The 137,931-nt window shown below is 60.0% G+C and overlaps 2 protein-coding genes across 8 annotated transcripts; one reads left to right on the top strand and one right to left on the bottom strand.

Annotated features, from left to right (window-relative positions):
* The first annotated feature begins 39,857 nt into the window (after positions 1-39,857).
* On the top strand, positions 39,858-112,093 carry GSE1 (Gse1 coiled-coil protein). 7 transcript variants are annotated; one of them, XM_040982272.1, is made up of 17 exons: positions 39,858-41,315; positions 91,066-91,284; positions 96,670-96,869; positions 99,273-99,445; positions 99,708-99,905; positions 100,181-100,372; positions 100,575-100,840; positions 101,253-101,577; positions 103,185-103,789; positions 105,027-105,139; positions 105,284-105,554; positions 106,553-106,669; positions 107,116-107,469; positions 108,074-108,085; positions 108,230-108,499; positions 109,537-109,640; positions 109,754-112,093. In XM_040982272.1, exons 1-17 carry the CDS (start codon positions 41,279-41,281, stop codon positions 109,886-109,888), a joined length of 3,591 nt encoding a protein of 1,196 aa, XP_040838206.1. In that variant the 5' UTR covers positions 39,858-41,278; the 3' UTR covers positions 109,889-112,093. The 7 variants fall into 7 exon arrangements, with proteins under 7 accessions (XP_040838206.1, XP_040838204.1, XP_040838203.1 ...); XM_040982270.1 differs by lacking the exon at positions 108,074-108,085; XM_040982269.1 differs by lacking the exon at positions 108,074-108,085 and having other exon boundaries at positions 108,227-108,499.
* Positions 110,518-130,250, bottom strand: GINS2 (GINS complex subunit 2). Its single transcript, XM_040982278.1, has 7 exons — positions 130,076-130,250; positions 129,891-130,005; positions 125,289-125,388; positions 113,329-113,455; positions 112,484-113,081; positions 112,187-112,383; positions 110,518-110,969 (listed from the first exon to the last, which is right to left on the bottom strand). Exons 1-5 carry the CDS (start codon positions 130,163-130,165, stop codon positions 112,956-112,958), a joined length of 558 nt encoding a protein of 185 aa, XP_040838212.1. The 5' UTR covers positions 130,166-130,250; the 3' UTR covers positions 110,518-110,969; positions 112,187-112,383; positions 112,484-112,955.
* Between the last annotated feature and the right edge of the window lie 7,681 nt (positions 130,251-137,931).

Below are 137,931 nucleotides of genomic sequence, written 5' to 3'. Positions count from 1 at the left end.
GTCCTGCCAAAAGGCCTCCCGAGCCAGAGCCCAGGGTGATTCATCGACTGTCCTGGGTCTCAGGTTCATCATTCGTCAAAAGCCACAGGCAGCACCTGCCGCAGCTCGCCCCAGGGGACTGGAGTGGGATCCTGGTTACGGATGCTGCCAGATGCCTGTGGCGGAGGTGGGGCTTAGTCTGGAGGAGGGGTCTCCAACTTCATTTCCCTGGGGTGAGCTGCTGGTGACAGCGACTTGACCCCGCTCCCCAGAGGTGAAAGGTCCCCACTTTGCAGCCAGTGGTAATTTCCCAAACCATCCATCTCCTGCCACCTGGGGCCTGCGCGGACCTGCATCGTCCAGATGAGTGATGGGCCGCCGGCATGGGCCGGCTGGGGATGGTTACAACAGGTTTATGCCGCCTGAGTGATGGTGTTCGCGCCAGTGACAAGGGTGCCGCTGGGACCCATGTTGTGAGGATGAGGGCAGGATGAGAACTATAATGCAGCATGGAAGCTTCCAGAGAGAATCATCACTGCACCTGGGGAGGGGTGGGGAGTGGCAAGGGCAGCTGGTGGGGTAGGAACGGCTGTCTCTGTGTTGATGGCTGGACTCTGTTGGTGACTAGAGGTCTGTGTTGGAGGCCAGGAGTCTGTGTTGGTAGCCAGGGGTCCTTGTTGGTGGCCAGGGGTCCTTGTTGGTGGCTGAGAGCTTTCTGCCATGGCAGACAGCACTGTGTGCACAGTGTGGGGCTGCTGGGGGACTGAGGAGAGGCCCAGCTCTTGGCTGTCACCAAGCGGGGGAAGGGGCAAGGCCAGTGGTGGTAACTCCCGCTCCCCAACCTTGGCCCTGGTGTCTTCTGCCTAGAGACACTGAATCCTCCCTGGAAGGGGAGGCCTTGGCCATGCGCCTCGCTATCCCAGATGCTGCAGCTGTGGACATCTGGGATAAACCATAGTGCAGGTACAGTTTCACGGTTCTCCAAAAGGCACCACTGTTTCTTGCTGGAACGTGTTTTTCTCCTGGTGGCACCTACATGGGCATCTGCTGCAGGTGGCCAGGCCTGTGCTTCGGGGCTTTGTTGTCATTGTGTTAGCTCATACTCGTCTCCAGATGCGGTCCCATTCGCTGTCTGCAGGGCTGCACTGTGGAACATCTTGTGGGAAACAACCCCTGATGAATGCATTGCTCAACCCTGGGCATTGGGGACCACTGGGAGAACAGTCACCCCAGTGTTCCAACCCTGGTCTGGAGCTGGTATCCTTGACCTGATGATGAGAGTCTTCGTGACTGAGGGTGGAACCCTTAGCATCCCCCTCTTACAGAGGCCGAGAGAGTGACATCCCTTTGGCCTGACGCTTCAGAGCTGGAGATAGGTGAGCCAGGTGATCCTGGCCTGGGGGCCCTGTATCCTGACCTCTCAGGAATAGACACATTTTAGGAGGCAGGTGGGGATGAGGCAGCAGCAGCCACACATGGTGGTGCGGGATGGAAGAGCTTCAGGGCAGCATAGCAGATACAGGGTGCTCCCCAAGTTCCCACAGCTCTGGTATGCCCTTCCTTGCCAGCGCTGACCTCCCCACCCCTCACACTGTACACAGATGTACACACATGCACATGTGTGCAGGGACAGGTATGCATGCCTGGTTGCCCGTGTGCAGAGTTGTCTGGCTGCATGTGACAGGTGTGTGGGTGCACGCACACATGGCTGTCTACATGACAGCCTCACGGTCACATATATACACGTATGGAGACTTGAAATGCTGCCTTCACATGCAGAGCACACAGATGCACACAGCCAGACAGGCATGCCAAGGTACCTGGGCTGCCCAGGTGAGGAGAGGCAGGCAGCATGGGTCCAAGGGGAGGAGGCCAGTCTGGGGAGCCAGGGTATCATCCACATTTGGCAGGGAAGGACTTGAGGAGTTGAGGCTTGCAGGGATGAGAAAGACCTCAGAATGCTGGACAGGAGAGGAAGCCGCCACACGTGAGCAGATTGGAGACATATTGGTGGTGACCCTGAGAGTAAAGTGGAGTGAAACCCATTGGAACTGTCACCAGTGAGGTGGGAAGCCAGATTGTGGCACAGTAAGTAAAGCTGCCGCTTGCAATGCCAGCATCCCATATGGGCACTGATTCATGTGCTGACTGCTCTACTTCCAATCCTGCTCCCTCCAATGCACCTGGGAAAGTAGCGAAAGAGGAACAAAATTCTGGGGCCCCTGCTACTTACATAGGACGCTGGCAAGAAGCCCCTAGCCTCTGTCTTCCAGCTGACCCAGTCCTGGCTGTTATGGTCACTGGAGGAGTGAGCCAGCACAGGGAAGACACACACTCTCCCCTGCTCCTCATCTGTATTTCCCATAACTCTGCCTTTCAAGTACATTTATCTTTAATAAGTGAATACATTAATTAAAATACAACTCTGTACTGTGGAACTAGGTATAGTTAATGATGGTAGATTTTGCATGTATTCTGTTGCACCGGAAAATGTTTTTTGAAGTGTGACTGAGAGCCACCTGTGGTGCCATTTTATGCCTGGGAGGCCGGCTCCCCAGGTAGAGCACGGCATCTGTGGCTAAGCAGACAGACTCCTGCATCCTGGGAGCACACAAATCGGAAGAACCTGCAGGATGTTCCCTAGCTCAGACCTAGAAATGCCTGGGAAGTTCATGCTAAGCAAGTCCTGACACACAGGCAGTAAGTAGGAAGGCACTTAATTAAAGCAAACTGGGAGTCCTCCCACACCCTGGCATGGGGGTCCCTCCAGGTGGGAGCACGCTGCAGGAGTCCGAAGGCCAGGGCTGCCAGGTGCCTGGGGGGACCTGTTCCATCTGGAAGAGCTCTGTGATTTTTTTTTCTTCCTCCTTCTGTCTTTCTGGGAAGAAAAAGCAAACGGGAATGTGTTTTGAGTTCACATGGATTCCCTGCAAACCTCCAGAGAAGTGATAAACAGATCTTTGCATCCCGGTGCTGGTTAATTTGTTTTCAATAGGTTTCAATCAATTATGTGTGGTCCTGGGGAAGGGGAAGTGCACCAGTAATTGGCTGGAATAAATCACTCGGCATTTGAAAAGCAGCCCTCCGCTGGGATGCACACAGCCCAGCCTTCGATTCCTAATCAACAGGAGCCTTGGTCCCCATCCCGCCACCCCCTCCAACCTCCTGTCCGTGAGCGCCATGGGAACCGCACACGGAGGGTCCTGGAGTCTGGGGTGGCAGCTGTAGACTGCCACCCTGGCTGCAGGTCCGCCAGACCTACCCCTCCTCCTGCATGTCCCTGTGGATCAACATCCTGCAACCTGGAGAATTTAGCACAGGTCTGTTTGCTCTGGAGCGATTCAGGGCGTCACCAGGGCCAAGTACCCTGCAGAAGCTCCAGGGGAGGGTCCTTCCTGCTTGTGCCAGCTCTGGGGGCAGCCACTGATCCTCAGAGTGTCCCTTGACATGGCTGTGCCGCTCTGGTCTCAGCTACCTTCTCTGTGTGCTCTGACCAGGGTTTCATCAGACGTTGTTTGGATGGGCCTGTCGTGTAGATTCCAGGGTGCCAACCACACAGACCCTGTTTCTAAGTTAAGGCCACATCTGCCCACGTAGGAGCTAACACAGGGGCTGCCCCCTACCTGCTGCCTGATGCTGGTCCTGTGCCCTGCTCTGTTGGTTTGCAGGGGGAACTTGCACCCCTCTCCTGCCCATGAGGCCCTGCCTCCTCCCCTTCTTCCATGAATCCTTGCAGGTGACACCCCCTTCAAACAGGGATTGTTTGCAAATTTCTATCAAGTTCTGGCAGAAACTCCTCTGAGATTGCTTCATCTGAGAGGAAGTGGAGGTGGGGATGGAGTGTTGTCCCCCCGATGCCAGAGTCCAGCTGTGGTGGGCCTGCCAGGCAGCTGCGCACAGCAGGCGTCAAATCATCCTTGAGCTCAGGGAAAGGCTATACTCATTACCAGGGGCTCAGCAGGGAGGCTGCTGTCCACAGGCCTTCTCTCTGTTCCAGGGCCTGGGAGTGGGAGCTCAGCAGGGCTGTGGCTCAGGGCCCTCGGGAAGGCAGCCTGTGGCAGTGGCCAGGCTCAGGGCCCTCGGGAAGGCAGCCTGTGGCAGTGGCCAGGCTCAGGGTTTGTAGAGAGCAGGTGCAGATGCAGTGGGCTCGGGCTCAGGCCTGTGGTCTGAGGACCTGTAACAGCTGCCTGGAAGGTGAGCCCTGTCCAGGCTCCTACTTTCCCCACAGGGGGATGGGGACATGTGTCATGGACAGCTTCTTGCCATGGGAGGGGGAGCCCAAAACCTGCACTGTCCACTTGCACCCCGAGGAGGCAGACAAGAGTTCGAGAAAAGCTGACCTTCTGGGCTGCTGTCCTATTCTGACAGTGGGTCCTTGCTTCAAGATTGTGAGGATCTCCCAGGTGCCTAGAGACACTGGCAGGAAGGATGCTAAATGGTCAAAGACCATCCAAGGCCTGCAGATCAGGCCAGGGTCTAGGCCCAGCAGGATGAACTGGGTGGGGCCTTCACAGAGTTCAGGCTGTGCCAACCTGATGTGTAACTTGAGCCAGGTCAGCCTGAGATGGAGAGAAGCAATGGTCCAGGGGGGGCCCTGGGAGAGGACCAGGGGCTGTAGAGAGCCACGCAGCAGGACTATGCCCTGGGTTTGACCTGGGTCTCATCAAAAGCCAGCAGGCAGGGCAGGGTCTAAGTGTGGGAGAGGCGGGGTAAGGTGGTGGCTGAGCATGTGTGTGATGGGGTTGGGGAGGACGCTGCTGAGAGGGAGGCAGGGTGTCGGAGCAGAGGGAAAGGCCAGTGCAAAGACCTGAGGAGAAAAACTGAGGCAGCGCCATGAGTCCTCTGAAGCCAGGCTTCTCCCATTTGTCACCATTCTGACATCTGTCTCTGTGAGTCCCCCTGCCAGGGTGAGCCTGGGGAGGAGGCAGGGGAGGGAGTGGCCCACAGCTGGACACGGCATGGGCAGCTGTGGCCCCTCAGCACCTGCTGCCTTGTGCGGGCAGGCGCGTTCCCTTCCTCACAAATCACAGCCGCCTAATGAAGTGCCTCGTACCCGCGAGGACGCGGGCCCCTTGCTCTGAGCCAGGTCAAAGCCTCTGCGAAATTACAGCTGTAAGACATGGCGAGGGGGAGCGGGGCCTCGCGCCCTGCTGTAATCACGGCCCGAGGAGTGCTGATTGCCGCAGCCCAATTAATTAAACACGGCAGAGACCCAAATTATGATCCCTTGCCTTGCACTGAGCAGTATTTTTAACCTTAACTGTCGGGGCGAGCTTAAATTTCCTATCTGGACAGAAGTGTCACCCGCGGGAGAAGGAGGTGGCGTTGAACGAACCTCACTGATGACAGACCCTGTAATTAGAAACTGTAGTGTCCCCGAGACTGGTCTTTAAAACTGTCAGAAGCCAGACGGCCGTCATTTGATACAAGACTATCATTACCTGGGAACCTGTTAGCTGCAGGTAAATAGCATATTCCGCCAGGGAGAGAAAGCAGCCAGGGTGGGGAATTCACTGGCTCTTAATTAGTGCCGGCGGCACTAAGATGGATGGCCACCCTGCCTGCCTCCTTGGTTGGGAGGGAGGGGCAGGTGTGGTGGCGGTCAGAGTAGCCCTGGCTGCTGACCCTGCAGAAATGCACTGGTCGCCCACCCACAAGTCTCCCCTGGGCTTGTGTTTGACGCTGATGGTGACCTGAAAGACTGGGGAGGACCTGGGAGAGCACCCCTGGGCTGAGGCTCGGTGGGTGTGTGTTGTGGACACCGGCTCAGCTCGGTAGGAATTCTCAGACAGAAGAGGGGCCCCTCCTGGGGAGCACTGTCACTGCCACAGCTGTGGGAGGGCAAATATGAGAGTGGGCACATGAAATGGACACAGCTGACCCCAGGCATTGGACACAGGCTTCTCATTTGGGGGCAGCCCTTTACCCTATGGTGTCTGTTGCCAGTATTGAATCATAGAAAATCCCAGAGACAATCAATTCATGGTTCAACCTAGCATCTATTCAGTTTTTCTTTTTTAAAGATTTATTTATTTTTATTGGAAAGACAGATTTACAGAGAGGAGATATAGAAAGATATTTCATTCGCTGGCTCACTCCCCAAGTGGCTGCAACAGCCAGAGCTGAGCCGATCTGAAGCCAGAAGCCAGGAACCTCTTCCTGGTTTCCCGTGTGGGTGCAGGGTCCCAAGGCTTTGGGCCATCCTCCACTGCTTTCCCAGGCCACAAACAGGGAGCTGGATGGGAAGTGGAGCAGCCGGGACATGAAATGGTGCCTGTATGGAATCCTAGCACCTGCAAAGACGAGGATTAGCCAATAGAGCCATCATGCTGGGCACACAAGAGCCAGAGAGACGGAGTGAGCTCCTATCTGGCAGTTCATGCCCTAAATGCCTAGAATGAACGTGGTTCAGCTGGGCTGGACTGGGTTGGGCTGAGCTGGACCATGGTGGGTTGTGTTGGTGTGGGCTGACCTGGACCGGGCTGGGCTAGACTGGGCTGGGCTGACCTGGACTGGGCTGGGCTGAGCTGGACCGGGGTGGATGTGTTGGTGTGGGCTGGGCTGGGCTCGGCCAGGCCGGGCCAAAGCCAAGAGCTGGGCACTCAATCCAGGTCTCCTGTGAGGATGGACTTAACAACTTGAGCCACCGCCCCCCAAGGTGTACGTTGGCAGGAAGCCCGAGTGAGGCCTGAAGGACAGGCCATGCTGGTGGACACAAGCGTGTTACTGTACTTGATTACCAGTTCTTCAGATTGAACTTTCTGGAAGGTCTGTGAATAGAGAAAAGGATGTAATGAATGCAAGGGTTCGGTGCTGTGGGTGGTTTCAGGCACCCATGAGATGTATCCGAATAGATCCCCTGTAAATCAGGGGGCTGTGTTCCTGCGTCCTCCCTGTCTTTTCCCCTCATAAGTGGGCACCCCAATCTGCAAAGGGCACGGGGCTGCCCAAACTGATTCATCAAGGGTCCCTGCTTTGTGTCTTCAGTGGACTCACTGGCCGCTGCCTGGAGAGACAGCCAGGGGAGGCGATGCTGTGGACTTAGGTTCCTGCCCCCGCCACCACCGAGCAGGGGTATCCAACTCAGGCTGGTGTCCCCAGAGGGGTGGTCTCAGACACCGCCTCATGTGCAGCCAGCAATCCTGCTGAGGTCTTGCTGGCCCCTGCAGCCCCATGCCTTACAAACACACACAGTTCCTCCAACCCCCAGTTGTGCCTGGGAGACAGGGAGTGGCTCAGGAGGGTCCTTCCTATGGCTCCTCCTGCAAGGGGGCCTCAGCATCCAGGCGGGGCACCCAGCCAGTGACCAGCCCACAGATAGTGCCCTAAACACTGGTTTGGAATGCAGTCATCCCATGTAACCCTACCAGGCACGTGCCCACAGCACCTGTCACTGTAAAATGTGACAACCAAAGGGTAGAGGAGGCAGTACCATTGCATAGTCTTCCAGAAAACTCTGCCTGCTGAGTGTGTGTAAGGTTTGAGCACCGGCTGTATGCCGGGCTCCAGGAAGGCCTCCACCCCCAAGGGGCTGCTCGCAGCCCCAGCTGTCATGAATGGGTCCACCAGCTGCCAGGAGGGGAAACCCCCAGGGTCTCTGCCATCCCTAGCAACAGCCACCTGCCCCTACATTTACAGGGAGGCAGCAGGGGCCAGGGCATTCTCCAGGTCTCCCACACAGGCATCAGGGGCCTAAGCGCTTGAGCCATCTTCCACTGCTTTCCCAGGTTGGTACCAGGAAGCTGGAGCAGAACTGGAGCAGCTGGGACCCAAACTGGCACCCAAGAGGTTGCCAGCTTCGCAGGTTGCAGCTTAATCAAGTAAGCCACACAGCATAATTTCAAAGGAAAGTGCTGTGGGGTGACACAGTTCTCTGGTGGCACAAGGGGGCTGGCCCTGAGGGTCAGTCAGGTGGACCCACCGAAGAAGGCAAACTTTGAGTGTAGAACATTCTGAGGGGCTGAGTCAGGCTGCAGCCAGGAGCCTGGAACTGGGGTGGCAGGGACCTCAGTACTCCGGCACCGTGTGCTGCTTTCTCAGGTGCATTCGCAGGAAGTTGTATTGGAAGGGGGACATCCGGAACTCCATCTGGTGCTCATATGGGACATGGCATTGCAGGCGGCAGCTGATTCCCATGGACCGTGCAAACCACCAATGGATGTCTTCAACAAAGCAGTGTGCAGCCCTGTCTTGAGGCCCGTCAGTCCTCCCTTCACTCAGTCCTCTCCTGAGCAGTGAACTCCTTCCTGCTCCCAGAACCCTGCAGCCTGCTGAGGGGAGGGATTGATAGCATCCCACCCAGGGCCACCCAGATTCCCTGACCATCTCCCCTTCCTCCCAGGCCCTGAGTGGGCTGTCCCCCAGGCCGGTGTCTGCCAGCTCATGGTGTGCTCGTCAGCAGTGGAGCACTGTCGGTCCCTCGCACTGTCGCTTCTGTGGGCATCTGTGTCCTGCCTCCTCCCGGGGGCCCCGTGACAGTGGAGGAAGGCCTGCCCATAGGCCCTGTGAGAGACCCCATCTCCACATAAACACAACCACACTCTGATTTAGGCTTCACTGTGTGAGGTGGAAAGTTCATCAGGGAATGGGTGTGGACGCACATCTCGTGTTTTCATAGTGACCAGTGCCTGAGCAAGAAACAGTGATACCACCTCGTGAGAGGCCAGTCACCCCCACCTACGGGGGCAGGCGGGCGAGCAGGCAGGGTTCTGCCTGCCAACCTCATCGAGGTTTTCAGATGCATTCAGGGTGACTCCTGCCGGAGAGAGGAGCTGGGACCAGATCAGGTAGAAGCCTGGGGTCCTTACAGGGCACCTTGCATGGGCTGCCTGCGTGGGCATCACCGTGGGACACCCAGAAATTCAGCCCAGTGGAACGAGGTCCCTGGGGGACGTGATGGGCTGAAGGTGTTGGTCTGTTGGTCTCCATCTGCCCAGTGAGAGTCTGGTGCTCTTTGTCCTTGACCTGTGACCTAGGTGTTGAACTTGATGTTCAGAACAATTCGCCAGTGTCCGTGTGCCCTCCCTGTGTCAGGGCCTGTGGGACACGTGGGTGGGCGTATGGGGTCCTCAGAGGTGCCCGTGCAGTGTGTGGGCATGGCTGGCTCTTAGGAGTGGTGGCTCAGCGGTCACACCAAGGACGGAAGGCTGGGTGTGTGATCACTGGACTGCTGCCCTGTGAGCACTGACTGGGGCGCACTAGGTGTGTCCAGAGGGGCACTGGAGTTGCTGGAGTTGCTGGAGATGGACCAAGGCGGGGGCGGGGGGGGACATGATGAGGAGGTGAAGGCAGGGAGGACCTGGGCTGGCTGCGGGGGAGGGCTGGGGGTGAGCCTCCCCGGCTGTTCGCCTGTAGCCCATGTGGAAGCTGGGGTGGCTAGAATGGTTCCGTTGTGCTGGGCACCATGCCAAGAGCCAGACTTGGGGAGGGCAGAGCGAGAGCTCTGGTTGTAGAGAGGCCTTGTTGGCAGGACCAGTGACCTGGTTCACAGCCCTGGAGGCTCTCACAGCTCTCCCCCAGCTTACCTGCTGGTCAGTGTCCAACAGTCACAGAACTGCACTGAACTGAGGTGTGAGGAGGCTGCACCTCAGGCTTGGATCCACATGGGAACACGCTGGCTGGCCTGCAAGGGGGTGACAACGTGTGACATGGTCAGCTGCCAGCCCGACCCCCAGCTTGTGGGCCTTGCCTGTGAGGACGCAGGAGTGTGTGTATGCGGGAGGCCCCGCTGCACATGGCCACGGGAAGCTGCCCATGCTGGCCTTGGAGGTGATGGGAATGAGAAGCCCCTCCCCCACCTCCCCCCCAGCCCCGCCTCGCGGTCGCCCCTCCTGATCCTCGGTCCCCTGCAGAAGGCTCCTCTGACAGAAGCTGACAAGAACCATTTCCAAGATGGATTGATTCAATTTAGCACAAATTTTTGCTGGATTTGGTGACGTATGGCTCCCTGTTGGGGCCGCATCGAATGTGACTCTGAAGAGAGAGGGTTTATTAGGCCGGGCAGCGCAGAGCAGGTGGGGCCCAGGAGGCGGGCGCCCCCACTCCCCCGCCCCGCCGCCATCTTGTGTGCCTGCCCTGGAGCCCCCAGTGCCTCTCCAGCCGCCCCTCTCCCCGTCATTAGAAGGCGTGCTCGGCCTGCTCAGTAGGAAAATGCTCTCTGAGCCCTCGTTTCATTATCCTCTAGGGGCTGAATTTCCATTTTATTCCCAGAAGCCAAGTTTTGCTGCTGCGGAGGACCCCACCGTGGGAGGCCCAGCGCTAAAGACGGCTTCCCCGCGGGCTGATAAATTCTTAATGGAGGCTGCAGTTCCAGCAGCCATCACACCTCCCCCAGGCCAGAGTGCACGTGTGTGTACACGCATGTGCAGACACTGGACTTACTGTGGCCCCCAGCCCTGCTTTGTGTCCAGCAGGGCCTGGGGGCTGCCTCTGGGGCTCCCTGCTGGAAGGAGGAGGGGAGCCAGGCTTGGCTGGCAGGGCAGAACCCAGGTGTGAGCTTTGGCCTTGTTGCAGGAGCTCTCCCCATCCCTATCCTGCCGTCAGAGACAGCTCAGATCGCACCTGGACTGCCAAAGCTCCCTCCTCCTTGCAGGCCTCCTGTGTCCCCTTTGTTCTGCAGCCTCGGGGGCCTGTGGTCTTCCCCAGGTTGTCACAGCTTGTGCCTGCAGCTCCTTGCAGCCTTACTCAGAAGTTGGGCACTCTGCGAGACTCCTCCCTGCCTGTTACCCTCTCTGAGGGTCTGTCTGGCTGTCAGATGCAATGGCTGACGCACAGATTTCTGCGCTGGGCTCCCTGAGGCTGCGTGTGCTGGACCCAGAAGCAGAGACCTGGGCTGGTCTTCTATGTGTAGCCCTCTTCTTGGCACCTGTGCTTGTAATGTGGTTTGGAAAAAGAGTTCCTGGAGCTGCAGTGAAGGAATTTTGAGGGGAGATTTCCAGCTGGGTGCCAGGCCCAATCCCAGGTGAACTGAGGAAGCAGAGGGAGCTGTCAGGCCCATAGAAGGTGGAGACAGGGGGAAGTGCCTACAAGCCAGGGAGGAGGGGACACCCAGGAGCTGGGAGAGGCGGGAAGGGGCCTCCCCTGGAGCTTGCGGGGGTGGGGGCTGCTCATTATGGCAGCCACAAGAAACTCCATCAGGGTCCCTGGCTGCTTAGTGGAGCCTGTGGTGAGCTCGAGGTGGGTGGCAGGGCATCTGAGTGCGGAGGCCAGGCACAAGAGCCTCGTTGTGCGAGTCTGCAGCCTGGCCCGTGGGGTCTGCCATAGGCATGTCCAGTACCGATGCCTGGGCTCCCCAGCAGGAGCCTGGCTCGTCACCTCTGACTTCTGAGGTGGCCCCTGCATCCGGGGCCTGAGCTGTTGTGCACGGCCAGCCTCCCCTGAGCTTTCTCAGGGTTGCCTTTGGTATGTGTGCTGTTCTCTTCCCTCTCTGTTGAAGCAAATGTCTGATCTATTGCTTTTCATCTCTGCCTTTGAGTAGCTGTAAGAGCTACTTTGTATAAACACCAATTACAGGCACGTAATAAATTAAGGGTCCCTCACACCACACGTGTTAATGTCCACTCCGGTTTCAAAGTGCTTCCACCACCCCTGCGGTAGGAAGAGCAGCAACTGATTAGCAGATCTGCTTGGAGGTGGAGGCAGGGAGCCCCATGGCCCTGCTCAAACTTGGGGGAGCAGGTGTGAGCAGGACAGGGTGCTGGCTGGTGTGGGCTCCTGCCACCACGCTCTGCCATCACATGCTTCCCCTGACCCTTAGCCTCGGTGCCACCAGTGCCACATGCAGCCCAGTGTGATGTCTGCCTCTCCTGCCTCCCCGTCTTCCCAGAGTCGCCGATAGTGGTCCCGAGCAGGCATGCTGCCTCCCACCTGCCTGGGCTCCCTCCGCTCCCAGCTCTACCACCTGGTCGCTTGTGCCCCAGGACCTGCCCTGACTGCCCGGTGCTTTATAAAGAGAGCATAGTCCTCAAGATGCTGAGATAGCAGCTGGCACACGAGTGTTTGCAGACATGCTGGCCGCTACTGCCACAGCCTCACCCTGTGGGGCTCCCGACAGATCTCTGGACTGACCACATGTGGTCTGCTCGCTCTGCTGTTCCTCAGCGTGCCACAACCCAGGCTTGGTGAGCGTCTCCTCACCTGCCCAGCTGTGCGTGCTGGCACCTCAAGGCCACCGCCATGCCCTGTGTTTCACTGATCACGGCCTTCTATCCCCTGTGACAGCAGGTTGCTCTCAGCAGGGGGATGGGGGCCTGGGAGTCCCCACTGAGTGTCACAGAGCCCTGGAGGGCCATGGTTAGTGAAAGAGAGGAATTGTCCTTGGATTCCAAGGCCAGGGTCATGACTCCGTGTCCCTGCAGGGAGACCCTGCTTCCCACTTGTCTTCCTTGGGGTGGGATGCCATCCAGGTCCAGGGGTGGCAGGCTTGACTTGGCCACCCCTGGACCAGCCCTGATGGGAATGACAATTGAGAAAGCATGACAGAGCCCCTGGAAGATGGCTGAGCCATTTCTCTCACACCCCACCCACACTCTGCATCCACCCTTGTACCTGGGAAAGGCCCCAATGCCAGATTTCTGCTAGTGCCTTGGGAGAGATTCTGCCACGCGTGGTCCCCAAAGACTGTCATTGAGCTGCACAGGGCTCAGTGGGAGGCCCAGAGCCCCAAGGCCCTGCAAGCAGCAGCTCCTTGCCTTGCTTCTGCTTGGTCCGAGGAGATGGGTGAGCCTTGTGAGACTGGAGGCCAGGGCTGATGCATCAGAGGCTTGGCTGAGACGTGTGTCTATCAGCATGGGTTTGCCTGCACATGTGTAAGTGTGTCTGGGTTTTTGTCTGGGTTTGTGCACACTGAGGAGTGCAGGTATGTATGTGTGGATGGTTGCTGGTACATATGAGTGTGAGAGAGCATACGTGTGTGTCCACATGCTGTGTCTTAGAGGCTGTCTATTACTCAGGGAGGTGAGCAGGGGACAGGAGAAGGGACCAGATGGGGAGGTGGAAAGTGCAGGAGGCTGGCTGGTGGGGAGGCATGGGGGTCTGGGGCCCAGAGAGCCAGCCCTGAGCACCTCGCTTGTTCTCATCCAGACAGTGGCCATCTGCCCAGCTGTTTGTGTCCCTGCCTGGACACAGGTGGTTCGTTCCACATGAGCCTCATGGGCATCAGTCGTACTCCTGCCTGGGACCTCTTAGGAAGGGAAACTGAGCTGGGTTCTGTTCTGGCTCCAGTGCCTGTCCCACCTGTGACCCAGGGGCTCTGTAGGGTGGTAGTGGGCACAGTAGAACATGGTGCTAGGAGTGAGATTCTTCAATCCCTCTGGGATGAGTTTACTAAGCTCTGTAAAAGGAAGGGTGTGAGCCAGCTGCTCTGTAAGCCCCGTGGGACTGAGGGGGTGGGATGTGTCCAAGCCCTTGATGCATGCTCCTGTTGGATGAGGGCTCTGGCCTTGTCTGGGGGTGATAAGCAGCCTGGGGAGACCAGGACAGTGACCTGAGGTCCATTAGTGCATAGTAGCCCAGCTCTGTCTCTCCCGGTCATTCCTTGGGGTAAAAGGTGCGGGGGCGGTGAGCCCTGAGTGTATGTCCCGGCCCTGGACCCCCCACGTGCCCTCCCTAGGTTGGGGTCTCCCATGAGAAATGAGAGACCAGGGCTGCTGGTAACTACATGAGCTCAGGCACACCCAGTGCTCATTTGCATGCCTAATGTTTATCTTGGAACCCAGTAGAGACAGCCTGGAAGCTTGTACCTGCCCAGACCTCACATTGGAGCCGCCTGCCTGCTGGCCACCAACCTCTAGAAAGCCCCACATTATCCCCCAGCCCCATCTGCTGCTGCCACCACCCAGAAAGTCCCATGATGCCCCCAGCCCTGTCTCCCTCTTCCACTCCCATAAAGCCCACGATGCCCCAGCCCCATCTCACTCTGCCTCTCCAAGAAAGCCCCACGATGCCCCCAACCCCATCTCACTCTGCCACTCTAAGAAAGCCCCAGGATGCTCCCAGCCCCATCCTCTGCACCACCTCGCTGCTCTGGCCCCAGCAGCCCTTTCTTGTCCTGGCTTTATCACGCCTGCTGCCACTGCATGCCTTCCACTCGGTCATCCCATTTCATTTCTGGTCTTCTGAGAGTGACATTTACATATTAATATCTTCTGCGGGTGGAGCAAGTGTCTGCCGCGTGGCCTCACATAATGGGAGGCAGATAAGGCTCAGGCCCCTGGCTGAATGGGGCCCAGGCTGTGAAAGGCCTCCTGCTGCCTGTCAGCAGGGCAGTGCTCTGCACTCATTCTCATCCTGGGTTTATCTGCTGCTCCGAGCGGCCTGGCCTCCCGACACTGCCCGCTACCATCCCCACGCAGTGGGATGGGCTCCTGGCCTGAAACACCCTGACAGGCACTGGCTGGCATCCTGTTATCTCAGCTATACAGGGGCTGCTGAGGATGACCAGCTGTCCCTAGCCACCTGGGCATCTGTGTCTCCAGACCCCAACATCCCACAGTGGGGGAGCCCAGGTGCCACTAGTGGTCAGTTGGCTCTGGGCACAAGGATCTCAGACCAAAGGAGGATTATCAATGCTATGTGAACAACCACTGTGGATGGGACAGATAAGGAAAGGAGCCAGGGAAGTCACACAGCAGGGAGCTGAGAGTGGGCCTGCCATGGCCAGCAAACTGTCCCAGCTCTGGCACAGTCCAGTGTGTTGCTCATTTTAATACTCAATCTACCCTACTGTAGAATCGAGCAAGAGCGTGACTACACTTGTGTTCAGTCACCTGGTATGCACCTGCTGTGTGGAGAGTTTGGGTGGTACATGAGCCATACTTGGGATATCACACAGCCTGAACCACCCACTGGGCTCCCCACCCAGTCCACCTTCACTCCTTGTGTGCCATCATTTTCCCAACTGGACTGGGGACGATGAGTTGCTTCATGTCAGGGCTGTGGGGCCAGGTACGTGCCAGGTGTCTCCACTGTCATCATCCTTGCCCCCGGCTATGAGGCTGACACCCATCATTTGCGCCCAAGGGACCCAGTGCCCTGCTGCCTTCCCAGGCTTTGCCCCCCATCCAGGAACAGGGAGTGGCCATTGTCTCAGGCGCTGGACAGGGTCTGAGTCCCTGGGCTTCCTTTGTGTCCTGCAGTGCTCCAGGGGGGCAGGGAGGCCAAGAACCCAGGTTTCCTCACAGACCCCAGCGGCTTTAAAACAAAGCACTCAGTTTCACAGACAGCTCAGGCTGTCTTGGGGGTCTTTTAGAAGAGCTTTCTGGGGCCTCAGGGGCCTCATTGCCTCCAAACACCTTTGCTTTTGGGTGGGACTGCAGCGTTAAGTTTGGGGACTGCTCAAGTACTCACATTGTAGCAGACCCCCAAGAGAAGACATGGAGGTCTCCAGAACTTTCTGAGGACTTCAGGCCCCACCCTGTGTCTGTTTCCAACCGTGCAGAAACCAGGAGTCCCAACATTGTTGGAGCAAAAGGTGATGCAGAGGTAGGGGGAGGCGGCTATTTCTGTACCTAGACCCAACAACGTAGCAGGCCCCAGCCTCTGCTGGCTGGACAGGTAGCCAGGCCTTCCCACAGGATGGCTGGCAGAGGCTGGCCAAGCAGGTCTATGACAGGTCTCGCAGACCCCTCCCAGTTTGCCAGGACCCTTTGAGGTCTTTAGATCTCAGGGACTCATACAGTTACAGCTCCTGAGAGCAGCTTCTGGCCACTAGTGCCCTTGGCACACAGCCAACAGTCCAGAGCTACTCAATACCATGCAAAGTCAGGAGTCTGAGGGCACAGGCCCAGCTGGACCTGGGAGCTGGCTGGCTGGCTCATCAGAGGCTCAGACCTGTGCTTACCTTCTCAAGTGAAGAACCGGAAGCCGGAGCAGGTGTTTCTCACAGCCAGCAGCAGGTCCCCAGGCTTGCCTCAGGTCAGTGCTGTCCCCCAGCCTCCCACGCACTCCCAGCCCTCACTCCTGCCTCACATCGCGGTTCCTGGCTGCAGGTCAGTCCAAGTACATTTGGATCTCGGTTTCTTCTCGTGAACATTGCTGTCCAGGAAGTGCCCCCACCCTCCCCACAGCCTTCCTCATCTATAGGAGAGGATGCCAGCTCAGCCTGGCAGGGGCAGGGGCCCAGCCATGTACTCAGCAGACGCAGGGGCAGCCAGGCTGTGCTGCTCTGTGTCCTTGCCCTGTGACTCAGAGCAGGCTGGCTCTCAGACTGAGGAGGTCATGAAGGGGTCTGCATTCCTGTTTCAAGATTTTCCACTAACAAGGCCCTGGCCATGCCAAGTGTCACTGTGACTGTGCCAGTGGACGTGGTGCTGCTCAGAAGCCAGCCGTGTCTTCTGGCTAGCTGAGGTGTAGTACTCTCGGAGTACCGCGGTCAGGGCGGGCAGTGTGGGAGGGAGCATTCCCTCCCATCCCACAGCCCTGGTCTCCCTCAGTGCCCAGCCAGTCCCTCCCAGCTTCCTTCCTGGGCCAGCACAGCCCTCACCTGCAGGGTAGCACCCTTGCCTGCCCTGTCGGCAGGGCCCAGCTGGGGGTCTCACAGGTGTAGCTCTGGGAGCAGCACTCCAGCCTACCTTTGGGTCCCTGCTGTAGAGGTGGGAAGAGGCCCCTGGAGGAGCCATGGCCTACACTGCTGCTGCTGCAGAGTGCCAAGGGAGGTTCAGAAGCCTGGGGACTGCCCTGCGTCTGTGGGAGTGACGGGACCAGGCAGTGCGTTGGTCTGTGCAGGCATATTGTTGTGAGACTGCTTGTGATTGTGTAGGAATGTGTTGTGTAATTTCTGACTTATGGTTCTATGTGACTATTATGTGGCTATATGAATGTGTTGTGTGTCTGTTGTGATTGTGAGGTTGTATAGATTATGTGATGGTTGTGTGGCAGTGAGTGTCATTTGATGAGGGCGTTGTGATGGTGTGTGGCTGTTATAGATCGTGTATGTTTGTGACTGTGTGGTTTTATATGAATATATTGAACAGCTGTGTGCTGTGTGGCTGTGTTGTGTGACCATGGTATGACTGTATGAATGTTACAATCTTATGTGGCTGTTGTGATCGTGTTATGTGCCTGTGCATGAATGGATTGTGGTTGTGTGACTGCTGTATGATTATGTGTGGATGTTGTGTGACTAAATGAGTGTCATTACGCATGAAGCTATAGTGTGACTCTGTATGTTCTGTGACTATATAAGTATGTGTGATTGTGTGATGGTTTTTATGTGATAAGTATGTGCTGTATGGTGATGTAGGAGTGTGGCGTGGTTGTGTGTGTGTGTGTTATGTTGTGTCTCCACCCTCCACCCTCCAGTGTAGTGTTTTGTCTTCCGTTGTTCAAACCCCATCTCTGCCCTCCTAGTGCTGGGCCAGTATTTGTGGGCTGAGTGATGAAACATCTTGGTTTGGGAGGAGTCCGCCCAATTCTACAGCAGGAGTCCCTGAGGACTGCTTACAGAGCCATGCTGGGGCCTGGAAGGAGGCAGAGTTGGGGGACCCCAGAGCAGCCCTGGCGCAGCTGAAGCAACTTGTGGGGGGGCAGCATCTCTCCAGGTGGGCTCCCCAGTGGATAGGAGCTCCAAACCCCAGCCCTCAGCTCTCTGACCGCTGGGCTGGTGCAGCCTGCAGGAAGGGGTGGGCAGACTGGACCAGGGCCTTCGGGACCGAGCAGAGGCAGCTACTTGGGCCCTGTTTGCTCATCCAGAAATGAGGCTGCTTGTAACGCACGGACAGAAGGAGACATGGGCTCACAAGAACCGTTGTCAGTGCTCACGGGACTGTTGGCGTGCCGGCTGTCACGGGGCCTGCAGCCTTGTGTGTGCTACATGAAGGAGGAGAGACAGTGTGGAGGTGGGGCCGGGGGCTGCTGAGACCAGCTGAGCACCTGTTTGAGACTCCCTCAGCCCATTCATTCTGTTGCCGAGTACTGCATGGGGCTGATGGCCTTGGCCGGAGCCCAACCTGCTTGTATGGCCAAGCTGGGGGGCCAGGGTCGGGCCTGTAGGATCTGACGGCCTTACAGCATCCAGAGCATGACATTAACACCCAGGGGAAACCACACCACAGGTGGCTCCTCACGTGCTTACGCCCCTGACACGACAGAGGCTCCCCTGAGTGGATCTGCAGCAGGACTCAAAGCTTGGGAGTGAGGCCCCCCTGTGCCTGTCCACAGCCCCTTTGCTGGCCTGCTGCAACCTGCCTCTGGGTTTCGTCACCAGCCCCACAGCCTCCCTGCATCTGCCTGAGGGGCTGGCCTCTGGGCAGCAGTGACTACAGCAGCTGCTGTGTTCCTCTGTCCCCTGGCCGCCCAGGGAGCACAGATGGCCCTCAGCTGGGATTAGCCTCATCTCCAGCCCAAGGCCCTCGCTGGCAGAAGCCACAAGGACTCAGCAGGGACATTGGTTGCCTGCTCGGCTGAAGGACAGAGTGGCCTTGTAGGAGAGCTGTCCATGGACCCTGTGACTGGAGTGGAGGCCGTTGACCAACACCTGCCTTGTGTGCTCCTGGCAGAGGCCAGTAGGCCTCTGTGTTTTGTGGGTAGGGGCCAGGGACACTGCTCACATGTCTGGCATTGGCTGATGTCCCTAAGCAAGTCATACACCCGAGGGCTGGTTGTTCCCTGGAGCAGACATAGCACTTGGCCCATAGCCTCTGGGTTGCTGTCTGTGTGAGCCAGGTAAGCCTGGTGGCCTCTCTGGGCTCCAATGCTTCCGTCCAGTGTGAGCACTAAGAACGCAGGGTTGTTGCCGGCCTTAAGGTGTCTGAGTGAGTGCCTGGTGGGGCTCCTGGTCTCTTGGACATCTCACCTGGGGCAGGGTCTGAGGCAGAAAGTGTAGAATCCAGCGTCACAGCCACCCTCCAAGATGCTGCTCAGTCAGCTCCACCAGGAGCAGGACATCTCTAGCCAGGCTCCCAGGACTCGTGACTTGTGTCTGTCAACTGCTTAGACTTGAGCCTGGAGCCTCACTGTCTCCCAGCTCCATGTACCTGGTATCCAGGTACCCGGTCTCCCCACTGGTGCCCATAGCAGTGTGCATGAATATAGATGCTGCTACCCTTGTGGGGAGCCTGCAGTGGTGCCAGGGCTCAGGCACTCCCTAGAGGCTGGCTCAGCAGCTCTTGGCCCACAACCTCCTTTGATAGGGGCTTGAGTCACCGAGGAAGGGCTAGACCCTGCACAGGTAGCTTGATTTGTCCCACTGGACCCCTGCCCTGGGCCTTGGGGGCCACGAAAGCACAAGTCATGTGTCCCCCCACGCCCCTGGCTGCTCAGTGCCAGGTCAGCTGCCAGGGAAGATGGGAGCTTGGTGGAGTGTGGGGCTGGGTGGCCTGGAGGCTCCCTGGGGAGAAGCTGCTGTTGGCTAGGCTGACCAGAGGCTTGGGATGGGCAGCAGAGAAGGAGTAGTTCCTGCAAGTGGGAGCTGCCCATCCAGCCTCAAGGATCGAACCTGCCAGCTCCGCCACCCGTGGGCAAAAGACTCAGGTTTCCGACGGGCAGCCCCTATGCTGGCTCCGGTGATGGATAAAGATGTCCACGCTCACTTGCAGGCACCTGAGCTGATAATTAACTTTTAGCCTGTCCCCGCCGTTAACTCGAAAAGGCCACCATTTGTTCCAGGGAGCTGCAAGTGTGTGAAGAACCAAACATGGCCAGCTTTGTTCAGAATGAATTAAGACTTGTAAATGTAGAGTGAGTTCATTTATTTAATTAAGTAGTGGCAGCCTGGACGTTAAATTAAGCTTACAGCCAATGTGCCAAAACAGAAAATGCCATGTGTGGGGCCAGGACGGGGGTCCCTGCTACCTCCCCTCTGCTTTCTTGGGGTGAGAAATGAGTCTGTGAGAGTCCTGGGCTCTGTGGCTTGGCAGGAGCAGCTGTGACTGTAGCCCGTGCCAGCCTTTGGTTGTCTCGGCCCCTCTCACCTGTGTGCACTGGTGCTGAGGGGCGCTGTGGGGTCACCTGCCCTGCCACGTGTGATTGATGGGGAGTGTGCTGTTGCCCTGTGAGGGCAGGAAGCAGAAGGAAGCGTTGTTGGCAGATCTGGCTCCTCAACAAACAGCAGCCCAGATAGCAGAGAATGATGTATGGCCCAAGGGTAGGTCTTCTGGCCAGCAGAGAGCAGGGATGGGGCCTGTGTCCAGGGGGCAGTTTCAACACCCTGCTGCCCTGGGGAGGGACTGCCCTGGGGAGGGACTGCCCTGTGACTGTGGCAAGGAGTGGGGTCTTCAGAGCCAGCCATCTGCCCTGGAAAGGGAGGAGGGAGAGTTCCTTCTAGAGGGAGTGGCTCAGCCACAGGGGTGGACGCATCTAGGAGCGGTCAGGGAAGCGGAGTCAAGACTGTTTGCCGGATGAAGCGGGGCAGAGTGCGGCTCTCCTCAATGAGTTTTAAAGGCTGATAGGAAGTCCCAGGAAGGCAGGAGAGACAGGGTGCCATCCAAATGCCCAGCTCGCCACAGGCAGTTAAGGCAGAAGCTGAGCCAGGGCACAGCTGGAGGGGTGGCCAGCAGTGCCAGGGCCCTGCAGCCTTGGGGAGGATTCAGCCATGAGGCGAGGCTGCACCTGGTGAGCCTGACAGACCTTCTCGCATCATCCCCACCCCAGCCCCAACACCCTGGATTAGGTGGGTAGTAAGCGCCAGGGATAGTCAGCAGGTGGGTCAGGTTTGACGGGAAAAGGAGATGCGAGGTGATGGAAAACCTCTGTGCTTCCCGGGTGCTCGGGGACAGCCTTTCTGATGTCCTTTGCTGCGCCCAGACAAAATGGAGGGATACAGGGTCCAGTTTCCCAAGGCAGAGTCCCAGCAAGTGTTTCCCACTCCAACATGAGGGCAGGTGGAGCCCTTGGTGGCCATGTGGGCATCTGGCCAAGATAACAGCACAAAGGGGAGAGAGAGGGAGGCCAGGAGGCCGGGGGAGGGGAAGAGACCTGCCCAGACCCTGAGGCCGCTGTAAGGACTTGGCTTGGGCTCATAGTGAGATGGGAGCTGCGGATAGATCTGCCTTGGTGGAACAGGCTGCAGCTGCTGTAGGAGCCGACAGGAAGGCCACCAAATGACCACGGTGGGGTGTGCAGGTGAGGACAGCAGGGGTGGGAGAGGATGCTGGGGTTGGAGGCTTTAGCAGAGCTGGGGCAGTGGGCTGGTGGTGGTGGGAGGCCCAGGAAGAGGGATGCAGAGCCACGCCTGAGCTGCAGGAGCTAGGGATGGTTCAGGGTTTGGCCCACAGCTGCCCTGGGCTCTCCCGGCCCCCACATCATAATTTCCTTGTTTTCCAAAAATACTGCAGTGGTCAAAAATCAGGAAATCCTTTGAGTGGACAGGTAGGGGATGGTGGGTTTTTTGTTTTGTTTTTTGTTTTTTTCAGCCTGAGCTTGGACCTGCATTGGGGAGCATGGGTCCAACCATTAGCATAAGCCCACTTTCCAGGGCAACACCTCAGTTTGTAGCTGTGGCTTGAGCATCCCTGACTGGGGAGGGAGTGTGAGCTGGGAAGTGGGTGAGCAGAGTAGGCTTTGAGAACCCGTCCATGGAGGCCTCAGGGCTGGAAGGCTTTTACCAGGGAGCCAGCCACACACTTCTGCCCTTGTCATGTCTGTCCACCTTGGCATAGTCACAGCTTAGCAAAGAAGACCTTCAGTTGGGTGATAGACACGGCTGAGCCATGTGGTGGCTGAGCTAGACTGGAGTCTGCTGGCCCACTTGGCCAAGTCCCTTGTGCAGTGCACAACCTGCCCGCATGTGCCCCTCCTCTGCTCTGTGAGAACCTCTTATAAACCCTGGCTGCAAGGGAGAGGGCTGTCTGGAAATCACTGCCTGTCACCCCTGGCCCCCCGACTTCCAGCTCAGCTGTCGGCCCTGGCTCCTCCAGGCCTGTGGAACCATTTAAAAGGCTCCTAACGATATCGATCAATCTCTCTAAAATGGATTATCCCGTTCGCCTCCCAGCCTGACTGGATGCCCTGGGTAAGATCAGAAAGGAATTATGTTAGCCAGAGGCGGAGGGAGTGAGTGTGGCAAGCAGCCTTATCAGAGCTGAACTCGACTCTGCTCCTTGAGTAGGGGCCACCGCGGGGATGTCGGAAGGAAATAACCAGCTCGCAGCACGCAGCCAGTGCACAAGGTGGTGGGGGCCGGCTGGCGCTGCGAGGACCATTTGTCGCTGGAGCTTTTTTCCCTAGAGAAATCAAGCCCTCCTAGGAATCCCACTGGAGCCCCCGCCTCAGGTGAGGCGCCCGCCCCGACCGTTCTGAGAGGATCACAGCCCACAGCATGGGCCCAGGGGACAGACGTGTTCATTAAAGTCTGAGACACAAATGGAAAATTGCTACCTGAAGCCTCGCGTGCAGCCAGCCAGGGACCCACACTCCCAGCATTGGATGGAACAGCAGGAAACCATTCCCAGCCAGTGACAGTCTCCCAGCCCAGCTGACCATTCCCACTGCAGGGTCCCCACCCCTGTGCCCTCCTGTGCTAACCAGGCATGCTTGGCACCTTTCCCTATGGGCGCTCCTTGCTGGGACACAGCAGCCATATCTGCCTCTGGCTTTAGCCACCAATGCTGGTCACACGTTTGCCCCGGCCTGTGGGCACTCAGGCCTGAGTCAAGATTGAGTGGGAACTCCAGGGAGGGGTCACAGAGAGAAAGGTCAGATCCCAGGCGATGTCCTTGAGTTCCTCCAGAGATGGGGGCCAGCACACTTCCAGGTCCCCACTCTGCTTTGGCAGAACTGACCCTAGGTAACCAAACCCTGAAGCGCAGAGGGTTAGCTGGTGACCTGAGCATCTGATGGTGGTACAAGGGTGGGCAGTGGCAGCTCCTGACAGGCTGCTGGCAGCTGCTGCCAACTGCTAGTTTGGGGCAGTGGCAGCTTCAGTTTGCCCTAGGCCCCTGTGGTGTGGATGGTGAGCACCTGACCTGCAGGTGTCCAAGAGGAAGCAGTCAGTGCACAGGGCTGAGGCCTCTGAGGACTTGACATCCTGGTGGCACTGGGGGGAGAGCAAGATGGCTAGTGGGCGGGGTGGGGGGAGTCACCCTGAAACTAAGCACCCTTGGTGGCATCTTTAGCATAATCCTTTGGGAACTGTGGCCCTGCCTGCCCCCTGCCCCACGCTCACCTCCCCCAGCCCTTGCCCTGGCCATGCCGGGACATCTGTGTGCTGCTGTGTTTACTCTGCCGAGGGACCTGGAATCTGAGGAAATGGGGGGCGGGAGGCTCCCTTGTTCTCCCCCAGGATGGACCGGATGGCCCTGGGTCCTGAGACAATGGGCCCAGGGAGGGGCCAGGTGCTGAACCCAGGACAGGAAAAGGACAACTTAAAGATAAACACGGAGCCAACCAGCCAACTGTGCTCTTGATCTCGGGCCGGCTGAGGCTCCCTTGGAGAGCACGTGGTCCCCAGGAGCTTGCTGAAGGAGGGCAGGGCAGAGTGGTCAGAGCTGGGGCCAGTGGTGCAGTGGTACTGTGCATGGCACTGGGGTCCTCTGTGGACCTTGGGAATTAGTCTTCCAGGTGGCATGTATGTGTAGGCATGAGATTCTAACTTTTTTAAAGATTTGTTTGCTTATTTGAAGGTAGAAAGGTCTTCCATCTACTGATTTACTCCCCAAATGGCTGTAAAGGCTGCAGCTAGGGAGATGGCCAGGCTGACGACAAGAGGCAGGAGATGCTTCTGTGTCAGCCCTGTGAGTGCAGGGCCTTCGTGTTGAGCCATCTTCTGCTGCTCTCCCAGGCATGTCGTCAGGGCGCTGGTTCAGAAGAGGTGCAGGTGCTGTGCCAAAACGCTGGCCCCTCATTCTCACCGCAGGCACACCTGTTGCTCTGGGCTGAGCCCAGCCGCTCTGGAGAACCCTGTCCCAGTTGTGTGCTTGGGAAGATGCGCAGGTACCCTGCGGGGTCTGTGTCATGCAGTTGGGACCCCACATCTGTAGCTGAGTCCCAGGTTCAAGTGCTCACTCTGCTCCTGATCACAGTATCCACTCTGGGAAAAGATGGTGATGGTGTCTGCCACCCTCACAGACTGCTCGCTCGCCTCCCGGCTCCGGCTGGCCCAGCCCTGACCGTGGTGGGCACCTGGAGAGTGAGCCAGCCAGTGGGTGAGAGATGGCCTCTGTCTTCCCCTCCCATTCTGTGCACCTCTCTGCATTTCAAATAAAGAATTTTTAAGATGTCCCTATTTTAACCATTTCAAGTGTGCAGTTCAGGCCCTTAAGGGCCTCCAGCTGCTTTATTGTCCTACAGTGCCAACTCTGCCCCCACTAACCCTTCATCTCCTGCCCAACCCTTGGCCAGCCCCACCCTGCGTCTCTCCAGCAGCTGCAGCTGTAAAATCACAGAATGTTTGCTGTGCAGTGACTGGCTCACTTCTCTAGGGATGGTGGCCTCCGGAGTCAAGGTGTCAGTCACCACAGCCTCTGTCATTGTGCCCTTCTCCCTTGCTCGGTGCTGTGGCTCGCTCCCATACTGCTGTGCACAGGATGCTGGTGAGGACAGCTTGCAGGGGTCATGGAGCCCGGCTTTCCTCCTGCTTTCTGCTGTGGAGCCTGCCCAATGTGGGGCACAGGCTCTGCCTTGGCCTGATGGCTCAACACACAGCTGGGCAGCAGTGTTCCCTGTGCAGATCCAGCCTGCGGGTCCATCTTGGGCCGCTGCCTGGACACTTGGAGTCTGAGTCTATGAGGAGACCATGACCGTGTACAACTCACTGAGGCCTGCATCCCAGGCCCTCCCAGCAGCCCCCTGCCCAGGCCTTGTGCCAGGCTGGAATCCAGACAGCAGTGAGACCTGGTCCCAACCCAAATGATTCTGGGACCAAGTTGTGGCACAGCAAGGAGTGGCCAGCATGGGAGGCCCTGCATGCCTCTGGCCGACTCTGGCTGCTGCTCTGTGTGCTGACAAGATGGCACCTGATGAGGTCAGAAGCATGGTCATACCAGCAGGTACTCTGGAGAAGGCTCACCACCGCCGGGCCCAGCCCTGTGCTCCCGCCTCTGCCTGTTGTTGCTTGTGCCACCTTGTCAAGATCTCCAGGGGGTGAGGCCTGCACCCATGGGCTTGCACCTGGAGAGCTTCTCAGGCCATAAGGCCACCTGGAGCAAAGAGGAGGCGAGCAAGGCCCTGGAGCCTCGGGCAGGCAGTTTGCTGCTAAAAGGAGGGCTGGATGGGAGCGGGCATGCCTTATCTGGGACCTGGTTCTGGTCCCAGCTGCTCGGCTTCTCATCTGGTCCCAATTCCTGCCTGCTGGGCTGGGGAGGCGCCTCCCCCGACTCGAGCTCTGGCTGCATGCCAGGCTGCCGGCTCTGGCTCTGCCCTGGCAGTTGTGCAATTTTAGGGGATGAATCAGTGAACAGAACGTCTTCCTCTCCCTTCTTTCTTTCTCTCTTCTCTCACTTTACTTTTCTTATAAGATGAAAAGAAATAAGTAAACACTTCACAAACAGGAGGGCTGTGGTGTGGCGGGGGAAATGCTGGGCCAAAGAAGTAAGTTTCTTGGTAATCTGGAGCTGTGTGTGGTCAGGGCCACCACACTGGGCCAGTAGCTGAGAGGCCGAAGAACTAGCCATACTGTCCCCCAAATAAAGCTGTTGCCACAGGGACCTCAGACATGGCTTCGCAGACCTGCCCAGCCCCACCCCCACCTCCCCACACAGAATCATAAGAGCATTTATTGTCCGCTGTATGCCAGGCTCCAGGCCTCAGCTTTGGGATTCAAAGACTAAGCCAAGAGGACAGTGGCTCCAGGAGGCAGACCACATCAGTGGGCCCCAAGAAAGAGTGTCACTGGGTTGTGCCCTCTAACGGCCAGCGCCAGAGGACTAGCGGGGTTAGGCCAGGTCACGTGTGGGGTTGTCTGGAAGCTGGGAAGTTTCAGCTGTCTGTGGGAGCTCCCTGGTTGTGTCTTTTGGGGAGTGGCTGACCGTGACTGCCGTGTCAGTTGGCAGTCCTTGGAGGTCTGGGCTATTCCACACGACCTGGGCAGTAGCTCTTTCCTCTGCATTTTGAGCTCAAGGAAACTGAGCCAGAGAGATGATGGTCGCAGGTGCTGTGTGGGTGCCAAGCTGGGGCCACGGGCAGCTCTGCCTTCTGTCGGCTCCAGGGTCAGGTCTGTTGTTGGCTGGCTCTGAGAAGGGGTCCTCCTTCCACAGGGCCTGAGGAGGCAGGACTTGAGGGTGTGGACGCCATGGAGCCTGCAAGGAAGGGTTAAGAATGGCTGACTGGTGGTGGCAGGGCCGGATCCTGACTGACCACGGGGCGCAGCTGTTGGTCTGGAAGCTTCATGTCTGGGCTAGGATAGCCCGCGTGGGCGGAGCACCCACGCAGCCAGCAGTGGGGCTGGGTTAGGAAGTGGGCAGCTCTACCCTGGCCTAGCAGCCTGCCCAAGGATGGCTTGTAAAGCTGTGATGAGGAAGGAAACGGAAGACAAAATTGAGACTCCTGGCTTCAGGGGCTCATTAGCAGCCCCAGCAGTGCTGACTGGGAGGAGGATGACGTAGGGCTGAAGCAGGGGCCGCAGGTTTGAACAGCACACCCTCGCTGTCCCCATGACAACACATGATGGAGGACGGCCACCGTGAAGAGGAGCTGATCTTGATTTTGATTTTCACGGGCATCTGTTGGGGGCAGGGGAGCCAGCAGAGCAAGGCTGTGCTCCTGGGAGCTCAGAGACAGTGGGCGCCAAGTCAGAGTCTCAGAAGGCAGTTAAATGAGGACTCAGGAGCTGCCTAAGGTGGCTCACTGTCCTCCTGGCACCTGGGCCTGCAGGTGGGCACAGGGCTCAGCTGGGTCAGCCCTGCAAGCCCCAGCTCCTGCAGTGCAAAGACTCATGTGTTCCTCAGAACTTCCAGAGCCACAGAGGTCCTGGAGGCCACCTTTGTTTCCAAGGTTGTGCCCCTGGAGCAGCTCTTTGTCCAGTGTCACTACCCAGGGTGCTGTGACCCTGGGAGCAGAACACGATGACACAGGCTGCCTGGAGGGCTGTAAGTGGCTGCTGGGGACGACATGTAGGGCAGGCCTCTTGGATAAGAGGGAGGTCAGAGGGCAGAGCTGAGCAGAGGGAAGGAAGAGCTTTGCAGACAGCTGGGCAGCAGGCACGACTGGTGCCAAGACCCCAAGGCAGGAGAAGCTGGCTGCTGTTGTGGGGCAGGCTGGCTGGGCCCTGTCTCGCTGGGGCCGTGGGGTCAGAATCACCGACTTGAAGCCTGCTTCTGTTTGGGTAGGATTTCCCAGGCTTCCCCACCTCTTGTCTCTGCAACCCTAGCCAAGACCAGGAGAGAGCCAGGCCAGAGGGGAGGGCAAGATGGCAGGCTTGCTGGCTGTCCTCACCTGGGGCTGTCCACCCTGGAGCCACCTGTGGCCACCCAGCTGGCCCTGCCAGCAATGGGTTTTTAATGATCTAAATATTGCCCTTGCCCTTTGCATTCAGCCAGGACTGCTGAGCTCTGCAAAAGGCAAATGGCTTTCAGTGGCTTGACTTGGAGGAGAGGAAAGCTTTTCTCCTTGCCTGATTACAGCAACTGTAAGCGGCTCGCTTTTATTGTTCAGAAACAATACAGCGGGCGAGCAGGGAGTTTAGAGAGGATGGGAGTGGGGGTGGGGGTACAGAAATTACCAAGGTCCTGCACCCTCCGGGTGCACCCTGGTCTCCTTTCTGGCCCCGTGATCTTTTCATAAAGCTGGGCCTGGGTCTCTGCTAAAGGCGTCCTGAGGGAGTTGGCCTTGGGAACTGGCAGGTGGTTTGCTCGTGGCCCTCACCACCTGCTGAGCCCCAGGGAAGAGGGGCAGCAGAGAAGGGAGCAGGTGCGGCTGCTTCCAGAGAGAGGAAGTCATCTGCCAGGCTGATGAGCCAGCTCCTGGAAGAGGACAAAGGAGGCTGCCACTCTGCACGGAGACTGCAACCTCCCTGACCAACCTCTTCTTGCTCTGGGGCCGCTGGGGCCCCCCCTTGACTGTGCCGTCTCTAGCTCCAGAGCTTCTCCATCCCCGTCAGCATCCTCAGCCCACACCAGCTCTGCTGCTGGCCAGCCGGGCATCCACCCTGTCTGAGCTGCTAAAGGCCCCAGGGGCTCCCATCACAGTGCTGGCCCCCAGAGAACGTCTGTCTGCTGGGCTCATCTTCTGCCAGCCTTGCCCACCCCTGTAAGGAGCTTAATGAAGGATTTGTGCAGTTTATTTGTGTATGGACCTAGCCTAAGTGGCATGTTTGTCTTTCCTCATTATTCCCAGCTGGACAGAACCATTTGAACAACAAACAAAAAAAGCTGGATCTCTCCAACACGGTGTCTATTTTTGAAAACCTGCTCCGTGTCCCCACTATTAGCCACACGCGCATGCCTGCCGCTGCAGCCTCCAGCCCGTAAGCACTTAATTGTGGGTGCAGTTAGTCAAGGCGGGCGGCCCTGTGCAGATTTCAGGGGTGAGGGAACCTAATTACACCTGCAATTGAGTGCTTTAGCAGGGACAAAAGATGCCTGTTCAGCTAATTGCAGGCACCAAAATTGCCCCCACAGAAAGAATCCTGGTGGAGGCTCTGAGAGCCAAGGCCACGTGTTGTAATGAAAATGGATAACTTGAAATTACCACGGCAGGTGGGGGGTGCTTATTTTGGCCTGAAGGACGCGGCTTTCTTCAGCAACCCATGGGCCCTTGGGTGGTTTTCCTCTGCTGTGCAGGCCGCTGTGTGGCGAGGCTTGTTTTTTATGAGTGTCTGCCTTCATACCAAGACGTGTCATGTTGAAGGGCAGCACGGGGCTACCCACTTTCACTTGCTGCCTGGTGAGGGGGGTACATGGTGATATGCTAGGTCCAGAGTGTCTATTGAATTGTCCTGCAGATACTTAACAGTGGGCACTGCTCTAGGGGACACGATGGAGAACATCCTTGCCCACGGGGGTTTGTGTGGGGTTTAACACTTCCACCGAGACGCCTCTTCTCTGAAGACCCTGCTGTGCTTATCAGTTAGATCCCCATGTCAGCGCCTAGAATCCTGCAGCTCTGCCTCTGGCTGACATCGCTCCCGGGTCTCAGCGCGGAGGTGTGGCTTTGCGTGCCTGGTTATTTTTGACTGTGTGCTGGTCATCATTTCTGAAGGTGACAGCAACATTGTGAAGGTGAAAGCAACACGTGGAGTAAAGGTGCTTTTTTGGAAAGAACTGTGCGTGCTTGTTGCTGGCTGGTACCCAGTGACATGATTGCTTTAAAACCCATGGAACCCTATTGAGGGCATAATGGACAGCCCTGGTGATCCTGTTGTGACCATTATCCTCACCAGAGCTGGTTAGCTTCCCTTTTCCACCCTCTTTCCAGCTTACCATGGAAAGACCTTCTCAAACAGGAGGGGTGTGCCAAGGCTCTGACCCTCAAAATTGTAGACACAGCAGGTTGGCATCCCTGGGCCATGTGGCCTCTGGATTGAGTCAGCTCTCAGGCGTCCTGGGTCCCCACCTGAGCCTAGTGGCTCCTTATTACCTCGGTGGCTGTTTGGCCCATTAATGGTTTTAAACATTTACTTACTTACTTGTTTGAAAGACAGAGTTAGGAAAGGAAGGAGGGGAGAATAAAGAGATCTTCCATCTGTTCTTATTCAGTCAACAAATGCCTACAATAGCTGGGGCTTTCCCAGGCTGATGCCAAGAGCTTCATCCAGCTCTCTCATGCGGCTTCAGGGACCCCAGCATTCGGGGCCATCTTCCACTGCTTTCCTAGGCACTTTAGCAGGGAGCAGGATTGGAAGTGGGGTATCCAGGACTCTAACTGGCATCAACATGGGATCCTGTTATCACAGGCTATGTGATGATAAGGTGTACTACAATGCCGACCCCTGGTTCTTATTGGCTTCATTTATTTGGAAGGCAGAGGGATACAAACAGGCAGAAAGCTCCCACCTACTGATTTATTCCCCAAATGCCTGCATTAGCTGTGGATAGGCCATGTCAAAGGCAGGAGGCAGAAGCTCAGTCCAGTCTTCTGTATGAGTGTTAGGCGCCAGCCTACTGTCTCTCAGGGTGTATGTTAGCAAGAGGCTGGAGTAGGGAGCTGAGCTGAGACCCCAGCCTAAGCTTGATGTCAACTGCAGCCTTCCCCAGCAGTGGCTAAAATGTGCAGTATCTGGGGTGTGTTTTACCCAGCTTGAGGGCTTTATGTTATTTGTCATGTCTCTAAGCAGGATGGTGTGGTGGAGATGGGATGGGACAAGGAGAGTGGAGGGGTCTTGCTTGATGGGGAAGTGGTGGGAGCAGTGGCATTGGTGGCAATTCCAATTGTAACAGCAGACGCAGTGTCCTTGGCAGTCAGAGTAGGAGCAGCAGATATGTCCAGCAGCCAGGAGGCTGAGAGGCAGGGGATGGCACCATGTGAGCTGATCATCCAGTAGTGCCCATGGCAAGGGCCCAGCAGTAAGAGGGCAGTTGGGGGCAGGGTCTGCTGTGAGGGCAGGGCGTGAGTCAGTCCCTTCTCCAGACACTTCCTCTAATGGTTGGCCCAGAGACTGAACCTGGGCATTAAGGATGCATGAAAGAGCCCCACCTAGACCCATGCCTGGCACGAGGCTGGTACCAAGGCCTCTCTGGCTCAGCTGGTGTCACCGCCACACCAGCCCAACTCTCACACAGAGTTAGAGCACTATCCAGGGTTTAGCCAACAGCGAGCTGTCTCCTGGCACAATGTGTCTGCCCCACCACCTCTCTCAGCCCAGCCTCAGCATGTCCTTGCAGGTCGCACTGTGAAGATGGCAGGGCCGTTACATGGCCCAGGGGCCTAGGTGTAAATCTGGGAGCTGAGTGTGCCTCAGTGTCCTTCCCTCAGTTGCTGTGGGTTGTGCAGGGTCCCGTGGAGGATATAGCCCTGGGGCTGGGGGAACTGGCCCCAGTAGTCCAAATCAGCCCCCATGCTGTTGCCATCCTGTGCCACACAGGTCCCCTGCTCTATTACTGTCATTGCTCTGAGGGCACCAGGAGGATGGTGGCCCAGAGAGGCTGCTGTGGTGGTTTTGTGGGGGCAAGCCTGGGTCATCAGCTGGTGACCCCTGAGGCGGAGGAGGTGGAGTCAGCTGGGTGTGACTGTGTGTGGGCTGGTGAGATTTTTCCTGCCAGGTCTAGGAGGCAGGGAGGGTGTGAAGCCACGTGGGGATTTGCAGGCGAGGGAGAAGCTGGCTGCACAGGGCAGCTTTTTCTCTCTGGAAGCCCGTACTGTTTCTTAAATGTCAGAGCGAACAGATGGTGTGTCTGAATTTTATTAATCATGGGTTTGCCAAGATGGAAGGTCTGCAGGATCCATTGGTCCAGACCAGGCTCAAACCACACTGCCCTGAGATGGGACAGAACTCGGGGCCCCCTTGGATTGTTTCCTGTACCCGCCCCCAAGCCACGTGCTGCCCAAAACCTACCCTGAGAAGGCTACCAACAGGCCCCTGTGGCCAACAGGAGAGACCATCTCGGGACGTGAGGGGCAGGACTAAGGTGGCCCACAAGGAGTGCTGTGGTCTCAGGACCTGCTCAGTCCGCACACGCTGCCTGGCCATCTCGCTGTGGGGAGACAGGCAGCTGTGCAGCTCAGAACACCTGGATACTGGGCACCTGGTTTGCAGGTGACCTGCTAGCCTCATTTCTTAATCATGATTGCTCTGAGCCACGTGACACCCCCAGGTAGAGCCTTGGCCTGGGACTTCCCCCTTGCTATAGCATCTGTTCAAGTCTAGGGCACCCAGATGTTCACTTAGGGAACTGAAACCACTGCTTCTAGCCCAAGTAAGCGGAAATGCTGCCCTGTGCTGTCTTTCCAAAATACCAGGCTGCTTTACAAAGTTCTTAGAAAAAGATATTCAAGAATAACTCTATGAGGACAGGTGTGGCGTGGTAAGTTGAGCTGTCGCTTGAGCTTAACATTCCCGTACTGGAGTGCCTGGGATCTAGTCCCACCTCTGCTTCTGATCCAACTCCCTGCTAACATGCCTGGGCTGATGATGGCTTCAGTACTTTGGATCCCTGCCACCCATATGGGAGACTTGGAAGGAGTTCCTGGCTTCAGCCTGGGCCAGCCCCAGCCTTGTGGGCATTTTGAGGTATTAGAAAGGCAGATTTACAGAGAGGAGGAGAGACAAAGATCTTCCATCTGCTGGTTCACTCCCCAAATGGCCACAATGGCCAGAGCTGAGCCAATCCAAAGCCAGGAACTTCTTCCTGGTCTCCCACACAGGTACGCGGTACTCAGGCTTTGGGCTGTCCTCTAGTGCTTTGCCAGGCCATAAGTAGAGAGCTGGATGGGATCCCAGCAGCTGGTACCTTATGGTCCCAGGTGGTGGACAATGAGTCAATTGAACCATTGTGCCAGCTCCAGAAAACTTAACTTTTAATTCCAATTTTCAACAAATTTTTTTAACACACCCCTTGCAGGTCCTATACTGTTCTAGAAGCTATGAGAGGGGTTGGCATTGTGGTATAGTGGGCAAAGCTGTCCCCTGTTACAGTGGCATCACATATGGGTGCCTGTCTGAGACTTGGCTGATCTACTTCCAGTACAACTCTCTGCTAAAAGCACTGGGGAAAGCAATGGGAACACAGGGGACCCAGAAGAAGCTCCAGTCTCCTGACTTAGGCCTGGGTCAACCCTGGCCATGAAAGGCACTTGGGTATTAAGCCAGCACGTGGAAGATGATTCCCCTCTACTGGCCCACCACCATCGCGTGCATGCATGTGTGTGTGTGTGTGTACGTACTGCCTCCCAAATAAATAAGAAAATCTTTAAAAACAAATAAACAAGGAAGTGAAATGGAAGTTGTGAGAGAGCCTCAAGCAGCCCCGGAGATAGCAGAGGTGGGGCTTGATCCTGTGGCAGTGTGGGTAATACTGCCTCTCCAAGCACTGGGACCAGAATTGGGCAGAGAAGCACCCCCTAATCTTCCTGTGCTCTGTCTGGAGGATGGGGCAGAGTCCCCAGGTCCCTGGGAACCCTCGTGGCTTTGCAATGGTTGGTTCTGATGAGCAGAGGAGGCGTCAGAGAGCTGGAGCCCCAGGCCCTGTTGCATGTCTTTCTGGTGAGCCTGGGGCCCAGAGCTGCTGGTGAGACAGGCCAGCAATTTATTTGAACGGCAGAGTTAGAGAAAGTGGGAGATAGGTCTTCGTTGGCCGGTTCACTCTCCAAATGGTTGCAGTAGTCAAGGTTGGGCCAGAGTGAAGCCGGAAGCCTCCAGCTGGGTCTCCCTGACAGTTGGCCCCAAGCATGTGGGCCATTTTCCACTGCTTTCCCCTGTGCGTTAGCAGGGAGCTGAGTAAGACTGGAACTGGCACCCATGTTTTACTGACCTCATAGGCAATGGTTTTACCTGTTATGCCAGCGCTGGCCCCAGGGAGCCAGACTGTTTAGGTTCTGCAGTCCTGCCCCCGCTGGTTGTGTCTCCCTTAGAGGATTTAGCTGCTGTGATTGGGGTCACTGTGACTAACACCCAGAGGGTCCCCTCCACAGCCCCGAGTGCCAGTGCTGTGAAGGTTATGCCCCTACCATGCTTCGTGACAACAAGACAAGAATCCATTACCTGGAAAATGTGGTGATGGGCCCTGGACGAAGACCCTTCCATCCATATAGGCCTGACCCATTGTAGGGTGAAGGAGGGACAGTGCAGGCCTTGGGGTAGCCGGAGGGAGTAGGCGGGAGGACCCACGTGGAGGTAGCCTGGGGAAGAGGATAGAGGCCTTAGTGGCCATCCCCCACCCTCCTGCTGCCCCCACAATAGCCAGCCGCTCCCTCTGCCCAGCACCCAGGCCAGTGGGTGGGGAAGCCGTGGGAAGCCACAACTTGTCAGCAGGGGGCTACAAAGGCCTGCCGCAGCGGACCCCAGAGAAGCCCACACCAATGTCTGATGACCTCTGCAGCATGCCCTGGCCTAGCAGCTCCCGTGTGGACAGTGGGAAGGGCTTTCAGCCTCACCCCTTCCCTCCAACAGCCTCCACGTGGTGGCTGCCAAGAGAGAAGGCCATGTCAGCTCAGCCAGGGCTGCAGGGCAAGTGCTGAGCTGGACCTGAGTGACCCGTTCCGTGTGTCCAGTCCCCCCCAGGAGCCCCTCCTCGCAGCCCCTTCACGTGTCCAGCACCCGCAGCCCCTCCTCGCAGCCCCTTCACATGTCCAGCATCCCCAGCCCCTCCTCGCAGCCCCTTTAGTCCTGCCAGGCTTGTGTGGCTTGTGCTGAGCTGGGTGCAGGCAGCCAAAGGAGCCTGGGACCAGGGGCCTCCTGTGTTGGAGGATGTAGCCAGCCCTGTGGCTAGGCCACTGTCAGACCCTCAGGTGTCCCTGTAGCCTGTGGGAGGGAAGCACCTCAACCAGCTCCCTGTCCGTCTGTGCAGCCCTCTCCTGGGGACCTACGCCCAGCATCGGAAGCAGTCGGTGTGGACAGTGGCAGGCAGTAGTCTTGCCCTTCCTGGTTTCTGCTTGTTTTGCTTTTAAAATAAAGGGTTTCTGGACAGAGGCTTCCCCCAGACAGTCCAGGGAAGCCCCTAGGGGAGCAGTGTAAAAAGTGGGGTCTGGAGTCAGCACTGTGGCACTGCAGGCAGAGGCACCACTTGCAGCACCAGTATCCCAAAGGGGTACCAGTTCAAGTCCCAGCTGCTTCACTTCTGATCCTGCTCCCTGCTAATGTGCCCAGTAAAGCACTAGGGGACGGTCCAAGGACCTGGGTCCCTCCTACCCCTGAGGGACTTGGCTTTGCCCAGCCACTGGCCATTGTGGCCATCTCAGGAGTGAACCAAGGGGTGGAAGATCTTTCTGTCTTGTTCTTTCTGTAACTCTTTCAAAGTAGATAAGCAAATCTTTATAATAGTACCAGTATAGCAGAGGCTGGAGTCAGACGTGACTGGATTCAAAGCTCAGCTTTTCCTCTTATTGGCCATAGAGCCTTGGCTGAGTCACCCCCTCCCTGGGCCTCAGTTTTCCCCTCTGAGGAATGGGGATGATGTTTGTTTTGGTTGTGAGGATGGAACAAGGTACCATGGCTGACAAATCCAGCATGGTGCTGGGGTAAGGCAGACATGGGAAAGAGACTGTTGGTACCTGTTGAAGTGACAGCAAGGCGACACACCAGTGGCTGGAGGCAAGAGTGATGAGGAGATAGTTTCTTCAGCCTGTGCGGTGCCATCTCCAAGTGGGGGGTCTGGCAGAGTCGGGGTCGAACCAAGAGCAGATGTATGTCTGCCACACACAGGTGCAGAAAGAGGAGAGAGAGGCACCCCAGGCTTTTCAGGGCCAGCCTGGTCACTCCCTTCAGGAGGATCTGCGATGGACTGAGCCTCAGGAAAGCTGGCTGGCCGCTGCCCTGCGCATGGCCACACCTGAGAATCTGCTAGGCTGGATTGCTTCCCAACTCCAGCAGGCACATGTGGGTCACAAAGAGTGAGGTAGCTGTAGAGCCTCATTCCCGTGGGGTCCCAATTTCAGCTTCGTGGAGGATGGCAGTCTGACCACACACTGTCTAGGGCCATGAACTCTGTTGCTGTTGGGACCGCAGGCTCCTGTTAGAATGCAGCAGCTTGGTCCGACCACCCCAGGCTCAGGGCCCCCCAGGCCACGAACCAGACTGTGTGTCCTGTGGCTGCTGTAACAAAAGACTTCACACAGCCTCAGATATGTCCTCTCTCACAGTGCTAGAGGTCGGAAGCCTGCCCGCCGCCAGGGACGAGCAGCTCCCAGGCAGGGTCCTCCTCCTGCCCGTGGGGGCCTGTTCTGGGAGTCAGGGACATTCAGCTGTCGCTGGGGGGTGGGACTGCCCCAGTGATTCTGGGTGACAGCCTCTGCAGACCTGGAACTGGACCATGTCTGTAGGCTTGTTCTCAATGCAGCCAGGCCCACAGGCCACAGTGCACATTCACACTGGCCAACTGGCACATAGGCCACTCCCTGAGAGCAGGTAAGGAGGCCCTGAGGTCTGAATAGGGCAGCACATCCTGCCTGGGGTGCTCCCTGAAGTTCCCCAAGGGAGACAGCAAAGCAAAGGCGAAGCCAGCAGGTGGGGAGAGTTCTGGGCAGGGGTGGCAGTCAGTGGTTCCCTTCTTCCCTTCCCCCTCCTGCCTCAGGCCTCCAACCAGTGGGCTTGTTGGGGGAAGCTCCAGTCCCCTAAGGCCTAGAGCCACAGGGCCGGAGAAGGGTGTGTCTGTGCCCTGTGTGGCCTCAGGCAGAGTGAGCTCACATCCTGCAGAGTCCACAAGGGTGATGGTCATCTCGGCACTGGCCCTGGGGCATGGGGGCCAGCCACAGATAAGGCACGTAGCCTGAACCCGTGTACAGCGGCCTGCTCCGGGACTGCCGTTAGTGTCACTGTTGCTATTATGCCAGACACTGGGTTCATGACAACTCTGTGTGGTGTGACTGTGCCAGGCACCTGAGTGGCCACACATCCTCACCCTCTTGGAATGTAGGACGATTTGGGGAGTGGGAGCGACACCCCTGGCTGGGCCCTCAAGCCCTACGGCAAGCTGCCTCAGGGTCACTAAGGTGCTTTCTGACTTCAGCTCTGCTGCCTCCTGGCTGTGTGTGGAAAACCATGGTGTAATGTCAGTGGGCGCAGCTGACCACCCAGGTACCCCAGCACATCCAAGCATCCTTGGCTCCCGCCAGGAAGTCATGAATATCAGTCAGCTCTTCTGTGCTGTGTGACTGTGACCGCCCAGATAGAGTCCAGGCCCCTCTTTCTTTCTTTCTTTTTTTTTTTTTTTTAAGATTTATTTATTTATTGGAAAGTCAGATATACAGAGCGGAGGAAAGACAGAGAGGAAGATCTTCCGTCCGATGATTCACTCCCCAAGTGAGTGCAACGGCCGATGCTATGCCGATCTGAAGCCAGGATCCAGGATCCTCCAGGTGTCCCACAGGGTGCAGGGTCCCAAAGCCTTGGGCCGTCCTCAACTGCTTTCCCAGGCTACAAGCAGGGATCTGGATGGGAAGTGGAGCCGCCGGGACCAGAACCGGTGCCCACATGGGATCCTGGCGCGCCCAAGGTGAGGACTTCAGCCGCTAGGCCACGCTGCCGGGCCCCGGGCCCCTCTTTCTGAGTCGGGGTGTGAAGGGAGCTCTGTGCCACCTTCTGGGAGATGCCTGCCCTTGCCTTTTTGCCCATGAGATGGGAGCAGTCTATTTTCTTTTTTCTGGCTGCAAGCTGTCTGCCCCGGCTCTGCCCTGACCTGGGCTGACTTGCAGCCTGGGCTGGGTGGCTCTGGGAGGAGAGGGCCAGTGTGCCCTGGCGGGGGGGGGGGGTCCCCAGTCTTTTGGAAGCCTTCTGGGTGGTCCAGCTCTGCCAACTAGCCATCCCATTGCTTGACTCTTCCCTGGAGGTGAGCAAAGAGGGAGGGAGGGACAGAATTCCTGGGGTGGAGCCCTCAGGTGAGCCCCCCCATTCTAGCAGTTGGTCCCCACCCTTCCTACCCACAGAGGGGCTGGCCCCCCAGGAGTGAGTCATTGTAATCATGGATTCCAAGCCACAGCCAAGTGGCCAGGGCCAGTGGGAAAGGGCAAGCCCACCCTGCTGGCTGCTCAGCCACATGCTGGCAAACAGCTAGCCTTTCAGGAGAAAGCCAGCAGGGAGTCCACGTGGCTAGTGTCTTGGCACGGATGCCTTACAAAGGTCCCCATCACCAGGAAGTGTCACTAACCCCTCTGGAGCAGGAAGGCTATCACTAGAATCTCACCAGGCCTCCTTCCCCAGGGTGTGGCTAGAAGCAATCAGGGCTTGGCCTGTGCACTGTAAGATAATTCAGATCCTTGCTAGGGAGAGTTGTTTGTCTCTGATAGGGAAACACAGATAAGCCGGGAGCTGGCCCCCCAGAGCCGCAGGCTGGGGAGACCTGCCCTGCACAAGCCAGGGCCCTGGCCCAGGCTGGTCCAGGTGGGCTTGGAGGCCCCGCTCCCATTCCCCCAGCTGGAGTCTTTTCACACAGTAGGCTCCCTAAGAAGGTGAGCTTGCTGGCCTGGGTTTCCCCACTTTGGCAGAGGAAGGGGGGCACCCAGCAGATTGGGGGGGCATCCCTCCCAGCGTACCCTCTCCGTGATTGGCCCATAATTACAGGTTTATTGCCTGTACAGCTATTGTGTAATGACATGTTTGCAAATTAATTTTTATGGCTTCTGCCATTAGCATATACAGTAGAGGAAGGTTTAGTATTAATTACTACTGTTGTTCGCGTAATCCCGGAGAATTAAAAACCAATAAAAGGATGACAACAGAAACTGATAGTTTAGGGTCTTTATATACTTTTCTCCCCCTCCCCACCAGGACCAGACTTTCCAAGCTGGTAAGGGCTGCTCACTCGACCTCTGCTGCAACTTGGCACACTCCTGACGTCCCCTACACACACCAGGGCTCCCGGGCTGTCTGCGGGCCAGAGCTGGGCGGGGGCGGGGGCTGGACCAGGGCCGGGCGACCGCCTGCCTCTCACTGCGGCGGGCAGCCGGCAGCCGGCAGCCGGCAGCCGGCAGTACCATCACCGCAGCCCCGGAAAACAAAGGGCCGCCGACACCGAGGGCCGGGTGCGACCTCCGGGGTCAGAGCAGGGCGGAGCGGCCAGATGCTGGCGGCGCGCGCGGGCGGCCCCGAGCGGCCGGTCTTCTCCAGGTCAGCAGCCCCGGGCGCCCTCCCGGGTACCAGCGTGCGCCCTCCGCGGGGAGGGGCGCTGGAAAGGATTAAAAGCTGCTCATGGAACCCCTGGGCAGCCGGGCCCCAGAAGGCTGCCGCCTGAGCTCTGCACCCAGCAGGAGAGAGGCGGCAGCGGGCAGGAGCGCCGCCTTCCTCGGCTCCGCCCCGCGTGTTTCAGATGTTCCGGGTGGGGTGGGTGAGGGCTGGTGAGTGGCACCGTGGAGGGTCGGAGCCCCGCCAGGCACCACCCCCCCAGCTCATCTCCCAACGCTTTTCTGTAGGGCGTAACGTTCGCGCGGTCAGCTGTCCTCCGAAATCAACGGGTTTAGCAGGGACCCCGGGACTGCCGCTGCGGTCCCCTGATTTACGCAGTGGTCGGCGAGTGTGGGCAGGAACCCGAGCCTGGCGGGACCGTGGTTCCCCGCTGAGTGCCCCTGTAGACTCAGGCCTCTCCTCTCCCGCTCCCCCCACCCCCACGATCGCGTCCGGGGTCAAAAGGTGGCTCCTTTAGGGTCATCAAGTCGTGCCTCTTGCTGGCTGTGCCACCGAGGGGGCACTTCTTGGAAGTAAAGGGGCTTGCAAATAACCAGTGGCACCTAGAGGCAGCTTTGCAGCATGCATTGAAGGGGGCGCGTGGGTAAATGGGTCCTGTCTCTTTAAAATTGCTGGGCTGGACAATGAGCGCACAGGATGTGGTTTGGCGGCAGGGTTTTTTCCCCTTCGATTTGGGGAATTATCACATGGGGCCTTCCAGAGATGGTGTGAAGGAGAGGCAGTGTGGGGAGCCGAGAGAGCGGCCCGCGCCCGCCGGTGCGCCCTATGCGGGGGCCGTCTTCTCCAGCCTCACCAGCTGGGGCTCGCGTTACTATGGTGCGGCCAGGGCTCGCGGAGTCGCAGTAATAGCGTTTATTAGGGCCGTTTGCCTGGAAGCATGCTTTCCCGGAGCTGATAATGTACCAGCGCAGGCAGAGTGCGGGAGATGGTATCAAGCACTTGATTACACTTGCAACAGGGATTTTTTTCGGGGGTGGGGTGAGCGGGCAGAGGAAAGTGGAGGAGGCAGCGCACCGCTCGCCCGAGGGGCTGGCCCGGGGCAGCCGGCTGGTTCGTCTACCCAGCCCCATGCGGGTTTCACCGAAGGCGGCCCCGGGCCGCCACCCTCCCGCCATGTACAGTTTGCGGGGGAGCCTCCTCCCGGCGGGCGGAGGGCGCGCGCCCGGCTCCCGCAGCTGTCAGACGTGGGTGGGGAGGGCGGGAGGGAAGGAGGAGGGCGGCCGGGCGGGCAGCCAGAGCGCGGAGTTGGGCAGCGGAGGGGGAACCGGCGGCACCCGCGGCCGCCCACTGTTTGCAAACGGGCCCGCGTCTGGGGCCGCAGGAACACCCTACCACCGGTGCAGCGCCCTCCCGGGGTCGGCAGAGGGGAACCGGGATCCTGAGCTGCAGGCCCGGGGGGTTGGGGGGGGGGGGAGAAGCTCGCAAGTGAAACTATTATTATCGCCCTGCGGAGCTCTGAGCTCTTGGAAGCCGCCGCGTGGAGACGGAAGGAGCCGCCGCCGCCGTCGCCGCCGCGCCCCTGCCCTTTCGCTTTCATTAGGGGAGACAAATCCGCTGTCAGGCAGCCAGCTTTCCAATTTACCGATAATGATTCTTGCATGAAAATTGATCGAGGGGCTCTCCGTCGCCGTGCGCTCTCGCCTCCCGCTCTCCTGCCCGAGCGCCTAGCCCGCTAGTACTGCGCCCTTTGCCCGCCCCCTCTCAGTCTATCTCCGAGTCCGTGGTCGGACACCGAGCCACGGAGATCACGGGGGTGTGTTGGCTGGGTGTCGGCGGAGAGAGCCACCGGCCCCGGACTTGTTTGGCGGCCGCTGCCTCCGTTACTTGTGAGGGGGATCGCGCCCCCTCCTACTTCGCGGCTGTTTGGGTATTAATTTTCCCCTCTCCCCCACCCGCTCGCCCCCTCCCTCCTCCTCCTCTCCCACCCCGCCCCTCCTCTCCCAGTAGCTAAGGGGAAACGAAAACAAAGCCGGTTTCTCCTTGGCAACCAGAGATACCCCTCCGCCCCCTCCCTTTTCCCCTCGGGTTCTGGACGGGAAGCCCTGTGGGGAACAGGTCTCTTGACCCTCGCCCTTGACATTCAAATGGCTGCGCCGAGCGGAGGCCGCTGCTCGCTCGTCCCTAGGGCCTCTCTGCCCCCTCCCTGCCTGCCCCGGTCCCTCTCCCCGGAGTCCCTGAGACCTTAGCCCCCGATTTCACCGCCCTCGCCGCCCCTGCTTCTCTCTGGCTGCTCAGCGCTCTCCCGCCTGCTTCCCTCCACCGCGCTCCCCCTCCCTTTTTATTTGCATCTCAAGTCCAAAAGGCAGAAAATACGCACGCGGCGAAGACACCAGCGGCCGCGGCGGCTCCGGCCCGTCGTGGTCGTCAATTCCCTCATTGTGGACCTGCCAGGGCCGAGGTGGCCGAAGCTGCCCGGCCCGAGGCTGAGCCCTTGGATCACCTCGGGGAGGGGGGGGGCGGCAGGAAGGCTTGATTTTATTTTTTCCGGCACGCTCGAGATCGCTCTTCTGCCTTTATTTTATTGTTTTGGACATTTTTCAGCGCCGTGGCGTGGACGGTGCTTTTTGTTTTGCTGCTGGGTTTTTATATATGCATATATATATATATATTTTTTTTTTCGTCCTTCGTCCCTCCGGTCACTATGGAATTCTAGCCTGAATCATGTTTGGGTTGAAGCCGCCTCTGTATTACTTACCAGGTAAGCGAGCTGCGCACCACCCCTGGTCCCGCGCGGCGCCGGTGCGCCCGGTCCCCTCACGCCCCTGCCCCCCCAGCCCCTAGCCGGGGTTGGGGCCAGTAGGTCGGCCAGGGTCCCTGTCCCCAGCGCGTGCGTGCGGCCCCGGCTCCTCCCGCCGCACTCAGGCCCGCAGCGAGCTGCGGGGAGCGCCCACCCGGCCCGCCGCCCCCGCTGCGCCGTCGCCACCGGGGGTTGCGCGTCTCGCTCCTTTTGTCTGCCCGGAGCCGGAGCCGGCTCCTCCGCGGCGGCAGTGCGGCGCTCACGCCCAGAGAGGTGAATTACGCGCCGGGTGTGAAGTTACTTTCCCGCAGGCCGCCGCATTGGGTGGCAGCCCTTCCCCCCTCCCCTCCCCAGCCCGGGTCTGGGGCTCAGTTCCCGGTCCCTGTGGCCAACCCCCTGGCGCGGTGTCTGCGCGAGCGCGGCTAGCCGGTCCCCGCCCCCCTTCCTGCCTGGGATTCCCTGGAAGGTTTTGTTCTGCCGAGGTCGGAGGAGGGGGCCGGGGAAGCTCTGGAGGGCGGTCGGTGTGGCTTCCTGTTGCCTTAACCCTGCGCGCTGACAGCAGCCTGCCCTGCAACTTTCTGTTTCGGGGCAAGTCACGCCTGCAGCCCACGGAGGCGGGGAGGGGTAGAGGGGGGTGGCGGTGGAAGCCGGTGGGAGCCCTCTGGACCATTCACCTTATTTGCACGTTGAAACCCTAAAAAGAGGCTGGTGAACCGGGGACCTCTGCGAGGGGATCCTGGGAGCTGGCGGCGCCTCCCCCGCAGTGCCCTTCGGGGTCAGGGACTGTGACTCCAGGACCGCCCCAGGTGGGCCACGTGAGCGCTGGTCGGGCCAGCCGCTCTGCGTGCGGCCGCTTGTTCTGGGAATGTACTGTGTTTTTAGCTGGGCTCCCTTTGCTTTGAGTTTGCCTGCCTTGGGCTGTGCCATTCGGTTGCTATTGAAGTCGGGGTGCTTGGGGCTGTGGGGTGGTACTGGGGTGCCGGTGGGAAGGAAAAGGGCGACCCTCCACTTCAGCACCAATGGCTGCTGGAAAGGCGCAACCGCCAGGCATGGGGAGTTGGGTTTGTGGGTCCTCCCTCCCCATCCCTGGCACGGCCGCCCGAGGGCAGGTAGGAGAGGGCTGTCTGCCCTGACACAACCTCCGGAGGGCAGATGTTTCTGGAAGTTCATGGAGCAGCAACAGAGGCATCAGGGTCCTGCTGGCTGACAAGACATATTTCAAAGCAGGAGAGCTTTCCTCTAAAATGTGCACTCCTGAGCGGGCTGGTAACTTCTCATGGCCTGGCCCTTGCCCTAAATTGTCCAGGTCAGCGTCCCCTGCTTTCCAGCGTCTCCTTGGTGGTCGCTCTCCCCCTCCCTCCTCCACAAACTGCAACGTGCAGCCTTTTTCTCTTTCCATCTGTGCTTGCTCTCACAGGTCCAATCCAAAATAGGACCTGGAATCCCCAAGTCCTCCTGGGGCTCCCAGAACTGTGGGTGCTCTTCCTCCCCTCCCTCCAGAAGGCGAGAGCTGCTGAAAGAGCACGTCATCCAGGTCCCTCCTCTACTGGGCAGAGTTGGAGCCTCTGGTGCCTCCCCCGCAGCCTGGGAGAGCCTGGCACAGATTAAGTCCTGAGCATCTTGGAAGCACAGGTGTTTGTAATCTACACCCCACCTCACCTGCCGTGGTGGCTGCTGGCGCACATGCATGCATCAGGTGACCCATTCTGTTCACATGGGAGCCTTGGAGAGAGGAGGAGGAAGTGTCAGGCTGGGAAATAGAAAGCAATTAAGGAAAGTCAGCCCTCAGCTTCCTGCAGGAGCAGAGTCTACCGGGGAGACTCGGAGAGGTGAGAAGTGTGGTTCCAGAACAAGGGGCTGTCAGTGCCCTGATGCTGCTGGCCTGTGGGGGGCCTGATAGGACAGCCAAGGCCTCTGGAGCCTCAGGACTCAGGGGCCCATCCCAGGCATTGTCCATCTGGTGGCCTCTGGGCAGCTCCAGGCGAGGCTGGCAGCAGGCACCAGCTCCTCCTGTTTGACCGGTGAGAGCCCTGGGCCACCCAGCCTCCTTTGCTGTCACCTTGTACCAGGTGAGCGAGGGGCTCTGCAAAGCTACAGCTTTCTCTCTGTAAGACGGGGGTGTGCTTCTGTCTCCCCAGATTTCTGTAGGACAGGGGTAGGCAGGCTCTGTGAATAAAGTTTAATTGGGCCTCAGCCACACACACTCCTCCTGTGTTGTCTCGTGTCCTTGGCCACAGGGGCTGCCACGCCTAAGGTGCTGCTCTCTGGTCTGAGCAAGGTCTGCTACTCCCATGGTCATCCAGGCCCTGGCCTTGATTTCAGCTCCCTGCAGGTGCAGTGCGTGGGAGGCAGCAAGGGACGCCCAAGACCTGAAAGACCTTGGCTCTCCGATTCTGGCCATTTGTGGACGCTTGGGCCAGTGGGATCTCTATATATGTCTGTTTCCTTCTCTCTCAGATAAATAAATAAATATTTAGAAAATTAACAGGCATCATTACAGAGCTTGTTAGTGGGTGAGCAGCGACTTTAGGTCAGGTCTTGGGGCCAGGCCTCTGCCCTCCCTGCCCAAGGTTGCAGGTGTCTGTCCTGCTGGTGTTTGCTCACAGGCTGGGGGAAGGAGGTCTGGTCACAATCCTTGCTCTGCAGAGAAAGCAGGTCGGGGAGGTCCCTACAAGGAAGAGTGGAGGTGTGGTCCCTCTCTGCTGCCACTGGGGCAAGGGGGAGCTTGCCCGGACTCTGGACTCAGCCCAGCTGCTCCAGTCAGAGCTTTGTGCCAGCAGGGATCCGAGTCTCTCTAATGCCAGGCTCCGTGCCAGGCTAGTAAGAATGATCATAAAGATCAAATGGCAATCGTAAGAAGGAAGAGGTGTTGGCCGCTCTTGCGCTGCGTCCCGTTTGTTGCCAGACCCAAATTCTGTGTGTCAGCTAACAGCAGCTCTCAGAGTGGGGACCAGTGGCTTGCATCCTGGCTGGCAGCCGGTAGTGTGCCCAGAGCCCCCAGAGGTGGAAGTTACCGGAGCTGTGAGTGCTACAGCCGGGCCTTGACCCTTGGTGGTCTGGCTCCAGAGTCCTTGCTTCATAAATATTTGTTGGACGCAAGAGGGAGGGAGTTGGCCCTCAGTGTTGGCCCTGGCGCCCTCCTGGCCCCTTATCTTGTTTCTGGCATTCACAGAGGGAAGGCCTCTTCTGTTGTCAGCCTGCCCCACCCTGGCCCCACGCTGAACTCTTGCTGACCCCAGCCGCCTCTTGGGATGCGCTGTCCACTGCCAGGAAAGCTGTCCCTCAAGGGCCCGGGCTTGGTCCTTGGCCATGTGGCCTGCTGTTGGCTGCTCTAGGAGGAGGTGGACTCCTTGCCCAGCCACCCAGGCAGGCCGCTGGGAGCTGTTCTCTGCCCTCTGAATGGGGCGCCCCCTGAAGGAGAGCTAGGGAGTTGCCCGGGTTTCCTTCTGCACTCCCATCCCTTACTACTTCCAGGGAACCCCCAATGGGAGACAGGGTGGCGTGGGGTGGGCTCTGCCAGGGCCCTCCTGGAATGGCCAGGATGAGCCATGGACCTGCAGCCGCCTGCTCCCAGCTCCCTGGATGGTGTCTCAGGAACCCAAGCTGGGAGGGCACCCGAGGGTGCCGGCAGGGAGGGATTCGTGCCCAGTTCTGGCTGTCATGGGAAGCTGTCATCGGGTCGTGTGAGTCGCCCTGGTTCTGCTCTGGGGGCATCATGGGCCGGCTGGGATTGTAGTCAGAAAAGGAAAACATTGCTATTTTAGTTGTGATGGGGAAAGCTGCTTATTTACAGCTCAGAAACTCAGCAGGGACCAGCATTTCGGCTCCCATCTAGCACTTTGCAGGCAGTCACTAATTAATCTTCGATACCCCTGAGAAATGCTGAGGGGCTGCCACATTTCCATCTGTCACAGGGAGAGCCTTGGGCCCTTTTGTCCCAGCTGCAGCCCAGCCCTTCTTCCTGGAGGGGCCTGCCCGGGGTCCCACGCCCCAGCTTGGTTCTCATTAAAACTCCTTTGCTGGCCTCGCCAGGCGTTCTTACGCCTTGGGTGGGAATCTGATGCAGCCCTGTGGGCGGTAAGTCCCTGGTTGCTTATCTTTTGGACTCTGGAGTGAGAGCAGCTTTTGTGCTCTGGGAGCAAATGGTCACTACGCTACCTGGATTCTGGCTCTGCTGCTGGGCAGAGGTGAGGGCACTTTGAGGTCCAGAGCCAGGCTGGCCAGCCACACCGCTTGCACAGTTTCAGCAGAACTGGGAGCTGGCTGTGGGCTCCCCCAAACACTGGGTGATCCCTTGTCCTGGGTGTGCCCTTGTGTGGGAGGGGCCACTCCAGGACTTCCTTCATGTCCTCGCTGGGGGTGCTCCAGTTCTCTGGTCCACCCTCGTGTCTTGCAGCTGAACATGGGGGAGGCCTGGAGGTGAGCCAGGCTATTGACATTGGGTTGCCCTGTTTGGGTTGGTAGAAGCCACCGCCCCTTCCTCAGCTCTGGCGCTGTAGTCTGTTTCTATAGGGTGGTGGGGTCCTCTGGCAGGGATCCTGAACCAGGCTGTCCCTTGGCTGTGTCTGGAATGGTCTCTCCTTGGTGGGCCCCACATCAACCAGCAGAAATTTTGGAGCCACTTAGGGTGTACATTAGAAGGAGAGGGAATTGGGGGTACAGCAATACATGGAAACATGGTGTGGTCTTTTTTTCTTTCTTTTTTTTTTTTTTTTTAAGAGCTCCATATAAATTTAAAGTTCTTTTGTTAATTTAGGAACATAAAACCGTGTGATGTATAGCATAGTTTGCTCATAAAATTACCCAGTGGCATATTTAGACCTGTGATGGCTTGGGGTAAAAAGGATGAAAATCGGAATGTTTTTACAAGGCTTGAGGGAAAGGTGCCTTCCATTCCCTTCCCACCCCCTCCCAGTTGCCAGGCCCTCCTGGCTCCACTCCCGCTGGCGCTGGTATCAACCCAGCTGAAGGCTGGTGGGAGTGCCTGGGTGTTGGGGGGATGGGGCTGGCTGTGTTTGAGTTAAGTCACACCCAGATCGCATCTCCAGAGCTCCTCTCGTCTGGGAGTCTAGCCTCTGCCGGAAACCCATGGCCTTGCAGGGTCAGGGCCTGCCCCATCTCCCTCCTGCCCCTCGTGTGCAGTGGGGCAGGAAGTGCCCTCTGACCAGGCCTGGACCACTGCCCAGTGGGCATTCAGCCACTTGCTTAATGGCCTCCAGGGTCAGGAAGTCATGGATCGCTGGACTTGGAAGGGACCTCACAGGTCAGAAGGCCAGCCTTTCCCTTCCTTGCGTTTGCTGGTGTCTGACTGCCAGCTCAGACTGGACCCTGTCTCTGGACTTGGACCAACCGTGAGCCATGTCCTGTTTGAATATTGCCTTTCACACAGAGTGCGCACGAGCCACGAGTCTGCGTCTCCCACACGTGCCTTCCGCAGGCCCCACCTGACCTGGGCAAGGCCTGCCAGGGGCACCGGGCACTGTGTGCGTGGGGTGGGAGTGTCACTGTGAGGATTTGGACCTTCTTAACTCGTCCCATGAGTGAGCCGAGCAGGAGGACTTCCCACCCCATTCCATCCTGGTTGTGGGACCCTCTAGTAGCTCTGAGTCTCTGCCCTTGACTTTTTTTTTTTTTAAGATTTATTTTATTTTTATTGGAAAGACAGATTTACAGAGAGAAGAAGAGACAGAAGGAAAGATCTTCCATCTGCTAGCTCACTCCCCAAATGGCTGGAATGCCCAGAGCTGAGCTGATCTGAAGCCAAGAGCCAGGAGTATCTTTATGGTCTCCCATATAGGTGCTGGGTCCTAAGGCCTTGGGCTGTCCTCCACTGCTTTCCTAGGCCACAGGCAGGAGCTGGAAGGGAAGTGGAGCTTCTGAGACATGAACCAGCGCCCATGGGGGATCCTGGTGCCTAGCAAGGTGAGGGTTTAGCCGCTGACCCATCGCACATGCCTGTCCCCTTTACCTTAAAAGAGGCAGGGGAGACTTGCCTCTTTAAGGAGGTTGAGGCAGCTGGGCCCCTGCCAGTGATTGAGGGTCTGTACCCAGGAACCTGGAAGTGGCCTGTGCCAGGAGTCTGCACTGGAGTCCTGCCCAGTGTGGTCAGTGCGCTCAGTGGGCCAAAGCGAAGGTTGTAGCCCAGTATGGGCTTTGGAGTGTGGACAGGGAAGGTACAGGTCCTGGTGGGTGCTGGACTAGGTCCCTGGGTTACATGGTGCCTAGCACCTCCCAGGGGGCTGGCTAGAGGGTTTGTGTAGGGTGTAGATGCAGCCAATGGGCACGCAGAACCACGTCTGGAAGGCTCTTGCATGCCAGGAAGTCACTGACCCTTGAACTTGATTCTGGTGTAAGGGAGGAACCAGGACTTTTATTGTTAATATTTATATTATTTACTTAAAAGTCAGAGTTAGAGAGGAGGAAAGAGAGCGAAAAGAGATCTTTCATCCACTGATTCACTCCCCAGATGGCTACAGCCATCTAGTCTGAAGCCAGGAGCCAGGATCTCCTTGGTCTCCCAAGTGGGTGCAGAGGCCCAAGGCCTTGGGCCATCTTCCGCTGCATTTCCAGGCCATAGGCATTGGAGCAACCAGGGCACAAACTGGTGCCCATATGGAATGCCAGCACCACAAGCAGAGGATTAGCCTACAGTGACATAATGCCAGCTCCTATTTTTAAGAATTATTTTATTTTGGACCCAGCACGGTAGCCTGGTAGCTAGGGACCTTGTCTTGAATGTGCTAGGATCCCATATGGCTGCCAGTTCTAATCCTGGCAGCCCTGCTTCCCATCCAACTCTCTGCTTGTGGCCTGGGAGGGCAGTCGGGGACGGCCTAGCGCCTTGGGACCCTGCACCTGCGTGGGAGACCTGGAGGCTACTCCTGGCTTTGGATTGGCTCAGCTCCGACCAGTGCGGCTGCTTGGGGAGTGAATCAACGGATGAAGGAACTTTCCTCCTCTCTCTGTATCTGATTTTCCAAGAAAAATAAATAAAGCTAAAAAGAAAATGACTTTATTTTATTTGAAAAGCAGAGTGACAGAGAAGGGAGGGTAAGACAGAGCTATCTTCCTTTTGCTGATTTATGCCACAATGGCTAGGGGTGAGCTACGCTGAAACCAGGAGCCATGACTGCCTGTGGAGCTGCCCTGTGGGTGCAGGGGCCCAAGCATCGGGCCATCTTCCACTGCTTTGCTAGGTACATCAGCAGGAAGCTGGTTCCGAGAGGGCATGCCTGGTGGCTCAGCGGATGGCTTAGCCCGCTGCGCCTCCGTGCTTGTGCCAGCCCAAGATGTTTAGACAGCCAGGTTCCGTCTGCTTCCTCCACCCAAGTTGACAAGTGTGCGGTGTGGCAGGCATGGGCCCAGGCGCCTGGGGAAGCCGCTGAGCAGGCCCCAGAGCTGTGCCCTTGCGGCATGTCCATTCCAGAGGTGAGCACTTGGCTGAGTGTTCCAGGAGGCTCTGGGGAAACAAAAGGGTCGGGAGCTGGAGCATGCTCTGTGGAGGGCACCCGAGGCCAGGAGAGAAATGCAGCAAGCACGCACCAAGGTCCTGAGACTCCCCAGCTGTTCTTGTGTGGGGAGCCCCAGGGAGGAAGGAGACGCGGAGGGGCATGGGACAGCTGGTACCCCTAAAGCCCATTCTGGCTTCTGAGTTAGGGTGGACTTGGAGCCAGCAGGTGGCAGCTGGGAAGGCCGGGAGGGGGCAGGTCAAAGCGGGGCGCTGTGAGGAAGCAGCTGGGCGCTTGTCCTGGCTGGGCTGGCTCCCACAGAGGGCATCCCTGGGCAGCAGCAGGCGCTGCTAGAAAAGCCGCCTGTGGAGGAAATCTTGACACACACTGGGGCAGAAACTGTGGGTGGTGCAAGCAGCCTGTGTGTGCACAAACCCTCCAGGGGATTCTGCTGCACGCCTGAACAGAGGGTGGGGTCCCAGGAGCATCCTGAGTGGTAGTTAGCTCGAAGCCTAGGAGGAGATGTGAGGAGCAGCAGGAAGGAGTTCAGGTCTTAGAGTCGGAACCCAGGGAGGAAGGCCTGGGTGCCCCGGGCCCGGGGTCCCTGACATTCCCTGGCGGTGTCTGCGAGCATCAGCCGAGCAGCTCTTCTGATGCCGCAGCCTCTGCTTCCCTACGGTTCTGTGTCTCAGGCCTCCCTTCCCTCATCTGTGAAATGGGTCCACAGTAGCAGCCATCAGCTAGCGTTGTGGTGGGTTTCCTGGGAGTTAACTCCAGGAGGGCTCCAGCTGTATGCCCAGTGGCTACATAATCTGCTTGCATTAATGGCTCCCAGCTGGGTGGCTGTGGGGGCAGACAGGTCCCATGCCAGGTCCCATGCCAGGGTTCAATACCCACCTGTGACTTCTGACCCCCTCCCCCTATTTCTGCCACTGCAGACCCTGGGAGGCATCAGGATGACTCAAACAACTGGGTTCCCGCCACCCACATGGGAGAGCCAGACTTTGCTGGTGGCTGCTGGCATTGGCCCAGGCCAGGTCCAGCTGTGGCCAACCTGCAGGGAGTGAACCAGCCAATGGGGGCTCACGCTCCCCAGCCCTCAAATAAATAAATACAAATGAGTAATAGGTCCCAGCTGTGGGTTCCAGACGTGTCTGAGATGAGGGGCGTTCCCCTGCAGAGGGTATCCCAACTAGGCCTCTTTGGGCTGGTGAGGAACTCAGCCTTAGATGGGAGCCGTGCCCAGTGCTGTCACTGTCATCAGGTGGCAAGTTTGGAATAGGCAAAGGAACAGCTCCCCTCTGGGTGGCCAGGCCATCCTCAGGGGAACACTTCCCCGAAAACTGAGCAAACCTCCCGTGCCCCCCACACGCCTAGGAACTCCAGCATCCCTGTGGCTCTGGCTGAGACCAACCCAAGCAGACGGTGCGTCGTCCCAGGCCTGGGCCCTCATTGAACTGGCCCTGACCCTCCCCGCCTCTGTCCCTCTTGGCTTGTAATTCATTTAGGATTAGCCCCGAGACCTGCTTGCCTGGGCTAACTTGTGTTGTCTTGGTAACTGTGTCAACTGTTGGCTGGTTCCTGTGATTATCTGAGAGAGGGCAGCGAGGGTAGAGAGTGAGCTGGGAGAGGAGGTCTCGGGGGAGGGCAGCCGCCCACCCGCCCTGGGGGGGGATCAGGCAAGTCTTTAGCAGTGATCTGAGGGGCTGGCCCCTTGCTGTGTGTGTGGGGGGGAGGGTGTGTCTGGTCTAGGCACATTTGAACCGGTCCTTCAGGAACACAGGCAGAGTGCTGGTCTGTGGATGGGCAGCTCAGACCCACCATTTGGGGCTGAGGACAGCTCTGCCCGCCAGCAGGACCCCACAGGAGCAAGGGGGCTCTTGGTGCCCGGTGTCTGTGAAGTGTCTGCTGTCATGCTCACTGTTCCCCTCCTGGCAATGTGGAGACCAGTGTGGGGTTCCCTTGGAGCCGCACTCTGCTGGAAGCTGAGGGAATTGCTGGTTGCTGTGGAGTCAGCTCACTGCTGCTGGCCGGCACCCCACAGGGACTCCCAGTGGGACGCCTCCTTCTGCCTGCTGCAAAGGCTCCGGAAGCAGGGTCCCCTGGGGATCACTGTGTCACCCATGCCACCTGGCCTGGGGTGACATCTTTGTTACACCACTTAGCTGGGGGTCACAGCCATCCCTCATGTCACCTGGCCTTGGGTCACACCTCACTCCTAGCCCCTAGTTTGGGGTCACACCTCTCACTCTTGCCACCTATCCTGGGGGTTCACACTCCATCACTTCTACCTTGCTCTGCGGGCTCCGAATGAGGGCACCGCTCCTGCTGGGTGATGTGCAGATAGGGTAGGAGAGGTTGGTGATCTTGTGGTGGAGGGATGCATCTGGCTCCCATTTTCCACTGCCACAGACCCATGAATTCTGAGTCTTGGGGTGGGTGGTGCCCCCCTTGGAGGATGGAGAAGGGCACACTTCAGAGCTTCCAGGCCCCCTTGCATGTGGGGGCCTGCCACTAGTAGGGACCCCCGCTTCGGGTTCACAGCCTTGTGTGTGTTACAGCCAGGGACACCTGTGTAGCCATCCCTGACCAGGGTCGGTGGGAAGGGGGGTCGCCCTCTGTGGGCTGCTAATGAGCTGTGTCTGATTTTTACTAGCCTCCGAGCCTCCGTGGTAAATTATTGATTCGGGCCAGAAACGAAAGTGTGGAACCCAATCGGCTCATGCATATTCACCAGCGACTTCTGCTCTGGGTTAGTCAGTGGCTGCACCAAGCTGCCAGCCAGCCCCGTGACCCAGTTACGGGCTAGCTCCTGGCGGGCGGAACCTCCTGGGAGCCCTTCCTCCCCCTCACTCAGTGTCTTCAGGCCGAGGTGAGGCTCAGAAGGCACAGTCAGACTGGGGCTGGGGCAGAGCTGGCTGGAACTAGGGGCAGAAGGCCAGTGCCCCAGAGGTCACCAGCCTGGTGCTGTGCCGCGGCCCTGTTGACCATGGCCACCGCCACCTAGCCAGCCAAAGTGAGAGACTCCCACTGAGGCTAGGGTCGCTTGGGATGTGGGCCTGGTGCTTTCCAGGTGGGCTGTCCTTGGCCCTTGCCCAGTGGCATTTCCAAGAAGGGCCTGGTGGCTTGGCAGGCAATAAGGCACTTGGGAATTGGCACCTGCCTGACCTGTGGCCTGAACTTGGCTTCCCGCTGCCTTGACACCTGGAGAGCTCTCTGGACTCAGGCCATTAGCCTCTTGTCCTGCAGAGCTCCCAGAGGTGCGAGCAGCGGGAGCACCTGCCTGCCTCACCAAGAAGGGAGCAGGATGTAAGGACCCGTGTGTTTGTTAAATATTGATTGATTTACAAGGAGAAGCAAGAATATGAGATTCGATTCTCCACCGGCGGGCTCACTCCCTAAATGGCTGGCAGGGGCCAGGAGCTTTGTCTGGGTCTCCCATGTAGGAGCAGGAGCCAAACACTTGGACTGCGCTCTGCTGCTTCTCGGGCACATGAGCCGGAAGGTGGGTTGGAAGGGGGCGGCCGGGACTCAGACTGGTGCCCGTATGGGATGGGGATGCCAGCAGGGCAGGCAGTGACTTAGTTGGCCACATCAAGAGAATGGTACTCGTTGAGGTTACTTTGAGAATTCCGGAGGTTTATGCCAACTCCAAGTGAGGCGTCCAGGCTCAGGACCCATGCCCTGGGTGTTTGCTGACAACTGTAGTCTGGGTGGGTGGGTGTTCCCTGCCGCAGGACCTGGGCCGCCTCAGCCCTGACCTGCACCTGGGCACTTGTATTTCCACCCCTGGAGGCCTCTTCCTGTCTGAGCCCTGGGAGTGCAGGTGGCAGTTTCAGGCCCCCTACCCCTTCACCTCCAGCCCTGCAGAGGAGGGCAGAGAAATGCAAGGTTTTTGGTGACTTCTGGGTTAGATTCCCAGGCTGGATGGAGCTTTCCTTGCAGGCTGGTGTTTGGAAAAGCAGCTGCGTGAGGGAGCGGAGAGCCGAGGGGAGGTCATGGAGGCTGGCTTCAAGGCCAGATGGGAGTCAGGGTGACACCTGGACACACAGGCTTCGTTCTGGGGCAAGGGGAATTCTGGGGGAACTTGGTGATAGGAGGCCTTCCTTGAGCCCAGAGCTTGTGGGGCTGTGCTTGTGAAAGAAAAGTGTGCTGGGCCAGGAACGACTTCACCCTTGATCGCTCCCTGCCTGGTCCTCTGGGGGTCCTACAGGCGGCCTGCTGGCAGCCTACCCGATGGCAGGGTCGGGCAGCCAGGCCTGCTGAGAGGGTCCTGCAAAGCGCGTGCGGTTTGGTTTGGCTGGTGGAGGTGCCTTTGACTTGGGGCTCTCTCCCTGGCGCTCACAGCCGGCGGGTCAGACCGGTGGGGCAAGCCTGTGGGAGGGATCAGAAAACAAATAGCCTGCACGCGGCCTTGTCCTCCCTGCCCTGGTTTGGAAAGAGACGTTGGCTTCTTGCAGCTGCTGGTGCAGTTCCTGAGCACCTGCTGGGTGCCAGGCCCCCTGGGGGGGGGCTGGGGAAAGGATCAAAAATAAAAAGCAAGTCACAGCCTCTGCCCTCCAAGGCCCTGCTGCCACCTGGCGGGGGGTGGGTGAGAGGCTCAGCCAGTTTCCGGAAGATGGCGGGATCTCAGAGCATGGAAAATTCCCATTAGGCGGGAGCTATCTGGAGGACTTCGTGTAGGAGATGGTACTGGGAGCGAATTCTGAAGAGTCTGGAGTGTTCTGCAAGGGGAAGCGGGGTGGGGGCAGGGGGAAAATGGGAGGAAGGTTTTCCTCGCCTTGTGTCGCAGACTCTGCGCCCTGTTGCACAGTGGGCTTGAGAGGGGCCTGGGGCTCTGCTCAGCAGCCACACCAGAACTTCAAGTCAAGATGTGGCTGGCCAGACTTCACCTGCGGCTGGTTGGACAGTGCAGCAGGAATGTCACCAGCGTCATAGAAAGTCCTGCCACCCTGGGCCGCAGGCCAGGCAGGAGAGCTAGCAGGCTAGGCCTGCAACTAATGTCTGACCCCAGCAAGGCCTGGGGAGTCCTTGGGACCTGGGACAGAGGTGGTGCTGAGGCAGAGGCGAGGGGTGGGGGTCACCCGGCTGTGGGTGGCCGTGGGCGCAGCTGTCCCTGAGGGGCCTCTTTGCCAGTGCTGATCCAAGAAATGGGGAAGTGATTTGCAGCTGGGGATCAAGAGCCAACGGGTGGCGGTCGCGTCTGGGATTCAGTCCCCAAGGGGTCTGGGGGCAGCAGAGCTGCTGTCTGGCGTCACACGTACACCTATGCATGCTGCTGAGGGCGGGGAGCCCACTAGGCCTCACTTGCCTCCCCAGAGCAGCTTTGACCATGTGCCGGGAGCATGGTGCTGTGTGGGAACCCAGCAGTGCCCCCGTGGCTGTGGGGGCAGGGGACACCTATGGGAGGGGCCCAACCCTCGCCTGCTACCGCAAGGAAGGCAGCCAGCACAGGTGCAGGCCTGGGGGTACGGATGGTGATGGAGTTGTACTGTACGTTTACAAGGGCACCTGCGAGGGACCAGGTGAAATGTGTACCACCTCTACGGGCCACCAGAGCCCTTGAGGCCTCACATTGGGACTTCGTGTCGCCAGCAGCCCTGTTTGCCAAGGAGGGTCAAGGCCGCACCCTGGGTCTGTGGCGGAGCCAGACGTGGCAGTGTGGAGAGCATCCTTCAGCTTCTGCCCAGTGCTAACCTGCAGGGAACTCAGGCCCAAAGGTGCACCGTGCAGGGCTCCTCTTCAGGGGGTTTTCTGGTGACTGGAAGTGGCCAGTCCACAGGGATGGTGTGTGTTGCCAGTGTGCTCACTGTCAGCACTGCCCGGTCTCAGACCTGCCCCGCGTCGTCCCAGCTGTTGGTTCCTGTGCCTGACCACTGGCACTTGGTGCCGTGGTGTTAACATCCACCTTCAGGTTTCATTGTCACAGGAATCATGTGGCATGCCCTTGACTGGGCCGCACGCTTATGCCTGGCGGCTATGCGGGCTGCCAGGAACCTGTTTTTGCATGGCCCTCTTTTTCCCGTCTTCTCACACATACTTCCAGGGAAATTGCCTTGTCGAATGGCAGCCTTGTGACGCTGGGCTTTGGTTTGCCTGGCTGTGAAATGGGAACTGCTGGCCTCCTGTACCGCAGTGTCGTGCTGTGTTTGCAAGTTCTAAGGCATGGAGGGTGGCTCCCCTCCCTTGCTGCTGTTGATGGCCACGCCAGGGTCAGCCTGGGTTGCCCTTGGCAGCTGGGATTGGAGTCAGTGCGAGCCCTCCACCTGCTCTAGGGGACTTCCTGGGAATCTAAGAGAAATTTCTCCAAAGCCGAATCCATCCGAATTCCAAAGCAATGGAGATGAAGGTTGGGAGGGCCGGGTCATAGATGCCATCCAGCTTGGGTGGGCCTGGGTGGGGGTAGGAGTGGGCGCTCCGTCCCACTCTGAGGGCCTGGCTTGGGAGAGCCCCGGCGTTGTGTGGCAGGCAGGGACACCGGCCTCTGTCTGCCCCTGACAGGCAGCCCCCCGAGCCAGAGTTTTTCTTGGAGGGTGTCCAGCTGGTGTGGAGCGGGCTTGGCCCCATGCTGTTGTGGGAGAAAGGAAGCAATTCAGGGCCAGATGGAAACTGTAAACTGGAGAAAGGCGCGCAGAATGCTCTCATGTGGCACTGTGGAAAAGTCTGCGTGGCAGAACCCCTGGGGGCCAAGGTACAGCCCAGGGAGGGGCGGTCCCAGTGAGTGGGAGGCCCCTGGAGGGTCCTGACCGACCCCTGCATCTTTGTGACCCACAGCCCTCCACTGGTCAGGAGGCTACAGGAGTGACCTTCCAGGCAAGGGCCCCAACATGTGTAGTTCTCCAGGGTGCCTGGGCTGTGGGGTCTGACGCACACAGCCCACTCTGCTTCGGCTCTCTCCTGAGTGTTGTCTCCTCACCCAGCTGCAGGCAGGGGTTAGGGGCTGCTGTTGGCCTAGCACACTGCCAGCTGCAGGTATTGAGCCCTGGTGCCCCTATCTGGATTCAGCAAGCTGGGTTCCACACCCTCTGTCCTGCCCCTGCCAGCGGCTTGCTTCAAAGGTTAATCCCAGCTCCGTGGCTCTGTGGCTCTGTGGCTGGCGCCTGGAGCCCCTCTCCCCGGCTTTCTCCGCTCCAGTTAATTAAATGTGGCTGCCTATTGTCAGAAGACAAAGTTGGATATTCATTACACCTTGGCGTTACAGAATGTCAAAGGCGCACACAGTTTGAAGAAAGCCTGGCAGGGAGTCAGCCTAGCATGTGTCTGCAGGGCTTGGGGTGGGCAGGCCACAGCAACCCCAGGCTTTGGCTGCAGTTAGCTGTTTGCCTGACTTGGCACTTGACAATCTGCGCTGACTAGGGGCAGTTCTGGCATAGCTGCTGGGAGATCTATTATCCAGCATCAACACCCTAGTTCCGGGACCCTCCCCACGTGGCTCTGGGGCCGTGTGCATACGTGGCTGGCCGTGCTGGGGGCCGAGAGCGGCCACCCCCTCCCCATCTTTCTCTTCTAAGCTCCTTCGTGGGCTTTTAGGTTTTATTTTCTCACTCGGGCACTGCAAAAGCACACAGCTAATTACAATTTTTTTTTGCCGTGGAGGGAGGAATATGACTGTGCTCACTTTATAGGGTCTTTCTCTTCTCCTTAATAATAATGCTTTAAACATGTTTGACATCTGTAACTAACAGCTGGCACCCTGTTATGGAAGAATGTCCTTTTATTTCAAAGCAGGTTGAACTGTCATTAATAGTATAATTAGGTGATTATCACTATATAGCAGAAAACTGCTTAATTGTAGAGATCGCTTTTCTAGGATTCCAGGCTTTTTATGGTTATATTTGTTTAAGCTGTTGAATTTTCATTCTATTTTGGCATTTGGTACGTTGCCTCGGTTTTGTTGGTGTTTTTTTTTCCCCTTCCTGTTTTTAGTGTGTCTGACAGCTGCCTTCAGAAGCTCCATGTCCCGATGATGCCCGCTCATGGGAGCAGCCGCTGCGGGGAGCAGGCGCTGCCAGAGGCCCCCCAGGAGCAGGCCCCCCAGGAGCAGGCCCTCCAGGAGCAGGCCTGGAAGCAGCAGAACCTTTGATTTATCTGATCTCTCTGTGGGTAATAGTATGAAATTAGACATTTAACCCCAGAGCTAAGGTTGTCTGTTAAGAGGCCACTTTTACAATGCAATTTACTTTTATGGTACGTCCTTAATACACAGTATTACCGAATGCTTCCGAGTTGCTGGCATTCCGAAAAGGCGTGTGTTATAGCGACGCCATGGCACACGTAACTGGAATTTGAAAAGAGTTGGGTTTGATGGGATCTCAGAAGAACCAGTCAGACCCTTCATGAAGGACTCTGAATGGTGGTGTGTGTGGAGAGGGCTTGCTCTGTGGAAGCTGGCAGAAGCCTCAGGGCCCCTTCCCCTTTCCTCCGGGAGTCCAGATACCCTCACTGCCTGGCTGGCTCACCCAGGGCAGGGTCAATGGGTAGCTGAGCCTCCAGGGAGGCCACCAGGAGCTGAGCTCAGGGTGACCTGGGGCCAGGATGCCCCATTGTCTGTCCTTCCCTGCCTCATTCCTGAAGGCAAGTTAACCCCAGACCCCTCTTCCTAGAAACCAAGCCCTCCTAAGGGCCAGGGGTGTGTAGGTCTTCTGTCTTCTTTGAAGGGAAGAGTCAGAGAAACGGAGGGGTGAGACAGAGATCCTCCATCCGCTGGTTCACTGCCTAAACGTCTGAGAGAGCCAAGCTGAGCCACACTGAAGCCAGGAGCCGTGGACTCTGTCCTGTCCAAGGGGGTGGCGGGGCCGTGGCACCTGGCCTGTTCTGCTTTCCTGATTATGGGAAGCAGGAAGCCGGCCAGGTGCACTGCTCCCATGCAGGAATGGTGGTTTGACCCACACGCTCGCTGCAGCGCAGCATTAGCTATTGCCGTGGGTGGTACTGGCATTTGTTGAGGGGTCACTAAGCCAGGATGTGTCTCTTGTCCCTGAGGGGTCTGGGGCTCCCCCCTTTACGAGGCAGAGAGCTTTACTGCACATGCTAGACATTCACTGTCCATATGGCCACAGTGGCCAGGCCCAAGCCAGGCTGAAGCCAGGAGCTAGCGACTCCACCCAGGCGTCCCACATAGGTGGCAGGGACCTGAACCCTTGGGCCATCTTCCCCTGTCTTCCCAGGGGCTCAGTAGAGAGCTGGATGGGAGGTGGAACAGCCTGGGCTTGAGCTGGCCTTGCAGGTTGGTGCCTTGACTCAGGACCTGTCCATCTCTGCCTGTTTCATACAGGAAGCTGGCAGCCTGGGGTGGGATGGCAGGGCTGTGGTAGCAAGGCCTTTCTCTGAGTTCTTTGCTGATGGGGGTAGTTGGGGTCCCAGGTGTGCCCAGTGATAAGCACCCTGGGGAGGACATTTACCCCCCACCAAAGGTGCTGCTGCTTCTGGTCGTGGGCACTTGCTGGGGTGGGGCTGGGGCAGGGGCCCTTTCTCCCCCCCTGAAGGGTGGCTGTGAAGCAGCTCCACCAAGTTGGTTACCTTGGGCTGGCAGGACAGCTATTATGTGCTCTGTGCTGGCAATTTTGCCCCAAGAAGGGAGCTAAGCCCCCCAGTCTCCACCTTGGACTTGGGGTTCTGTGTTTCTTTCTGCCTAGCAGAGCTGGTGTGGACTCCAGGCTCAGCAGTAGCCCTCTGGGTGACCCTCTGATTTGCCCTCTGCCCCTGGGCTGTGTGTGCCAGGCAGATCTGCCCCCTTCCCCCAGCGGGCCTGCCATCAGCCACCTGGTGTCGAGGCTGTGGCCTTTGTTCTCTGGAGCCAGGGGAGGAAGGCGCTGGGATCCCTCAGATAAGGGCTGGCCCCTCCCAGCCTCCTGCTCTGGCTGGCGCCCAGCAGCTAAGGGTGATTGGCAGCGGTTTCTGCCCAGGGCTGGGGGCGTAGGGAGTACTGACCCCTGGGAGGGCGCTGGGGCAGCTGCTGTGCAGGAGTGACTGTCCCTGGTTTATGGCCCGAGGGGTAAACAGTTCCCAGACGGTGTTCACCCTGAGGCTGGCGACAGCTTTGGGGAAGTGACTGGAGGACCTTTAGTCTCTCAGGGCTAGGGCTGTGCCCATTACACTGCCGAGGCAGCTGAGGCTCAGAGAGCTGCTCCCCCAAGCCGGGAAGCAGTGAAGGGGGGGTTCAGACCCCCGCCTGCCCTTTAGTTGGAAGGCTGTGCAGAGTAAAGACCTGGCTGGGTTGCAGCCTGACTATTCTGCCCACCTCTGCCCTAGCTGGGCATGCTGGTACCCCAGGAGAAGCTCTTGCTGCTGCTTCTCCATCCAGGATGGGGCCCGTACCACGTACCCTGATCATTCCCACCGTCCCGCTGTGCTCCCTCGAGTGGCTCTCCTGTCTCGGGTTTTATTGTCTTCCCTCACTGGATCTGGAGCTCTCTCAGGACCCAGAACTGTCTGCTGTGCCAGACACGAGCCCAGCCTCTCGCTGTGGGTCGCTGAGGGTCGCTGGTCTGAGAGTTCTATCTGCCCTGAGGCTGTGCAGAGGGGACTTCGAGGGACAGGTTGGTGGGGAGTGGTGCCCAGCAGAGAGGCCATGGACTTTGAGGCATGAAGGAACTAACTAGACGCGGGGGGAAGAGCCTGCTCTCTCCGGGGGTGGGGCTTAGGGACCCAGAGTGCCCTCCGCTGGGACTGGGCTTCTACACAAACTGCCCCACCCACCTCTTTTGAAATTCCGGCTGGGGCCAGCCCTGGGGTTGGAGGTGGACACTGCCCAGCTTTGTGTCCTCTGGGACTCCTGAAGCCAATTTGGGGAGGGAGGGCGCTTTGTATTGTAAATTTCCAGAGTAATTACGTCTTAATGTATGGTAATCCGCTGGCCCTGTTGCTGGGCAGCCTACATCTGCTGGAAGCCTGGCCCATGAAGGCTGGAACCACAGGCCAGGGCAAAGGGACTGCCACAGGTGGGTCCTCCCTAGCCCCTGGGGCTGTGTGCCTGGAGCACTTCCTCTGCGGAGGGGGGGTGGTGGTGGAAGGTGAGCTCAGTTCTCTGGTCTGGCCCCTCCTCCTCATTCAGGTCCCAAGTCCTTTAGGGGTTCCCAGGTAGACCAGCTGGATCTCAGGTCCCAGCTGGCCCCAGTAGTCACCCAGGATCTGCTGGAAAAACCTCCCTGACAGGAAACTCATCCCATTCAGTTAGCAGACAGGCGTTGTGGGTGGATTCTGTGTCGAACGCCCAGGAAACAGGTGAAAAACCCTGACCTCTGACCTGGTGCCTGGGAGTCGGGGGTGGTGGGAGGCTACTGAGAAGGCCAGCCGAACGTGGAGGGAGGGAGGCAGCCAGATGAGGGTGAAGAGCAGGTGCAAGAGCCCTGGATGTGGGCTGTGGGCTTACTGTGGGCAGACGCCCCTGGCAGTAGAACCCTAAGAGAGAGGCAGCCTTTGGAGGGACCCTGGCCTGGTCCCTTGCTCCCTGTAGAACACAGTGCCCTCCTTCCATTCTGCTCAGCTGGCCCCTCTGCCATCTCAGGCAGGACACCACCCAGTGCCTGGGACCCACACCTGACTCCGGTGGAGTGTACTTGTTACCCCGAGTGTGAGAAGAGCAGGGTCTGATGGGATTGGCTCCCGCCAAGTTCCTGCCACCTGGATCCTGAGGTACCGCTTCCAGCCATTTGAATTTTGTCTTCAGCCACTGGGCAGTGTCACGGTGGACCCTGGCCTGTCAGTGGTAAAGGGCCACAAGGAGCCTCCCTGGGGCCTCCTGGCCTAGGCAGCATGGTCGTAGCAAGCACTCTGGTAAGCGGGCTTCCAGGCAGGTGGCAGCTTTGGCACAGGAAGATGGTAGTGCTGGGGGTTGCCCTGTGTGCCTGCAGGTCAGGAGCAGGTGCCTGGGCAGCCCTAAGCAGGGGAGGAGACCTGGAGAGAGAGGACTCTTCTGCTGGGCATCATGGACAGGCATGGTGGAACCAAAGGTCTTATAGGGCTGCACCTCTTGGCGGGGGGTGTGTTGTTGGGCCCCTCCACTTTCTGGAGAGAGGTTTGTGCTGCCACCTTGGGGCAATGACCTGGATGGACACCCTGGGCTTGCTGACTCTTCTCCCCCTGGAAGCCTAGTGCTTACAGCAAAGGCATGGTCCAATGACGTTGCCTTGCGATGGGGCCTGCGCCTAGCTAACCTCCCAGGGAATGAACTTAGTATGCGCTTGCTGCTACCCCACACGTGCTTGCCAGCAGGTGTCCACACAGTGCAGCCAGCTGACCCTGAAGCTGTAGGGTGCCCTGGGAGGCTGGGCAGTGCTCAGGGCTAGGAAGCTGGGAGTGGAGGTACCTGGGCTGGGGGAGGTGAGGCGTGCCCTGCTGTGCAGAGCCGGTGTATCACTGGAAACCCCGAATCTGGCACACATGCTGGGAGGAGGCGCTTAGCAACTTTGTGCCCCTTGGTGCCTGAGGTGTCAGCGCCTCCAGGGAAGGGGGTGTGCCAGGCTTCAGTGCCACCGGAGCCTTGGCTCCTGGGGGCTCTGCCACACGAGCTGGCTGTGGCTCCTATGATGCCAGGTGGGGCAGGGGCTGTGCTGGGCTACCACGGGGACTGGCCTGAGCCGGGCACATGGGAGGAGACAGGCCTCACTCTGGAGGGTCCCTTGGTGGCTTCCTGAAGGGTGGCCCTTGGGAGTCACATTCACCCCTCCCCCCATCTCCCCAGGCGGCCCATGTGGGTGACTGACCCTCCACTCCCTGGCTCAGGGCTCTGGGGGTGGGTCCCAGCCTCCTGCACAGCTCCCCTCGCCCCTTGGAGCTTCCTCACCATGAGTGCTGTCTGCACAGCCTGCGGTTGGTCGGCCGCCTTGTCATTTAGCTGTTCCAAGCCAGCGATCGGGAGGCAGCACAAACTGTGGCATTTGCTGAGCGTAAAAATTCAATTAATTCCAGAAGGCAGATTAAATATAAGTGAGTTTTAATAATTTGCTGTGAAGTCGGAGGATTACTGTGAGCACGAGGAGAGGAGCCACGCGTGGGGTGTGCTTGAGTGGGTTGGCACAGTCTTGGGGATGCCAGCCGAGGCTTCCTGCAGCCACGCGTTCCTCACCACAGGGTACGTCCCAGCTCTCTAGCAGCCTCCTTTCTGAAGTGGGGTGTCCTGGGGTGTCTCCAGCCAGAACCATGGAGGACAGCAGGCCAGGTGTCCATGGGCAGCTCTGGCCGTGGGATACTTCTTGGCTGGGGTCTTCTCTGCAGAGCTATAAGGACCCTGCAGCCATTCCAGTGACCCCAACCCCATCTCCCAACCTCCCCTTTCTCCATCCCAGTGGCTGAATGACTTCCAAGTCTGGGTCCCTGGGCAGTTTTCTTGCTGAAATGTTTTGAAAATGTGTGTGTGTGTGAGAGAGAGAGAATGCGGCTGTGTACTCCCTGTAAGACGTGTGCTCCCACTGCCCAGGACACAGACATCACAACTCAAATGCACGTGGCCATGTGCACTCACCTGCGTGTACACACGCACACACTTGCCCAGCGAGCCCGCCAGTCACACGCCTGCGTACGCCCCTCCTCCGTCTCAGATGCTGGTGGGGTCAGCAAACTTTTCCCACCCCTTCTTTGCCCCCCCATTCCGGAACACAGGAGAAAGGAGAGAGGAGGCCAGCCCCCCAGCCCTGCCTGGTACTCCCCAGAAACCAGGCCTGGCCCAGAAAAGGCGATGAGTGGAGGCACTGTCTGGAGCCTGCCTCCCGGCGGCCTCTGCTGCCAGGGAGGGGAGCCGGGGAGAGGAGGTGGGTGGCTTTTATGTGACGGGCGATGGTCCAGTGAGTACAAAACGCTGTTTCAAAGCCAGCGTTCACTGCTAACACTTCCCACTGTGATATCTGTAGATTCCTTTGTCTCCTTCAATTGGCCCTAATTACGGGGCTGGAGGCTGCCTGGTAGGTTTCCTTCTCGTCATGCAATCCTGAGGGCACACATGGGCACAGGGATGCAGCTCGCCAGCTGCACAGCTCACCGACAGCCCTGGGTCTTGTGAAGCCTGTGGCCGAGTGGCCCTGTATGTGAGCCCATTCCCTGGGGGTGCCTGGTGCCTGTTTGCGGGAGGAAGGGAGTCCCCTGGGGGGCTTCCCAGCTGAGAACTGGCTAGCTGGGGTGTCATATGGTGAGCAGGCTGGGCTGCTGGCTGCCGCCACCAGCAACACCTGCAAAGATGAGAGCCTCAGCCAAGCCCCACCCCCGCCTTCCCTGCACGCTGCCTCTAATGCCCTCATTATGCCGTGTTTGTTTCAGTAATTTACACTCTCCGGGTACTGATCCATCAATAATGAATGTATTACCTGTCTGGGGGAAGGTTGGGGACGTCCGGGAGGCTGCCGTGACAAATGCCTGCAACGCTGTGGTGCCGGGAGACCACACTCCCACAGCCTCCCCTGTCTCCCAAGACTTTCTCTCTCTCTCAGGGCAGTGGGTTTGGCAAACGCTGCCCAAGGCTGATACTCTTCTGTCCCCCTCTGCTTTATGCCTTTTTAATATTTAAAGCCACCGTCGTCAGGCTCTGCCATGAAATGCTTCCAAATCAAACCTTTCCTCCGTCTCATGCTCTGGCTTCCCCTGGGCAAACGCTCACTGGGGGCAGTGCAGGCTCTTGGCAGGTGACACCTGGTGCCAGCCTGGAAGATGCCAGCAGCTCCCCCCACCTCCCCCTCTTACCCATGCTTAACCATGCTGAGATGAATAGTGGGGCCCACGTGGTCTGGGGATAACACCTACCTTGGCTGGCCAGCAGAGGCCTGAAGACCTGGGGGCCTTACTTAAAATTGCAGTGTGGGGAGCATGGGCTGGAAGGAAAAGCTGCCAGGGCCTTGTAATGGTGGGAGAAGAGGTGTCCCCCCCCCAACTATCTCTGGGACTATGGCCAGGCCAGCAGCCAGTACTGGCCCTGTACCGGGCTCTGGGAGCCTTGGCAAACTCTGCCTGCTGCTGGTGTCCTCGTGTGGCCTAGAGTGCACGCCCTGGGGAGCCCCCTGCTGTGGCTTAGCTGCATAGCCCTCTGTGATGCCCTGGAGGGAGGCAGGGATGGAGCAATGCCCTCATCAGCCTGAGCTCCTCTCCCATCATCCCGGGGACCAGGAGGGGCAGCAGGAGTACACGCATCGCCTACAAGCTCAAGACCTGACTGAGGCTGTGAGGGCCGCTGTCCAGGACACCCCCAGCCTTCATCTAGAGACTCCAGCAGCATGTCTCACTGCCATTGTGCACCCACATCCGATCTGGCCACACCAGTGCCGGTCTGGGTCACAGGCCCTGTCCCTGAGAGACCTCACCTCTAGGATGTGTCCTTTCCATCAGCAAGTGCCAGTGATGGAGCCTGCTCATTCCAGGCCCTGTCACCTGAGCATCACCATGTGGCCTGTTGATGCTGCCCTGCCAGGGGCTCCCAGGGCAGGTTCCTTCCCTCCTGGGAGTCAGGCCGCTACCAGGTGGCTGTGCACCTGTACTGCCAGGCTCACACGGCCCCTCTTGCCTGCAAGCTGAGAACCAAGGAGCACCCCCTTCTCCCTGTGTTGCAGAGAACCCTGGAGCCTGGCCACCCTCCTTCATGCCCCCATCTTCCCATCACCCCAGGTGAGCTGAGTGCCAAATGCATGGTAGCTAATTTAAAACATGCACACTACACGTTTATTTATTTGAAAGGTAGAACAACAAAGAGAAAGAAATTGTCCATTCACTAGTTCACTGCCCAGATGCTCGTAAAGAGGCAGGGCTGGGCCAGATGGCAGCTAGGTCTGCCGTGTGGGTGGCAGGGACCCAAGCCCTCGAGCCATCATGCAGTGCCTCCCCAGGTGCGTTAGCAGGAAGCTGGGTAGGAAGTGTGGACTCCCTGGTACTTGACCCAGGGCCTGTGCTACTGGCTGCAGGCGTCCCCAGGGGCCACTTTGCTGTGCGCAGCACCCACCCCTTTTTAATCCTCAGTAAGCTGCGAGAGGGGACCGAGCTCCCCAGCTGCAGAGCTCTCATGCAGCTGGTTTTCATTTGCTGTTCAGTTCCGAGGAGGACTGGCTCGGCCTGTCTCCCTCCCCGCTCACATTGTGCCTGTGAGGCATGGGTTTGTGTGCAAGTGTGTGCGTATGCCCACGTGTTCGGTGGGCGGGGGATGCTAGAGAAGCCAAACAAGGGGGGTGGGAAGAAGGTGCAGATGCTGGTGTCACCCTGGGTCCCCTGGTCCGAAGACGATCCCCTCCCTGCTGACACACCAGGAGAAGTCTGGCCCTGGAGGATGAGACAGCGGACAGGAGAGATAGAGGGGGATGGCATTGCCCAGCCCCGAATGCTAGCAGATGGTGCTGGTATTAGGAAAATGAAAATACAGGCAGTAAATTTGTTGTTTGCTAGTGTTAATTTCTTATCCCAAGGTAAAACCTTCCCCCTGGCCCTGGCCGTGCCATCTGCATGCTCATAAAATACATTACAGCAGGATTGGCCCCCGTGGCAGCCGTGGGCTCTTGGGGGCTGTGGCACACCTGCTGGGTTCCCGGGCCACACCGCGGCTTCCGCTCAGGGCTCACCGGCCACTGGGCAGAGGCTGTCCCAGGACTTGCTCCATTTGGTCCTTGTGGGAACTGTGACCTGTTGTCCAATAGGTGTCTCTGCTGCTGCAGGACTGAACTGTAAATGGCTTGTCCCCTCCATCCCACTGTCCCCCTTTCCCTCAGCCAGGCTTTTCTGGACCCCTTCCCTTTCAGCTCTCACCCTGTTCCGGCCTCACAGGGCCCATGGTTTAAAGCTCTCTTGTCTTCCCTCCCTTGTGGCAGTCCCTTGAGCGGGCTGTCCTTCACCAGTCTGGGAGCAGGTACCTCCTCATCCATCCCTGGAGAGTGGGCAGCGTCTATCAGCTTCAGCTCTCCACCCGAGTTCCCACCATGGGACAGACAGGCCCAGGCCAAGAAGGCTCTTCCGCAGGATGTCTTTCGGGGCAGCAGCTCCTCTGGACACCTGGCCCCAATCCTGCTGCCTGTGAGGGCTGGCCTGGGAGTCCTTGGTTCCTGGCCCTTCCTGGAAGGCCGGGCCCCTTACACCTCACTGTACCCAGAGGTGGGCCACTGCCCACAGGCATGCATGGCTTCATGAGCCTGTGCCCTGGCACAGCCCCTCTCTCTGGCCAGTGAACGCTCTCACTGGACGGACAGCGCAGTCTGAGCACCTGACCTGGTGATAAAGGCTGAAGAAAAGCAGAACCGGGCCTTTTCCATCTCTCAGGTTTGGTAGGCCAACCTTGACCTTCACAGAAATGAGAAGTGTTACCAGGAGCGGCTCTGCTGAATGCGCGGGTCTGCTGGGCAGGCGGCAGGATCTGGCAGAGGGGCACGTGTGGGCTCTCACAGTCCCTCTGCCATTCACCACCTCTGGTGGGCATGCTCAGTACCTACATCCACACACCCTAGGTCTTCCCCTTCCCGTTGCCCTGCCCGGGAGATGAGGGTGGCACCTGAGTGCCTGTTTGTGTGAGTGCACATGGCCCACACCCACTTCTGTCTGCAGGCTCTGCCTGGGTAGGGAGCCACACTGCGGTGGACAGGGCCACGGGTCTGAGGACACAGATTCTGTCAGGGTCCAGCCTTTCCAGAACGACAGAGAGGAACCAAGGCTGGAAGCTGGTGTGCTGGGTTCCCCAGAAGGGCTGGCCTTGGATCCCAGGGACTGACATTTGGGAATTGTGGGGTACGTGTATGTAAGTGTGTGTGTGACACTATGTTTATGAAAACATACACTCCTAAGTGTCTGTTGGCTCAGGACACAGATGTATCTGTGTGTTGGGCCATGTGTGTGACTCGATACCAGACATGTGACAGAAATAATTGCGTGTAGGAGACAGTGTGGGTGACACGGAGCACGTGATGATGTGTGACAGAAGCAAGTGCATGTGGTGTGAGCTGGTGTGAGTGTGACAACGCGTGTGTGTTGGCATGGGGACAGAAATGAGTCTGTGTGTCAGTGTATGTGAGAGAGACCCAGCATGTGGAGCCTGGCTGGCCTGGGCTCCCCCCCCGCTGGACCCCCTCTCAGCGCTTAGTCTCCCCTGCAGTGGCCATGCAGTGTCCCCCAAAGGATGGCCGGGGGAGCAGTAGGTTGACGTTACACACATGTTTTGTGTGTGATGTCAACATGCTTGAGGCCCCCAGAAATGTGGCCTCCTGGGACCTGGAGACCCCTGGGATTTGTGGGACTTGTGATCCAAGCCCTGGGGATGCATGTCATCCTGCCGTACCTTGTCCTCCCCATGTGCACCGGGGCGTCAGACAGGAGCGCCCAGTACTGATGGCCGCCATCGGCTGCCCCTGTGCCCGGAGCGGGTGCCTGGGTTCTGTGTGGGGCTCCTGGAGGTGGGTGTGGGTAAGGCCGTCTCCCCTCTGCTTCATGCCCTGTGGTCATTCCGGAGTGGGTCCTAGGGAGGCCTTCTGGGGCAGAGACCACCCTGGGACGGGCTTTCTGGCTGGACCCAGCCTGGACAGGCCCCGAGGGTCTAGGGGGTGACCTGGGCATCCAGTGTCACTGTCGTATCAGGGGTCCTCTCCCAAGTCAGAAGGGCCAGCCTCCCTCCCTGCTTGCTTCCTGTCAAATGGGAACAGCCAGGCACCATCTAGTACAGTGTCACCCCAGCGAAGTGGACATGAGCCCTGTCTTCCTGGTGCTTCCCTCCCCCTGGAAATTTCCACAACGATGGAACATTCCAGATCCACAGTGCCCGAATCTGCAGCCACTGGTTCCACGTGGCTACTGGGTACATGGAACGGGGCTGGAGCGACCATTGGTGTTACTCAGTCTTAATCCATGAGGCGGGGAGGACAGGCAGCGCCTATAGCTGCTGGGACAGCTCAGATTGGGGGGTCGGGCTGTGGACAGGCCATGAGGGCGGCTTTCCCACCTGGATTGCCTTGTCAACCTCATTCCAGGTCTTAAGGACCTTCGTATATGCTCGCTTCACATGGCACTTAACTGGGATGAGTGGCAGGGGAGGGCCGGGCCGTGGTTCCGCCTCCTCTGCTTAGACGCAGCAAATCCAAAAATAGCTTCCTAGCAGAAGGCAGGGCGGGAGATGGGGGACCTCGTCTCACGGTGGTGTCTATGTTTAACTTCCAGCTCACTGCCCGGCATTTCAGAGCCCTCCCAGATGGCTGGCGAGTGAACAAATACAGGTGTGAATGAATGAATGTGTGCAGGTTCCTGCTGTGTGACCTTGAACAAGTTACCTGGCCTCTCTGTGCCTCAGTGGGCATGGTGCTAGGTCTGCCTCCCAGGGTACATCCTGGGCACTGTGTGAGGAAACCGGCTCCAAAGGGTGTTCCCATACACCCGGCGAACCAAGGGGCAGGCTGGAGGCCCGGGGTCTGGGGTGCAGGTCCCACCACCACATTCCTTTCCCCATTCTCTCTCTGCTTTCTACTTCTGCATCCTTCCTGACCCTGGCACTCCTCAGCCTGGCCCCGCGGCCTCCCCTCCCCCAGGCCCCTGGCTCCCCCGGCACTGCCATGTGCCTCTGCCTGCCTGTGTGAATGTCTGATCTCCAATTTTATTCGCTGGGCTCCAGCTTATTTGCATAATCCACACAGTCACCCTGGTTTTAATTGCCCACAACTCTGCAGAAAGATCATGTGGTTAAGTGGTAAATCATAATTAGATAAATAATTGGTTTGGCCACAGCAAGCTGCTTTTGTTACACCTGCCATCTGCTGGACCCGATTTCTCTTCTGGCCAGAACAATGCGGTTCTGATGACAGAGCGTGCTGCTTCTCTCTTTCAGGGGTGGAGGGGCCAGGCGGAGGGGCTCGGAAGCAACGCCTGGAAAATTGCCCGGTAGCTGGGGTCTCTCTTTGAGCAGGCGCACCCTGCACCCGCCATTCATCACTCGGCTTGGCTCATGCATCGGAGTGGCAAATTTGACTTCTCTGTAGAAGGGGGCGGGCGGCGGAAGCGGACCAGCAAGGGCTGCCTGGGCCTGGTCGGCCTGGGGCTTGTCAAGGACCCTGACAGGCTGGGGCAGGAGGCCGGCTGTGGAGGGCCTGGCAGGGGGCAGGTGGACTGGGGTGGACTCAGACCTCCCTGCCCGCGCGGTCAGCTTCTCCATCTGTTCTTGCTGCAGGCGCCTTTATTTTTAAGCTCCAGGCCCCATCTGTGAGCCCCGGGACCTCCGGGAGGAGGGGGGATTGTGGGTCCTGGACTGGCCGGTCGCCTTGCTGGGGCCTTGCCTGGGGGGGTGGGGGTGCGCCAGCCTCGTACTCTGCTCCCCAGTCGCCTTCACTCACCCTGGGGAGCACTTGCTGTTCCTCTGTCAAGTGTAGGCGGAGGGCTCATTGTCCCCCACCTGACACCCCTCCTAGGAGGAGCAAGGGGCAGAGTGGGTGAGACCCTGCCAGGGCTGCCTGCCTGAGCATGCTCGGTGCGGGGGGCGGTGGGGTGAGCACGCTGCGGGAGTGCCTGCAGCTCATCATGGCTGTGCCTAGGGCATCTGTGAGGTCCCGTGCCCTGGGAGGAACCCTGGAAGGCGGGGAGGAGAATGGCTTCTTGGACCCCAGTCATAGGCAAGCAGCGAGGCCTCGTTTCTGCACCCACCGCTCCGTGTGTCCCTCACTGGTCTGCTCCCTGGGTGACCCTGCAGGCCCCACTAGTTGCCCCTTGGCTTCACCTTGGCACCTTGAAGTGCCCTTCCTCTCCGACATCCTCTCTGGCATCCTTGTTGGAGGTTTGACAACAGGGAGCCCTGGGGGGCATGGGCCCCTCTGCTGAGACTTGGAGCCAAGGCAGGGGGCCGGAGGCCCTGGCAGAGAGCCCCTGGAGCAGGCTTGGCTGTGCTGGTCAGCAAATGCCTGCATCTTCCTTCCTGAAAACCCACAATGCCTGCTGGGAGAGCTGTGGACCGTCGCATGTGCCGGGCCCTGTCTGCTTCCACCACATTTCTCCCTGCTACCACCCAACACTCATCGCCCATCTGGTTATTCCTGCATGTACCATTTACTTATGTATTTGTCCATCTCGTCTGTCCACCTCCCTTCAGTCCACCAGCCCACTCAGCCAGCCCCCGTCCTCTTGTCTCGCTCACTCCCCTCTACCCATGCTTCCCATCCAGCCATCACTCTCATCGTCCAGATGTCTCCACTTGGTTGGAAGGGAGTCTTTGCTCGGGCTGCGTCCTCTCCCCAGGAAGGCTGACACCACCGAGATGGGCCCCCAGGAGGGAGACAGGGGTTCCCTGGCTGGCTGCAGAAGCAGACTCCCACCCCAGCCTGCTGTGGGCTTGGTTGCTTCATGCTGACGTTCTCCTCCTAAGAGCCCTGATTTCAGATACTCGGCCTTGTTTTCTCCTAAAGTCCCACTCTGGCGGGGAGGTCATGCCTTGTGGCAGGAAATAGGATGATTTTCATATTAGAAATAACCTCCCGTCCGACAGGATGACCACCAGCCGTATGTGGCTATTTAAATGCAATGCTCAAGTTTTTACAAATTTTGGAATCAATTAAAATTTGAGTTCCTTGGTGTCACTGGCCACATGTGGCTGTAGCATGTATGGTGGACAGTTCCTTGGTGTCACTGGCCACATGTGGCTGTAACATGTATGGTGGACAGTTCCTTGGTGTCACTGGCCACATGTGGCTGTAGCATGTGTGGTGGACAGTTCCTTGGTGTGACTGGCCACACGTGGCTGTAGCATGTGTGGTGGACAGTTCCTTGGTGTGACTGGCCACACGTGGCTGTAGCATGTGTGGTGGACAGCTCTGATGAACAGCCTCCACAGGGCCTGCTTGAGTTCTAGACTCCTGGTTTTGGCCTCGCCAGCCCTGGCTGTTGGGGCTGCTTGGGGGAACGAACCTGTAAATGGATGCTTGATGTCTCTTCCCCCGTACATCAGCTGTACATCTGCTGTCTTCTTCTGCTGTACATATAGATGAGCAGATAGATGGGTTTCAGAAACACGGTCCCTTGCTTGTGGGAAGCGGTGACCAACAGCTCTGCTGGATGGGCCTGTGCTGAGGCCACTCTGAAATTAGCCTGTTCAGGAATCTCGGCAAGGGAGGTGGGGGGAGGGGAACCAGGCCTGTGTTTTTCTCTTGCCTGGCTGCTGTGTGACTTGGGTTTAGTTACTAACCCTCTCTGGACTCTGGAGATGGGATGTTGGGGTGCCCCATTCTGTTTAGGGAGGGTGACGAGGAGGGTGGGAGAGAGGGAGGCCACCCTACTGGCTGGGTCACTGCTTGTTGAAAATACAAACCAGGCCGATCAGACCAGAACTCATGCCTCCTGAGCAGCACTGGGCCATTCTGTCCGCTCTGCACACACCCATCTGCCCCAAACAGCCTTCCCTCCCCTCCCCATTCTCCCCCTCCTCCTCCTCTTCGTCTCCTTCCTCCTCTCCCCATCACTCCCACGCCTGGGTTTCCTCCCCTTGTCATCTGTGAAAAAGGGAGGCCAGGCATGACAGCCCAGAAGGTTCTTTTGCTGCTAACTCCTCTGCTGGCACCTGCATGCAGCTCGCGGGCACCCAGCCTCAGTCGGCCCTATCTGTGGGTACCTGCACACAGCTCCTGGCCCCATCTGTGCCCCGTGCCACACCTCCTTAAGCCGCTGCTTTGATCTGTCAGGAGTTCCCTGGGGAGCTGACATGGTGTGTGGGAAGTTGGATGAGCCAGGACAGCTGACGCCTGTGGGCCCCGTGCTCCTCAGCCTGAGCGGACACCCTTGGAGTTTGGAGGAGAAACAGGGAGTCAGAGTGTCCCCCCAGGGCACGGGGACTGGAGGTTCCTGCCAATTTTCCAGTCGTCCCCACTCTCCTTTGGAGCTGCGGGCTGGGCTGTAGCCTGTGACCCCTCAGCCACTCTGGTACCACAGTGAGGCTTGGGGGCCTGGAGCTGGGGAAAGGCGAGGAGAGGGAAGGGCCTAGGGGTGGGAAGCGCAGAAGCCTGCCGCCCCACCCTGTCAGCTCCACCCACTGTGACCCAGCTGTGGGCCAGGAGGGAGGCCCACTGCCCCTCAGGCTGGCCTTGGCCTCCTGAGCGCCACAGGCTCTGCTCTGTGCAGCTCCCCTGCGAGCCCGGTTCCAAGGTGCCACCTTGGGTGATGACAGCAGCACGTGGGTGGGTCAGAGAAGCGTGGGGACTCTCCCAAGGTCATGGAGCAATTTGCTGCTGAGCCAGGAATAGATCCCGAGCTGGGCCGCACTAACCCTGCACGCCAATCGCTAGACTGGCAGCTCTGCAGAGCTGAGCGGCCCGGGCGGAGGGGGGGGAGCTGTCATCCAGGCCTGATGGGGAGGCCCCGGTGCTCCCAAGAGAGGAGCGTGTTGGGAACTGCAGCCTGGAGGTTGGTGCAGCGAGGACACCTGCATGTAGCTCTGAAGGCCCTGGCGTGTGTGTGTACACATGCACACTTCTTTTAAGGTCATCTGGGAGTGTTTTAAAAACACCAAACCCAGTTTTCCTGATGACCCCTTGCAAAGCACTGCAGCTGGGGAGGGGGAGGTGACTGAATATTCTGGTGGGAGGAGGAGCTGAAGAGGAATGGTTTATGCTAATGAGCATCTGTGTCTTCTCACTCTCCATAAGGTAGCCCTGCGTGTGGGGTTGAGGCTGCCATCCATCTAGGAAGGCTGCCTGGAGGAGGCAACATTAGGAGTTACACATATGAGATTGGGGAGGAATTTGAGCCAAGGGAAGGAGAGTTGTGTCCCACAGCTGTGAGCTTGGGAAACACCGGGGGGGGGGGGCGGGGGGCCCACACAGGTGGGCCCATGTGGGGCAAGCCCATGTCGGGCAGGCCGGTGCCAGTTAGGCATGGCCACCAGAGGTGGGAGACAGAGGACTTGACTTTAGGGCGTGGAGCTGGCTTTGGGAGCTGAGAGTGCTGGGGCCTGGACCGGGGGTGGGCACAGCCGCCCTGCTGGCCTTCAGCCGGGACAGCCACCAGACCCTTGGCCCGGGGACCTCTCGGATGGCTTCTTCTGTGTAACCACATTATAGAGACATGAGCACAGCAGCCTGCGCCAGTCGCTCCTGCTGTGCGCTGGGCCGGGAGACACAGGCCCTGGCAGCGGGTAGCCAAGGCAGGCTGGGGGTCAGACCCTTGTGCCTTGGGCTCAGGTGTCTTGCCTGTGAGCACTGTGTGGCTTCAGTGACTGGGATGCATCAGGCAGCTGTCAGGTGCCCAGGGCCCCAGATTTCCAGCCACAGACCTGATTTGCAACACTCTAAGGCTAGGGCCGGCTGTTGGGGAACGGGTGGCAGTGGTGGCACAGCCAGGCAGGGAGATGTGGTTAAAGAGGACTTGGGGATCAGGGTCCCAGAAATAAGTTTGTGGGGTGCTTGGGGCTCCAGCCAAACCCAGATTCTAGAACAGGCTCCGTGCCCTGGACAGTGGCCTGGTTGTGCTGCACCTGTGATGGAGAGGGCTGTGGAAAGGCCCTGGGGAGACCTGGGCAGCCACTACATCCTCCCAAAGCAGCCTGTCCCTGCTAAGGTGTTGAGGAGCCCCCAGGTCCCTGGGTCCCCAGTGCCACCTGTGAGAAGGGCAGCTTTGCTTCTTCCAGGACTCCCTCCCTAGCCCAGACATGCAGTGGCCAGGTGGGCTCAGTTCCTTCCTGCTCCTGGCTGGGCTGCCTCCTCCTGGCTCCTGGGGCTGCCTGGGGTCACAGCTGGGCACTTTCCAGCTGGGTGGCCAGGTGTGTGCATTCCAGGGTTACCACCTCCAGCTGCTCCCTGGACAGCCACAGGGCAGCAGCATGGGGGCAGCTGAGTGGGGTGGGGGGATACAGGCCCTCAGGCTGGGGCTCAGAGCAATGTTGCCCAGGTACGCGTTAGTGTGCTGAAGTGTAACTCCCTCTGCCCCAGACACACAGGGGAGGGCTTCCAGGCAAGCTGCTCCTTGGGTCTGAGGGCCTGCTGGGCTCTCTGGGGAGCAGTGGGGTGTGTGAAGGAGGGGAATAAGGCTGAAGGTTTATTTGGATTTTTTTTTTCAATCTCCATGAACACTTTGAGAAGCCTGGTACATAGGGCCATGCCTGAGCACGACGCCTGCTGGGAGCACAGTCAGAGAGGCCTGGCCCTGGTTCCCACGGCTCTGAATTCACAGGTTCACCTGTGCTGTAGCAGATAGGGTCTCCTTCCTGCCGGTGGCTGTTTGGACAGACTGCACCCTGAAACCTATTTCTTAGCTGCTGGGGGTTAAGGCAGGTCCCACCTCCACCAGGGAGGGCTGCCATGGGCATTCATGCTTTCCCTTCTGCCCCCGGAGGCTGTGCCAGCACCTGGTTCCTTGTGTGTGGAGGGGTTGGGGTAGCATCCTGTATTTCTGCACCTGCTGGCGTGCGTGTGGGCTGGCTGGCTGCTTCCTGCAGCTACAGCTCTGGGAAGCAGCGTACGGGGCTGTCTTCCCTGCTGCTCTGTAGGGACCAGTTCCCGCTGTGGGGCTGGGTTCTCAAGTTGTTGGTGTGGTTGGGTGACTCAGCTACCCTGCCCACGGGCCTGGCGTGAAAAGCACGAGGCCCCGCGCTCTCTGCTGTCACTCTGCGTAGTCCTCTGGAGAATGGGGACAGAAGCTGTGTTGTACCTGGGGCTGGGCCGTGCTGGTCAGGACAGGTGCAGCCCCGGGTCAGCCCTCTCCCATGCTGCATCCCATAGCACTCTCCAAAGCCTTGTTTGTTTGCTTGAAGGGCAGAGTTGGAGAGAGAATGAAAGCGAGTCAGAGAAACCTTCCTTCCTTGGTCCACCCCTCAAGTGGCTGCAAAGGCTGGGGCTTCTCATGCAGCTCCCACTGGGTACAGGCCCTCAAGCACTGGGGCCGGCTTCTGCTGCCTCCCCAGGGGCATTAGCAGGCAACTGCTTCAGAAGTGGAGCAACCAGGACTCGAACCAGTGTCCATATTGGGAGGGTGGTGGTACAAGTGGCAGCTCAATCCATTAGGCCACAGTGCAGGCCTCAGGAGCCATGATTTAAGTTTGCTTTTGAATAGTTATCACATGAGGTCTGGGCAGCAGAATGTGCTTGGCGACAAGTATCTTGAGAGTGTGCATGGAAGGGGCAGTCCCAGGCCTCTGCTGTAGCCCGGGGGCCAAGCTGTACTGTGGTGGCCGCAGTGTTGTGATGGGAACAGTTGGCCACACTGGGCCCTGGGACAGGCTGCAGCCGGCTCCTTGCTGCAGGAGGCCTGCACTGGATCCAGGACAGCCCACATGTGCCATGCTCCTGGTGCGACATTGGAAAGTCATACAGGTGCTCCTGGACTTGCGCTGCCACCCCCTCCTCCAGCCAGCAGTCTCAGCCACTGCTCTTGAAACCAGCCTTACCCCTGCAGCCCCAGGTAGCCCCGGATCTGTGTACCCCACTGTGCTGCTGAAACCAGCCCTCCCTCCCAGCAGCCCATTCGCTCAGCTTCGCGTCACGGATGTTGACCAGCTTTTTCTTATATATTAAGAGTGGAAGCTAGGCGTGCAAGGAAATGAAAACCTGGCACCCCCTGCCCCAGACAGCAGCACGTTGGCTGCTCTGGGAGCCCCTCCCGGCAGGCCGGACCTCATGAGCTTCAGCCGCAAGACTGAGGCTTGGGTGTGGGACAGCTCTGGTGCCACACACTGCCGTGCCCTGCCCGCCTGCGCCCAGCATCAAGGGGCCAGGCTGCCAGAGAAGGCCTCCTCCTGAGTGTGGCCTTGTGCCGCTGGGCTCTGTCCCTGGGCAGCCCCAGCAAAGGACCAGGTCACAGAGGGTGGCTAGAGACCCTGCTGACCCTGCAGGGCCCTGGATGCTGGGAGCTCTCAGAGGGCTTCAGAGTCTGAGAGAGTTTGAACTTGACCAACACAAGGCTGTGGCAGGCTCTGTCACATCCTGGGGACTGGGCCGGGAGGCTAGGGGCCTCCACGTGGCCTCTTTCAGGGGTCACTGCTGCCCTCCAGGGTCCCAGTACCCTCTCCTGCTGCCTGGGCCTGGCCCAGCCATATAAAGTTTAAAGGTTTTAAATGCAAATATTTCTCTTTTATAGATGCCAGCTGTCTCCAGAGAGAGCCTCTCCTCGCTGCTCAACTTTATTGTCCAATTAGCTCCTCATATCTGGGTGCTCAGAGCCTGGGGTGGGGAGCTGGCAGGGGGAGGGGCGCTGGAAGCTGCCCTGGGACCCTCCATCAGGGGTGGGGTGGGGAAGCTTGGGTCAAAGGGCGAGACAGCGAGTCCTCCCCCTTCGCCCCCCACACCATGATGGGGACCGGGTTCCTTGCTCCTGGGAGGGAGTCGAGAGCTGGGGGTGCTTGGTGACAAGGGTATTCTTTTCTTATTTAGAAAAATAAAAGGCAGCAGCCGCCGCAGGCTGGCTCCCCTCACTCCTCCCCAGCCCCTCCCGCCCGCCTCCCAGCCGCGCAGCGAGGCGGCCCCATTCACGGGGCTTCGCGGCGCTCACAAAGCGAAGCAATTAGAATTGAAAATCTATGCAAAACAGCTGTTAACTGATTGTGAAGGAGTGCAGCTGTGTGCGGGGTGCGGCTGGAGCCCAGCGCAAAGAGAGGCCAGGAAGTGCTGGGGCAGCCCGAGGTTAAGAGGAAGACTCCGGAACCTCCTGGGAGGACCTGTCAGGCCTCAGCCCCAGCCCGCACCCTGGGAGGTGACCTTGGCCGCTGGCCACCAAGGGACCCCTCCCCAGGAGGGACCGGCACTGAGAGGAGGGCGCTGCTTTCCCTCCTGACCTTTCTCCCTTTCTGGCCTGGGCCAGAACCCCTGCCGAGAGGTCACTGTAGACGCTGTCCCCCGCCGGCCGGTGGGGACCTGGGCCCTGTGAGGAGCCGTCGTGGGAGTCTGCATTTCCTCGGCCCGCCGGCTCCTGGTGTGTTGGCTCTGTGCTTGGGGAATGGGACAGGATCCCACAGGCGGAAAGCCTTCTTGGAAGAGATAAGATTGAACAACGGGAAGGGTTCGGGGTTTTCTGTACCAGTGGTGGCAGGCCGGAAGCAAGGGGGTGTGACCTCAGTGGCAGGCCAGCCCCTCTCCTTGCCCCTGCATCCTATCCTGGTGGACTTTGTGCCACTTTGCGACTTGGCACCCACTGGGGCCAGTGGCTGTGGGGTGGGCGGACATCTGAGGGATGATTGGTTTTCAGGCAGCTGTCAGGAGACCCTGGCCCAGCAGAGACCACCACACTCCCAGCTGTGGCATCGGGACTGTGACAGGAGTGATCCTGGCAAGGGCCAGTGAGAAGGCTGCAGGGGCAGGAGGACCAGCACAGGCTTGTGTTACAAGTGGTTTGTCCCCAGGCAGGTCTGCTGGGCTCTGGGAGGGCAGCCCCTCTCTCCCTCCCTGCCAGGCCCTCAGTGCGGCTTGTCAGGGGCTTGGCCCGGCGCTCTGGACCAGGTTGCTGACCACTCACAGCGAAATGCCAGTCCAGGGACTTTGACGGAGCCGGGGGCCACACCAGTGGCTTGTAGACAAAGGATGAAGGTGACACGGTGGTGGAGTCTGAAGCCCCCCAGCTGGCCTAGGGAGGCTTGCAGACTGTACTGGCAGTGGCCTAAGCCCCGCCCTGCCTCCCCTGCTGTCCCTAAGAGCCTGCCCCACCAGGCAGCCCACAGAGGGTGGGTGTGGAGTTTTGTTTTCTTTCTGGGAAGGCTCTTGTGAAACAGAGCCTGGGGCATGGTGTGTTTGTTGAGTGATCCAACACCCACCTGTCCTGGTTAGAGACATCACTTATTCTGGCAGTTCCTTTCTGAGCTGCTGGCTTAAAGGTGGCTGGAGGGAGTCTGCCAGGGCTCTGGGCCTGAAGATGGGGGAGCACTCCCTGCCGAGGGAAATGGGGGTGGGGTGAAGACAGGGGTGCACTCCCTTGCTTGGCACAGCACATCTGTGCCAGCAGGGCCATGATCTCTGAGTCAAACTCCCAGGCCGGGGGTGGGGGAGTTCCAGGGAAGGGGCTCAGGGCCAGTGGGGAGGAGGGAGTGGGTTAGCAGGGGGAGGAAGCGCAGCCTTGGCCCCGAGGTGAGTTCAGGAGCAGGACAAAGCTCGGGGCATGCAGGCTGCAGGAGCGCAGCTCCCACCCAGGGCTAGGCCCTGGGGTTACGGATGTCGCCGGGACTGTGCGACTGTGCGTCACCCGCGGCTGAGCCCGGGCCGCCAGCGGTCGGGCTGGCACCCTTAGCTGGCTCACTGCTGCCCCCTGACGATGGCCGGGGGTCCGGCAGCCCAGGAGCAGATCCAGGGAGGGAGCTTGCTTCCCCTCCAGAATTTGGGGACCTCTCAGCCGCGACTTTCTCTTCTATGACATGGGCCCCAGACCACGCATCCTGAGATCCCGTGGCGCCTGTAGGAGGGACGGGACAGCTCTCAAAGCTAGCCGGTGTTCCCTCTCCGTGGCCAGGCCACACGTTTTTCCAGTTTGCTCCTGTTCCAAGCAGGTCTAAGAACTTGACCCGACCCGTACCCCTCGCCCTGAGGACCCCCTAGAGAAGGAAGAATGACATCTTGTCCTGGCGAAATACCTGCTGGGAGGGCCTGTCCTTTTCCTGGGAAACCTGGCCCAGGTGCTCCTTGCTTATTTGCATGCTAATCCCGCCCCCTGCGGCCAGGTGGGAAAGGGGTTGGCCTTGCCCCGTGGTTCTAAAAAAAAATTTTTTTTTTTACAGCTTCAGGGTAGTTAGTCTCTCCCAACTTGAATCTTCCCTGCGGCTTGCCCCACCCCCACCCCGTTAGTGACTCCCAGCAGGGGTGGAGGCACCTCTCCGCGCCCTCCCCCCTCCCGCCGCCTAGTGCGGGTTTAAGTTACCCTGGCTTCGCTGCCAAGCCACTGAGCGGTGCGTAAATTAAGCGTCCGACCGAGGCCAAGACCCACTACTGGAGGCGCCGCCGGGGGAGGCGAGGCGGGCACTGAAGGGGAAGCCGCCCCCGTGCCCACAGGTAGGAGCCGGTAACGCCTGGCCTGGTCTTGCCGGCCCATTTCCCTTTTCGTTTGTGGTCGGCCAGAAGGCAACCTTGTGCAAGGCGCGGGACCAGTCCCCGTGTGCCCCGCGTGAGCTCGGCCAAAGGTGACCTGGGGGCGTTCGTCAGCCTTCCCCCCTCCCTGACCCTATGAGGGTACCCGGCCTGGTCCTGCTGCGCCCCGCAGCGCCAACCCCCAGTGCCCTTGGCCCTCCCGCGTTCTCGGGAACAGATGGATGTGGTGGCAGGCGCCCAGCGCTCGCTCCCGCTGCAGTCCGGGCTGGCGCGGCGCGGGGGAGGCGGGCCCTCGGGGACGGCCGCGTGCGCGCCTGCCAAGAGCGGCGCGGGCATGTCCTGGGGCAGGCTCAGGGCTGGCAAGCGCGCGGGCTGGCAGCGGGGAGGCTCTGGAGTTGCCACCCAGGGGGTGCTGTTTGCCTCCGGGTTCACAGAAGTAGGAAAGCTACCGAGGAAAGGGTTGAAAGGCGGCGGAGAGCTGGGCAGGGGGAGACCCCTGGTCTGGGATCGACGCACGCCGTTCCAGGCGCACGCGGGGTCAGATCCGGGGAGAGGCCAGGAGGTCCCCTTGACCCCATGCTTCCTCGTGCGGCGTGGGAGGTGGGCTTGGGGCGGTCCCCTGCGCCCTTCGCCGTGTGGGGGCAGGGCAGAGCACTGGCGGACGCCCGCCCCCCCCCCCCCAGTCCCTCTCTGCCGCCTGTGGGTGCCCAGGAATGTCAGGACGCGCCTGAGTCATTCCAGTCAAGTGCCTGGGTGAGGTAGGAAGGAGGGAGGCGGGTGCTAGGAATGGGAGGCGCTGCGCCGGGGCCGGTGGCCCAGTGGGTCGTGCCAGCATCTGGAGGCGGACAGCCTCGCCTCTGACCGCAGCCCCAGCTACTTAACGATCCCCCTGGCGGAGTGGCGCCTCGGCGGACTCGTTACTGGGCCGTGAATTCTGTAAAAGAACCGACACCACCCCTGCGCGCACTGTGGCCTCCCCAAAAGTTGCTTGAAACAGAAACGGGAGGGAACTTTCTAGCACTGGGGGCTGAAGCCGACGGGATGAGGCGGCTGGGCACTCTGCTGAGTGCCCCCCAGGACTTTCACCTTTGCCAGGGAAGTTGCCCTCCACCCAGGCCCCAGTGCCAGGCTCTGTTGTAGGTGCTGGGGGAGCAGCTGAAAGACCTACAAGCCCCGCTCCCACGCGACTCGCATGGCGCGTGTGTTGTGGCTGCTTCCTACTTTTGGAGTCAGGTGCCCACTGCTGGCTACAGGGGTTTCCAGGAGCGTGGGGTGGGGAGTGACTCCCCTGCCCTGTCCTCGCTTTACCTGGCAGGGCGTGTGCCCGCAGTGTACCCAGCGCCGTCGGTGCGCGCGCGTGCGTGCGTGTTTGCGGCTGAAACCCGACACCTCCCGCTGGCTGAGGTCAGGGAGCCGCGGGCGAGCCAGTGGCCCGGGAGTGGGTGGCGTTGCGCTTGGGTGTGTCCTCGGCGGCGGCAGCAGCAGGTGTTTCTTGGCCGGGGCCCCGGAAGCTCCACCTCCCCAGCGGCCCGAGCTGCCGCCGCCGAGCAGCCCCGGGTGAGATAAGCAGTTTAGACAAACACTGGGCGACGGTGGCTCCAGCATGTGTCAGGCGAGGCGGAGCTGCGGAGCCCTGGCATGAAAGGTGAGCGCGCCGCACCGGGCAGGGGGGCAGGGGTCTTCGGAGTCTTCCCACCCGCTCCAGGCGGTCCGCCTCCCAAGTTGGCGGGTTCAGCGGGGGGAGGGGGGCCGCCAACGGCTCCCGGGCAACTTCCCCCGAGTGTGAGCGGTGATAAGAGCCGGGAGGGCGGGCTGGCGACCAGAGGCCACCCCTCCCCCTGCCCGCCGCACTCCGCCTGGGCAGCCTGGCTCCGAGTGGGCCGAGCGCTCGGCGGCTGCGTTCCGAGCGTTCGGCGAGGGGCGCGTGAGTGGGCGAGCTGGCAGGGTAGAGTGGGGGCGGCAGACGCTGGGGAGCTGGGATGAAAACTTTGCGGTGGCGCGGAAGGGGGCGAGGGGGCGGCTGTGCGTCCCCGCGGCAGGTGCCGGCGGCGGCTGGAGGGGGGAGGTATCTGCCGGCTGGGGCTCTGCGTTTTGCTTTTTTTTTTTTTGTCTGGCTTCCTCCCCTCCCTCCTCCGCCCCCGGGGCTCCGGAGAGGGCGGGGCCGCTGCCTCCGGGGTCTCTGACCCCCCACGCCCTGGGCCTCTCTCGGCTCTCACTGCCACCCCCCTCGGCAGAAGATGGCTGCTCCGGCCCGGGAGGTGGGAGGGCGATGGCGCATCCGCCGCCCCCCACCCTCGCTGCCCTCCCCGGCCCTTCCTGCTCCGCCTGGATGCGCCTCCCCGCCCCCAGCCCCCGGGGCCGACCGCGCTGACGGGCGCTGAGTGGCCCGACCGAGTGGAGCCGACTCAATTATATTGCAGCACCAGAGACACCTCCTCGCCGCCCGCCCGCCTCTCCAGCGGGCTAATTAAATTCCCTGCGTGGGGGCGGGGCGGGAGTCAGGCTCTCCCAGCTTGGGGAAGGGGGGGGCGCGCTGGAAGCTGCCGGAATCGCCCCCCCAGCTCAGACTGCCTGAGGGACAGGGGTGCCACGAGGTCCCCGCCAGATGGGGCAGGGGTTGGCCGCGCCCCCACCCACCCCTTCCTGGCGCGGGGTGGGGGTTGGGCTGGGTGGGCTGGGGCTTGGGTTTAGAGGGTTGAGCCCTGCCAGTAGTCTTAGCAAAGTACTCTCAGCCCTCTGACCCTCCCCCCTCCGGGCCGGGGAGGGGCCCACACAGGTTGGGGTTTGGAAACGCAAAGCAGAGACCACCAAATGCAAAAAGGGATCCTTTTGTAGAAGGCTCCCAAACAAAAGGCGCCACACGCTGGGCTAGGAGCATCTTGCCTAAGCCGATTTCCAGCAGGAGGGCGGGGGTGCTGGGCAATTCCAGGGAGGCTCTCGGATGCCCCTCCACCCTGCGCTCGGCTAGGCCATGCTCTGGGCCGCCCTCGCTTTGCTTTGGTGTTGCTCACCCTGTGTTTACAACCGCCCCCACCCCGGGACGTAGGCCGCCCCTGACTCAGCCGCCTCACCACAGGTGAGAGGCCCGGTGCAAGCTCCGACTGGCAGCTGTGTGTCATCCCCCTGGCCGCGGGTGTGCGTGCGGGGAGATGCCCCCTGCTTGGGACCCCGGGGCTGCCCGGGTGGCTGGTGTCCTGTCTGGCAGCCGGATCCGGAGCGGAAGCCGATAGGGGAAGCCAGCCACAGCTCTGACACGAAGAGCTGTCCTTCCTCCTGCCACTGGGGCGGTGCTGGTCGGCCACCGTGAGAGGCCAGCCCTGCGCCTGGAGCGACCTGGGGTCAGCCCCGCCTTGAGCAGGGAAGCTGGGAGGCCAGTCCTGTGTTTCAGGCAGTGTCTTCTGTCTGCTGGGGCTGGCTTGTCGGGGAGAGGGATTGAGGATCCCCTAACTTGGCGTTTACACGTTGCTGATGGGCAGGCCTTGAAAAAGAGCCAGGCCTGGCCATCCTTCCTGGGGTGGGGCACGGGGGCTGGCCTGCAATTGCCTTGGCCCCTCGGCTGCCAGTAACTTCCCTGTCTTCTGGGGGAAGTTGGGGGCCGCCGATGGGACCGGGCCTTGTGGTTTTGGGGGCAGAAGCCATCCTGCTTCTGGACTCGGCATCTGGCCAGAGGAGGAGCACGGGGGTTGGTGTGGCGGCCCAAGGCCCTGCACCTCGGGGCTGGCCAGTCCCTGGCCCTGGTGCAGGAGTAGCCCAGTCACCCCTGCTCTGAGCGGGGGGCTGCAGCGCCTCAGTGAGGGGCAGGTGTGCGGGACCTGGCCGCTGCCACCGCCTCTTCCTCCCCCCAGAACTCGCAGGGGCTTGTGGAGTCGGCCAGCAAGGCTGGTTTTTCCTGGCCCCATCCGAAGCCTCGGAATTCCCGGTGTGTGTTACTGAGTCTAGATCCTGACGGGGCTGTATGGGAGTCCTCGCGGGGCCGCGTGTTAATTACCCATGTGTGGCAACAGCAGGCGGCTCCAAACCGCAGGGCTACGAGAGGCCGCCCGGCCTGCCCTTTAACCTGCAGACACCCCGGGTTGCCCATGACATTTCAGCTCGGTGACCGCGCCACACGCCGGCCGGCCCTGCTTTAATTCCTGCCCCCACGAGTTCTCAGATCTTGGTGGGCTCGCTGCGTGTGGTGTGGGCCTCTGAGCCGGCAGCTTCACTTCCCTGGCCGAGGCCGCAGCCGGGGAGGCGACGACAGTGTTCCGGGGAGGATTTACCGAGCGCCTGCTCTGAGCCCAGCCGCGAGCTCACTGCTGGAGGTGTACAGGCGGATCAAACGGGAGCGCGGCCAGAAGCGGCCCTTTGCGTGCCTGCCAAGTGCGCACTCGGGGGCCTTTTAATCCTGCTCCTGCAGCCCCTGTGCCCGCAGGCCTCTCACGCAGCGCTGCCCCTGCTCCTTGCTCCCACCTGTGCCCAGGGCAGGCCGCCCCCTCCCTCCCTGTGTCGCTCAGAGGGGAAGCCGCGTGGGGCAGGGCCAGGCGCTTGCGGGCAGAGCTTGAGCTGGCCTCTGGGTTGCTGGAGGTGGCAGGAGGAGGAGGAGGATGGCTTTGGGGGAGTGGGTCTCCCTCTTGGGCTGTGCTCAGAAATCAGCTGGGGAGCCTGAGTCTCCCCCCCCCAGCCTGGCCGTGCATCTGACCCAGGGAGTCCCCCTCTCTGGGGAGGGGGCAATGTGGAGGGTGGGCTGATGCTATTTGGAGAGCTTGGCTCCGGCCTGTTGAAGCCTCTGCCCCCTGGCTGGTGGAGGGCTTGTCTGGGCTTCTGGTAACCCTGTTCCCCAAAGGCCCCAGGTGAGCCGCAGAGGGTTTTCAAAGTTGCCTGACTACGCTGGATTCTGTGCCTGTCTCGGGGTCTGGCTGAGCCCATGGTGTCTGGAACTGGGTGCTTTGGAGCTGCCAGGGCAGGATCTGCAGGCACCAAGGCCCTGTCTCCCTAGGGTTGGGCAGACCTTAGAGTGACCAAGTGGCAGGTGCCAGGGACCTACCTGCACGCCCCCAGCTGGACCCCTGGGCCTCTGTGTCCACACCTCCCCCTTCCCTTGCGCCTTGCAGCCCCATGCTGCCCGCAGGGTGCTGTGGCTTCCGCTCCCAGGGGTCAGAGGGGCTTTTGGACAGCAGCCGCCCTTCCCCCGCCTGCCCTTCCTGGGCTCTGATGGTCAGGTGGTGGGCTGCTGCCGTAGGCCACAGTGAAAGCACCGAGGGGGGAGCTCCCGGGCAGAGCTGTATTGATGGTGGACGGGTTAAGCCGTCCCTGAGGAAAATCTACGTGTCAGGCTGAGGACGCAGGCCTGGGCAGGTGGGGAGGTGGCAAGGACTGGGGGCCACGGTTTCCAGGGCAGCCTCTGCTTGAGCCACGCTGAGAGGCACCTGGGCGTTCCTGGAGCAAAGGAGGGGTTATTCCGCTTCTAGGCTGAGCAGGAACCGAGTGGCAGGCATGCAGGGAAGGGACAGCAAGGCCTAGCGTCCCCTTTGCAGACTGGAATGGGAGTGAATGCTGGCCGTGCGCTTCCCAGGGGCTGTCGTCTTGGGGTATGCCGTGTGTCTGTGGTAGTGGTGGTTCTGCTGGTGCCGTCCCAGGCGTGGAGCGCAGGCAGGGCTGAGTTCTCAGTCTGAGGGCAGGGGCAGTGTTGGGGTGACAGCTATGCCCAGTGCGGGGGGCTTGTTGGCCCTGTAACATGCCCCATGGGCTGCCTTCCCGGGTGGGGGTACTCTGGCCGACTCCCCCAGCCCCAGCTCCTGAGGAGTGCAGGTGTCTGGGCATTCTGAGCTGACCCTCACTAGAGCAGAGCCCTGGGGGTGTGCAGTGCTGTGTCCCTTGGCGTGGCCACGTGCTCAGTGGACTTGTGCCTTGAGGGTCAGCCTGGTGGCAGGGGTACTGGCTGCTGGTACGTGCCAGGCCGTGGTGGGTCTGCACCTGTCAGGCTGCCCTCTAGAAGTGCTGTATCTGGCCTCCTGGCCCACGTGGGCTCCTCCGTCATGTCCGATTCCCCTGTGCTTGCTCTTGAAGGTGGGGAGTGGGCTGCTCCTCGGGCCTTGAGACAGAGGGCCTGTGCGGGAAGCTTGCGCTTGTCTTGTTGGAGTTCCAGGAGATCTGATTCCAGCACTGCGCAGAGCCGAGCTGCAGGCACAGTCGGGGACAGGATGCACAGTGCGCCCAGGGCTGCCACTCTATCCTGAATCCCCTCTTGGCCCGCGGAGTTGGGTGGGTGTAGTGTGTATGCTGTCTGGGCGTGGTTCGTGGGACTTTGAAGGTGGAGGGAGAGCCTGGTGCTGCAGTGTTGTGGGGTTACCTTTGCATGCCAGGTACCCCGTGTTCCTGCTGGCAGACATTCTGTGCTTTGGCAACCTGCATCCGTGGGTGCCTCCTTTCCACACACACCCACACCCCCTGCCGTCTGGGGTCTCGGGCTGTGGGAACTTGGGGTGCTGTGCATGAGGCTGCTGGGCCGTATGGCTCCGTTCAGCCACTTTGAACCGCTGAGAGAACAGGCCCTTCTGCAGAAGCCACCTGGTAATTGAGGGCAAGACCGGGCTTGAATGAACTGGGTTGAGGTGAGGTTCACCTCCCAGCAGGCGGTCAGACACCTGCCCGTGGGGCTGGTCCAGCGGAAGTGTGGAGGGCCCTGGCTGTCGGGCCGGCCGGCCTGGGGTGTAGAAAGCTGGTCTGTAACGGTGGGGAGCTGAATCCATTTTTTTTAAGATTTATTTATTTTTATTGGAAAGTTAGATATACAGAGAGGAGGAAAGAGAGGAAGATCTTTCATCCGATGATTCACTCCCCAAGCGGCTGCAACAGCTGATGCTGCGTCAATCCAAAGCCAGGAGCCCAGAGCTTCCTCGGGGTCTCACACGCAAGTGCAGGGTCCCAAATCTTTGGGCCATCCTCGACTGCTTTCCCAGGCCACAAGCAGGGAACTGATTGGAAAATAGAGCAGCCAGGACATGAAACAGTGCCCATATGGGATCCCTTTGCATGCAAAGCAATTACTTTAGCCACTAGGCTACTGTGCTGGGCCCCTGAATCCATTTTTTATAATTTACTATTTTTAACTTAAAGATTTTTTTAAAAGTATCTATTGCTATTGGAAAGACAGATCCGATTTATGGAAGGAAGGAAAGATAAAGAGGTTCCATCCGCTCATTCGCTCCCCAAGTGGCAGCAGCGGCTAGAGCAGAGCCAATCCAAAGCCACAAGCTTCTGGCAGCTTATCCAGGCAGGTGCAGAGTCCCAAGGCCTTGGGGCATCTCTTTGCTTTTCCAGGCCACAGGTAGGGAGCTGGATGGGAAGTGGAGCCCCTGGGACCTGAACCAGCACCCACATGGGATCCCGGCGTGTGCAGGGCAGTAGAGCTTGTGCATTGGGCCCAAGACTGATTGATTGATTGATTTGAGAGAGAGAGATTGCTGGCTCGCTCTCCAGACAGCCACACTGGGCTGGGCCAGCCAGGAGCTTCTTGGGTCTCCCACCTGAGTGGCAGACGTCCGAACATTTGGACTGTGCCCACCGCTTTTCCCAAGCCATCGCAGGGAGTTGGGTCGGCAGTAGAACAGCCTGGGTCTGTTGGAGGGGTTACCTGCCATGCCATAATGCTGGCCTCTATTTAACATCTCTCCGAGTGGTCTCTGCATCCACTCCTTCACACCCACAGCCCCACTGGTGTCTGCGGGGACCTTGAGCCGGGTCTGAGTAGGTGGCGGGGACTCACCTGCCTCGGAGGGTCTGCAGGGAGCTGAGCCTGGGACGCTGGCCGGCTGCCTGCCTGCCTGTTGGGTAGCCTCGCTCTGGGTTCTCACCTGGGCAGCGCGTGTGAACTTTGAGCCGGAGGGTGCAAGGTGTGTGTTCTGGGTCTGGATAGCAGCCAGGCAGGGCTGCACCTGCATGCTGGGTGCCCATCCCAAGGCTGTGCAGTGCCATGCCCTCTGTCGGGTGTGATGTGCTCTGGCCTGGTTACTCGGCCCTCTCCCTCCAGGCAGGGGACAGGGAACCAAGGCTTCACATGGCGGCCCTGAGGGACCTCAGCATGGTGGCAGAATGCGGGTCCTGAAAGGGACCCTTTGTGACTGGGGACATGGGGAGGTGACCCGGTTAGCTCAGTGCCGAAGGCCATGTGGGGTTTGCTCTTGAGTGCTGGGCGTGGGAGTGGGGCATCGCTGTCTCCAGTGCCTTGCCCTTCCCTGTTCCATCTGAAAAATGGACATCTGAACAGCAGGCAACAGCTCGAGGACCAAGAGCTGCCAATGACAGGCAGCGCCAGGCCGTGGTCCTGGGTGGCCTGGCTGCGTGCCGCGGGTGTCGCTCTGTGCCTTTGAGCCTCAGTCCTGGGGCTGAGGGCTGCTGAGAAGCCTCTGAACATGGACCCCAGGGTGCCCACAGCCCTGTCCCCCTCAGTTCCACCTGCTTTGCATCAGGAAACCCTTCCTGGTGCCCCTGCCTCTTGGTTCAGCTGCCTCCTGGGACCTCTGCCCAGGCCCTGTAGCTTGCCTGCCACCCTTGGTTTTCCCTGTGTGCCTACAGATGCTGCCCGCGTCCGGGCTGTACCTGCCTGCAGCGGGGGGGTGGTGCTGGGAGTTGCCGGGTGGCTCCAGCTCAGTTGTTACCCCTGGAGTCGCGGAGCCCTGGCTGTGCCGTGGTGTCACACAGCCTGGTGTGAATGTGGGGGGACCCAAATATGCGCTGTGGAAGTCTCCTGGCCTTGTAATGGCAGCGCTGAGCTGTCGGGGGGGCGGGGGCTTCTGTGGCTGGTGACCTGCAGGGTCTCAGTGGGCAGCCTGTCCCGCAATGCCCCTGCTGACTCAGAGCTGGTGGCTGGGAGCTCTGTGTGTGGCAGCGGCCTGCAGGGTCTCCTGGTTCCAGGTCAGGAGCTGGGCTGTCAGCTAGGGCCTCCCCCCGCCCCCGGCATTAGTGCCAGCCCAGACTCGGCTCGTTGGCCAAAGGAGCCCGTCCCTTGTGGGCACAGGGACAGTCTGAGGAGGCCCCCCCGCCCCCGTCTCCTGCCCACCCTGCCTGCAGGATGATTGCTTCATCCAAGTGAGCTCAGAACACGCCAAAGGCAAATATAATAATGAATTTATTATGAAGCCGCTTGGGCTCCTGGGATCACGTGACACCCTGCCACAGTGCCACACTCTGCCAGGGGGCCACCCGGCCTTGTGGGGGTGCCGGGACTCACCCCTTGTGGGACAAGGGCATCTGCTGACCTCCCCAGGGCCCTGTGTTTGTTCACCAACATTTCTTTTCTGCGGTAATGAAGAATTACCCGGAGCGGTGATTAGAGAATGCAGGTCCAGACTGCAGCAGGCCCGAGCCGGGAAGCCCCGCTGGGCCCAGGCGCTCGGGTGTGATTACCCCGGGGTGGGGGGCGCTGGGGTGGGGGAGCGGATTGGTGCTTGAACCGGGACCCAGCAGAAAATTCATCTCGGCTATTAGCTAGTAATTACAGAACGAGGGGGGAGCAGGCCCGAGGTCTGGTGCCGGGAAGAGCGGGGATGAAAGGAAGCAGTAATTATGGGAGATTGGTGCAGGGAGGGGGCCGAGCAGATACCACACTTAATGGAGCACTAGCCCCCCAGTCCTGCCGCTGGGGGGAGGGCACAGGGACCAAGGTGAAGGGGGTTTCCAGGGACCCACATGGGGGTCCCTTGCTTCCCTGCTGGCTTTTCTCCAGAGCCCAGGCGGAGTGCACGAAGGAATGGATGGTAGAACCGGCGGGACCTCCTGGCACCGTGACCTGTCCCCGGGCCTCCTGGCACCGTGACCTGTCCCCAGGCCTCCTGGCACTGTGACCTGTCCCCGGGCCGTGGGCCAAGTTCTTCTGTACCCTGTGGCTCAGGGAGCCTGGTGCTGGCTGTCTGGGCGGGACTGCTTTCTCCTGCTGCGGACAGTGGCTGGGAGGAGCCTGCTCTGGGCAGCCTGGAAGGCCCTGGGTGGACCTGGGCCACCTACACCCAGCTCCCATTCCTGCCGAACAGCAGTCAGGAAAGCTCTCCCCACCCCACCCCCATCCATCATAGGCCTTCATGCCGGGAGCTTATTCCCAGCTGTTAGGATAATGAATTTACATGAGCTGATAATGTAGACAAGAATTCAGTCAATGGCCAGGAGCGCAGAAGTTAATAAATACCTCTCTAATGAGGGCAGGGGGAGGTGGCCTTCCTCTCCCCGCCTGCTGCCCCTGGGGCCTCCAAGAACACTGGGCACCTGCCACAGCACACCTGTGTGGGGGACTGGGGGCGAAGGCAAGCTTGCGAGGCCTGGGAGGTGATGGCCAAGGCATGTCTGCCCTCAGGCCCAGGTCACGAAGCTAGCCTGGGTTGGGACCCTCCCCACTCCCTGCCCCCTGATGTGCACAGGCCAGGAGGAATGCTAATTTTAGATTCCTCTTAATGAAGCCGCGCAGTGTTTGGGATTCTATTTTAAGGAGCCTGACATCAGTGGAGTGGCTTCCCAGCCTCTGGCTCCCCGGGAGCTGCAGCTGACACGGTGGTGGTGATGCTGTGGTGGAGGGCTCCAGGGACTCCAGGGCTGGACCTGGCCGTGGGAGTGCCTGTGTCGGGATGCTAAGCAGGATTGATAATGACCTTGAGGCCTGGGGATTGTGGGGGACGGGCAGGTGCTCCTGGGGAGAAGGGCCTGGGTCCGGGCTCCAGCACAGGGGCAGGCACCTGTGACCTGTGGTCCTGACGTGGTACCGTCTGGTCACTGTTTCCTTGGATGCCCCGGCTTTCAGAAGCCTGGTCCACAGCAGATCAGAACCCAGAATTGTGAAGGAGCTCGCACCCGGGCCGACGGGAGTCCTGGAGGGGGTTGGCTGGTGGGCTTCCTCCTGCAGCCCCTTGCCCTGGCCTCTCAGTGAAGTGGGTTCACCCACGTGGCCCCATGTCTCGCCGCCTTGGGTTAGTCCCCAAGCCGCCTGCTACTGCAGACAATGGGAGGCTGTGGCAGCGGCATGCCAGCCCCACTGCAGGCTTTTGAAGCTTGACCCGCCCGTGGGAACCGTCTCTGGCTGGGGCTCAGCAGGCCCAGTTGTGTGCCCTAATCATGAGAAGGTTGAGAGTAGCTGAGCTGGGCTGCCCTGTGATCCCTGGGGCCACATCCTGTCTGGCCCCCTTGGACAGGTGTGCGTGAGCTGCCCGTGTGCGCGTGCAGGCAGCCTCTTTGGCGGGCCTCTGGGCTGCTGATAACCCGGGGAACAGGTTTAGGTCCTAGACCTACTACTGGGTTGTCTGGGACCCTGACCTCCCAAGCCACAGCTCTGGGGGCCTCCCAGGATGGTGGGGGTGGCCACAAGGCTGTCTTGGAGAAGCGATGCAGGACTCAGCTCCTTTGGGGTCAGGCTTGGTCCCCGTCAAGCCCAGGCTCTGCCTCACGCCAGCTGGCGAGCACTCCACCATGGGCCCAACGTGTGGCTGGCATCTTCATGTGCCTGTTTGGCTCGCACATGCAGTGGCACCCTCTGTGTCCCTGTGGTCAGCCTTCCCTGGCCACTGCTAGGCGCTCAGGGTTGTGGAGTGGGAGGGTTGCGGAGTGGGAGTCTTGGGCCGAGTCACCCAGCCCTGGCTGCACTCGACTGGTTCTGCCTTGCCAATAGCAGTGTAGTCTGGCCAGCCAGCCTGCCCTACAGGCAAAGCCCCCCAAGTCCTGACTCTGACCTGAGGTGGGGAACACAGAGGCAAGCTTTGAGCCCCTAGGTGCGGGGAGCAGCTGCCCCAAAGCTGCCCCAGGCTGCCCGTGGAAATGTCTTGCCTGCAGTTGGGGTTCCTGTCAGGGTGGTGCAGGTGCAGGTCCTGGCCCTGCTGGCCCTGTGCCATGTGACCTGTGGCAGCTGTGAGGCCAGCTTGCTGGCCACCAGTCCTTTGTGTCCCAGCCCAGACTTGCTTCTGCCTCAAGGCTGCCCAGGCGGCCCTGCAAGCCCCTGGCCCCACCTGACCTGGGTGTGGGGTGCACTCTGGGGGTCCCCTAAGGCAGAATCCCTTGGGGCCTTGGTTCAGGAGAAGGCAGGGGTGGAGGGGGTGAAGCCAGGACCAGAGCAGTGCTGACCACTCATGGTACCTCCATTTCCTGGGACAGGGTGTTGCCACCTCATCAGCATTGCCGGCACCAGCTGCCATGGGGGCTTTCAGTAGTGGACCTTGGCTGGACGTGGGCTGGGGCTGGCATCGTGCCACTTTGTGCTGTTTGGCCAGGGCCAGCTGTGCTCTCTGCAGTGCTGCCTCTGCTCTTGCCTGCCTGCCGGGGGCCCCCCTCCTTGCATGCGGCCCCTGCTCTGGTGCTGGGCTCCCCCGCCCCCCGGGTGACTTGGTTCTTCTTTTCCTGTTGCAGGCATGAGCCATGAGCCCAAGTCCCCCTCGCTAGGGATGCTCTCCACCGCCACCAGGACCACCGCCACCGTCAACCCCCTCACCCCCTCGCCGCTCAATGGCGCCCTGGTGCCCAGCGGCAGCCCCGCCACCAGCAGCGCGCTGCCCGCCCAGGCTGCGCCGTCCTCCGGCTTTGCCGCTGCGCTGCGCAAGCTCGCCAAACAGGCGGAGGAGCCCAGAGGTAAGAGGCCCGCCCCGTCCAGTGGGGCCCCGTCCAAGCCTGCCGTGTCCAGGGCTCCACCTTCGCTTTGCTTCTCTGCTTGGCCTGTCTGCATTGCTCTATGCTCCCTTTGTGGCAGGAGCTGTGGTGAGGACGCCAGCAGTGCAGAGGCAGCCCGGGGCTATTCCGGGAGCAGGCAGGGCGGAGGGGCCCCGTGTGTCCCTGGAAACGCACTTGGCTGAAGCAGGTGTCGCTGGGGGCACCGGTGGAGCCCGGCTTGTGGGACTGCCTGGACAGTGGGATGCTGTGAGACTGCAGGCAGAAAGTGGCCTTCTCTGGGCTTCAGGCTTCTGGTTTGAACAATAACTAGCTCCGGGAGCAGCTTCTGTGTTGAGCGTCTTGGAGTTCCGTAAGACAAGTGGGACAAACGGAGGTGCCCTGTGGGCGTTGGCACCATTGCTTGTGCTGGACCCTGGCTTCACCTCTGTGGCGTTCACACTGGCCCCAGCTTGCTGAGGGAGATGGCAGAGGGATACTCAGTGCTGGGAGGCCAGGCAGCCCCACAGGCCAGGGACATAGTGTACTGCCTGGCACCATAGCTAGGCATGGTGGCTGCTGGCTCAGTCCCTCCCGCATGACTCCTGGACACGGGGCCCAGGGCCAGGGCACCTGTGTTCCCCCACGCCTGGGTCTGGGTCCTCGTCCTCTCAGCTGGACGAGAATCGCAGGCTCCCCAGCACCCACCGTGTGCTGGTGTCTGCCTGGGGTGTTGCAGTGGGCGCCGGTCAGTCTTTCACAGATGCTCGGCCCCGGCCCACGTGGCCTATGTCCTGAGTGGGTCCCCTGCTGCCACTCTCCACTCCCGCTCTGGCTCTGGATTTGCTGGTCTGATGTGTGTGGCTTCCTTTCCCTGTGGGCCCCACAGGGTCCCAGCATCGCCAGCCCCGGCCCTGCGAAGGCCACCACAGGCAGGACTCAAGGCTTGGTAGTCTGCAGCAGACGCGGTTATAGTGGTGCATGGCCCACCAGTGGCCATGGAAATGCCCAAATGACCACTGGCCCAACCTTTTTCCTGTGAGAGCATGCTGCTCCGGAGCCCGTGGAGAGCCGGGCTTCCCCCGCTGGTGAGACTCTAGAAACCTCGTCCTATTTTTAGCCACCTGACCGTGGCCATCCGCGTTGCGGCTGAGGCCTCTGGGCTTCTGTCTTGTCATGTCCGCTGTCCGGGGCTCTGTCAGTGCCCCCAGCTCTCGTCTCCTGGGGTAGGCTCACCTCTTGTCCAGCCTGGCTTCCTGCTGCTGACTTGCTGGACCCCCCCCCCCCAGAGGCACTATTAGAGGGGATGGGACAGCACCCCAGGAACCGCGATGATAGAGGGGAACCAGGGCCAGGTGCAGGGTGCTGCCCATCCCTGGGACTGTGTCACTTCCGCCACCCTGTCCTTCCCCACCCCAAAGGGGCTGGAATGAGAGGTGTGAGAGGTGTGTGTGTCCCCTGGCCAATAGAGGTCCCGGGGGCTGCTCCCTGACCTAGTGGGAGGACTTTCTGGAGGAGCCTCTGACTTCAGGTTGGGGTCTGACCATCCACTGGTTCCGGGTTAAACCTTGGACCCTTCTTTGTCACAGGCCAGGGCTCCACTGGGCGGAGGCAGTCTGGCCTTGGCCACCCTGCTGTGTCACTAACGGGCTTTCTGTGGGCCACTTGGCACTTCTTCCTCTGAGGCTGCCGGCTGGGAGCCCTCACTGCCCCACGACAGCCGTGGCCGTCCCCTGAGGAACAGCCATCTGGCCCCATGTCTCAGGACTGGCTTCGCTGCAGGCTGCTCCTGCCCTAGGAGCCCACACCTGCGGGGAGGTGGACATGAGTTGGGTGACTGTGGGCCGCCAGGTGCGATCTGGACAGGCCTGGACTCCAGGAAGCAAGTTGAGATTGGGCCTCCCTTGCCAGCCATCATGCTCAGGGCCCCTGGCCTTGGCGTCATTCAGGGATGCGGGCTCCCCGTGCTGGCCCTTGGGTGCACATGGCTCACTGCACGGGCTCACTCACGGAGGAGCCCATGTGGGCACCTGTGGCCACGAGGGACAAACAGGCTGTGGAGGGAGGTCCCAGGTCCCCCGCCGCCTTCCTTCCACGGGCTCTTCAGGTGAGGCGGGGAGGCCAGCCTGGTGACGGACGGGTCCCCAGTGCCACCTGGGCAGACAAGGGCATCCTTCTGTCGAAGCCACCCTGGGCTGCTGCCCGCCTGCTCGCTCGCCCGCCCGCCTGTCTCAGAGCGAGTTCCGCTGCCTTCAAAGCAAACAGCAAAACAAACCCGGGCGGGAAGCTCCCGGCTGGCGCGAGGGAAGTGGCAGCTCCGTGGGTGTCTGATGGCACAGGTGTGAGCTTGAGCTTCTCCCGGGCTTCTGGGGTGGGTGAGGTACATCCCCTTGCCTGCCCAGTGGGTGCTGAGGCCCCCCACTCTGTCCCTTTGGCCCACGCTGAGTCCCTTGCCTGCCTTTTACCCAAAGAGGCTTTTGTGGCCACAGGACCTGACAGGGAAGCAGGCCGGGCACTGCCTGCCAGAGCGTGTGGCTGCCCCCACAGCTGTCAGGCGGGCAGGCCCTCCCCAGCCCTCAGGGTGGAGGCTGCCCACTGGCTGGGCCCAGGGCCCGCACTGTCTGTCCCTTATCCTGCCGCCTGTGCCCTTGTGGGGACTTCACTTCCCACTCCTTGTGGGCTCAATGCTCCTGTCCCTGGGGTGTGTCTCAAGGGTGGACCCAGCTAAGCACCCTCTGCTGGCTCGGCTTGCTTGCATGTTAACACATCAGTCGGCTGGGCAAAGCTTGGAAGGATGGAGAGAGTGACACTCCAGTTGCCCACCCCCACCCCAGCACCTGCGCTGCTGGCCCTTCCCGGGTCGTGGTCCTTGCCCAGAGTGCACCCCGTCACTGCAGTGTCTCAGGACCTGCACGGAGCCCTAGGTGGAGATATTGGCCAAGACCAGACGCACATCCTGCTCTCTTTCTGCCCTGTTCGCTGTCAGCTGGCCTGAGGCCCATGACTTTGGGGGCTGAGAGTGATGCCCCGTGGTAGAGCACGTGGTTGGTGCCCGAGTGGGCGCGTCTCATCGCGGGAGCTGACAGGTGCTGTGATGTGCCACGCAGCATCTGTCCTCGCTGTTCCCCCTGGGCTTGCTCCGGGGTCCTGGCTGTTAATTACACGCGTGTGCCTTCAGCCCCAGCACTGATCTGCCGGGTCAGACAGCAGAGGCAGTGCCAACACCCGTGCCTCTTGTCACCTCCAATCCGGCCCCGTCTCGTTGACGAACTCCTGGCTGAATACCGCCAGTTAATTACGGTGATGGCGGACCTTCCCACTGCAGCCTGGCGGTGAGAGGGAAGGGCCAGGCGCCAGCCTTGCTAATTGGCGCTGCGTTGTCAGGGTATTGATCCCCGCTGCTCTGGCTGGTGAGGAAGCGGCCTTCTGCCTCCAGGGGGATTAGCCCGCTAATTGTCGATGGCCTGGTCCCAGCCAAGACCCTGCCCTCGCAGTCTCCGCATCGTTGCTCTGGGTGGCGAAGCACACTCCCAGAGGGCACCAGGCCAAGTGGCTCAGGTCTGCCTGACCTGTAGGGAGGACTGTAGAGACCCCTGGGCCAACTGCTGCTTCCAGCCCAGGATCCCCTGCGCCTGGACCCCTTTCAGGGTGCTAGCCTGTTCGTGTAACTCTGCCTCAGCTGCAGCCAGCTGTGCTGTGAGCTCCACAGGCTGAGGCTGAGAGTGGGCTGACTGCAGGAGGAGCAGGGGCCACCACTGCCCGCAGCAGCCAGGAGGGTGCGGACTGGTGCTGGTGGCAGAAGCCACCCAGCGGTCAGGTGCTGATAGGATGTCCAGGCTGCCCATCTGTGGGGAAGAATGAGTTAGGGAGGGAAGGCTCACTCCCTGAAGGGCCACAGGGCCCGGGCACACGAGCAGGGAACAGGGTCAGAGGAGCAGCTGGGCTTGAACTAGCCGGCCATGCAGGCAGCGGCCAAACTGGCTGAGCCGCCGTGCAAGCCCTTGTGCTGAACTCACGAAAGTCAGGTGGAGAAGCCCTCAGGCCCTGGGCATCCTGGGGTGAGCAGACCCACTGCATGGGCAAGAGCCTTGGCACCATGCCTACCCTTGTCAGGGTTGGGTGTCTTCTGTCTGGTCCTCTCTGCTGTGGCTGCAGGTGCGGTGCTCGCCGAGGCTGCTGGCGCCACTCATCTGTGGAGCGTGAGCCCCGACTTTGCTCTCTCTACTTTCTGTGACGCTGCAGGCCCCGGAGGGTGGCAGGAGGCTGTCCATGCGGGCACCCTCAGCTTAGGACTGGCAGTGATACCTTCTGTTGGGTTTGATAGATTGGAGCGAGCCAGTAAACACATGAGGGTCACTCTAGGATGTTGGGGTCTGCCCTGAAATTGGATCCCTGGATGGCACCCAGCCCCTTGAGCAAACCTGGTTTGTCCTGCACCTCCAAGGCCCTTACTATGTGATAAAAGCCTCCATCTCCACCCAGTGCCAGTCTTGGAGTTGGCAGGCCTGTGTAGGGTGATGGAATTCTTAGGGGCTTGCTTATCTGGGTGGAGCCCATGAGATAGGAGTGTGAACAAGGTGCCCGTCCACCAGCCACTGTGGGGCGTGGCTGCAGGTTGGTGGGGTGCTTCTGGCTGGACTGGTTGTCACCCGGAGACGGGATCCCCAGGGAAGAGGGTGTGTGGGGATCTCAGATCCCACCAGAGTTCCCCTTGTGAGCTTCTGGATGCCAGGAGCTGCTGCCGGCCCTCTCTTGTATGCAGTGATTTTGGAGGTGGTGTATGACCCTCCTTTTGCCCCCTTAAGGCCTGAGGCGGGCTGTGAGCTGGGGATCCCTGAGTGAAGGGTCTGAGCTGGCCTTGGAGGCCTCCCACTCGGCCTCTTAGGACAGCAGGTGGGCACTGGTATCACTTCACTCAGGGAAATGGTCACATCCGTCTAGCAGGGGGGCCTTCTCGGCTCAACACCCAGGCCCTGCACACTGGGCAGCCCACCCTGAGCCTGGGCACAGGTGGGGTTCAGCCCGTGGGGCTGCTGCTGGCCTGTTCTGTCTGGAGCTCGGCTGTGATGGCATCCAGGGCCTCCTCTCGGGTCCAGCTGCTGGCTGGTGGCCCTTTGGGTCAGTGACGTGGCCAGCAGTCCCAGAGCCCACCTCTGCCTGTGGGACAAAAGCCCTCTGGTGGTCCCTTCTAATGTGCTCGGTGCCCCCTAGGACCGCTTCTGTTCCACAAGTGGTCTCCTTCCTCTGGGGTTTCGGAACAGGCCCCTGTGCTGTGTGCCCTGCTGGCCAGGCCTGCGAGGCAGAGGCAGGGGGTGCCTCGGAGGGGACGTGCTGTGGTGCCCACCGCTCAGCTGTCTGTTACCTCCACAGGGTCGTCACTGAGCAGCGAGCCGTCCCCCGTGTCCTCGCCGGCCACCAACCACAGTTCTCCAGCTAGCACGCCCAAGCGTGTGCCCATGGGCCCCATCATTGTGCCCCCTGGGGGCCACAGCGTCCCTAGCACGCCGCCTGTGGTGACCATTGCCCCAACCAAGACTGTCAACGGCGTGTGGAGGAGCGAGAGCCGCCAGGTGAGTGGCTTGGGCCCTGGGCAGGTCCCCCAGTGGGTGTGCTGGGCCCTTCCAGGCTGTGTGGCAGTGGCCACCGCCCCTGGTCAGGGCCACCTGGTGGTGGCTGCCCATGCTGGTGTCTGTAGCCTGGAGGAGGCAATTGGAAGAGGGAAGAATGGTCGCCTGGAGATCCCGGGGCGGGCTGGCCACACTGGGAATTTTCTGCTTAGAGGGCAGCTGGGAGCTGGTCCGCACATCTGGCTGGGGCCGCTGTGTCCCTGGGACCTAGAGCCAGCCCTTCCTAATTAAGAACGCTGGTCTCCCCTGGCGTTCCCTGAGGGCTAGCCCGCTTGGAAAGAGATGCTTATTAAACCAGAGCCTGGAGCCTGTGCTGTCCCCCCCTCCCTCCCACCTAGGACCCCCATGGGGCTGACACCCACTCCTGGTGGCCAGGGGGCAGGTCGCTGCTGACCTGACTCTGCACAGTGCAGTTTGGAGATGGGACCCTGGTGGGGAGGGTTGGGGGTTGCCCTTGGCCTGGGCCCTTTTGCAGCTGTGGCTCCTGCCGAGCGGGGCTGCCAGAGGAGGAGGCCACGCACCAGCTGTGCCTGAAGCCGCCCTGCTCCCCAGGGGCTGCCGGTTCCCCTCCCCACATCCTCCCGTGCTGTGGCTGCAACTGCCCGGTAGATGCACCCCACTTCCAGGTGGTGTCCTGGGGCCTGGCCTTGGGCACTCTTGCCCAACGACCTCACTTCCAGGTGTCTGTCACAGCTTGGCCTGGCTCCGTGCAGACATGCAGCGTGCCCCCAGCTCTCCCCCTTGTGTTCTGTGGCTGGCTGGGAAGGTGCCACCTGGTGCTGCTGCCTTCAGGCAGGGCTTTGTCTCCAGCTGGGGAGGGGTTGTCGGTCCATAAGGGGCCTGCCTCTGCCACCTGTAGCGTGGATAAGCTCTGAGGCTGCTGCCTCCCCCTGCACCCACAGCCCCACATTCCCAGGGCTGGCCCCCTCATGTTGCCCCGGGGTAAAGGTGTCATGTGGGATCCATCCCCACCCTGGAGGTCCAGCCTGGCAGTGCCTCTCACTAAAATTCCCACGTGTTTGCACCTGTACAGTGTGCCAGTGCCAGGGGTGGTACCATGGTGGCTGGGGAGGGAGTGGCGCAGGTGGGCAGGGCCCTCAGGCAGTGGGAGGACGTCAAGGCCAAGTGCTCAGGGTCAATAGAAGGTTCTGGCGGATAGTCTGGGTTCCCAGCCCCGCACGGGGTATCAGCAGGTGTGTTCCACCCCTGGGACCCTCGTGTTAACAGGGCAGATGGAGGCCCGGGGTGGTGAGGACCCCGGGAGGAAGCAGCTGTGGCCGTCCTTTAGAAGTCCCCCTCAGCAGCCCCCGCCGAGGACTGTCACCAGCTGGGGACATGTGAGGGCCGGCAGACAGGCGGGGTGCCGTGCTGGCCCTGGGCTCTGACTCTGGAAGACAGGTGGCAGCCTGTGGGCTCACACAGTGCCGGAAGCCTCGGGGCATCCCCTGTCCTGTGGCGTGTACGGCCAACGCTCCTGGTGCCTCTGCGTCAGCGTGGGCAGTGCTGTAGGTCCAGCCCCGGGGCTGCACTGATGGCCCGCAGGCCTGGGCGCTCACCTGAGCTTCCTGGGACAGCTACCACCCCAAGGGTCCCATGGCTCCGGTGTCCCCAGACTTGAGGACCTGGGGTGGGGAGGGGAGCCTACATGTTGCCCCCAAGGTAGGCGTGCTCAGAGTGTGTCACATGGCTTCGCCAGTCACGGCTGGACTGGAGCTTGCTGTGGACAGCTTTCCCAGCGTGGGTGCCACATAGGCCTGGCTAGTGTCTCCCCCTAGCATGGGGGAGGTGTAGCCCACGTTTGCTCTCAGCGGGGGCCGGCCCCGAGGCTGCCACCTGGAGTCGGGCCCGGGGCCTGTCTGCTGTCTGTTGGGGCTGGGCCGGTGCCGGGGCTGGGCCGGTGCCCGGGCTGCAGTCCCACCCCACGTGACTGTGCAGGGCTGCTCCCAGACAGGTCGGGCCGGTCGAGCCCAGGCAGCTGCCTGCTCTGGCAGGTGCCAGGACCACCCCGGGGGCTGGCTGGGGTTAGCGCAGCCTGTTCAGCCCGGGGAGACAGCTACTTCCTGGGGCTTTGCCGAGCGATTGTCCCAGCTGCGGGCCAGTTCCTCGGATGGACGTGGGTGTGGAGACCCAGGGTCCACATGGGAGGGAGCAGGTGATAGGAGGCTGGGAGCCCCTGCCATGCTGTGTCCTGTCACAGCCACACGTCTCAGTGACCCCTCGGCCTGGGGGGTCATGTCTGTGGGGCAGGCCTGTGCTGCACGGCCTGGACACTCGGGGCCGCGTTCTTGCGGGAGCTGTAGCAGGAAGCTCTGGCTGTGCCCCGACGCCCTTCTGTGCCTTCCACAGGATTCCAGCTCGAGGGGCGGCAGCAGTGGGCGGGAGCGCCTCCTCGTGGAGCCTCCGCTGCCCCAGGAGAAGGCTGGCGGCCCAGCCATCCCCTCGCACCTGCTCAGCGCCCCCTATCCCTTCGGCATCTCCCCCGGCTCCGTTGTGCAGGATTCCCGGTTCCCACCGCTCAAGTAAGTGCTGCAGGCGGGGCTTGTGGTGGGCACAGCGGCTGAGCCGCCAGATGGTCACCGGCCGCTGCAGCCGGCTCAGCCGCGGGGGCCGTGGGCAGCCCTGGCCACTCCTGCTGTCCATGTCCCCGCTTGCCAGCTCTGCTCAATCCTGGCCTTGGTCCTGGCAGCCAGGATTCCTCCCCGCCCCTGGCAGGGCCTGTCCCAGGAGGGGCGACAGCTGTGGAGAGGGGCCCGTTGTCTCACCCACACCTCCATCCTGCAGCCTGCAGCGGCCCGTGCACCATGTGGTGCCCCCCAGCACCGTCACCGAGGACTACCTACGAAGCTTCCGGCCCTACCACACGGCTGAGGACCTGCGCGTGTCCTCCCTGCCGCCCCTCAGCCTTGACCCGGCCGCAGCAGCCGCCTACTACCACCCCAGCTACCTGGCCCCGCATCCCTTCCCCCACCCGGCCTTCAGGTGAGACCCCCTTCTCCTGTTGGAGCCAACCTTGGGGGGAGGCGGGAGCAGCCCCCAGAACCTTTCTGGGCTCTGACCAGATTCGACCCCCAGCTAACCCTGTGCTGGCTTGTCAGGTTTGCCCAGCTGGCAGGAGCCGAAGTGGTATGCTGTGCCACAGGCACGGGTGCTGCCTAGGCCCCTCCTGGCCCACAGCCGTCCCGCCATGCCAGCCTGGGTGCACGTGGCCATGTTGCCGGTTGGCGCGCTCAGCGGCTCCCTTCTCTTCTGCACAGGATGGACGACTCCTACTGCCTGTCGGCCCTGAGGTCACCCTTCTACCCCCTCCCTGCCCCCGGCTCCCTGCCCCCACTGCACCCATCTGCCATGCACCTGCACCTGTCCGGAGTGCGCTACCCGCCAGAGCTCGCACACCCGTCCCTGGCAGCGCTGCACGCAGAGAGAATCTCGGGCCTCAGCGCCGAGAGGTGAGCCGGGCCCCAGGCTGCTATGGGGCGGGCAGCCCTGTGCCCTCCTGCCCTTGGCCTGGCTGTAGGGCTGGACGCGACACGGCCGGCCCACACCTTGGGCTCTTGCAAGGGGAGGGCAGAGGGGCGCATTGCCCCATCCCCGGTCCCGGGCACTGGGGCACCTGCTTGCAGTTCCCAGACTCTCTGCTTTGCCCCCCAGGCTGCAGATGGATGAGGAGCTGAGGCGGGAGCGGGAACGCGAGCGGGAGGCTGACCGCGAGCGGGAGAAGGAGCGGGAGCAGCGGGAGCAGCGGGAACAGGAGCGGCAGCGGGAACAGCGGGAGCAGCGGGCCCGCGAGAAGGAGCTGCCAGCCACCAAGCTGCTGGAGCCAGCCTTCCCACCCGGGGCCGAGCTGCACGCACTGCGGGGCCACGCCACTGAGGAGCGGGTCAGGTCCGCGGAGCAGCTGACCCCGACGCGAGCAGGTACCGGGGCAGGGCCCAGCAGAGGGAATCATGGAAGGCTGGGCTGCCGGGGTGTCGGCCAGCGTTTGCCCCACGTCCTGCTGACTATGAGCCCTGGAGTCCCAGAGTTGGGGCGGGCGCCCAGCAGGTGGGCATGTGGGCTGCAGTGAGCCCTAGTGGAGTTCATGACTTGGTTGGGGGTGTATTTCCGTTTTGCTGGAGATGGCCATGACCTGGCGCTGGCGATGGCCGTATGCACTGGCCTGCTGCTGTGACAGCCCTGCCTTGTGCAGGCACCAGTGCCCACCCCACCAGACACCTCCTCTGCTTTCTCCCACGAGGCCCCACTGTGGAAAGAAGGCTCTAGAAGGGCCCTGGCAGAGCTGCGTGGGCCACTCTGGCTCCCCACTGTGACGGCCTTCTTTCCCCACAGAGAAGGTGAAGGAGTCGGGCCTTCAGGCACCCAAGCCCGTGCAGCACCCTTTGCACCCGGTACCCACCCCTCACCACGCAGTGCCCAGCCTCATCTCCACGCACGGCATCTTCTCCCTGCCGGGCAGCAGCGCCGCCACAGCCCTGCTGATCCAGCGCACCAATGAGGAGGAGAAGTGGCTGGCCCGGCAGCGGCGGCTGCGGCAGGAGAAGGAGGACCGGCAGTCGCAGGTGTCCGAATTCCGGCAGCAGGTGCTGGAGCAGCATCTGGACATGGGCCGGCCCCCAGCACCGCTGGAGGCGGAGCAGCGGCCTGACAGCGCCAGGTAGGCGAGCAGGACGGGCCCTGTGGCTGGGGACCCAGGCTTCCTGAGCCCTGTAACCTGTGTCAGAGACCCACGGGTGCAGGGAGGGTCACTCAAGACACCCTTGGCCATGCCTGTTCTGTTTCTATTACTGTTACTGAGACAGGGAGCCTGCCTTTCCCCCAGAGGAGAAAATGCCCTTTCCCATGTCTGTCACAGGCCACAACCATTTGCACTAGCATTATAACGGGTTGTCCCCCCGGGAGCCACACTCCTGGCCAGTCGCAGCCCTGTCAGGGGCCATGCTGTCCTATTCCCCGGCCCTGACCTTGGGCTCAGAGCCTCCTGGCAGGCAGGGCTCAGTGGGGAGAACCTGGGTGGTCTCTGAGCTATCCCTGTGCCCAGAGTTGTTTCTGTTCTCTTGGCCTTGACCAGGGCTGGGGGCTGCAGGCCCGGCCGCATAAGGCCTCTCGGAGCTTGTCAGCTCTAGGCCCATGCCTGGCCCACCAGGGCGTTCTCATTGGTGATGAGGTGTAGACTGCGCAGGGCTCCCACGGACCCTGGTGGGAGTGTCGGGGTCTTTGAGCTGTGTGTGGCTGCACCAGGCCCTTGGCTAGCCAGGAGGGCACCCTTCCGAGCACTGCGGACCTGTTCCGACAGGGCCCCTGTGCCCTGAGCTCTGCTCTGTTGCGTAGCTCTTTGCTGAGGGTTTGATTCCTTTGCTGTTGGCCCTGATAGGGCTCCTGTGACACTCAGCTGCTCCTGGGTCAGTGGCACTGGGAGCTCACGGGAAGCCTGGCCACGTGCCTGCGGAGCCTCTGCCCGCTGGGTCCTTGGGCAGCGTAGGTTCAAACATCCTTCCTGGAAGTTATTTTCAGTCTGGAAGGCAGAGTGGCCAGTCTTCCTTTGGCTGGTTTGTTCCCCAGGGCTGACAGGCTGAAGTGCGCAGCCAGGAAGGTGGTTCGGGTGTCCTGTGTGAGTCAGGGGGACCCAGGGGCCCAGGCCACCATCCTCCTCTGCACCTCCAGGGCGTAGCAGAAGGGGAAGTGTAGTAGCTGGGACTTGAACCAGGCACTCTGGGATGCAGGCGTCCCAAGCAGCAGTGGGTCCAGGGCACTGGGCCGTCCATCCCAGCATGTCACTGTCACTCGGACAAGTGAAAGGGGAGATTTGGAAAACCACACAAGAGCCCCTTGCGGGCTGAATCTTGTTTAGGGAGCACTAAGGAGGAAGATGGCTGTGCAGCAGGTTCCCTCCCCCCTGCAGGCCTGGTGCCTGCTGTGCTGACAGCGGCCGCTGGGGGGCAGCAGCCCCGCCCGTTTGGGTCTGGGAGCCGCAGCGACGAGGGCCTTGCCATGGCGCCACCTCTCCTCCGTGGTCAGCCTGTCACTGAACACTGGGGAGGGGCCCTTGTCGGCCGCCAGCCTTGCAGAGCTGGGGCCTGGCCTTCGGGGAGTACAGGCGGGAGCCGGGGATGCTGGGCCAGAACCATGTCCGCACTTCCCAGCAGCAGTGGGAAGCCCCAGTGCGTGGGCCTGGCATGCAGGGTGGGGACAGCGCACCACGGGCCTGTGGGGGAGGTAAGGCAGCCCACCCTCCGTGACTCAGTGCCTATTGCTTGTCCCTAGGCCAGGACCAAACCGTCACGAGCCAGGCAGCCGGGATCCCCCGCAGCACTTTGGGGGACCACCACCCCTCATCTCGCCCAAGCCCCAGCACCACACTGTGCCCACGGCCCTCTGGAACCCTGTGGCCCTCATAGACAACACCCTGGAGACGCGACGTGTCGAAAGCCACACTCTGCATGGCCACTCGGCCGCGTCCGAGCCCAGCCGCCAGGCTGCGCTGCCTCTGGTGAAGGTGGAGCGAGTGTACTGCCCGGAGAAGGCCGAGGAGCCCCGGAAGCGCGAGGCGGCCCCCCTGGACAAGTACCAGCCCCCGCCGCGGGAGGCGGGCAGCCTGGAGCCGCAGGCCTTCTCCCACGGGCCGGGACCCTTCCTAGCTGAGCTGGAGAAGTCCACGCAGACCATCCTGGGCCAGCAGCGGTCCTGCCTCCCCCAGGCCACCCTTGGGGAGCTCAGCAGGCCACTGAAGGCCGACTCGCCCTACCGGCCCCCGGCCCCGCGGGCCCCCGACCCTGCTTACATCTACGACGAGTCCCTACAGCAGCGCAGGAGGCTGGTCAGCAAGCTGGACCTGGAGGAGCGCAGGCGGCGGGAGGCCCAGGAGAAGGGTAGGCACCCCCAGAGGCCCTGGCCTGCCCGGGGAGGGGCGGCCTAGTGCTCCGTGGAGCCAGGCCCCAGGGCTGGGGCGACCCTGGGCCCTGCCTGCGCTCTGTAGATTGACAAGGCCGGCTCAGCAAGGTGACCCGGTTGTCACTGGTGCAGCACCCAGGGCCTCCGTGGGCCATGGCTCTGCAGACAGGTGGGGCAGGGCAGGTAGATGAAGAGGTAGCCATTTTAAAAGATTTCTTTACTTAAAACCAGAGTTACAGAAGCAGAGACGACGTCACCCATCTGCTGGTTTACCTTCATACATGGCTTCAGTCACTGGAGCTGAGCTGATCCAAAGCCAGGAGCCAGAAGCTTCTTCTGGGTCACCCACATAGGTGCAGAGTCCTAAGGCTTTGGGCCGTGCTCCACTGCCTTGCCAGGCCCACAGGCAGGTGGCTGCCAGCTCAGAGGTGGAGGATTGGTGTGCTGTGCCACTGCACCAGCCCCAAGGCCAAACATTGTACTGCCTCTCCCCAGGAGGGGAGACCCCCGCTGCCCACGCCCACAGCTTCCCAGGCTGCAGACAGGCCACTGAAGGCCGACTCTCCCTACCGGCCCCTGGCAGAGCAGGGCCTACAGGCCTGTGTAGGTTACACTTAGGGCCCTGCCAGGGGTCAGGCCTGCTCAACTTGACCATCTCATTTGCCGCTGCTCAAACGGCTTCAAGCCAGACTGAAGCCAGGAGGCTGGGACTCAGTCCTGCTCCCACCTGTGGCCGTTTTCTCCTGGGCATGGTGACAGGCAGCCGGACAGAAGTGGAACAGCCAGAACCCAGGCCGTTGCTGGGGGGGGGGGGGGGTATTCGTGGGGTGGAGAAACAGAGCTCCTGTCCATTGGCTCGGCTGGGTCCCAGGAGCTGTGGTCCCCTGAGGACACAGGGACCGCCAGCCGTCAGGGCCTGGATCCGCAGGAGACCACAGTCTGGCTGGGGCTGGCAGTTCAACCAGGCCCTCTGTCGCCCCCCTTCTATCCAGTCCCACTCACTTCTTGCCTTACAAAGGGGAAAAGGGGGTGCCTGAGGGGCCCGCTGCCCTGCTGTGTTCCGTGTCCCCTCCTGGAGGCACGGGGCACATGTGCGCCAAGCCTGTGCTCGGGGACTGCCCTGCTGGACCGGCCCGAGACACCCGGCTGACAGCGGGGTGCTGTGAGGGGCCTCCCGGCTGACAGCGGGGTACACACAGCCATCTCTGCCCTCAGGGTACTATTACGACCTCGACGACTCCTACGATGAGAGCGATGAGGAAGAGGTCAGGGCCCACCTGCGCTGTGTGGCCGAGCAGCCGCCCCTCAAACTGGACACATGCTCCGAGGTATCGCGTCTCCCTGTCCCCGAGGCGTGCGGCTGGCTGTGTCCGAGCCCTGCAGCCCAGCACGGGTGGCCGAGGGCACCTGCAGTGGTGGAGGCCAGCAGCCATCAGGGCTTTCAAACTCATTTGTTTTCTTTCCCGATCCAGAAGCTAGAGTTTTTGCAACTTTTTGGCTTGACCACCCAACAGCAGAAGGAGGAGTTGGTGGCCCAGAAGCGGAGGAAGCGCCGGCGGATGCTGAGGGAGAGAAGCCCTTCGCCGCCGCCCCTGCAGAGCAAGCGACAGACGCCCTCGCCGAGGCTGGTGCTGTCCACCCGCTACAGCCCCGAGGACATGAACAACAGCCCCAACTTGGAGGAGAAGAAGAAGTTCCTGACCATCTTCAACCTGACCCATGTCAGCACCGAGAAGAGGAAAGGTAATGGCCTTGCCTGGCGCTGCAGGGCGGGAAGGTGGGCTTGCTGTTGGGGCTCCGGGAAAAGCAGGCTGGTGCTGGGCTAACATGGCCCACGTGGAGCCCATCGTCTCCTGGCCTGGGCGGGCTTAAAGGCTGACCAGCTGCTCGTTGACAGCGAGCGCCTGTCTCGAGCTGACCCCTTCACTTGTCCCTGGGAAGGGGGTCCCTTAGCTGGCAGGGAGGGGCTGTGCCGCCCCCCTGACCAGGCGGTCCGCTGGGCAGCTGGCGGGGTCCACAGGGCCTTGTGACGGAGGGACGGACGTGGCACGGCCAGCAGCCACCATGCTGAGCCAGCTCAGCTCTCCCGAAGGGGTTTGTAGAGCAGTGTGCCTCCCCCTGCCCCACACCAACCACCCTGCAACAGGTCGTTGGTCAGGACGCCCCGGTGGAGGCGGGGCCAGGGCACGCTGCCTCACAGTGGGGACATGTGTGTGCCCCACTGTCCTGTGTGCTCAGCCCCCCTAACCCAGTGCCTCCTCAGAAGGAAGTCGGAACCAAAGGGCCCCTCAGGGTTGCCAATATGGCGCTGGGCGCTTCGCACTTCATCTCGTGTTTGACCAGCAAGGCCGCGTTGTGGCTTCCTGTGAGGGTTGGTGACGGGACATACAGTCCGTGGCAGTGCAGTTTTGTCTGGGAGGTTGCATCTTTGTGGCCGGCTGGGTGTCCCGAGGAAGCCCTTGGCAACGCAGCCAGAGTCGGCCAGGAGCACCGCTGGAGGAGTCCTGCCAGCTGAGGGGCAGGGCGACAGAAGGTGTCCTTCGCCTTGGTCACCGTCAAGAGCAGGAGGCGTGCACCAATGCGGGCGGCAGAGCAGGGCCAGGCCAGCGGCTGCGAGGTGGCTTCCCGGCGGTCAGCGCCTCCGACTCTGAAGGGCTCGCTGTGCCCAGCGCTCCCATCACCTCTCACCTCCCCTGAGCGTGGCGGTCCGCCTCGCTAACCTCGGGCTGCTTTTCTCATAGACAAGGAGAGACTTGTAGAACTGCTCCGTGCCGCGAAGCAGAGGGCACTGTCGGCAGTGGCAGCGACAGACACGCTGGCAAGCTCTCCGAGGGACAGTCCCACCGTCTCCCTGAGTGGTAAGGGCAGGCTCAGAGGCTGCTCATGGTCTGCGGCCCGTGCAGCTGGGCAGGCCCACGGGCCTCGGCGTCCCTCTGGTGGCGCTGAGCCTCCTTCCGAGGCCTGCCCAGCAGCGGTCCACTCAGCAGAACGCAGTGCCCGCTGCCCCCCAGCTGTCGTCTCCTGCCTTGCTGGCACCTGCTCTCGCCTCTTCTTCAGCCTGCGGCTCCTCTGGCTGCTCCCCTGGCCTTGACTCTGGTCTTGAACTAGACAGGTTCCCTGCTGGCCTGGAGTGACTTCTTCCTCCTGCTGTTTCTTGCTGGTGGCCCCTTGGGGCGTCTTTCATGGACTTGTGGCTGTCACGCAGCCATCGCTGGGTGAACGTGCCCTGGAGGCCCGGGTCCGCGTGCTGTCAGATGCCCCCGACAACTGCCTAACCTTGTCCCTTGCTTTCTGTCTCCGAAAGAACCAGACGCGCAGCCCGTCCCGCTGGAGACTGACAAGCCTGTGGGTGTTGCCGCCTCCTTGTCTGACATCCCGAAGGCTGCGGAGCCCAGCCGACTGGAACAACTCCGCGTCCAGGAGCCCGCCCCTGCCAGCGGTGAGAAGGCCAGGCCGAGTGAGGCCCCCGGGGGCAAGAAGAGCCTGAGCATGCTGCATCACATCCGGGGTGCCGCGCCCAAGGACATTCCTGTGCCGTTGTCCCACAGCGTCAACGGGAAGAGCAAGCCCTGGGAGCCCTTCATGGCTGAAGAGTTTGCGCACCAGTTCCATGAGTCGGTGCTGCAGTCCACCCAGAAGGCGCTACAGAGGCACAAAGGTGAGCGGCCCACGTGGGCGGCCGCCTGCCCAGGACACGGGCACCTGGAGGGACGCTCGTCCGGTGTACAAGCGCTCTCCCTCCCGACCTGTCGGGTCACGGTGTCGGGTAACCGTCAGTAGCTGCGTCCCACCAGGAAGTCTGCCAAAGGCCACTCTGGCTCCCAGCCGAGGCATTTGGCTGGGACATGCTTTCACCTGGGCTGAGAGGCAGCGTGGTCCCTGCTTTCTGCAGTCTAAAATGAGTGCCCTGCCACGTCTTCCCACGGGTTTGTCAGGATGGGGGTGAGCCGGCTTTGGCAGGTGGCTCTCCCCACCCCACAGTGACAAGGTGCCTTCCTCATCTGCCTCCCAGAGCTGGCTTCCCTTTGGCTCTGGGACAGTCCGCCTCATCCTGGCCTTCCCCTCAGCTGACTGCCCGCGGGACTCCTTGTAGCTACCAGACCGGTCCCTTAGCTGGCCTCGAGCTGTTGACACAGGAGGCACGCACCTTGTGCAGATGACGTCACAGGCACACTCTACCCCCAGGGCTCCGGCCCGGGAGTCTCACCAGGGGAGCCGTTTCCGGCCACCAGCTTCCCCAGCCAGGATCCCACCCCTGTGAGGAGTGAACGCCTGTTGCAATAGCTGCTTCTGTTTAGGGAGCCAGACTCCTTGGGCCCAGAGGGTTGGTGGGGGTGTCCCTGCTCCTCCCTGGGTGGGCGCAGGCAGGACCCCAGTCCCTGATGTGAGCGGTTCTCTCCCTGCCTGGGCTGCAGCAGTGCTGTCCGCAGAGCTGACCCACAAGGCCGACGCTTCCGTCCACTACAACATTCCCGAGCTGCAGTCCACGGGCCGGCTTCCTGCGCCCCAGCACAACGGGCAGCAGGAGCCCCCAGCTGCGAGGAGGGGCCCGCCGGCGCAGGAGATGGACTGCAACTCAGCAGAGGAGGAGGAAGAGGAGGAGGAGGAGGAGGAGGATGAGGAAGTCCCCAGGCACAAGTGGCAAGGGATTGAGGCGATATTTGAAGCTTACCAGGAACACATAGAAGGTACAGAAGAGAGGGGAGGGCATGGCTGAGGCAGGGCAGTGATGGGGTGGTCATGGGCCGGAGGCAGGCAGCAGGTGTGAGCCCTCAGGTACCCACTTGGGTGTGAACCTAAGGCAGCGGTGGTCCTGCTGGGCTAGACACAGGCCCTGCGGAGTGGGCTCTGTCCCCCTGAGCCTGCCTCCCATCCAGCTCCTGTGTCCTGGCAGGGATGTGGGCGGCCCCCACCCACGGCAGGAGTTGCCCTGCGGGGTGCGTCAGTTCCCTTCTGCTGAGCTGGAGACGGTCCAGGCAGACCCTGGCATGTGCCTCCCACACCAGCAGGTGGCAGACAGGGCGCCTCCTGCCATGGGTTTCGGGGTGCCCAGCCCGTTTGGCTGTCCTGTCAGCTTGGAATTTCTTCCCTCACGTGTCTCCCGGCATGCTCCCCGCTGCCTTGGGCGTGCTTAAGTTAGAATCGTTTCCTTCCCCAGCAGCGAGTCCCGTCATCTGACTTGCACTTCGCAGGCTGGTGTGACACCTGGCGCCTGCAGCCGGGCACCCAGGGCCCTTGAAGCCACAGCCGTCTGTGCTCCTGTCACTAGGGCACTGAAGTAACTTTACTGGGCTCTGCTTTGCTACCAAGATGTTCTTTGCAACTGGTAGCTGTTCCTAGAGCCAGAGCGGCAGGCCAGACACCGCTGCTCTAAGCCCGACGTGGGTGCTGGGGTTGCCAACAGCAGATCTACCTGCTGCTGCGTCACAGCGTTTGCCTTGTGGCTGCCTAGCCTAGTGGTTCTCTGACACCCCATATTGGAGTGCCTGGCCCGAGACCTGCCCCAGCGCTGGAGGCATCTGAGGGATGAGCCACCAGTTCTGATGTCAGTCTGTCTGTCGAGGCACGTGGAGTCTCAGGTGGATTTGGTTACTTAAGAGGCAGGCAGACCTCGGTCCCACAAGCCGGCTCCCCGGGCCCTGTGCGGCTCCCGCACTGACGCCTGCACAGAGGAGCGGCTGCTGGGCCGCAGGCCGCACCGGGCCGACGCTGCCTTTCCTTTCAGAGCAAAACCTGGAGCGGCAGGTGCTGGAGACGCAGTGCCGCCGGCTGGAGGCGCAGCACTACAGCCTGAGTCTCACGGCCGAGCAGCTCTCGCACAGCATGGCAGTAAGTTGGGCCCCGCATCCATCGTCCCCGTTGATGACACTGCCCGTCGGGGGGGGGTGCCTGCTTCTGACCGGGCAGGGGAGCTGCTTCTGACCAGCATTTCCTGCCCCCAGGAGCTGAGGAGCCAGAAGCAGAAGATTGTCTCAGAGAGGGAGAGGCTCCAGGCCGAACTGGACCACTTACGGAAGTGCCTTGCCCTGCCTGCGATGCACTGGCCTCGGGGCTACTTCAAGGGGTACCCTAGGTGACGGTTCCCCGTACACCAGGCTGAACCTATAGCATAGAAAATATTATCTATTTTATTACCTTGAATATTTAATATTTTTCACTGGGAGGTTTGAAGCTTAAAACAAGGATGTGCCATGCATGAAGCAAAGGTTCCACACCAGGGGACCCCGCGCTCCCCTGACTGGCCGCCCGGCTCGCCCTCTTCCCCGCGCAGCACAATACCAACACTAACTGGACCTGCTCCTGGCCTTGCTGCGAGCCGCTGTGGCATCGGCTGTGGCATCGGCTGTGGCATCGGCTGGCAGGGGTTGGTCTCCTTCCACAGGCCTGCACGCAGGTCGGGGCGTCGTAAGAGCTTCCGCTGCTTCCGGTTCTCACAGAATTGTCTTCAAAGCAACGGGCCCTGGGAGCAAAGCAACCGAAAGGCGTTTCCTTGGAAAAGCGCTGAGCCCACAAACCGGGGGAGCAGTCACACCCACCACGCCACAGCTGTGGCCGGGAAGTCAACGGTGCTTCAGCCTTGTACTGTGTATATATATTAAAGTTTTGTATGTTTTTATTACTTTAATTATTGTTATAAAAAGCCTGCCATTTTTAATATGTGGTTTGGGGAATTTTTGTTTTTCCTGTTTAGGGCTTTGTTTTTTTGTCTTTCTGGACAAAAAAAGAAAAAAAAAACAAGTTGCTTTTTAGTGTCTGTACTGCTGCTGGTCAGGACATGAAAAGGGGAGTGACTGCTGCCTGCGGCGCTGGGCCGTCCCCGGCCGCCAGCCCTGTGCGCTGCTCACCTCCGCCACCGCCCCGTGCTTGTGCAAGCTGCGAGCGAGGCCTCCACACGCGCACACGGCAGCTACACAGAACCGCTCAGGAAGCCATCCCCGCCCGGATGTGGCCTCAGTGGAGCCCCGATCCTGGATCTCCAGGAGTGGCCAGAAACTGGGGTGGGGGGAAGAGGTGGGGCGCTCCTGTCCCAGCCAGCAGGGGTTCCTGGCACCGAGGGTCTGACCTTGTGGCAGGGGTGGAGGCTTCGCAGTACGGAGCAGCTTGCTGGCAGCTGGCACGTAGTCACTTCTCTGCCCCCACGCAGCTTGTTCTGTGTGTCTGCCAAGAAATCCAGTCACTAGCAAACTCCGAAAAGAGCTGCCCGTGTTCTCGCAGCCAACCCGCACCCTGCTCTCCGTAGAAGTGACGAGAACGGGGGTTGCGCCACGGCCTCCACTGCAGACACGTTCCTCGGGTGTGGAGGGCAGCCCTGCTGCATTCCCCCAACTCGGTCTGCTTGTTGGCATAAGAGCCGCCGCATCTGGGCACTGCATGCCAGGCCACCTCCCATGTACTCCGACCAGCAAGGGCCTTGGCCGATTGCAAAACCAGTACAACTGGTGTAATAAGAAAGAAAGGCATCTGAGGGCGACCCTTTAACGTTAGTGCTGCTAGTGGGGTAAAGGACGGGCCATCTCTGGAGGACGTGGGCTTACCTCTTTCCAGTTGTGGACAGGGCAAGCTTGCCTGCCGAGCTGCCCTCTGCCCCAGGGCCTTGTGCTCAAGGACGACAATCAGAGAACCTGCACATGCTGTTCAGGCCCGGGGCCTGGCAGTGGGCGTCCCACCCTCCCGCAGTGCCAGGGCAGGCTGCTGCGGTCACTGGTGCGCCCTGACATGCCCCCCAGCGCTCAGCTAGGTAAACCTTACACCTGAGTGGCACCAACACCCTGCTGCAGGCAACTACAGGCCATCTGCGGTCGGGAGCGCGTGGTCTGCCAAGTCTCCCAAGTGAAGCCGAATCCAAGCCAGGGCCCCCTTCCCGAGGCCGCCGGCAGACGGAGCTGGCACTAGCTGGCTGTGCTCCTCTGCAGTGTCCAGGAGCCGCTTAGCTGCAGTCTCTGTCACCAGACTTTACTCTCGCACTAGTCTGTCCCCAACCTTCCGGTCCAGTGCTTAACTTCTTAGCTCTGCCCTGGCTGAGGGAGACCGCGCTCCCTGGCTCGCTCTGCGCTGTGCCAGCTCCCACAGCAGTGAGCCCACGCACGGCGGGCAGGAGGACCACGGTGCCTCGGCCACTCTGGGGGCAGTTTAGATGCTGTGAAATGAAATCTGTTCTAAGTGTACTTGTTTGGATTAATTGTATTGTAATATTATTTGTTGAATGTAGTAATTAGGTATTTATGAATATATTGCTGTAATTTTTGACAACATCCCCCAAAAATAAAATCTTCCTAAATCATGCTAAGAGGAACATCTTTTTTCCTGCCTCTCCCAAGCCACCGAGCCTCCAGCGGGACAGGTGCCCCCACCTGACACCCACCCTCGGAACTCACGGTCAGTTACGAGCCCGTCTTCTCATCCGGGGCCAGCAGCACAGAAAGGTGACTTGGGCCCTGAGGGCAGACACCAGTCCCCATGCTCCAGGCTGCCTCAGTCACACGCGCCCAGCACGCACTGCTGCTGACACGCTGGGTACTGAAGAACCTTCTAGTCATTGTGCAAAGCCGATCGCTTCCTTCTAAACAAATTCCTGTAAGAGAGCAAAGAATTCCAAAATGCTGTGATGCACCGATTTCTCCCAAGCCCCTGCTATCTACAGGAGTCCTCCAAGCACAACTGCTCCCACTCACTTCTGCCTTCACTGGGCAAGACGCGTCCAGCCAGTCCATCAGGGCACGTCCACTTCAGGCCTTGCTGCTCTCGGTAGTCACGCAGGACAAAAACCCAACAAAGTTGGATGGGGTTAACTTCACTTTTATTGTGCATCAGAACTTAAACAACAAACAGCTGGGCATCACCACTCCATCTGTCACTCGTCTCCAGGTGAGCAGCCGCCTCCTGGAGCAGAACCCAGGCCCACGTCTCCGTGACGCGCAGGTGACCAGTCCTGCCCCGGGACGCTGGGCACAGCACTCCTAACGCCGTGCTGCAGCAAACAACGTACCCGTCAAAACCGTGTGCTTTCTTCAACGAGAGGAAAGCTGACTTCTGGAAGCTGCATTCCAGGGAGCTGTTAGGACCAACTGCAGGAAGCCACGGTGCATCCCTGCGCGTCCTCCAAGCGCTCCACAGCAAGCCCCTCGGCACGACGCGTGGCCCACCCTACAGGTCCTGGGACTGGGCGCTCTCCGAGGGCTGCAGGTTGGTGCGGAGCTTGTACATGTGATTGAGGGCTTGTGTCAGGAAAGCGCCACTGGTGTTGATCTCCATCAGGGTCAAGTTATCCAGCTAAAACGAGGAAGCAAGGAAGTTCACAAAACCCCAAGGAAGAAGCCAGGATTGTGTGTGCAGCTGCATCCCTTAAGGGCACCAGTCCAACTCTGAGCTGCCCCACTTCCTGTTCAGCGCCCTGTGTAAGGCTGGGAAGGCAGCGGGGGGCCTAAGGCTCGGTGCCCTGCACCTACACGGAGACCCAAGGAAGCTCCTGAGCGGCGGCTGGCTCAGCTCTGGCCACGAACCCGCAGCTGCCCCTCACCTTGGCGTGCGCCTCCTGCTGCCTCACGAAGCTGTCCGTGGACACCCGCAGCTTGGCCGTCCGGGTGTCCCACATGTCCTTCACCAGCGTCCGGATCTCGTCTGCTTTCGGGATGTCATCTGAAGCACTGGAGACGCAAGGGACAATTAACAAAGGAGCTCTCAGTGACCCTAAAGCAGCACAAAGCAAGTGGCTGCTTGGATGGCAAGTGGAGCAGCGAGTACTTGAACCGGCCTCATATGGCATGCTGGCGCCACAGGCAGAGGCTTTCTCTGCGTACAACTGGAGAATGTTCCAGGTGCTAGCTCAGAGGCCACGGCTCCTGCACTACAGGGTCAGCAGCTCTGTCTGCCCCTGACCAGCCTTGGTGCCCACAGACCGACAGGACTCTATCTGGGGAGGGATGCGGGGGGAGTGGAGGAGAGTGGAAATGGTGTTGGGAGGGCAGACAGATCCTCATTGCTGGCTCACTCCCAAGGAGCCACAACAGCCCAGGTCTCTCACACGGACGGGCACAGGGCCCAACGGCTTGGGCACCATTTGCTGTCCCAAGAACATTAGCATGGAGCTAGATCAAAAGTGAAGTGGCCAAGACCACCAGCATGCATGTTCTCACAAAAGCCCCGAACAGCAAAAGCAGTCCCACTGTACAGATAAGAGTCACAGATCAGTGCAGCTGACACTTCCCGGCACAGCAGCAGCGCGCCTTCTCTGGGGCAGATGCGGGCAGCGCCCACCCCCGGGCCTCCAGGGCCCACTAGGAAGCTCCCGCACGCTGCCGCGGGCTCCTGCCCAGGCCAGGCTGCAGCAGTGTGTGAAGACTCACGGCGTGAACTTTGTGAAAGTGCTTAGGTCGCATGCTCTGTGCAGCGGGGAAGGAGCCGGATGCTGTCAGCTGAGTTGCAGAGGTGCAGAGGCCCCACGTGTGGGAGACGCCCACTCCGGGCCTGTGCCTTGCCTCTCTTCCCCTCCAGACACAGCAGCTACCTCAAGCACACCACACTCCTCGCCGCCAGCCACCCTCTCCCCGACAGCCCACTTCACACGGACGCCCCTCGGGCGCTGCCTCTTGTAGCCCACAGGGTGTCCAGCAGGGCTGTGGATCACGCCCTCATTCAAACCAGGAGCTCGGTCGGCCCCATGGCCAACTCCACCGTCTCCCGGAAAGCACAGCGCAGCGCTGGTTTTCAGATTTCCATCGAATGAATGGATGCACCTCATCCATCCACAGCCTCGTGTCAATGTAAGGACACAGGCTTCTAGCTGGGCAGCGAGTGGGACAAACAATTCATGTGACACGTCAGACCTGAACCAAGTTGCTGGCTCCTGGCTTCAGCCTGGCCCCACTATGGGGGACAAGCGGGTGCACGGGAAGCTTTTCCATCTGACGAGGGGTACCGACGTGGGCATCTCCAGCGCTGAGCCAGATGGAAGCCACACCCACACTCCCCCAGGTGGGTGGCCAGGCTTCCTCCCAGTGTGTCTTGGCAGAGCTGGACTTCTGACCCAGCAGCCAATGGGCTGCCTCCAAATTCACAAATTAAAGAGAAAAAAATTTAAAAGAAACATACAGATATTTACAAGAGGCTTGGGGCTCCCTCAGTACCCCCTAACCCTGTCAGCTCGCACAGGCAGGCTGTGGTAACCACAGTCCAAGCGCGGGGCGGGGCACGCGGGTCCTCCATCCCGTACGGGCTTACGTTTGGGCTGCTCCACTTCCGATCCAGCACTGTGCATGTGACCCGGGGAAGCAGCAGAAGACGGCCTGAGTCCTGGGGCCCCCGCACCCACTGGGAGCCCCTGAGGAAGCTCCTGGCTCCTGGCTGCAGACCAGCTCAGCTCTGGCCGTTGCAGCCATCGCGAGAGCAACCAGTGGATATGAAACCTGTTCTGTTTCTCCTCTCTGTGTAAAACCTGCCTTTCAAATAACAAATCTTAAAAAAAAAAAAAGTTCAGGAGGGCTACCACCTGCAGTGCCAGCACCCCCCTGTGGTCACAGGTTTGGGTCCCGGATGCTCCATTTTCTATCCAGCTCTTACTAATGCACCCCGGGAAATAGTGCAGGATGCCCCAAATCCTTGGACCTCTGTACCCTCCCCCACAGGAGACATGGCGGAAGCTCCTGGCTTCAGACCAGCCGTGGGCAGTGCAGACACTGGGTGGTGACTCACCCTGGAGTGCGTACGCGTCAGTTCCACCTCCATCCTCGACCGGCGTCCTGCTATGCCCGGAAGGCAGCAGACGGTGGTCCCCTGCCCCTCCCATGGGAGACCCAACCTTTACTGCCGCAGGCATGTGGAAAGGCGAACAGATGATTGGTCCCTGCCTCTCCCTGTCACCTTCCTAATGCTGTCCCAGGAACTTCAGAACCTTGGCACTAGGGCAGCACCGTGAGCTGACCTCCGTCTGCCATGCCAGCATCCCACACTGCAGTGCTGGCTGGAATCCCAGCTTCCCTGCTTCCGCTCCAGCCCCCCGCTGATGCTCCTGGGAAAGCAGCACAGGAGGACCCACATAGCTGGGCCCCTGCCCCCCGTAAGGACTGGGAGGACTGCAGGATCCTGGCTCTGGCTTGGACCAGCCCCGGCCACTGCAGGAGTGAGTCAGATAGGAAATACACGCCATTACTGACTTTCAAAAAAAGAAATAAATAAATCTTAAAAGGCGGAACCGCACCGGGGACATGATACCAAGACACCCCATGGTCCTTCCTTGCCCTCAGTCAGTGGGGTGGGCAGTGCTTGGCCCAGCAGTTCAGGTGCCACCTGGTTCACTGTGCCACCGCAGGGCCCGGCTTCCTGTTAACACCTCTCGTGGGAGGCAGGCTCAAGGAGCGGGTCTGTCACCCACACGGGACAGGTCGGAGTTCCCGACTCCCAACTTCAACCGTTGTAGCCATCTGGGGATGAACCCACAGACGGGAAATGTCTGCCCACCTAATTTCTAATAAAAGCACAATTTTTAAAAAGGGAAAGGACACTGGGAGTACCATGAGGGTGTGCACGGAGCTGGCCGATCCTAAACCAAGGAGGGATGTGGACCGGGCCGGAGTCGCTGAGGACACGCGCAGCCTGCAGAGCTGGGAGGGGCGAGGGCCGGGAGTCCGGGAAGGAACACCCGCCAAGCTCTCCACTGGTTTGAGTGCCAGCATCCGCTATGGGTGCCAGTCACGGCCCAGCTCCTCACTTCTGCTCAGCTCCTTGCTGACGGCCCAGCTGCTTGAGCCCTGCGCTCACGGGAAACGTGGAGAAGCCACTGGCTTTGAACCAGCCCAGGCCTGGCCGTGGCAGCCATCTGCAGAGTAAACCACAGACACCATTCTGTCTTCCCTTCTAACTTTGCCTTTCTAATATAACAGTAACAATAGTAACAATACAAAAAGAAAAGCCTGGAAAGCTCTGTGGATTTTAAGCAGGGCATCACATGGCAGTGCCACCTTTTCAAAGACCACTCTGGGAGACTCCAGGATGGCTGGACAGGGAACTCACTCAGGGATTCTGACGGGGAAAGCTGGTGAGAGCCCTGCAGGGGCACAGTGGGGACACGCGGGGGGCCAGCAGAAACGCGACAGTGGTGGCTCCGTACCACTGTGCCACCTCAAGTCGCAGCTTGATCCACTCCGGATCCAGATCCCTGCAAAGTTACAGAGGACGGCTCACGTCTGTGGGCCCCTCCACGCACGCGGGAGACCTGGAGGAAGCTCCTGCCTTAGGACCGGCCCAGATCGAGCCACGGTGGCCACTTGGGGAATACACCAGCAGATGCAACCGCCTTTCAAACAGAAACAAATCTATCTTACACGTGCACACACCCCTCCTCCAGCTGCTCCCATGCCCGGCTGTCATGCTGTTTGCGGATACTGGATTGAACGGCGATGGGGATGACGGCACGTTTCCCTCAAGCCCAGCCCAGGGAGCAGCGAGGGGAGGACACAGCTGTGTCACGGGCAGCACTGTCTTCAGACCCCTCACTGGAGCCAGGCAGAGGACGGGGACTCCTTGGATCCTCATGGGGAAAGAGCCCCTTTCTCCCCACTACCACCCAGGCTCTAACGCCACCTAGAGGTGAGCAGCCGGCAGCGCAGAACCGCCAGATTGGGTTTACTCTGCAGACAGACGCCTTTAACAGACGGACAAGGGGCCAGCAGGGACACAGCACGTTAATCCTCCAACTGCGGAGCCAGCATCGCTGGTTCATGTCCCAACTGTCCCACACCCAATCCAGCTCCCTGCTTGTGGCCTGGGACAGAACAGAGGACGGCCCAAAGCGTGGGGACCCTGCACCTGTGAGTGGGAGACCCAGAAGAGCCTCCCAGCTCCTGGCTTCGGGTTGGCTCAGCTCTGGCCATTGTGGCTGCTTGGGAAGTGAATCAACAGATAGAGAATCTTCCTCTGTCTCTCCTCCTTTCTATGTATCTGACTTTCCGATAAATAAATAAATAAATCTTTTTAAAAAGTGTAAACATGAAGAGATCAAGGAAATATTGAAAATGAATTATAAAAATTCTAAGTTTGCTAAAAAATGAGACAGAGGCAGGAATTAAGAAAACCCACATGAATAAAAAGTTCTTCCATGAGATCTAAATTCTGAAGAGAAAACGAATTGAAACACTAAAGATGAAGAACTTGATCTGAGCCCCGGCGACCCACTGGAGCTGGGGAGCGGTGGGAAGCCCATGGGGGCCCGTGGGTGTGGGGGGATAAGGGTATATCGCCTGAGAGCTCACCTCTAGGCAGGTGGAGAACCTGGGGGTCCTGGGCGGGGGGAGGGGAGGGGAGAGCCCCAGCCAGCTCGCTGGTATGCTGCAGACTCAGTGGGCCTGGATCCTGGGGGTGTGGAGGGGTAGGGCACCCGGCCAGCTCACGTGCCAGGAGCCCGGGACTCTGGTGGGCGGGGAGAGCGCTGGTCAGGACACCAGCAGCTGGACTTCAGAACGCATGCATTCATGCCGTGAGGACTGTGGACCGAATGGGGAAGCAGCAAGGAGATTTGGAGCACTGGCAGGTGAGGAAGGACTCCTGAGCGACTCAACAAGACCACTGTACTTGGTGAGCGAGCGGGAAGACCTGGTGCTTCGGAGGAAACACTGGAAGACCTTTATGCGTCAGACCGATGGGCCAGCCCACACGGCAGACCTGAGCTGGGCTCGTCAACATGGATCATTGCTGACCACCACATGCCAGGCCACATGCAAACCAAGTAGGGGTTACAGGGCCCCTGCTGGGCCACTACTCCCACGGGTGAGCGGAAGAACTGGGATCAGGACAGATCAGGCTCGGCAGGGCTACAACACGTGTGGGCCTCATGTGAGTTGGATGCGAGAAAAGCCAGGCTGGGCTGACTGTTCCTTCCGGTGCACGCATAAGCCAGAGTGGGCATAGGTGGGCTGCATTTTGCCGCATCATCAGCTGGCAGATGCTGGCACAGGGGGCAAATTCTGTCAGGGTAAACCACAGAACCACCTGGAGTGCTAAATCCAAAAGTGGGAGTGGGCTCATAGGGAAACAGTGGGCACCTCCCTCTTGGGTTGCCATTCTCACTGGTGAGCATGAGAACTAGGACTGAGGCAGGCATGGCTGGCACCAGTGTAGACTGGACAGTGGGGCTGGTTGGGCGCTTCAATGCCCATTGACATGTATGAGAGCTGAATGGGATGTGGGACAGACTGGCAAGCACAGGAACCAGGGCAGGGGCGGGCCTGGTGGGGTTATTGCGGGTCACTCATTCTAGGCTGCAGCTCCCACTGGTTTGTGTAGGAGCCAAGTGTGTGCTGGGCAGGATCAGGCTGGACTGCAACACCCACTGGCTTGCGTAGAAGTCAGGGCTGCAGACAGAACTGACCCAGCAATTGCAACCACCAGCATGTGCATAAGCTGATTGAGGCGACAGACTGGGCCGGACCCTGTACAGACAAGCACACACAAGAATCAGCTCTGGGATCACTTCAGACAAAGTTTCCTTGGGGATCTCCCCAATCTAACTGCCAGACTCAGAACCCCAACCGTGAAGAGAAGTGCAGGAGCCATGGTCTGACCATGGAGTGCAAGTGTCAGAGCTGGGCCTCCTCAGAGGCTCAGACGGAGCAGTGGACAGCATGCCCACGGGCACAGGGAAGATATAGCAGGCCATCGGAACCTGCAGAGGACACCTGGCACCACAACAGGACGGAGAACAGAACAAATCAATCAACTACCCCAGCCAGGTGTTGGCAGCGAAAATCTGGGCAAATGGAGACTGTAGGGTGGACTGTGTCACACAGTGGATTCTGCAGCGACTTCATCGTGCTTGGGATGGCAAGACTGGCAGCAATTCAGAACTACTGAACCATGAAAACCACTCGAGCAGGACCCAGGGAGCATGCCCCACGTCGGGGACCTGGGATGGGTGGGAGGCTGGGTGGGGCTTCTCCCCTTATCTCTCCCCTCCCCCCAGACACAGGAAGGAAAAAGGAAAATGTGGAAACAATGGCCTTACCCACCTTGCTCTAGCCGTTGACCCTTGGCACCCAATCAGCTATGTAAAAATCATCAAAAAGCAAAATTAAACTACAGAATTTTTTTAAAAGTAAAAAAAAAAAAAGTTAAACAAAAAATAAGGCAGTAGCAGGAAGCAGTATGTGAAACATAACTTAAAGTGAAGAGAATGAAGCCCAGGGGCGATGAGGGTCAGACAGCTGCCGACGGGGAGCGCCGTGCTCACTGACAGTGTGACAGCAGGACTTCAAAGGACCATGGACTTGGTGAGGATGGAAGGAGAGGAGACTTTAAGAATAGCAGTTGGGGGCCCGGCGCAGTGGCCTAGCAGCTGAAGTCCTTGCCTTGAACACACCATGGATCTCACATGGACGCTGGTTCTACTCCCGGCAGCTCCACTTCCCACCCAGCTCCCTGCCTGTGGCCTGGGAAAGCAGTCGAAGACGGCCCAAAGCCTTGGGACCCTGCACCCGCGTGGGAGACCCAGAAGAGGATCAGGGCTCCTGGCTTCAGATCAGCACAGCTCCGGCCATGGCAGCCATCTGGGGAGTGAACCAGCAGATCTCTTTTTAACTCTTTCAAGTAAAATTAATCAATCTTTATATTTAAAAAAGGACAGACTGCTTTAATGGATTGAAATCATGACCCTACTGACTGACTACAAGACAGACCCTGCACGCCAGCGGGCAGCAGGGACAGCGGCTGCGGCCAGTGCAGTCAGAAGTGACCACAGAGCTTGCACAGGCCCTGGCTATTTAAAACAAGTGTTCATGGAGCTCAAAGGACACAAACTCGAAAACAGCAACATTGGGGGGTGTCAACACCCACCCTCACCCACAGAGATCAGACAGGAAACCAGCAAATAAACAACAGAGCCAGTCTACACTGCGGACCGGAGGGCCTCACTGCCTCTCCACCAGCTCCTGGGAGCGACTCCACACAGACCACGTGATAAGCCACAATGCAACTCTTGGCAAATTCAAAACAGCTGAGCCCAGTGTCTCCTTCCCGGGCACCAGAGAGAGTGAAACAAAATCAACAGCTCAAGGAATTTTTAAACACACTACTGAATGAACACCGTGTCACAGAAGAAATCCAAAGTCCCTGGAAACAAACGAAGTTGACGACAAAACACACAGGCGGCAGCGAGAGCCCGCAGTGAGAGCCGCGCTGCACAGGAAGCTCCGCCTTCCCAATGAAAATCCACCCACCCTGCCCGGAATGCCTTGCCCCCAGGCGGGTGAGAAAGGCAGCTAACAGCGGTGGGCATTTGGGCTGGTTGATGCCAAACTGGTGTTAACTATACCAGTGTGCCAGCTTCTTCTTTTTCTTTAAGACAAGTGGGCAAAGTGTAAACTCCAGACCAGGACACACTACCCTAACCCCCGCAGGGCAGCTGCAGACTGAGAAGATACGGGGACCTACTGGAGCGGGGGCTAGGGGAATGATCCCTGGGGTCACACGGGCCACGCCACTACACTCGCAGGTAGGCAAGGGGGCTGAGCGGCTTGGAGGGGGGGAAACTGCAGGGCCTGTCTGGGTTAAGCCGAGGCACCCACCCCTGTGGGAGACCTGGGCTAGGCGAGCATCACCCGTCAACCGCTGGCACTGCCCAAACCAGGGGCTGGAGTGTACCACCTGTGAGTATCAGGGCAGGGGGTGGGCCAAGTCAGGCTGGACTGCTGAACCGCCAGAAGAGGCCGAGGTGGGGGTCAGACCGTAGGGCAATTGTCGGGTCGCCTGCAGGGGACCGCAGGACCCACCGGTTTAGGCAGAGAACTGGGCTGGTATTGGCCCAGAGTCAGGCTGAACCACGGAACTCACCTAAACAAGCAGCTGCCTGACATTCATGGGAACTGGGGTGGGGACATGGGCGGGGACGTGGGCGGAGCCAGGCTGCAGGACTTCCCAGTGTATGCCAGGGCCGGGACTGAGGGCAGACTGTGCCAAGCAGGGCTGTTGTATCTGTAAGATCCAGGGCTGGTGCAGGTCTGGTAGGTGAAATTGGGCAACTACCCCACTAGGCCTTAGCTCCGTCTGGGGAGCGCAAGAGCAGGGACCGGCGTTGGCCAGGGCCAGGCCTTAGCCCCCACTGGCACACAGGACAACCAGGACAGGGTGTGGGGCACACCCGGCTGTGCTGGGCTGCAACATCTGCTAACAAGAGCTAAGACTGCAGGTGGGCCATACCAGGCTGGCTCGAAGCACTCACCAGTGCACCAAAGACCCAGGGGGCTGGGAAGGGTCTGGTAAGGGAACCCTGCGGACCCCTGCTGAGCTGCAGCTCCCACTGGTGATGCAAGAGCTGGGGCTGTGGGCAGGGCAGGCCGGGCAGGGCTGCAGCATCAATGGGCACCTGCTGGTACTCCAGAAAGCCTGAATGGCTGAGGCAGGCCAGGCTAGGCCACAGCACCCGCCGGTCTGACACCTCAGTTGCTGATGCCTGTGTGGTGGACAACATGTCCAGACGCACACGGGGACATGCGGGCAGCTCCTCTAGGCCAGCAGGGCACATCGACTGCCTCCTCAGAGGATGCCCTGGCCGAGCTCGGCAGCATGTCCTTGGGTCTGTGGATGCACGGACATGGACTTGGTCAACCAGCACACCTTGCAAAGATTTTCTCAACCCTGGAGCAACAAGACAAACAGCTTCTCGCAACTATCAAACGCATCAACTAACTCCTTCAGAACCCTCTCCCCACATGGGGTCCCTATGGGGCCTTCAAAGGACTGCTCTCACCCCTGGGCGCTATCGGGGTTAGACAGCCAGGAGCAGCGCCCCTCCTGCACACAGAGGGACTGAAGCATGTGTCCCACCTGAATGGGAGACCCACAGAGCCACGCATCCCTCTCAACTATACAAACAGTACTAAAACTAAATTTGGGGCCTGGCAGGTAGCCTAGTAGCTAAAGTCCTCACCTTGCATGCACTAGATCCCATACGGGCACCTGTGTCCTGGGTGAAGCAGTGGAGGACTTCCTTGCCTGTGTCCTGGGGAAGCAGTGGAGGACAGCCCAAGGCCTTGGGACCTGCACCTGCGTGGGAGACCTGGCTCCTGGCTTTGGATCATCATCACAGCCACTTGGGGAGTGAACAAGTAGATGGAAGATCTTTGTCTCTCCTTCTCTCTGTAAATCTTTCCAATAAAATTGAATACATCTTTTAAATAAATAAAATAAAAATAAATCAATCTTGGGGCCCAGAGCGATAGCCTAATGGCTAAATCCTCATCTTGCATCTGCCAGGAACCATATGGGCACCAGCTCATTCCCGGCAGCTCCACTTCCCTTCCAGCTCCCTGCCTGTGGCCCGGGAAAGCAGTGGAGGACGGCCCAAAGCCTTGGGACCCTGTACCCGCGTGGGAGACCCGGAAGAGTTCCTGGCTTCAGGTAGGCTCAGCTCCAGATGTTGTGGCCACTTGAGGGAATCAACAAAGATTCTTCCCCTCTGCCTTCCCTCCTCTCTTTGCCATAAAAATATTTTTAAAAAGTAAAATACCTTGGAATAACTTAACCAGTATGAGTGATCTCAACATTGAAGATTATAAAACTTGAAAGAAATCGAAGATGACAGCAAACAAGGCAGGCCCTGGCATGCTTGCGCACGGCACCTGTCCACAGCCCTGAAGGCACTTACAGGGTCAGTGTGACCCTAGCAAACACTCGACACTCCTCTCCAATCCAGAGAAAGATCCACGCGGGAACACGACAGGCCCCTGCAGGCGTCACACCTCCAGCCTGCAAGCTGTAACAGGAGAGCACAGGGCGGCTCAGCCGGCTAACGCCCACCAGCAGGCGCTGGCACCCCACATGGTTGCCGGCTCGGGTCCCAGCTGCTCCTCTTCCCATCCTGCTCCCTACTTAGGTCCTGGGAAAGCAAGCGGAACACGGCCCAAGGCCCCTGCACCCACGTGGCAGACCCTGCAAAGGCTCCTGTCTGGTGGCTCCAGGTTAGCCCACCTCTGCTGCAGCCATCTGTGGGTGAACCAGCTTCTCCTGTTTCACTCTGCCTTTCAAGTAAGATACATCACACACACACACACACACACACACACACACACACACACACACACACACACACACACACACACACACACACACACACACACACACACACACACACACACACACACACACACACACACACACACACACACACACACACACACACACACACACACAGTCTCACCGCCCCCCAGGCACCCTGACTAGCACAGACACCAGGGAAGGGCACAGCTGACAGGCTGTTCAGGAAAGGCGCCCTCACTGCTGCAGAGCTCACGGAAAACACCCCCCGTGCCACAGGAGCGGCCTCCCCACTCCCGGGAAGACCCCGAGGGGACCAGGTGGGGGGTCGCCTGCAGCCCCCCGAGAGCCGGCTAGGTAGCGTGCACCGTGGACGCTGCTGGGCCGTAAGAGAATGGCATCTTGTCCTTCGCATCCACAGGACGCAATCAGAAACCACTGGCTTGAAGAAATGTGCCGGTCCCCAAAGACAAACACCAAGGGTTCCTATGTGTGATGGCCGACACACAGCGCCACACTGCGATCGGCAGGCAGAGTGCCGTTCTGGGCTGGGCACGGCTTTGTTACACACCCACAGATTAGGCATTGTTTTTTATGTTATTTGGGTTTTTTTTGTTGTTGTTCTTAGTATTTTCTGCATGCCAGCTGTTGATACCTTTGCTTACTGGAGTGTTAAACCTGTGACTGCAAACTGAAATGACAGCATGCGGTCGTAAAAACAAGACGGAAAGAAATTAAAGCAGAAGGGCAGTGGGGATCTGGGAAGGGGGGAGGCTGTGCATCAGCAAGCTCCTAAAGCTGTACTGTGAGGGCCTGGCGCGCTGGCCTGACAGCTAACGTCCTGGACCTGAATGGGATCCTGGCGGCTCCACTTCCACCCAGCGCCTCGCCTGTGGCCTGGGAAAGGATCGAGGACGGCCCAAGGCCTCGGGACCCTGACCCACGTGGGAGCCCCAAAGAGGCTCCTGCTTCCGACCGGCTCAGCTCTGGCCGTTGTGGTCACTTGAGTGAATCAATGGACGGGAGATCTTCCTCTCCCTCTCTCCTCTCTGTGTATCTATCTGCCCTTCCAATAAATTAACAAATAAATAAATCTTACAAATGAAAAAAAAAAGGAAAGCAAAAAGACGACTGAGATAGTGCTGTGGAGGCAGAGCACGTGTGCACGCGCCAAGGAGCACGGCTGAGCCACGTGATCACGGCTGAGCCACGTGATGACGGCTGAGCCGCTCGGGCCGCGGCGGCGGGCGGGGCCTTGGTGGGCGGGCCGCGGCGGTGGGCGTGGTGCTAGGCAAGGCCGTGGCGGTGGGCGGGGCCTTGGTGGGCGGGCCTTGGTGGGCGGGCCGCGGCGGTGGGCGTGTGCTAGGCAAGGCCGTGGCGGTGGGCGGGGCCTTGGTGGGCGGGCCCGTGGCGGTGGGCGGGGCCGGAGGGCAGCAGAGCCCAGCCCGCGGACCTACTTACTGATTGAGCAGGAGCGTGGTGAGCTCCATGTAGTAAGGGCTGGGCATCGGGGTGAAAGTTTCTTCCTTTCGTTCATGGTCCCTCATCTTCTCCAACTTTTCTGAAATGCAGAGGTTACAACATTTCACTTCACTACATCCAAAATACTGTTAAACCTCCCCAACTTACCAAATGCCAATATGATCTATTTGCTCACACACTTTGTGGCATAATGATTTGAGGCCTTTCCTTAACATGAGCTGGGGGGCGGGGGTTGAGGCAAACAGCAGTGGCTGCCCAAAGCCCCCTGGGGAGACCCAGCAGAGGCTCCCCGCTCTGGCCACTGTGGCCGTCTGAGAAATGGGCCAGCAGGCGAAGAACCCCCTCTTCCTCTCTGTAAGTCTACCTTTTAAATAAAAAGTAAATAAAATCTTAAACCAAATCAGTCTGGGGGCAGCGCTCCGGCTTCCCAGGCAAGCCCGCGTGTGCAGTGCTGGCCGCCCACGTCGGGCTGCCTGGAACCTCCGCCACTCCCCGCTCGGGTGCTGGGAAAGCCGTGCTGGCCAAGCTTTGAAAGGGCAGGATGGAGTTCCACCCCGGCTGTGCGGGCTTCAGGGAGCCGGCTAGAGGACAGAAGTCTGTCCACGTCCACCGCCCTGCCTTCCAAATAAACACATCAACCTTGGCACAGTGTCATGGCACAGCCGGTAAAGTCACCGCCAGCCGTGCTGGCGCCCCACTCAGGCACCAGTTCATGTCCTGAGAAAAGCAGGGAAAGGCGGTCCAAGACGACCCCTGCTGCTCCCACGGGAGCCCTGATGGAGGCTCCAGGGTCCAGCTGGCCATCATGGCTATCTGGGGAGTGAACCAACAGATGAAAAATCTCTCTTTTTAAAGACTTAGCACCAGGCCCGAAAGATAGCCCATCTCTCTCCTTCTCTTTAACTTTCAAATAAATAAATAAATCTTTAAAAAGAAAAAAAAAGAATCTATTTAAGAAAAAAGACAATTTACAAACTCCTCGCCGCAGTGTTGTGACAGCCTGGGCAGCTCAGCCCAGTAGCTGGAGTCGGCCAGCAGGCGTGCCCATTCAACCGGCCTGCTGGCCAGAGTGCAGTGTGTGGTGCAGTCACAACCCTGCCTTGGGCCCCCCTAGACAGGTGAGCCCCCAAGGCAGGGTCGTGGCGCTGGCCAGCCATCCAGCTCCAGCCCCCGTCTGGGCGCCCACTCTCCTCCATCACCGCCCCACCTCAGCTCACCGGACACCGTGCTGAGTGCGCCTCGCCCATCCCAGCCGCCCAAGGGTGTCCTGGACCCTCCCTCAGACTCCCAGGCACACACCAAAACAACTCTCTGGGTGGGCCTCGAGGGCCCGTGTCCTCCCTGCGGCTTACTGCAAACACTGACGCTGCGCACACCCACTCTCAGCCCTCCTGCCTCCCAAGCCACAGCACTCCCTGCACCTGAGCTAGCCTCTCACCTCAAGGACCGCCCAGGCCTCCCTGCACCTGAGCTAGCCTCTGACCTCAAGGACCGCCCAGGCCTCCCTGCACCTGAGCTAGCCTCTGACCTCAAGGACCGCCCAGGCCTCCCTGCACCTGAGCTAGCCTCTGACCTCAAGGACCGCCCAGGCCTCCCTGCACCTGAGCTAGCCTCTGACCTCAAGGACCGCCCAGGCCTCCCTGCACCTGAGCTAGCCTCTGACCTCAAGGATCGCCCAGGCCTCCCTGCACCTGAGCTAGCCTCTGACCTCACCCCAAGCCTACTCACAGCACAGGCTTACTCAGCCCGGCACTCACCACGCCTCATCAACGCCAGCCAGGCGCTCGAGATGGCAGCCCCCTCTCCTCATGATGCCCACTGTAACTTCTGCCCCCAGCGCACTCCAGGCTTGCCCTCTCAGGGCCCCAAGCCTACAGCCTTGCAGGTCAGACCCTCCTGCAAAGCTCACCTCGTCTCCCGGTCAGCTCCAGCCCCCCTGGACTGTTCCCTCCTCCCAACTCCACTTTCCCCGCGCAGCAAGTCTTCACTCTAACCAAACCAGGTTCTGAAACAGCTCTGCGCGCCTGCCCCAGTCCGCCAGAAGGGCCAGGCCACAGCGCAGGGAGTCCACACACTCCGGAAGGAGGATGGGAATGGCTCGCCTGCTCTGGAGACGGGCTGGCCGCTTCCTGCGTTATCCAGCAAGCCCACCGCAGTGGGTGTCTGTTACCACAAACAGGCACACCCAGGGGCCAGCCACCAGCGTCCCAGGAATGTTGGTTCAAGGCCCTGCTACTCCATCGGACCCAGCTCCCTGTTCACGTGCAAGAAAGCAGTGAAAAGATGCATCGCCCGAGAGCGTGGGTCCCTGCCATCCGTGGGAGATGCGTGGGTGCTGGCTCCTGCAGGGGCCGAGGCGGGCCAGGAGGGCTTCTAGGTGCAGCACTGGCAGCAGAGCCAGGGCTGGGGAAGACGAGCAGGCAGCTGCCCCTGCGCCCAGGCCTCTCGGGCTCCCCAGCTGACCGCAGGGAAGATGCCAGGTCTGTGGGCTGAGCCCCACGCAAGGACGGAGAGCAGAACCGCACACAGCCAGCTCCTCTACGGCGGCCCAGGACCTCATCAAAGACAGACACACGAGCACACTCATGCAGACACAAAGAACGACCAAGCCCATTCTAGAGGACCAAGCCCCTTCCAGAACGACCATGCCCATTCTAGACGACCAAGCCCATTCCAGAATGACCAAGCCTATTCCAGAACGACCAAGCCCATTCTAGACGACAACGCCTATACCAGAACGACCAAGCCTATTCCAGAACGACCAAGCCCATTCTAGACGACCAAGCCCCTTCTAGAATGACCAAGCCCATTCTAGACGACCATGCCTATACCAGAATGACCAAGCCTATTCCAGAACGACCAAGCCCATTCTAGAGGACCAAGCCCTTTCTAGAATGACCACGTCCATTCTAGACGACCAAGCCCATTCCAGAACGACCAAGCCCATTCTAGGCGACCAAGCCCATTCTAGAGGACCAAGCCCCTTCTAGAATGACCATGCCCATTCTAGACGACCAAACCCATTCCAGAATGACCAAGCCTATTCCAGAATGACCAAGCCCATTCTAGACGACCAAGCCCCTTCTAGAACGACCATGCCCATTCTAGACGACCAAACCCATTCCAGAATGACCAAGCCTATTCCAGAATGACCAAGCCCATTCTAGACGACCAAGCCCATTCTAGAACGACCATGCCCATTCTAGACGACCAAACCCATTCCAGAATGACCAAGCCTATTCTAGACGACCAAGCCCATTCTAGACGACCAAACCCATTCCAGAATGACCAAGCCTATTCCAGAATGACCAAGCCCATTCTAGACGACCAAGCCCCTTCTAGAACGACCATGCCCATTCTAGACGACCAAACCCATTCCAGAATGACCAAGCCTATTCTAGACGACCAAGCCCATTCTAGACGACCACGCCTATTCCAGAACGACCAAGCCCATTCTAGAGGACCAAGCCCCTTCTAGAACGACCATGCCCCTTCTAGACGACCAAGCCCATTCTAGACGACCAAGCCCATTCTAGGCGACCAAGCCCATTCCAGAACGACCAAAGCCCAGTCTAGAACGACCAAGCCCATTCTAGAACGACCAAGCCCATTCCAGAACGACCAAGCCCATTCTAGACGACCAAGCCCATTCCAGAACGACCAAGCCCATTCTAGAACGTGACCTCAGAGCATCTTCCCCACCTCCCAGGTGACACCAGACGTCACCTCCCATCCCAGGCTCCCAGTGTAACAGCAAGCAGCACTCCATCCCCACAACAGAACAACATTTGTCACCCACTCTCCCTCCCACACCTAACCCGAGGCCCGCACGGTTCTGCAACCCCATCACACACGAGCTCAGTATCAACATCATTTTTAAAAGCCCTTGGACAGGCCCAGCGCAGTAGCCTAGTGGCTAAAATCCTCGCCCGCATCCACCAGATCCCATGTGGGCACAGGTTCTAATCCTGGCAGCTCTACTTCCCATCCAGCTCCCCGCCTGTGGCCTGGGAGGGCAGCTGAGGACAGTCCAAGCCTTGGGACCCTGCACCCCAGAGGAGGCTCCTGGCTTGGGATCAGCTCAGCTCAGCTCCGGCCATTGTGACGGCTTGGGGCCAGAATCAGAGGACAGAAGATCTTCCTCCCTGTCTCTCCTCCTCTCTGCATGTCTGATTTTCCAACAAAAATAAACGATATAACAACAAAATAAAAACATATCCACGAAAAGACTGAGACAAAGTCAAAAATCAGACATGAACACCCGCCAGCGCTGGGAGACGGTGAAGGAGCGGCCCGAACCCGGGTGGACCGCGGGCTCGTCGGCAGGGAGCCCCACGGCTGCGGGTTCGAGTCCCGGCTGCCCCCGTCCCGCCCAGCTCCCTGGAAAGCCGGCCGAGCGCTCGGGAGCCCCGGAAACGGCCCCTCGGCCACCGGGGACGGGCAGGGCAGCGCGGTCACCCCAAAGGGCCGCCCCGGCCGGAGCTGCGCCCACCCGAAGCCAGGAGCCCCGCGCCCCCGCCGGGCCGCCCTCGCCGCCCTCGCCGCCCTCCCGGGCCCCCCGGGCCTCGGCCGCCCGCTTACCGGCGTCCATCCAGGCGGGGGCCAGCAGGCGGCACTTCTGTCTCTGCTTCAGGTTCAACGCCAGCCACAGGGGCACGTCCACCGGCAGGCCGGGCTGGAACGGGCCCAGGTCCCCCTGAGGAGAGCGCGGCCGTGAGGGCGAGGCCCCGGGAAGGCCGCCCCGCGCCCTCCGAGGGCCGCCTTACCCCGATAAGGTAAATCTTGTCCAGGCTGAAGTTCGGAATGATGGTCACCAGCTCCTTCTCGGCCAGAAACTCCACCTCGGCGGCCTCCATGGCGGAGCAGCTTCCCGCCACGGCGCAGGACCCGCCCCTCGGCAGAGAAGACAGCCGCGGCGGCCAATCGGAACGCGGCGCTTCCGCAACGGGGCGGAGACCGGCGGCCGCCGGGAGCCCGCGGATTGGCCGGCCGACCGAGGCGCGCGTCGGCCCCGCCCCGTCCCGTGGGCTGCTCGCTTCCTGCGTCCTCGCGCCGACTCCGCCCCTCCCCGCGAGGCCCCCTGCTGCGCCTGCGCACTGCCTGACACCTGGGCGCGGGCGTCCACGCGGCTTCCCCGGGCCGAGGGCGGGGCCTGGGCCGCGTCTACACCGCCAGCCGTCCCTCACCTGCCCAGTTCAGCACCCGGCTCTGGGGCGAGTCTTTAGTCTTCGCATTGGTTACAAATCTGTGAAATGCAGTGTCCGTGGGCCCGCGCCTTCCACACCGGACACTTCAGAAAGAGAATTAGTGTTTGAGGGGCGACACCTCCGAGTGGGGCGAGTCTGCACCAACCCATCAGTAAGGGTCTTTCAGAAAGTCTGTGGGATTGACATTTAAAAAAAGATTCTGGTACCAAAAATTTTTTTGAAGTTGGCTTAGCTTTTCCAGAATACACATTTTCCATGAACTTCGTGAAGGACCCTTGTATACATGGCATTCAGATTTCTTTCCTACAAAAATAAACTTGTAATTCCGCTTTTCATGACCTGGAAGTACCTGGGCGGGACAGATGGGGCTCGTCTGTTCCCGCCTACCCCGAGGAGGAAGCAGCTTTCACCAGCTCACCTGTGTTAGAATCACCGCAGGGCCTCGGTGTGCACACTCCCCGGCTGCAGGCCAGAGCCGGGGTCTGCAGTGAGGACCAGGCATCACTCCCTGGGAAATGGAGCAGCCCCCACCCCACCCCGATCCGGGGGGCTCTGTGACCCCCAGAAGCCTGCCCCCATCTGTCCTTTGCTTGGGCCTCTCATGTGCGCAGCTAGAGGTTTCCACTAATGGTGTATGCCCACGGGCAGGTGGCCACTCCGAGCTTCAGCCTCTTGGTCTTCGCCAGGAGACAGGAAGGGCGGTCGTAGAAGGTGTCGGGGCACATGGGGAGCCGCAGAGCCAGGCTCTGAGGGCGGCAGGGTTCTGATAGACTCGGGCAAATGCCTTCTCTGGCCAGTCCTGTTTCCAAGCTAGGAGGTGTTGTCTCAGTAAAGGCAGCACTGACCTGGAGTGTGCCTGTATCCCCGACGGCCCCTTGGCAGGCCCAGCCATCGCAGCCACAGCTGCTGGTGGCCAATCGTGGTTTCTTTGCCTTCGACACCTGGAGGAACCAGGGCTCCTGGAGGAACCAGGGCTCCTGGAGGACTTGACAGGCACAGAGGACACGACGCCAACGTAGACCATCTTGTAGCATCAGGAAGGACAGAAGTGCCCGGAACAACCCAACACAGCCGGTGTGCAGAGGACCCAGGGCCGGCACGAAGAGCTCCCGGCCCTCGGCCTCACCCCGCACCGAAGGAATGAGAAGCTGAGCAGCCGGGCCCGGGCCTGGGCCGAGGCCGAGAGCAGCTGCTCCTGTGTTCTCGGAGAAGCAGTGGGGAGCAGGAGCCTGCAGAGGCGCTGAGAGTACTGTCCTGGTGGTAACAAGGCAGGGGTGCAGGGGAGACGCCCCGGGGAAGGGGTGGGTGCAGTGCTGGAGCGGAGGCCCCCTCACTCCTTAGTGGCTCCCACCCTGCCTGCTGTGTGACAGCAGGCACCTGTGCCTCTGTGCTAACCAGGCCGCCTCCTGCAGGGCCTTCAGCCGGTGCCTGTGGCTACTGCTTCCAGAAGCCCCCAATCATCAGTCAGCACTCCTGGACCACCGGTCTCCTAAAGGCCGCGCAAGGCCACAGAGGACTGCCACGGGCCAACTGATGCTTTGACCCTGAAGGCGCCTGGTAGCACTGCAGGCCTACAGGTGGGGGGTGATGCAATCGGTTTGCATTTTGGAAGAGCAGCTGGACTAGATGGAGACCAGGCTGGGAAGCAGTCCAGCCACAGGAGACTCACCTGGAGGCAGGAGAGCCTGGTGCTGGTCTGAGCTAGAGGGGCAGCCTCGGGCACCAGGAGCTGGGGGGAGCAGTTCCTATGTGAATCCAGAGCCACCCACTGTGTCTTTGGGGCCCAGAAGCACCCAGCACAGCCACAGGTATTGCCCCCTGCCCCCCCCGCCGTCTACCTGTGGCACCGCAGCGCCTGGCAGCACCTCTGCCCTCCCCAGTGGGCCTTCGTGTTCCTGCCTGCAGCTTGCCGACTCCTGGGTTTGGCAGGGGAGCCATCGCGACAGCCCCAGTGCGCACATTACGGCTGGGCCAGGCGCTCTCAAATGGCTCCGGCATGGTGTGAATACACTCTTGTGTCTTTTTGCCATCTGCTGCTGTCATTAAAAAATTACATTTCCATCTGCTTTCACACTTCCCCCTCCCAGCCTGCCTTCCTGAGGAATACGGCACGCTTCCCAAGTTGCGAGACCAGCACATGCCTCGGCTGTCCCAGAGCTGGGAGCTTTCCCTGGACACACTGCGCTGGCGGCCGGCCGGGACGGTCTCCATTCCTTCCTGCCCATCCACCGTCCACAAGGACCGCGCCCCTGCCCTCCCAGCCTCCGGTGGAGAGCCGCTCGCAGAGCTGTGTAAGCCTGGTTTTCGTCAGACTACTTGGCTTTGACAGCGAAAATAAATGAGAAACAGAGGCAGGTGTCTGGCACGGCGGCTGCGACGCAGCTTGGCCTCAGCACCACACAGTGCCTGGGTTCGCGTCCCTCCTGCAGACCCTAAGAAGCCACACGGGTGCTCTCCGGTCCTTGCCGCCCGCACAGCAGAGCTGACCTGAGCTGCCGCCACCCCGGGCCAGGAAGCCGGAGGGCCATGGCAGGCGAGTCTGCTCCTGATGACGGTCAGCCCGAGACCTCCATCCGCTGTGAGCAGCCGGCTTGCCCAGGCACCAGAGGGCCTTGGGGTGCTCAGCACTGGTGCAGGTGGGCGCCCCCAGAGCCCTCATTCTTTCCAGCCTGCTCCTGCCGCTCACCCTCAATGCTTCAGAACCCTCCCACCTCTGTGGCATTGTCCCACTGCCCCAGCGGGCACACCAAGCCCAGGGCCTACCACGCACTATGGACTCATGCAAAGCCTCGCACAGGAAGTCTACGGGGTAATATCACGTTTACACTTCAGACATGCTGCATGAAGCGGGGACTGCCGTCACTTTACCACTGACAGAAAGACTCCGAGAGGCAGAGGGACTTCCTAAGCCCTGACTGGTTCCCCTCCCCACATTCTGTCTGCAGGTTTTGAGCCAGGAGTGGCAGGGCTGCAGCGACGCTCAGCCCTGGCCCTCTTGCCTTCCTGGGTGACAGCTGGCACTCAGCAGACCCCAGCCCCTCCTCTTGGGGAGGCAGAGCCTGCCTTTTCTTTTTCTTTTTTAAGATTTTTTATTTTTATTGGAAAGGCAGATTTACAGACGGAAGGAGATACAGAGAAAGATCTTCCATCTGCTGATTCGCTTCCCAAGTGGCTGCAACAGCCAGAGCTGAGCTGATCCAAAGCCAGGAGCCAGAAGTTTCTTCTGGGTCTCCCACATGGGTGCAGAGTCCTAAGGCTTTGGGCTGTCCTCTATTGCTTTCTCAGTCCATAAGCAGGGAGCTGGATGGGAAATGGGACAGCTGGGACACGAACCAGTGTCCATTTGGGATCCCAGCAGATACCAGGCGAGGACTTTAGCCACTAGGCTACTGCACTGGACCCAGCAGAGCCTATCTGAAAGCTGGAACATGGGACTGGTGGGGAGAGCTCCAGGGGTGTGGTCCTCACCTGAAGGGTCTCTGACAGGCCACCAGTCAGGCCCTAAAGGAAGGAAGGTGTCCTTCAGGGGACAACCGTCAGAGGCTGTGTACTCTGGCAGCAAGAGGCCAGAATCCAGGAGCTTCTCTCCAGGATGCAAGGGGACTCCCCAGGCCCCGGGGGCAAGCCACGGCCGCTTCCCAGGCAGGGCAGCCTCTGCAGCCTTCACTGGCTCTCAGCCACAGCCGTTGCCATGGGCACTGAAAGCTTGGGACAAAGAGGCTGATTAGCTGCTGAGAGCCACAGGCCTCTGAGCTGTGCCCAGGGAGGTGCCAGGCACCCCTGCAGCCTGTTGCTAAGGCCTAGTGCTTCCTGCCTTGCAGAGGGAGCAGCCGGGGCAAGGGTCAGACCTGCTATGCAGGTAGACATAAGGGGCTCGGAGGAGCCTGAGGGGAAGAGGCCGTCTGGGAGGGGCTTGAGTCCCACCTCTGCCCTTCACCTTGTGCCGGTGAACAGCCCTCCAGCCTCTCCAGCGCCCATCAGTGGGGTGAGGGCAACGGCCACGTCCCATGGCCTCACTGCTCTGCTGCCCCTCCCTGGGCCAGCGGCCTCCTGGCTCGCTTGGACCGAAGGCTGAATGGCAGACTTGCCTTGTGCTCTGAGCTTCTGCTGTCCTCGCTGGGGGGCTGGGAGGATGCTGGAACCTGTGTGACAAAGCCAAAGCCTCGTGGTCACCCAACAGGGTCATGGCCCACTCGAGGAGTGACCGGGGAGTGAAGAATAAACCGGCTGGTCCAAGCTACTGAGTGGGGCACTGCGTGTTCCACGGGAATAAACAGAGCCACAGCAGCCACGGCTGCCTGCCTCCAGGGTTGCCACAGTGCCACTGTGGGATGAGATCTGGGTAGCAAACCACCTGCAGACTGCATGTTCTGGGAGTGGGAGTGGCCCAGTAGGGAAATAGTTGGCACCTCCCTCTTGGGTTATCACTGCCATGGGAGAGCATGAAAACCAAGACTGGGGCAGCACTGGCTAGACAGAACGGCACCCACTGGCATGTGTGGGCTGGACAGTGGGGCTGGTTGGGCGCTTCAATGCCCATTGACATGTATGAGAGCTGAATGGGATGTGGGACAGACTGGCAAGCACAGGAACCAGGGCAGGGGCGGGCCTGGTGGGGTTATTGCGGGTCACTCATTCTAGGCTGCAGCTCCCACTGGTTTGTGTAGGAGCCAAGTGTGTGCTGGGCAGGATCAGGCTGGACTGCAACACCCACTGGCTTGCGTAGAAGACAGGGCTGCAGACAGAACTGACCCAGCAATTGCAACCACCAGCATGTGCATAAGCTGATTGAGGCGACAGACTGGGCTGGACCCTGTACAGACAAGCACACACAAGAATCAGCTCTGGGATCACTTCAGACAAAGTTTCCTTGGGGATCTCCCCAATCTAACTGCCAGACTCAGAACCCCAACCGTGAAGAGAAGTGCAGGAGCCATGGTCTGACCATGGAGTGCAAGTGTCAGAGCTGGGCCTCCTCAGAGGCTCAGACGGAGCAGTGGACACCATATCCAGGTGCAGAGGGAGGATATGGCAATCCATCGGAACCTGCAGAGGACACCTGGCACCACAACAGGACGGAGAACAGAACAAATCAATCAACTACCCCAGCCAGGTGTTGGCAGCGAAAATCTGGGCAAATGGAGACTGTAGGGTGGACTGTGTCACACAGTGGATTCTGCAGCGACTTCATCGTGCTTGGGATGGCGAGACTGGCAGCAATTCAGAACTACTGAACCATGAAAACCACTCGAGCAGGACCCAGGGAGCATGCCCCACGTCGGGGACCTGGGATGGGTGGGAGGCTGGGTGGGGCTTCTCCGGGTATCTCCCCCTGCCCCATATACAGAAAAAATAGATAATGTGGAAACAATGGTATTACCCACTTTGCTCTAGCCCTTGCCCCTTTGTGCCCTGATCAACTATATAAAGATTATGAAAATAAAATAATTACACAAAAATAAAGGTACGTGAGGAGGAGCTCGGCGCAGTGGCCAGCACCCGGCCAGTACCGACATGACACTTCCCTCTGCCTGCTGTCTAGCCGCTGGCCGAGCTCTGCCGCCTAGGGAGCTCACGGAGAAAGCTGGGGCCCTCAGCTCATGGTCCTGGATGCCAGGCCACAGGAGGCCCTCACACCGGAACACCCTGGAGCCCGGAATGCCACCGCGCTTCCTGAACAAGCACCTCCCGTGCCGTCACTGCCTGGAGGTCCCACCCCCAACAATCAGAGCTCTGTTCCTGTGAGTTGGGGTGGCAGTGGGGGCATTGGGGGTGACAGCGAAACTACAGCAGATGTGGAATCAGGTCCAACAGTGAGTGCCCCGGAGATCTGGAGGAGAGTTCAGGGACTGGGGCTGGGGGACAAGCCCCCTCCCCAAACTCCTCACCCCAAACTCAGGGCCCCACGTGAGGAGCACCCCAACGCAGTGGAACCGCAGCCCACAGGGCACACGGGAAGAGGTGGGGGTAGACTCCCACATGCCATGGCCCTCCCCGCTGAGTCTTGGGTGCCCCTGTCCCGACCGTGTGAGCCAGGACAGCCTTGGCCTTGGCACACGGGACGCGGTGGAGCCCAGGCCCTCGGGGTGCCATGCCTCCTGCCAGGGTCTGTCGACATGGCTTGCGCTTGGAACCTGGCCGCCACTGTGAGAGGAAGCCCCTCTGGACAAGGACAGAGGAGGCACGAGCTACCCTCCGGGTGCCAGGCAGGCGTGTGGGCCATGTGTGGCATCATGCTTGGCTCGCCCAGCCCTGATGAAACATATCAGCCAGGCTTGCAGTAAAGAAACGGGCGGTGCCGAGCCCACAGCGCCTGTCACAGTCACACAGGTGCCAGCTAACTTCCTTGTCCCTGACTCTCAGGGCTGTTTGTCACACAAAGCCTGAGGCACGGGTATGAGGAAAAGCTAGAATTGGGCCCGGTGTGGTAGCCTAGCAGTTAAAGTGCTTGCCTTGAACACGCCAGGATCCCAAATGGATGCTGGTTCTAATTGGCCCCGCTTCCCATCCAGCTCCCTGCCTGTGGCCTGGGAAAGCAGTGGAGGACAGCCAAAGCCTTGGGACCCTGCACCTGCATGGAAGAGGCTCCTGGCTTTGGCCCCTGGCTTTGGATTGGCATAGCATCGGCCACTACAGCCACGTGGGGAGTGAATCATCAGACGGAAGATCCTCCTCTCTGTATATCTGACTTTCCAATAAAAACAAACAAATCTTAAAATAATAAAAAAAAGCAAAGCAAGAATTGCCCTTTGGGTGGAGTGGAGGTGAGCAAGGCTGAGCCCCGGCTCCCCCCGGGTGCAGGAGCAGCAGCTGCATCGGGAATCAAGCCGAATGGTGGCGGAGGCGAGGGCTGGGGCATCCGGGGATGTCCAGGAGCCCTGGGGCGCGGTCAAGGGCCCAGATGCTGGACGGGCAAAGCACCGCAGGCAGCCCACGGAGGGCACGCATAGCTGTCAGGGAACATGCGGACCTGGGGATACAGGAGCAGGGGGAGGACCACAGACGGACGGTGAGCGGCGGCCTTGAGTCCGGACAGGAAGTCACGGTTGGGGCTCAAGGACACTGCCCAGCTCCAGCTGCTCATCTCCGCCCTAGGGTCGTTATTAAATACATATTTTCCTGAGCTGTTGGTCACTGCTTTGAGCAGAGTGCTGGCTTCTTGCCCTGAGAGAACCCACTAGGACACCAAGAGGTGGGGCTGGCTGGGGGTGCCCACAGCCCACACCCAGTGCCCGGGGGAGGGGTGGCTCACGTGGCGAGGCCCCTGCTGTCCATGTGGGAGATCCAGGTTGAGGTCTGGATCTCAGCTTTGGTTCGTCCCAGCCATGGCTATGGTTGGCAATTTTTAAAAGATATATTTTTATTTGAAAGGCAGATTTTACAAAGCGAGAAGCAGACAGATTTCCATCCGCTGG

This window comes from Ochotona curzoniae, unplaced genomic scaffold (genome assembly GCF_017591425.1).
Source record: "Ochotona curzoniae isolate NIBS_2020 unplaced genomic scaffold, NIBS_Ocur_1.0 contig_3622, whole genome shotgun sequence".
NCBI lineage: Eukaryota > Metazoa > Chordata > Mammalia > Lagomorpha > Ochotonidae > Ochotona > Ochotona curzoniae.
This window is presented reverse-complemented; position numbering and strand designations above follow the sequence as displayed.

Bases quoted from the DNA above. Each gene is read 5' to 3' on its own strand.
- GSE1 (XM_040982272.1), top strand. From the start codon at position 41,279: ATGTTTGGGTTGAAGCCGCCTCTGTATTACTTACCAG. The intron at 99,906-100,180 runs GTGAGACCCCCT...TCTTCTGCACAG, and splicing joins TTCCCCCACCCGGCCTTCAG to GATGGACGACTCCTACTGCC. The intron at 103,790-105,026 runs GTAGGCACCCCC...CTCTGCCCTCAG, and splicing joins GCGGGAGGCCCAGGAGAAGG to GGTACTATTACGACCTCGAC.
- GINS2 (XM_040982278.1), bottom strand. From the start codon at position 130,165: ATGGAGGCCGCCGAGGTGGAGTTTCTGGCCGAGAAGGAGCTGGTGACC. The intron at 113,456-125,288 runs GTAAGTAGGTCC...TTGCGTCTCCAG, and splicing joins ACCACGCTCCTGCTCAATCA to TGCTTCAGATGACATCCCGA. The intron at 113,082-113,328 runs GTGAGGGGCAGC...TCCTCGTTTTAG, and splicing joins AGCAGGAGGCGCACGCCAAG to CTGGATAACTTGACCCTGAT.